This window comes from Macrotis lagotis, chromosome 1, assembly GCF_037893015.1.
Source record: "Macrotis lagotis isolate mMagLag1 chromosome 1, bilby.v1.9.chrom.fasta, whole genome shotgun sequence".
NCBI lineage: Eukaryota > Metazoa > Chordata > Mammalia > Peramelemorphia > Peramelidae > Macrotis > Macrotis lagotis.
Window position 1 is genome coordinate 2,663,404 of NC_133658.1, and position 142,909 is coordinate 2,806,312.

Consider the following 142,909-nt stretch of genomic DNA (forward strand, 5'->3'; position numbering starts at 1 on the left):
TATGCATGTTATAGAATACTATTGTTCTATTAGAAACCAGGAGGGATGGGAATTCAGGAAAGCCTGGAAGGATTTGCATGAACTGATGATGAACGAGATGAGCAGAATGAGAACATTGTACATCCTAACAGCAACATGGGGGCGATGATCAACCTTGATGGGCTTGCTCATTCCATCAGTTAAACAGCCAGGCATAATTTGGGGGGATCTGCTATGGAGAATACCATCTTATCCAGAGAAAGAGTTGTGAAGTTTGAACAAAAGCCAAAGTCTATTACCTTCAATTTTTTTTAAAAAATGTCTTATGTACTACATAATTTTATTATTTCTAATATCTTATTTTCTCCTCAAGGAGATGATTTCTCTCTCAACACATTCAATTTTGATCAATGTATACCAATGGAAACAATGCAAAGGCTATCAGACTGCCTTCTGTGGGGGGGTGGGGGGCAGAAAGAGAGACTGGGGGAAAAATTGTAAAGTTCAAAAAAAAAAATAAAAAAGAAAAAAGAACTGAGACCCCTTCTTGGGTTAATTCCTTGTCTACCTGGCCCTATCGTTTTTTTAAATATATCTTCTCTCACTTAGCCTCCCAGGTTCATCAACTGTGAAATGGAGATAATAATCCCATCTACTTTAAAGGGCTATTTTGAGGATCAAATGTGATAGCTGACAAAGTTCTTTGCAAATCTTATAGCACTGTATAAATATTGTATATCAGTCATAATCACATATTTTTTAAAAGTTCAAGTTGGTTGATAAATTCATATTGGTCTCTTCACCCAAATCCCATGGTTGGGGTTTTTTTTATCAAAATTTTTCTCAGGTGGCTAGGTGGCGCAGTGGATAAAGACCAGCCCTGGAGTCAGGAGTACCTGGGTTCAAATCCAGTCTCGAGCACTTAATAATTACCTAGCTGTGTGGCCTTGGGCAAGCCACTTAATCCCATTTGCCTTGCAAAAAAACAAAAAAAAATTTTCTCTTTGTCTCTTCAGAGTTTTATTCTTGAGGGGCAGCTAGGTGGTGCAGAGATAGAGCAACAGCCCTGGAGTCAGGAGGACCTGAGTTCAAATTGTCTCAGACACTTAATAATTACTTAGCTGTGTGACCTTGGGCAAGTCACTTAACCCCAATGCTTTGTTAAAAAAAAATTTCATTCTTGAATATCTCTCATCCTCCCCCCATCATTTATTTCATCTGTTTGTCAAAATTTAGAGTCTATGTCAGCCTATGCCCTTATCCATCTCAGAGTCTAGGAACAAGTGGTCACTTCATCTACTATTCTTGTTAATCCACCCTAGAAACCAATTCTTCCCTATATGAGAATTACATCATGAATAAAAATTTCTCTGTGGATTCCATTTTTTGAGGAATATTAACTGCTCAGCATTTTTTAGCTTTAATAGACTTGGATAACTGAAAGCTTCCATCGATACTCTATCATGCATCTGTCCCAAACATAGGCTCTCTTTCCTAAACTCATCTATTTTTCTCCTCCGTCCAGGTGATCTGCCACACAAAATCACTTTTATTTCTCTTTCCTTTACTTGTTATCCAGATTCTCTTCATAGTGCTCCCCTTCTGGTTCCTGGACTTGTTCTTTCTGAATAAGCATGTCTACCCCAATTCTCTTCTCATTCCCCCTTTTCTTCTGGATAATATCTACTCATCCAAAGCCACAGACCAGTCATGGTTTCAACCCTCCACATCTCAGTGATAGGCAGAGATCAGATTTGCTGTGCTGCAGTAGGATCTTGGATCCCTCTGATATTCTTCTCAGTCTTAGTTAGATGTATTCTATCACTTGGCAAGAGTCTAAACTCACTATATTCTAAATTATGGTTTAGAAATTCAAGTCCAACCTCAGGAAAAATCAAAACCTGATGTTCACTTGCCCAATTAGGTTGTTGTTTTGTTGGTGGGGTTTTTTTTTGGGGGGGGGGCCTTGTTTTGTTTCATTTACTTTTGCTTTCTTTATTATCAATAGACAATAGTAAAGAAAACTGCATGAGAGTGAAAGGTGACCACTGGGAGCCCAGGACATACACCTGCTTATTTCCCACTGGCTATAGGACTGCATCCTGCCCCTTCTCCAGGTACCCTCTCTCCATCCTCCTTCACAGCTTCTCTTCCTTTCCTCTTTAAGAAAGACTGTGAGCTTCTCAAGAGCAGCAAACAGTCTTATGCCTTTCTCTGTATCCTAAGTTGATCACATAGTCCCTGATAAACACTATGGATTTAATAAATGTTGACTGTCTGACTGCCATATGGTTCTGTGGTCTTAGATTTCTTCAGTTCTTTTTCCTTGCTTTGCTTCTCTTAGTAACTTCCTTCTCTCCAGCCTCCTGACAAGTATCTGATTTCCTCTCTACCTCTTCAGTTCCTTCTTTTTTCCCATCAAATCCCCACTTCAGGGAACACTTCACTGTCCTTTACCTTCTCCTCTGGGATGGAGATTGAACTACACTTGAAACATAAAGAGTTCCCTGGCCAGAGCAGAAATATGAACATCTGCCCGCTCTCTGCAAATCTCTGAAAACCTCTCCCGCTCCTTCAAACTGACTGTGATTTTTTGTCTTTTTTCAAGAAGTACTTGCCAATGTTTACAATGAACTCCCTAAGTCCCTGATGAAGCCTTTTGCAGCTCTGGTCACTGCTGAATACCTGGCTAGCCATGTTGAACTTCCTTTTCTTGGTCTGAGCCAGTATTCAGCACACTCTCCCTATCTTTCAATTACTCTGACATTTGCTTTACCATCCAGTTCCTCGCCAACTACTTCCTCTTTTAATTTTTCCTTCAATCTAGCTCTTTGAATCCTTTTCTCCAGGATTTTACTCCATCATCTTCTTTTGCCTCTCTCCTTCAACTTTCTTTCACAGAAGAGGCTTATAATTATCTTCCTCCAAGGTTTCTTCAATTCTTCAAAATTTCTTCTCCTCCACCTTCAATCTCTTCCCCTCTATACAAGCCGTAACACTTTGCAAAGCCAAAGCACCTAATTTCCTGTTCCTAATTAGGATCTATTTTCCTTTTTTTTCCCACTCCTCCAACATACCTTCCCTAGGGATAATAGAAGGGAATTTTTATTAGGTATAATACTACCTGGTTGTGTGTGTTGTGTGTTCTGTGGCCTAACTCAATGGTCATTGTACAAAGTTAGTTATTATAAACTACACTTAACTTTAAGATAATCATTTACATATGACTGAAACTGCAAATACTCAAATGATACTCTACTGAATCTCATCTTCAACAAAACATTTTGCAACCTTTCTACTTTGAGTCTCAATTTTCTTTTATGGAAAATGAGTAGATTAGACCAGATCATTTCTAAGGTACCTTCCAGCACGAAGTCCCTGTTATGAATGATCCAAGTGAGAAAAAAAAATGGCCTGCATGCAAAAATCTCTTTCATAAAGAGAAAACAGACTCATTAAAAAATGAGAACAAACTGCAGGGTCAAGTAATAAAGAGTCTGTCTTAGGTAAGGACAAGGCAAGGAACAATATTAGAGAACCAGAGCACCCCCTATCCCCTCATTCTTATCTCCCCTTTTGTTCTCGTTTGCTCTCTCTCTCTCTCTCTCTCTTTCTCTCTCTCTCTCTCTCTCTCTCTCTCTCTCTCTCTCTCTCTCTCTCTCTCTCTCCTCTCCCTCTCCCTCTCCCTCTCCCTCTCCCTCTCCCTCTCTCTCCCTCTCCTTCTCCCTCTCCCTCTCCCTCTCTCCCTCTCCCTCTCCCTCTCTCTCTAGTAATTACTATCTCCCCTCAACATAATGAATGGCCAATTTTTACATCCAAATTCATTTTTCGGATCAAAGACTCGTGCACATTTCCCTGCTCTCTGGTATGTAAGTTATCTTGCAACATCATAGGGCAGGAGTGTTCATCTAAAATTAGTCAATACACTCTCTATTAGTCTAAAGGAGTCAAAGGCCTCCAAATCCTAGAAAAAAAATCCTGTTTTCAGGATTTTTTTTTCCTCTTCCACCAGCGGAAATCTTAATGAGAGCCAGGCCTCCCAACAGGCCCAACTGAGCCAGTGAGTGGCCTGCTGCATGAAGCCCCAGAAAATGAAGCTATTTTCAGATGTCAGCCCCAGCATGGAAGGAAAGCTCAGACCATGATCAAGAGAAGACAATTCCAGAGTGATTTCTTCTGAACTTGGTGATATTAGTGATTGAAATATTGTTGCTAATGATAGCAATGTGGAGAATCATTACTTGGCTGGTAATAATAATGCAAATCATATGGTCCAGATTCTGTCACTGGGGCCAGCCAGCAGAGCTGCCTTGGGAAGGGTGGTTACCAAGTGACTTGATTTGCTCAGGGGGAAGATGGGGTTTCCTGAGCCAAGTTTGTACCAGGATTGAGATATTTGTGTGGGAAAGGGGAGTGAAAGCTTGAACTCACTCCACTCCAGTGGTGCCTCTTGGGACCATTATGAACTAAACATGAAAATAGAAAGCAAAGAATAGCCACCAGAGACAGGCAGGTTCAGAAGCTGTTGGGTTGCTGTCGCGTTTCATCTCAAAATATTGTGAATGTGATTTTTAATCAAAGTTGAACATCTGCAAGTCTAAAAGCGCAACAAGATGATTTTTTTGATTTGGGAAAGGAGCACTTGTCAAATAGCAAACCCCAGACTCCAAATAAAGACTGGAAAGACTTTTGTAAAAGAAAATTTTTCATTACAAAGTATCTTCCTTTGCCAACTGTTGGATCCTAAGGACAGTATCTGCCGCTGTCTAAGGATACAATGTCCATTGATTCAAGAAGAGTTACTTTCTAGTGAGTTGAGAGCCAGTTTTTACTGATTTTGAAAAGAAAATAAACTCTGCTAGGACTCAGCACACTTTCTTACACACAGTTGGTACGTACCCTAAATGTATGTTGAAGTTCATTCATTCAAAATTAACTCATTCAATGGTCCAACTATTCCACGTAGATGCCATCCCATCTCCCTTCTCCATGGCTTTGCATTGGCAATCTACAGTACCTGGAATGCCTTCCTCACCTCAGCCTCTTTGAATCCCTAAGATCTTCAAGTTCAGGTATCGCTCTTCGTGAAGCCTTCATGAACTCTCCAGGTGTCCCATCCCCCTTGATTTAATTGATTTAGAGTATTCTTAGTCTATACAGTACCTGGCTGGTTAACTACCCTTCTTACAATCTTGAGGTACAATGGAGGAGAGGGAGGGTCTTGAATGCTATTGGTCAAATCCTACCGAGTCCTAGTACACTTCCTTTCTCACTGGTCCTACTTCCATTTAACTCCTTAACATCTGCTAGCTTTTACAAAGTAATATTTCTTCTCAGATAGAGTGAGAGCCAACATAACATCATCTTCCCTACTAAAACAAAATCATCTTCCCCAATACCATTTTCCTTCTTCCCTATCAGTCCAGGAGAATCAAATCAGAACCAACACCGTCTCTACATAGCCCTGCCCATTTTGATCCCACCAAGATCAGTCACATCACTGTTGGATGAGTTCTTATCACTGATACCACTGGGTCCTGGGGGTATTTGCAAAGCCTGGTCTCAACTCGGCTCCAGACCCCAGGACTCTGGTCTGAGCTCAGATTTCTGAACTCACAAAATCATAGCCACCAACTTCCTTCACCCAAAACAAAAGAATCCTGGGAAAGACCAGAGCTCTCTTCCCTAATAGCTCAACAACCTAAAAGAATGAAGTCAGCTAGAAGAAAAAAAGATTGACTTAGGTTTGGAGTTGCCCCCCATTTTCAGCTTCACATCAGTCACTCATCCACAAGGATAGCACAGCAGTGTCTGCATATGCTGTCCATGGAGCTAGCACAGTAGCACACATACTACCATCTCTCTAAGGCATTCTGTTCCATGTCATCATGGCTCTTCCTGAAGCATTTTGCAACTTCTCCATGGGGAATTTCATCATTAGGTCCCAGAGAACATTCATAAGCCTAGGCTGCTTGGCTAGCTACACATATTGTCTCAGAACAGAAGCTCCTGGTGGGCAGAGGTTGTTTCACTTTTGTCATTGTCTCTTCATTGCTCAGGACAGAGATTGGCAAAGTAAGCCAGTGGGGTCCTTGTTAAATGTGCATTGGTTGATGGATCATTTTTGAAGAATGGCTTTCATTAGGTAGTTCCAAAATAGCAGGACAGTGCCATTTAAGCCAGAGAATTATGTGGGAAAGATGAGGCATTTCTGTGGAATTAAAACAAAGCTGAGCAGTCACTATTTTGAGATGCCATTTTTTTTTTTACTGGAACCTTTTATGGTGGAAGGATAAGGAAACTTCAAATGAGGTCTTGGCATAGTGGGAAGACTAGAGGCTCCTTTTGAAAATCTGTAAATATGGGGCAGCTAGGTGGCGCAGTGGATAGAGCACCGGCCCTGGAGTCAAGAGGACCTGAGTTCAAATTTGACCACAGACACTTAATAATTACCTAGCTGTGTGGCCTTGGGCAAGCCACTTGACCCCATTGCCTTGCAAAAACTAAAAAAAAAAAAATCCATAAATACATGAACACAACAGAGAAACTGCCTTGTTTAAAAAAGAAATATGACAAAAATCTGGAATGGAAGGAGAACCTCCAGTAATCAGTGGCATGTTCTGGATTCCCTTGAAGTCAATCTTCCAATGCTGAAGTCTGCTCTGCTACCTGGGGAAGGTTAGAACCCAGGACAATATGGTACCTGGAAAGTGTCCAAAATAGGAACAGGCAAAATAACCCAGCTGATTGAAGACTGGCTCACTGAGTCAGAGCTGGGAGGGACGATGGAGACCTACTGAGTGCAACTTTCATTTTAAAGAAGGAAGGGGGAAAAGGAAATGTATGCCAGACATTATGCCAAGTGATCTACAAATATGATCTCATTTGATCCTGCAAGTGAGGGCTATTATTAACCCCATTGAACAGCTGAGGAAACTGAGGCAGACAGCAATGAAGTGACTTGCCCAAGTTTACAGTTAGTAAAAATCCAAGGTTGAATTTGAACTCAGGACTTACTTCACCTAGCTAAAGAAAAAGGAATTTGTTCAAAGTCAGGTGATACAAAATAGCCCTGAGTTCCGAACCATATCTTTTGGCATCAAAATTATGGTGGAAATCTTCCTTTAGAGTTAAGATTGTAAAAGAGTGAAAGATTATATTCTGAATTTCTGATTTCTAGTCCATAGCTTCATGCAAAACCATCACGTCATGCATATGCAAGAGTCTGGGTTTCCCCTATTACCTGTCATCAGTGCCATCTTCCATCTAAAATCTAAATTAACCAGTAACTACCCTATATAAATATTATGGTCTCTTGAAAATTTTCCCATTTTTCTTTGTTAGAATCTTTTCTCTTTCATAGATAGACAGACAGACAGATAGAGGGAGAGAGGGAGAGGGAGGGAGGGAGAGAGAGAGAGAAGGGGGGGAGAGAGAAGTAGATATTGAAAGACCAATAAACAGCCAGTTTCTTCATTCTCTGATTCATCTCCCACAGGGTGGACAAATTGATCTCCTAAAACATAGATTTGACTGTCATATACTGTCCTCCTACCCGCCAATCTTCAGTGTTTCTCTCATGTCTCTTCAGTGTGTCGTTTCAGGCCTTCCACCACCTTCTTTTCCAGTTCCCCTTTCTTCCTTTCTTACTTCCATGCTGCCTGGGAACTTTCTCCTGAACAGAGAGCAGCCCATCATCTGCTTCCCTGATTGCACAGTGCTCTCCTCTCCAGCTTCCTTCAAATATATACCAGGTCTCATCTCCTTCATGAGTTCCCCATAACCCCAGGAATTAATGCTTACTTCCTCTTGAAGTGACTTCCTATATATTTTGTTATATAGACCCTGCCAGGATAAAGTCATCACTTCTAAATCTCACCTCCAGGCTGCTAACTCAAGTCTTGAATCTGCCCTTCCTTAGTCTCCTCTACACCCTACTTGAAGGGTTAAATATCCCAAACTACTCCCAATGCCTTCCTTTATAGAGGACAGAATTGGGACTCATATCATTCCACTTTCTCCAGTGCCTTTTCAAGTTTCAGCTCTACAGAACAAGATTCCCCCCTTCCCCTTATCTGAACCTCCTGGTATCCTGTCATCTTCCCCCTTTCCTGCCTCTGCCCCCATTAGATAAGCTCCTAGAGAGCAGGACTGTCTTTATTTTTATTGCCAAGCACAATGTCTTGCACATCATAGGAATTTCCTACATGTTTATTGGAGGATTACACACCCATGTGCTTGTATGAACACATAGCATACAAGTGATATTTCCTCTAGCAGATTATAAGCTCTTTGTGAGGGCAGGAGCCATCCTTGTAGAGCCAGCACTAAGCACAGAACCTTTCACCTAGAGGGTTGAACTGCACTGAATCCAATCCCTGTCTATTAATAGACCCTAAGAGAGAGCTTGGTTTTGCTACTGAAGCCTTGCCTCCTAAACTTAAGAATTTCATTAGACAGGGGGCGGCTAGGTGGCGTAGTGGATAAAGCACCGGCCTTGGAGTCAGGAGTACCTGGGTTCAAATCCAGTCTCAGACACTTAATAATTACCTAGCTGTGTGGCCTTGGGCAAGCCACTTAACCCCATTTGCCTTGCAAAAACCTAAAAAAAAAAAGAAGAAGAAGAAGAAGAAGAAGAATTTCATTAGACCTTGTCTCATAGACAAGATTTCATCTCCCCTCTTCTGATTAGTTCGAATGAGGGTGCCTAGAAGGCAGGGACTCTGACCCCAGTTCCCAAGCTCTACTTTTTGGGAGGCTTCCCTACCCCCTACCCCACTACCCTACCCCCTACCTCCCATGCCTGCTCCTCCTTCTGAGGAGCTCTCCTGCCATAAACAGGGGGGGACCTGCCATTAATGTTGTCTCCCCCATTAGATTGTCTGCTCCTTGAATGCTCTGCTTCTAGATTTTCTTGATATCTCTATTGCTAGTGCCTGGCACGGTGGGACAGGAAGACTTTGTTAATGAATGGATCAGTTGAGTCATTTATCTTCACAGTGCCCAGCACCAACTCATCTCTTCACTGGTGTTTGGACACATGGCAGATGCCCAATTCACTTTAATTTGTTAAACATACATTCTAAGTGACTTCCTATGAATAAAACAATCCCCGTTCCTCAAGGAGCTTTCATTTTTACCAGGAAATGCAATATTACAAGGTCACAGATTTAAGACTGAAAGGAATCTAAGAAGTCTCTTTACAACAGAGTGAGGAAGGGGTTCAACTCTGATCGGATAACAGCCAGTCAATAAGCCTTTATTAAAGCACAATTGTTTGCCTGGCACTAGACATATGGTAAGGGCCAAGCTGAGATTCAGACTCCAGTATTCTCTCCCTGATTCAGTAATCAAAGAGAGAGGTGCCAATAGCCAGAGGAGGATTGTGGAGGAAGTTGAACCTGAATAAGCCTTGAAACAATATTAGTATTACACAGAAGAGAGAGATAGTGGCATATTCTGGGCATGGAGCCCTGCCTGGGCAAAGGTTTCCAAGTGGGTGATGGAATTTAGGTCCCTCTTATAGGAGCATGGAGTCATGCCCAAAAGATGGGGAGGGAATCATGGAGTCAGCCATGGGGAATAACTAAAGATTTTTGAAGGAAAGAATGTGCTTTAGGAAGATAATTTGAGCACTCAGGTGGTGGCTGGATTGGAGAAGGCTAGAACTATTTGCTGGGAGGACATGATAGTGGTCTGTAGTATATACTCCCTCTTTTGATCTTTACCTAATACTCTATCATCCTTCCCCTCCTCTGTTCCCTGGAAGCCTCGCAAGCCTCCCTTCTACCCATCCTGCTTCTTTTGAATGGCCTCTTCATCCACAGCCATAGTTCAATCCTGAGTTTCATTCAACCATGTCTCATGGGGTCACATTTACCACTTGACATGAAAATCTCTACTTCTTTCTTGCTGCTTAAGCTGTGGGCATTTGTGTCTAGACCCCTAAGGAATGGGTGTTCTCATTGGCTGATGGCTTGGATTTTGCTTTCTGTGTTTGTGTCTCCCAGCTCCTGCTGCTGTTCTTCCTTCTCTTTGCTCTTTGCAGTAGGTAATCTGGGAGCTAAGTAGCAGCAACCTTGTTCTATCTTCCATCCTCATTAGTTTAAAGTCTTTTGAATCATATTTTCAAGAGCCATGGTGCCCATGTTCTGACCAGCATTTAAGTATGCTCTTTCTCTAGCTAGGAGACTGGAAACTTCAGCTTGTGACCTGTGGCCTATGACCTGAAAATCCGCGTCTTATCTTCAGATCCTACCTTCTCGACCTGGTGATTGATTCTCATAGGAAGCTTTGTTTTGTTTTATTTTCTGCATCTCATGTCATCAATAGGCAACAGTGAAAAAGGAAACAGTGTCCTTGTGAACTTTAGCCTCCTGCCCAAAGTGTTTTCATTATTGGCAATACTTAAATTCCCTCTGATTGAATCATCTATACCCACATCAACACCACAAGTGGGTAGTAGAGACTTCTAGGGGGCACCATAGTGCTCTGGACCTAGAGTCAAGAACACCTGAATTCAAATACAGTCATAGATACCTATTAGCTATGGGATCCTGAGCAAATTACTTAATCTCTACATGCTTCATTTTCTTCATCTGAAAAATGGCCAGACCACCTAGGGTTGTTGTGAAAATCAAAGTGGATCTCACCCTCCATGAAAAATCACTGCACTATTTCCCTGTTCTCCTCAATAGTTAAAATTATTTATGAATGTTTACAACTCAAACATTTAGACATGTGAAACTCAAAGTCCAAAATAGAACTCATTGTCTTTCTTCCCAGACTTCCCTCACATCCCAGCCTAATTACTATTGACAAAAACACTATACTCTAAGTCCTTCAGGCTCAGAAGCTAGGGGTCATCTTTCTCAGTCCCACCAAGTTAAGCTATGATCAGGGCCTGTGATTTCACCTCTGCTCCATCTCTTCTCTGTTCCACCTCTGCATCATCTCTGCTCTGTTTCAACTCAGAGATATCTCCAACACTGTCCTGTCTCTCCTCTGACACTGCTCCCACCCTGGGTAGAACTTCATATTCTCACAGCTCGACTACTGCAATAGTACTGGGGGAGAAGGAGTGTCTCCCCACTCTAATCCAATAAAATGATTTTCCTAAAATGCATGTCAGACAATATCACATACATCCCTCCGCACTGTCACTCAGTTCATTCAAGTAACTCCCAATTTCCTTGTGGATCAAATAAAAAGTATTCAAACCCCTTCACAACTTAAGCCCCTCCTCCCTTTCCACTCTTATTACATCTTACTACTCATCTTATGAACAACAGTGGATAGTGCTGAGACTGAAGTCAGAAAGACTTCTCACCCTGAATTCAAATCTGGACTAAGACACTAGCTGTGTGACTTATGCAATGTCATTTAAACCTGTTTGCCTCATTTTCTTCACCTGTAAAATGGGACAAAAAAAGAAATGGCAAATCATTCCAGTAAATCTGCAACAAAAACCTCAAATGGGTCACAAAAAGGGAGATACAACTGAAATTATTGAACAAAAAATCCACCATATACTCTTTAATTCACTAATAGTAATCCTTCTGGCTTTTTAGGAACAAATACTCTGGGGCAGCTAGGTGGCCCAGTGGATAGAGCACCAGCCCTGGAGTCAGGAAGACCCGAGTTCAAATATGACCTGAGACCATTGCCTTTCCAAAAAGAACAAAATACTCCGCCTGTGGGCTTCAGGCATTTTCTCTAGGTGTCCTTCAATCTTGGATTGCAGTCCCTCCTCTGATCAGACTTTTGACCTACCTGGCTTTCTTTAAGCCCCAACTAAAATTCTTCCTTTTACAAAAAGCCTTCCCAAATGCTTCTGGGTTTCAGTGATTAACTTCTTTTAATTATTTCCTATTTATCTTGTACATAGCTGATTCTGGATATATTTATTTGCATATTGGTTCTGGTAGAAAATGAGCAAACAACACCAAAAAAGGAACCCAAGTCATAAAAAAATCTGGTGATAGGAAATTTGATGACAGGAAATACAAACTCAGAAGAAGGCAAGCAAAGCCTCAAAGGAAAAAAATGTTAATTAGATACAAGCCCAACAAGAATTCGTAGAACTCAAAAATTATTTTCAAAACCAAATAGGAGGGGCGGCTAGGTGGCGCAGTAGATAAAGCACCGGCCCTGGAGTCAGGAGTACCTGGGTTCAATTCCAGTCTCAGACACTTAATAATTATCTAGCTGTGTGGCCTTGGGCAAACCACTTAACCCCGTTTGCCTTGCAAAAACCTAAAAAACCAAATATAAATAAATAAATAAATAAATAAATAAATAAATAAACCAAATAAGAGGGGACCACTAGGTGACAGGCACAGTGGATAATGTACCAGCCCTGGAGTCAAAAGTACCTGAGTTCAAATTTGGTCTCAAACTCTTAATAATTACCTAGCTGTGTGATCTTGGGCAAATCATTTAACCCAATTGCCTTAAATAAATAAAAATAATTTAAAAAACAAATAAGCATGGTAGAGGAAAAATTAAGCAAAGAAATGGCAGGAAGGCGGGGAAATATAAAAAAAGACAATTAACAGTTAGGTAAAAGAGGCACACTAAAAAATACCAAAGAAAACAGCAACTTAAAAAACAGAATTGGCTATTTAAAAAAAAAAGAGGTAGGTACAAAAGCTTTCTGAAGGAAATAATTCCTTAAAAATTAGAATTTGGGGGGCGGCTAGGTGGTGCAGTGAACAGAGCACTGGCCTTGGAGTCAGGAGTACCTGGGTTCAAATCTGACCTCGGACACTTAATAATTACCTAGCCGTGTGGCCTTGGGCAAGCCACTTAGCCCCATTGCCTTGAAAAATCTAAAAAAAAAAAAAATATTAGAATTTGGCAAGTGGAAGCTAATAATTCAATGAGATATCAAAAAATAATAAAAATAAAGTAAAACTGAAAAATTTGAAGAAAATATGAAATATCTCAAAGGAAAACAACTTAGAAAATAAATCAAGGAGAGATTGGATTATCTGAAAACAATGATCAAAGAGCCTACACATCATATTTTAAGCATGTATCAAAGAAAATTGCCCAGATATTTTCAACTCAGAGGATAAAATGGAAATTGAAAGAATTTACCCATCACCAGTTTGAAAGAGACTCAAAATGAAAATTATCAGGAACAGTATAGCCAAATTCTAAAACTCATAGGTCAAAGAGAATATACTGCCAGCAACCAGAAGGAAATAATTCAAATACCATGGAGAGCCAAAGTGAGGATCACACAGGGTTTAGCACCTACCACATTAAAGAACAGAGGGCTTAGAAAATGACATTCCAGAGCAGACCATGGCCGGCCAGGCTGCCCCGGCGCCCATCTTCCAGGCAGGCAAGGACTGCCGGCCCTCCTGGGCCGGGGCACCCGCCGGCTACGACTGGCCCAACAGGCACCTGCAGATCCTGGGCAAGCCGGTGATGGAGGCTGGGAGACCCCTTACATGTACTCACTGGCCACCGCAGCCTCCACCCAAGGGGGAAGGGTCCTGGAAGTCGGCTTTGGAATGGCCATTTCGGCCAGCAAAGTGCAAGAAGCCAACATCCAGGAGCATTGGATCGTTGAGTGCAATGATGGCATCTTCCAGCGGCTTCAGGAGTGGGCCCAGCATCAGCCCCATAAGGTTGTCCCCTTGAAAGGCTTGTGGGAAGAGGTGGTGCCCAATCTGTCTGATGGACATTTTGATGGAATTGTATATGACACCTAACCCCTCTCTGAGGAGACCTGGCATACCCATCAATTCAACTTCATCAAGGCTCATGCTTTCCGCCTGCTGAAGCCTGGGGGGTGTCCTCACTTATTGCAATCTCACGTCCTGGGGAGAACTGCTGAAGACGAAGTGCACAGATATCAAAAAGATGTTTGAGGAGACCCAGATTGCAGCCCTGGTGGAGGCAGGTTTCAAGAAAGAGAATATCAGCACTACTGTGATGGACCTAGTGCCCCCTGAGGAATGCCGCTACTACTCCTCCCCCAAGATGATCACCCCAACAATCATCAAACACTGAAGATGCCAGTTTTCTCTTCCTACTACGCTGACCCTGGACTGGGGCAACCAGGGATTCTAGCCTGCTAGGTTTGCTCAGTAGATCCCAGACAACATATTAACAGTACTTGACAGAGGAACTTGACACAAGAAGAGAGGCAGAGAATAAGTAGGGGATTGAGAGACTCTCTAGGCCTGTCTCCTGACTCAAGGCCCCAAGGGTAGTAAAGAGGCTTCTGTTTTAATCCAACAAAAGCATATTAAGCTCTGGGCTGAGCCCAATGCTAGATGATAAGGTTTAGGATTTTTCTGTCTTTTGATTTGTCTACCATCTTAGTTCTCGAAAGCCACTCAGGGCCTTAATTTGTTTCATTTGTAGAAAAGGTACATGTACCTGCTTGACAGGAAAGTTAATAATTAGGCTACCTATATGGAATGTTCTTCACCAAAGGTCTCTCCGAGGAATTGTTTTAAGGAAATAGGCTTCCCCTTTTATGTAGGGCTTATCAAATGCTCATAATGGTGCTGGAGAAGTCCAGAGAAGTCTAGAGCTTGGCCCCCTAGCTTTGAGGGGTTTATACCCCATTTTAGACAGAGTATTGCTGATCCAATAGTGAGTCTAGGGGTCAAATGCTCCTATTATGAGGTTTCCCCTCGTTGGAGGGCTTTAAAGAGTCAACATCTACTTGTTGGGGATGGGATTCTTGTTCAGATGACAGCTGAATTAAATTGGGTGGCTTCTGGGGTCTCCATAGCACCCCTTGAGATCAGGGAAAATGTTTTATCTTTCTTTGTAGCCTCAGGGTGTAGCACAGTGCCTAATACTTAATGCTTAATTCTTCCTTGTGTGGCCGGTTAAACCTTTTCCTTTGAGATGGGCGGAGCAAAGAGTAGGCCCATGTTACAGATGGTAGAGAGGCATTGGATCTACTAGAGAAGACCCAGGTTCTTGTCTCACTTCCGGTGCGTACTGGTGTGACTCTGGGCAAGTCACAGAGCCTGGTTCCTCAGAGAATCTTCTTCAGATTAAGCTGCAGATCTGCATCGGTACAGGAAATTTCTTCATTGGAGTGTCCCCTTTCATCCCTAAAGTCAGAAGTTCAGTCCCTTTCCCTTTATAAGTGAAAAAACTGAGAAGTGATTTGTTCTGAGACACTAAAGTTGGAGTTGGGATCTGAACTCGTCTTGAGTCCCAGAGGCTGAGGGACTCTAGGCTCCAGCAAGTTCCACCATCCCATTTGTTCTCTTTCAGTCTGTTTTCCTATGGAAATCCATTTGAAAGCCTTAATTTTTACTAATACACTGTGAGGTCCCCCTCCATCTTTTATTCAGATTTTGGTGCTCTTCAGACCAGGTGCTCTACTGGGGTGGCAGAGGTCCTGTGGGGGAAGGGAAGGCCTTGTATTTTCTCAGTTGTAGCAGAAAACCTGCTGCTAAAATAATAAAGCAATTCTGACCTCAAAAAAAAAAAAAAGAAAGAAAGAAAGAAAATGACATTCCAAAGGGCAAAAGAGCTCTGATTACAATTAAAAACCTAACCAGGAAAACTGAGCATAATCTTTTAAGAGAAAAAAAATAATCATTTAATGAAATATAGGACTTTCAAGCATTTCTGATGGAAAAGATCAGAACTGAATAGAAAAATCTGGTTTTCAAATATAAGACGCAAAAGAAGTTTAAAAAAGTAAATGTGTGAAAAATAAATTGTCTATCAGTCATGTCTGATTCTTTATAAACCCATGGACTATGGCACAGCAGAATCTTTTATCCTTCATTATCTCCTGAAGTCTGTCCAAACTCAAGTTCATTGTTTCCATGACACAATCTATCCATATCATCCTTTACCTTTTGCCATGGATCTGTCCAATATCAGTCTTTTCCAATGAGTTCTGTCTTCTCATTACATTGCTGAAATATTTAAGTTTCAGTTTTAGTATTTGACTTTCCAATGAATAGCCTAAATTAATTGTTTAAGTATTAACTGATTTTATCTCCTTGCTGTCCAAAGAACTTTCAAAAGACGTTTCCAGCACCATAATTTATATTTTGACCTTCCTTATTGCCACAGTAACTATCTATGGCCAGATTTTTTTTTCTTCTGTTGTTTGCTCATTTTCCCAGTCTATGACTTGATTTTTACCCTTCGTTAAGGTGGAGCCCTGCTTCCAAGATGGAGTGTACGCTGCTCTAAGCTTTGGGGGTTTTGCAGCTGTTTTCAGAGATTTTTCTAGGGACCTTCAAGTTTTCAATTTTCCCAAGGTCTTATGCTCTAAGGAGAGGTTTGTCCCACTCTCCTGGCCTGTGCTCTATTCTGTAAATGACCACAAGCACCCCTTTCTGCCCTGGAACTGTGAGGACCCTTGCTCTTTGGATGAGAAGCTATTTCAAATCTGGATAGCATACTAGAAAACAGATATCACCTCACTTAGACCGCCCTGGACTGTGCTCCACTCACACCCCTGTGTGATGGTTTTCCTGCAGACCTTACAAATCGTCCTTGGCAATCTCTGGGTTGAGAGGTCTGGAGACTTCCACTTACTGCCACTGATCACTCACCCCTCCTGTCTGTTCCTGGATTGCTGGGGCAAGCAGTGCTGCTCTGCTCTCCTCTCTTACCCTGGAGCACCAGACTCTTCCCACCAATCTTCCAAGTTGTCTTGGGCTAGAAAATTGTTACACTCAGTCTTTGTGAGGGTTCTGCCTCTAGAATTTGTTTAAAGTCATCATTTAAAGGTATTTGGATTGGTTTTGGGGAGAACTTGGTGAGTCCCTGCCATTTCTCTGCCATCTTGCTCTACCCTCTTCCAGTACAATTTGAAAGCATCAGTTCTGTGTCACTCAGCTTTACTTAGAGTCCAACTCTCAGAGTTAGAATGTTATTGGAAAAACTATCTGGACTTTTGTTGGCAAGGTGCTATCTGTTTTTTAGAATGTTATCCAGATTTGAAATCATTTTTTTTCCAAAGAACAAGGATCTTCTAATTTTAAAGACCTGTGGTGATCTTTATAACAAAGAATTTAAAATCTGACACAGCTTCCATTTCTTTTCTCTCTATTTACTAGCAAGTGATGGGATTGATTGCCTAGATAAGATTTTTTGATATTAAACTTAGAGACATTTTTAACACTCTCTGCTTTCACCCTTATCAAGAGGCTTCTTAATTCTTCTCCATTTTCTGCCTTCAGAGTAGTCTCATTTGTACATCAGAAATTGTTGATATTTCTGCAATTTTTAAAATTATAAGAGTCTGGTATTTCACATGATATATTTGGCATGTAAACTAATTTACAGCCCTGTCATTCTCCTTTCCCAATGTTAGACCAATCAGTTCTTCCATGTTCTGTGTACCATGTGACTTGGGCAAGTCACTTAAACTTGTTTGTTTCAGTTTCCTCTTCTGTAAAATGGGGTGGAGAAAGAAATGGGAATGATTAATTGCTTTTTGACTGTATAAATGGTCCTCAGCAGACAAGCAAGATGATCTGGTACTCTCATCATTTTGAGGCCTTGCCAAATCTACATAGACAAAGGCTTTGGTGTAGTCAATGAAGCAGAAGTAGATGTTTTTCTGGAACTCCCTTGCTTTTTCCATAATCTATGGATTATGGCAATTTGCTCTCTGATTTTTTTCATCCTTTTCAAAATCTAAGCTGTAATTCTTGGATCACATGTTGTTGAAGCCTAACTTGCAGAATCATATCATTACCTTCCTGGCATGTGAAATGAATTCAATTGTTTGGTAATTTGAATATTATTCACAATGCCTTTCTTTAGGATTGGGTTGTAAACTATTATTTTCTCATCTAGTAGCCATTGTTGGGGTTTCCAAGTTTATTGGCATATTAAGTACAGCACTTTGACAGAATCATTTTTTAGAATTTTAAACAACTTTATTAGAATGCCAACATCTGCACGAACTTTATTGTTAGCAATGCTTCCTAAGGTCCACTAAACAGAAATAAAGGACTTGGTAAAGTTAAACTGCTAATATTTCTGTATGGGAAGATGACTCATATATTCTATAAGAACTTTATTGTTTTTAGGGCAGTTAGATTCTACATAGAAAGAAGATACAAGCATTAGTCAATTATGTTGAGATGACATAAAAATGGATAGGTGAGAAAGATCTAGAAGAAAGGAGAAGGAAAAGGGAAAATGGGAAAAATTATCTCACATAAAAGAGAAACAAAAGAACTTTAACAGTGGAGGGGGAAATGGTGGGAGTGGGGGAAAGCGATGCTTGAAATTCATTGACATTTAAATTGGTTCAAAGGGGGAACACACACACACACACACACACACACGTGTGTGTGTGTGTGTGTGTGTATGTGTGTGTATGTGCCCAATTGGTAATAGAAATCTATCTTATCCAGTAGGCTTGTCAGATGGGAAAGGGAATAAAAGAAAGGCAGGGGTGAGAAAAATGGATAACAGATAAAAGAAGGCAATGGTCAGAAGCAAAACAGATTTTAGAGGAGAGACAAAATAAAGAGAGAGAATAAATAAAAGAGAAAAGGATGGAGATTAATACTCAGTAATCATAACTGTGAATGGGATGAACTCACTCCCAAAACAGAAATAGGTAAGAGAATGGGTAAGAAACCAGAATCTAACAATGTGATGAAAGAGAGAAACATACCTTGAATTAAATATGAAGCTGGAGCAGAATTCATAATGCTTCAGTTGAAATTTTAAAAAGTAGGGATAGCAGTCATGATTTCAAACAAAAGCAAAAGTAGATTTAATTAAAAGGCATAAGCATGGAAACTAACTCTTGCTAAAAAGAACCACAGGGAATGAAGTAATAGAAATACTAAACATTTTATGCACCAAATAGTAAAGCATCTAAATTCATAAAGAAAAAGTTAAAGAAATTTCAAGAGGAAAAAGAAAATATAACTATAATAGTGGAGACCTCAACTTTGCCCTCTCAGAATTAGATAAACCTAACCATAAAATAAAGAAGAAAGATGTCAAGGAGATAAATATAATCTTTGAGAGTTATATATGATAGACTTCTGAAGAAAATTTAATGGGGATAAAAAGGAGTATATATATTATAAAATATGTGACACCCTCACAAAAAATGATCATATATTAGGGCATAAAAACCTCAGAACCAAATAAAGGCAGAAAATTTAAATGCATCTTTTTTCAGACTAATGCAAAAAAATTACATGTTATAAAAGGCCATGAAAGCTTTGGTTAAAAGTTAATTGGAAACTAAATACTCTAATCCTAAAGAATGAGTGGAACAAAGAACAAATCACAGAAACAATTATTTCATTAAAGAGAATAACAGGAATGAGAAAACATTCCAAAATTTGTGGGATGCAGTCAAAACAACAATTAGAGAAATATGTATATCTCTTAAAGTGTATATAACTAAACTGATCAATGAATTGGGCATGCAACTAAAAAAACTAGGAAAAAACAAATTGAAAATCCCCAATTAAACACTAAAACAGAAATCCAGAAAAAATCAAGGGAGAAATCAATAAATGTGAAAATAAGAAAACCATTTTACTAATAAATAAAATTAGAACTAATTTTATGGGAAAATAATAAAATAACTAAACCACTGGTTAGTTTAATTTAAAAAAAAGAAGGAAACCAAATTTCTAGTATCAAAAATCAAGGGACTAAATGTACAATCAATGAAGATGAAATCAAAGCAACTATTAGGGGTTATTTTGCCCAATTGTATCACCAGTAAAACTGATGATCTAAGTGAAATGAAGGATTATTTACAGAAATATAAATTGCTCAGATTGTTAGAAGAGGATATGGAATACTTAAATTTCTCATCTTAGAAAAAGAATTTGAACAAGCCTTCAAAGAAGTCACTCAGGAAAAAATCCACAGGGCCAGATGGGTTCACAAGGGATTATTACCAAATATTTAAAGAACAGTTAATCCCAATACCATATATACCACCAGGAAAAATAGGTAAATAAAGAGTCCTACCAAATTCTTTTTAATGACACATAGTTTTGACCCTAAATGAGGAAGAGCAAAAACAGAAAAGGAAAATTGTAGATCAATTTCCCAAATGTATATCAATGTAAAAGTTTTAAATAAAATATTATCAAGATTACAATAATATATCACAAATATCATACACTAAGACCACATGGCATATCTACTAGAAATTCAAGGCTGCTTCAATATTAGGAAAACTATAATTATAATTGCCCATATTACTAACACAACCAACAAAATCATATGATTATCTCGATAAATACAGAAAAGGCTCTTGACAAAATACAAGTGCCCATTCCTATTTAAAAAAAAAAACAACTATATAGCACAGGAATCAATGGAGCCTTTTGTAAAATGATAAATGGATCCATCTAAAACCAAGAGCAAATATTACTATAACTGGGATAAGCTTGAAGCCTTCCCAATAAAATCAGACATGACACAAAGATGTTTATTAGAAAAAATTAACAATTTCTTCATACTTGTAAAACAAAAAACAAATCCACATAAATCATTAGCATTTCTTTATGCTGTCAATAAAACCCAACCACAAGAGATAGAAAGAGAAATTCTATTTAAAATAAGTACAGATAATATAAAATACTTCAGAGTATACTTACCAAGACAAAACCAAGAACTATATGCACCCAATTGCAAAATACTTTTTACACAAATATAGATTAATTAATTTGAGAAATATTAATTGTTCATGGATAGGCTGAGTCAATATAATGAAAATGACAATTTTATTTAAATTAATTTATTAATTCAGTTACCATACCAATCAAACTACCAAAAATTATTTTATAGAATGAGAAAAAATAGTAACAAAATATATCTGGAAGAACAAAAGCTCAAGAATATTAAGGCTCAATGAAAAGAAAAATGTGAGGGATGGGGTTCTAGCAGTTCAATTTCTCAAACTATATTACAAAGCAGTAATCATCAAAAGAATCTGGTACTGAATAAGAAATAGAATGGTAGATCAGTGGAATAGATTAGGTACACAATATTTAATAGTAAATGACTATAGTAACCAAGTTTTCAAAAAACCCAGAGTCAAGCTTTGAGGGTTTAGAATTATTTGGCAAAAACTGCTGGGAAAACGGAAAAGCAACTTGGCAGAAACTAAGTATACACCAACATCTCATATCATATAACAAGATAAGATCAAAAAGGATAAGTTATTTAGCCATAAAAGGTGATATAAGTAATTTATAGAACATGTAAAAATGCACCTATTAGATATTAGGGTAAGGAAAGAGTTTATGACCACAAAAGATTAAAGAGATGATTGCAGGAATAAGTGTAAACAAAATCTAACTGCTCATCAACTTAACAACTCTAAAAGATCCAGACTCTGATTTTCCATTTAATTAATATCATCAGATAGTATCAGAACTTCTCATCTAGATCAGCATCATCTAGATGCTGACTGTTAAAGTGTTTTAGGAGATCAATGAAAAAGCAGATTGCAGAAGTGAAAAGGTTGAGATGAAGCTCAGAGTTGAAGAATGAGCCAAGTATAGAAAGGGCAGAATGGTGGCCAAGGCTAGGAGATGGGGGAAGAAAAGGTGATCAGTGGAAAAGGAAAGTGGAGATATGCATACCTAGTTCTAGGGCAGGAGTCTACTCCTGTTGGTCTACTTGAGTCAAGTATAATTCTCAAGTATAATTTGATTCCCAAGTCATTCAATGGCCACTTGCTAAGGGCCATACAAGTTGGAATTCGGTTCAAGAAGAAATCCTAGTGTCATCCAGAATCCTGACTTCCTGAGGAATGGGAATAGTTTACAGTTAAAGTGGAGGGGAAATTACGGATACAAAAATGAATGCACAGAATGAAGCAGGCAGGAGCAATTACAGCATCTCAAGACCTTATCTAGAATCTATTGCTGTGGGAAAGAGATTGGATTTGGTCTCTGAGTTTCCTTAATCTGGGAGTCTATGAAGAAAGTAAATGATAAAACTTCCTTCAGAGATCTTTGGTTAACTAACACACCTAACTGTACAAGTGTTTTTAGGGATTTTGACTTTGGTTTTCCTATATAACAATGCCAAATTTTAACTTTCAGTTTTCATAGTCAAGGAGCTTGGGGCAGGAAAACACCCCCCCCACACACACACACACACATCACTGCTGTCTGTTTTAAATATAAATGCATTAAATATCAACTGTATGCTTGACTAGATTTAAGTTATTTGCCCTTAATGTTGATCTCTTAAAGAAGCAATCTGTTATCCCAAAACATCCCATAAAAAATGGAACTCAAACCAAACAGACTTGAGGTATAGCATTCTATCAAATGGGACATTAAGGAATGTAGTGCCTGAATTTTTTAATGAAACACTATTTAAATTTCAAGTAATATCCTTTCCTGAAAGATCAAAAGGAAACAAGTCTCTCCCTCATTTGTCCTCACTCTTCATAGAAATGATGACAAGCACTCTTGTCATCACCAACATTGGAGATATGAATAAGTATCTTCTATTCCCCATCCTGGAATTGGCAGAGAGCTGTTTTCTTGAAGCTGGTCCACTGGCATAAATTTAGGATTAAAAAAAAATCTAAGATTAAGATTGGGGTAGGGGCGGCTAGGTGTCATAGTGGATAAAGCACCAGCCCTGGAGTCAGGAGTACCTGGGTTCAAATCCGGTCTCAGACACTTAGTAATTACCTAGCTGTATGGCCTTGAGCAAGCCACTTAACCCCATTTGCCTTGCAAAAACATAAAAACAAACAAACAAACAAAACTTTAGGATTGGAGGGGAACCTTGGAAATCACTAAATCCAATTCAATCATTTTCCATTGGGAAAAGTCCCTGTCCAAAGAAAGGCAATTATTTGCTCAAGGTATCACCTTTTCTGTTCTCACCTAGTGCTCTCTCTCCAAGTTTGACAGGGGCTGACATTTGGTTTCTTATTTGACAGCGTTATATGATATAATAATTTAATGAGAACCGTGACCATGGATAAGAGACATGCTTGACCTAGATGATCACTGAGGTCCCTTTCAGACCTAGATGACCTAGATAACCACTGAGGTCCCTTTTCTGAAATTCTGGGCTCTGTGTCCAGTTTTGATCAGCACCAATGGGTTGCTGCTGTTGTGGACTTGCATGTCTCACTTTAAAGTGCAATCGAGAGGGGGCAGCTAGGTGGCACAGTGAATAGAGCACCAGCCCTGGAGTCAGGGGGACCTGAGTTCAAATCTGACCTCAGACACTTAATAATTGATTATCTGTGTGACCCTGGGCAAATCAGTTAACCCCACTGCCTTGCAAAAAAAAAAAATGTAATTGAGAGAAACTCCATTCTATCCATTTATATATTTGAGCTAAAATCCAAGAGTGAGCAGGACTTAGAGCATACCAATGTATTCAGCACTGGGCTAGGTGGTGCTGAAGGACCAAAAGAAACCCAAAAAGCCACATTTGTTCTTTGGACACAAAGTCCAGCTGGGGAAGAGGAGATATAAACACTGGATTTTTGAGATAGAGAAAAAACAAAGTCTTTATTCATTCGTTGTTCAGATCCTGGGAACCAGAGGAGTTAAGTGACCCATTCAGGGAAGACCTAGAGCTATAACCTGGTCTGCCTCCTGGGGTTGTGCTCTAGCCAAGACAAAGGAAGAACAGACAAGGACTGTAAGTTCCAGAGCACTACTGGGTTGTGGGAGATAATGCTCTGCTGTCACTACTCTGGGTGGTTGATGTAGGTTAAATCAGTTTACATTGATGCTATTTGGTTTTTTTTAAATATTACTATGATTTTCCCCAGGATCACTCTCTGTGATCCTCCTTACGAATCACACCATATAATAATATTTTAAAAATAAAACTAAAAAGGTTGGGGGGAGGAATCATCAAAACTCATCAGTACATGAAAACATTGAAAAAGTCTAAGAATATGTGCAAGGTACCATACTCATGGACCTCTCATCTTTGCAAAGATGGGGTGGGGCTACCTTCTCATCTCTCATCCTTGGAGTCATTCATGCCCTTCATCACTTTGCAACATTAACTCTGGACTTTACATTGTTGTAATTATTGGTTCTTCTCTCACCTACCTGCCCCCTCCTCAGTTTCCTTTGCTAGTTCATCATCCAGTTTACATCTCCTAACCAAGGGTGGTTCACAGTATTCTGACTTGGGTCAGATCCCATGGATTCAGTGATCATTTCTAAAAGGATTATCTTCCAGCCTTAATCTCTCTGCTAAACTTCATGCTTTTTTTCTTTTTTCTATTAGAACCCTTGAACTGGCTGTTTTATTTAATTCAACATGAACAAAATTGAATTCATGATTTTCCCCCAAAACTTTCCCCTCTTCCAAACTTCCCTATTACTAAAGGAGATCGATAGTCCTTGGGTATCCCAGGCTTATATTTGTGTGGTTCTTGTATCTTCTCTCTCACTCCCCTATCCAGTCTACCACCAAGGCCTGTCACCTTTCTAACATCTCTCACATTATACCCTTTTCTCTCCTTTGATGATGCCACCACCATAATCACCTCACACCTGAACTAATGCAATAGTTGGACACCTTCCTGCCACAAGCCTCACCCCAGTTTGTCCAGTACCTCCTCTATTTGGTTGTCAAAGCATAGGTTCAGTCATGTCAATCATCTGGACCTGGGCAGATTTGTAGGCAGTAGAGAAGCAGCCAAGAGATAAGGAAAGATTGAGGACATGTAGATGAGAGAACAAAAGATAGATTAGTTTATCTCGGCAAGAAGAAACACCATTCTGCCATGTGGGCAGCAAGTGAATGAAGAAATAAAGACAAAAGTTATCTGGGAGATGTGAAATGAGGAAAAGGAAAGAAAAGGGAACTCTTGGAGAATGGTTTCAATGTTTTCAGCAAAAATATGAAGCAAATTTCTCAGCTTGGGTGTTCTATTACCCAAACATTTCTATCCTAGAGGGATAAAAGTTGAGACTGGAACAGTACCCCTGAGCTGTCAGACCTGTCCTTCAACCCCTAAGAGTGTTTGAGTTCACATTTATGGAAACCTTGAATAAGGAAAAGCTTATATTAAGATGCCATTTGTAGTTAACCTTCTAGAACTAGAATCATGACTCAATTCCTTGATCACGTCCACTCACCTTGGTTGCTTAGAAGCCGAAGGACCCCCTGAGTGGGATCAACATCAGAATCTCTCTGAATGCAGAAGAGGATTGCCCCAGGTGGAACTTTGGGATGTGGAGTTCGAGTGGCAAGAATGTCAACAAAACTAGAGAGCCTCTTTGTTCAAGGTTGGGTTTCTAGCCCTATCCATTTCTCTCAAGAAAGGCCCTTTTGTTCTTGGCCTTTTTCCTATATTCAAATGGGGGGAATGTCTGGAAAGGATTTTTTGACTAGTGATTTATTATTTCTCAAGAAAACTAAAGGTTTTTCTATGATTATACTTTATGCATTGTATCTTGTGAATTTGAGAATATCATGAAGTCCCAAAGCTTCACTAGGCAACTCAAGATGTCCTTTACACAAAAAAGGATCCAAGACTTCTTGCTTTGGAGGCAGTTTGGAGGCAGCCTAATTAAAGGGAAAGAAATCTATCCAGGCACAAAATATCTCTATGGTCTGGGAAGTATCTAATGCAGGTAGAACCAGAGAATGTTAGAGTTTAAGTTCAGAGTCACTCCCCACCTTTCCACTCACTGCCCCCCACACCTGCATCACTCTCTCTCCTGACTGCTTCCCTTTCTTCAGGCTTAATCTAACACCTGTCTTTTATAGAATGTCTTTTGGGACCTCACTCAGTCCCAGGGTCTTGACTCTATATCTTATTTGTGCTTAGTTTCTTGCGTGTTCTCTCCTCTGATGAACTGTGAGCACTTTGAGTTCAGAGAAAGTCTTTCCCTGATACAAGGTAGGTGTTTAACAAATATTTATTAATTATTACTTAGAAAGATAACAAAGGAGCATAACCTGTAAAAGGTTTGAACCTAGAGAAGACATGGTAGAATATCCTAGACTTTGGGGTTGGAAGAGACCATAAAATTAGTCTTAATGATGATGATGATGATGATGATGATAATGATGATATATAGGAAGAAACCTAGAAGAACCCAGGGTCCTGGAATGGCCAGAGTAGCAGAGGCAGGGATAACTCCAAGGTCAGTGTTGACATCCAAGGCTAGCCTTCTGCCTAAAACCTTCACTTGTCCACTGTCCTGCCAAGATCCTTTCTCCAAACTGTATTTCTCCATCTGTGTTACCTATTCTTTTTGCCATTCTTCCATTGGCATAGATCTTGATGGGGAAGCTGATAAAGAGCCTAAAGACCTGTACTATCAGCAAGGCTCCATCATTTACTGGCAATGAATGATTTGTTTCTCATCTCTCAGACTTGGTTAATTCAATAGTGCAGATGGAGGAAAGTTGGTGGGATTCTGGTGAGATCATACCATGTGGGCCAAACTTGAAAGAAAACTCCAAAGAAAGATAGCTATTTGGAGGATGCTCTCAATTTCTCTATGCCCTAGTAAGAAGGCATTAGCTTCCAGAGCCAACACATCCATTGAGTGATGGCCAACTTTCTCCATGATGAACCTTTGCATTCAGGGAGGTCTTTGAAGAAAAAATGACAATGAGTCATCCTGGAAAACTTTCTCCTGGAATAAAAGATTTTTGAGGGCAGGGCTATTTTCATTTTTGCTTCTGAGTACCTAGGATATAGTCAAGTGTCTAGGAATCAATAAGTGCTTGTTAAATTGAACTGTTGTGAGGAGAGTTGGGAAGGTCTAGGTAGAACTACAACTCAGATCCTGTGTGAGCCTCAGTCAAACCTTCAAGTGACCTCATCTATCAAATCAGAATTGGATTTAATGAACTCTAAAAGACCCTTTTAGCTTTAAATCTAGGATCCAATGAATTTGATATCACCTTTAAGTGTATTAGTTCTAAGGGCCTGACTCCTGAGGACTACCAAGAAGGCATCGGAGAAGAAACTATGACAATTTGCAAGAACATTCTTTAAAATGACCCAAGTACTGTAAAAATAATTCCCTGCCTGTCCTGGTCAGCAGGAATATTCTGTATTTTATAAATGAGAGACCTTCTACCAACATCAGAAATTTGGACCAGATCTTGAATATAGAAATTATGAACTGATAGACATCTTGTTCCTATAATCTTACAAGGAAATGTGTTCTGGATATGCAGAGAAATGATAAGAGAATACAGGTTCACATCCAAACTGTCAGGGCCTTCTTAACCTGTACATCTCTGAGTCATAACTCACCTGGTGCTGAGTGACCCCATGAAGAAAGTTTAGAGTCACAAAGACCTGAGTTCAGATCCATCCACAGATATTGAGTGGCCTTGGGCAAGTCCCTTCTGGCAGCTTCTGTTTCCTCCTCTATGAGATGCCACTACCTTCAAGGATTACAGAGAGGAGCAAATAAGTTGCTATCTATCAAGCACTTTGAAAACTTTAAGTGCCATAGGAAAGCTATTATTATCATGAATGACATCAATGTATATGTTTACTAAGTTTTTGATTTAACTTTTTCCCCCAATACAAAAAAATACAGGCAGTCCCCCACATTTTCTTCATTTTTAATACGGCCTTCTATTTTCATTTCCTTATCAGTTAATTCTTTTTGTCCATATGAAAGTAGACATAGGGGCGGCTAGGTGGTGCCAGTGGATAAAGCACCGGCCCTGGAGTCAGGAGTACCTGGGTTCAAATCCAGTCTCAAACACTTAATAATTGCCTAGCTCTGTGGCCTTGGGCAAGCTACTTAACCCCATTTGCCTTGCAAAAACCTAAAAAGAAAAAAAGTAGACATGGATGTGACTTCGGATGTAAGAACCAAGAGAGTGTTCTCAAAAGTGAGTGTCGTCTCTAGAAAGAGAAGAGAGGTGAGTCTTCCTAGCAAGCAAACAGATGATCCCTAGATGCTCAAATCAGTGCCTTGCTAACATTAATTCAATAACAAATGTTTATTAATTTTAGTAAAGGGCTGCTCTATACAGCTCTTCCTCAATGATGGGAGGAACATATGATATCCTAAATATGTACAAATTATATATTCAACAATCTTGGCTTACCCCCAATCCCTTTTTCTTGAAAGCACGTCTAGTCCTGTGTCAGATGTGGTAAAAATGATCATCTTTGTTTTCTAGTTTTATTTAACAGAAAAGGGTACTGTATTTTGTTATAGGCCCATTCTTCAAATATTTAGAAAAATCACATGGTTTATTTTGTTATTAGCATAGTTAATTTAGTTTTTAGTTTTTCTAATAATAAAACAACCTTGCATTTGTTATAAATTCAATGTGATCATAGTGGTCATGCTGGTCTATGGTTTTCATTTTCTGTTTTGATAGTCTTTGGTTTACATGTCAAAATCACATCTGCGTCATAGAATGAACTAGGCAGTATCCCTTCTTTTGTTACTTTTGTAAATGGTTTATATAATATTGGAATTAATTGTTCTTTGAATGTTTGATAGAATTCATTTGTGAATAGACTGGGTCCAGTGATTTTTTTTCCTTTGATAGTTCATTTGTGGTTTGTTCAACTTCTTTCCCTGAAACTGAGTTGTTTAATTTCTTGTTCTATTAATCCAGGAATTTTATATTTTTATAATATAATTGTGATTGCCATGGTTCATACTGCTGAAGAATAGATAAATTATTTTCATTTCTCTCCTAGGGTTCTCTAAAGCCTTTGCGGGGGGGGGGGGGGGGGCGGGAAACTATGTTTGGGAGTGTCTAATCTCTGCCAGTGTCTTTAACCTCAACTGATCCAATTTTAAGGGTCTTTTACTCATTTCCAATTAACTACTTAAAGGTGAATTAGTTTCAACCAAGGAATATTTACTTTAAAAGTATAATAAAAATAAAAATGCTAACATCCCATATTTGGGGGGAGTTACAATATCCACCTTGTAGGGCACAATTCCCACCTCAGTTCTAGAGAGGGGAGGGCACTAGGTTCACAGTTTAGCTCAGTTCCTATTTAATACAGTCCCATGGATTTCAGAAAAGCCTGGAAAGACTTGCATGAATTGATGCAGTTAAATACCAGAACCTGAGGAATATTATATATATTAACAACATCATAGAGTGATGATCAACTATGATGGACTTATTCAATAGACAATTTTAAAAAACTTGGGATGGAAAATGCCATCCATATCCAGAGAAAGAACTGTAGAGTTTAAATGAAGATCAAACTTATCTTCAGTTTTCAAGAGTTGTCATGTATTATGTCATTTTTTTCTCTCTAATGTTTTCTTTCTTCTATTTGGATCTGGTGCTTCTCTCGCTACATGTTCAATAGCAGTCTATGTTTAGCATGTTTATGAGTGTAGAGCTTATGTTAGATTGCTTCCTGTCAGGGGGAGGGGAGAGGAAAGGAAGGGAGGGAGAAAAATTGTACAACTCAAAGCCTTGCAAAAAAAATGATTGGTAAAAACTACCACTGCATGTAGATGGTAAAACAAATATTTAAATTTTAAAAAAAAATACAGTCCCATGACATTCCAAAACCAAGAATCCCTGAACTCACATCTTGGACCTGGGGCTTCCCTATTGGGCTAGCAGCATCTGGCCTGGAATCCTGCCTTCAAGGTCTCTATGTCTCCTAGAACTGCAAAGACTCAACAGACCAACATCCAATACTCTTTTCTCAGGGGCCACAGTGTCTAAAAAGGGGATGAAGGTCACTTCCCTCCTCTCAGATAATTTTTGACTCCTACACTAGGGAGAAATCAAAGTCCCCCCACGTTGGAATCATGGGAAAGAGAGTAAAACTGTCCCAGTCTGGCAGTTTTAAAGATGCAGACGGATCAAGTTACATAGCCAATGGAAAGAGGTGACTTCCACCTCCCAGAAGCATCCCTACATCTTGGGTGATTTGAGCTTGTGAAATTCCTTATTGCATTAAATGTCCATCAATTTGTAAAAAATATTTTGATACTGGTACTGTATTTCCCTATGTATAAGATGCATCCTTTTTTCAAAAAATTTGGAGTCTAAAAACTGGGAGCATCTTCTCCAGTGGTTGTAGATTTTTTTTTTATTTGCATTTCATGCATTTTCATGCCAGTCTTTACACTCACTGTTTTTCATTTGTTACTGGTATATTAGGTGACATTTTGCCATGTTCTGCCCAGAAATAGCTCAGAAAAGATTTTTGTCCAGTGCTGAAGGGGATCCAGTTTGCCAAAGTGAATGGAAATCCTGTTGCTGAACATCAGTCTGGTCCTCCTCCAAGTGAGAAAACAAATTAAGGCTGACTCCAGGAAGAAGAAACCCTACTGAAAACACCCCAGTGGAAAAAGGCCTTGAGAAGCAAGGAAGTCAAATGGCCTAAGTTTGAGAGGGATGGAAGAGCAAAGGGCCAGAGGAATTCCTAGGTCCACAAAGATGATTCAGCAGGAGGCCAGAAGAATGGCTGATGAACAAGAAGAGACTGATTTCCAAGGAGGACACAATGGGCGTTTCAGATTCATGAAACAGAATGGACAAAGCATGCATCCACACCCCAGACTTGCCCAGGGAGTGCTTGTGGACAACCACAGACCAGAGCACGGGAAGGACAGTATTTTACCAATGATTTTTGTCAAATAGAGAATTCTTGTTCTAAAATCTGGGATCTTTAGGTCTATCAAATATGAAGGTACTGTGCTTATGTACTTTATACTGTTCCTTTGTCCTATTCACAAGCAATTCATCTTTCCAATTTTTTAAATTGGATGTAAACTTATATCCCTGGCCAGAGCTAGACTCCAGTGTCTACATTTTTTTATCTCCCTAGATTTACCTGGATTGTAAATACTTATCACTGATTGTTTTTCCCTTGGATTTCCCAATCAGGACTCAAATTTGAGTATTTTCTAGATCTTTGTGGAGAATTTGTGCTGGGAGGAGCCCTGCTGTACTTCTTCCAGCTATTCCGTGCTTTAGGTTCCACCTCTCTAATGACCTATTAAATCTTTAAGATCCAGATGGTCTCCAATTGATACGTAATACTTAGCCCTTATGTAATGTAATTTTTATTGCATTATGGATGATAAAAGATGAATAAAATCTTTCTTTTCTTAATTTGAGATTTTATGTAACCAAACATGATCAATTTCTGTAAAGATAAGAAGCTCAGTTAAGAAGTATATGTATGGGGCGGCTAGGTGGGGTAGTGGACAGAACACCGGCCCTGGAGTCAGGAGGACCTGAGTTCAAATCCAGCCTCAGACACTTCAGAATGACCTAGCCGTGTGGCCTTGGGCAAGTCACTTAGCCCCACCGCCTTGCCAAAAAAAAGCAAACCTTACCGAAAAAACCCCAAGAAGTATATGTATGGGGTCGCTAGGTGGTGGAATAGATGGAGCCCCAGCTTGGAGTCAGGAGGATCTGAGTTCAAATCTAACTGTGGTCATGGGCAAGTCCCTTAACCTTTGGGAGAAAAAATGTATATGCTGCTTCCTCCTTCCATGGAGTAATCACCAAATGCCCGTCGTCTCTCATTTGTCTGAAATCCTAGTGTGGTTTTGAACTTCTTTCTTGTTCGTGTGGCTGAACTGGCTGGGGGCTGCTGGCAGCGCGTCAAGGTCCTCCCCACCGTCCGGGCACGGGGGGCGCTGGAGTGGCACCGTGGGCGGCTGGCAGCACCCTGTACCTGTACCTGTGCCGCCTCTGAGCCCGGCTGGGGCGTCGGTGCCCGGAGCCGGCGCGCACGGGGCGGCCCGGAGCGAGGCACGTGGGGCTGACGTCACCGCCCCGGCAGCGCCGGCGCCCGCCGGAAGCCCGCGGCCTCGGGAGGGAGGAAGCGGAGGGGCCCGGGGGCGGGGCGGGGCGGCGGAGAGCTGGCGGCGCCTGCGCACTGCCGGCGCCCCCCCCCCGGGCGTGCGGCGCGTGCCGGCGTGCTGACGTAGGGGGCGTGGCCGCGCGGCCTCGCTCTGGGCGGGAATCGCCGCGGCGGCGGAGGCGGAGGGGCCGGGGCCCAGGTGAGCCGGGAGGGGGCGGGGCGGGGGCGCCGCGCGGCCAGGCCGGACTCGAACTCGGGGCCCCGGGGCCGCTGAGGCCCCTCAGCCTGCGCCGGGCTCTCGGGGCCCAGAGGAGGCCCTTTGGCTCCCGTGCCCGCCCGGCCCGGGCACGGCGGTGCTGCCCTTGCGGCCCCGGGTGGGCCCCTCCGCTGCCCCTGGGCACGACGCCCCGGGGCCGGCGCGCCCGCTCCCCCTCGGCCCCTCTGTCCCGCCCTCCATCGCCCGTGGCCCTGCCTTGTGGCGCGCCCCCTCCCCGACCCCCGACCCCGCGCCCCCTCCCCGACCCCCGACCCGCGCCCCCTCCCCGACCCCCGACCCCCCATTGCACACAGCCGCCCTCCCCGAGTGCCCGCCGGCCGCGGCCTCCTGCCCCTGACCCCGTGGGGCCCTTTCTCCCAACACGACCCCCTTGGAGGCCCCCTCGGGTCTGGGGTGCAGGAGCCCCCCACCCCCCAGCCTCATTGGCACAGCTCGCCTGGCCACACGGGAGGAGGGCGGCTCACGATACCATCGCCCATGGGTCACTGCGGGGTTCCTCATTCTTTTGGGCCCTCGGAGGGGTGCCAGGTAGCCAGGCCGTGCCCAGGGCCCGTGGGCATAGCTCCCGGCTCTGCCTTAAGTGAGTCCACGCGTCCCCTCTCGTTCCAGGGGGCTTGTGTTTTCCTCTTCTGTCACTTTTGCCAAGCTCCAAAGTATGGGGTGGAAGCTCCCATTTGTGGTCAACCTGTGTCTGCCTATTCTTGCCTGCTTTGGGTTTTCCACGTGGTTTCTGATAAGTCACTATGGATCCCTCCCCACCTCCTGGAGAACAGATCTCATATTTAAGTCAGGTATTGACAGATCTTGGAGATAACCCTTTATCAGAGAAATGCTGTATTCAATGTTTACTAAATTATTGTATTGGAAATATTTACTTCTTTCTAAATCCAACCACATTTTTCCTTCTACAAATGCTTCTGTTATCTCCTTTGATCATCCATTTCTTGTTGAGGTGAGAGCTTCTGTCTCACCAGTTATGCAGCAGTTATGTCCTCTCCTTTGGGATGTGGGGAGATCTCCATTTGGGAGTGCATCATTGTGGGTTGGGGGCAATAAGCTCTAAGGGGTCTGAGTTTTTTGATAACATAGCGGGATTACCCCATTTTTCTGTCTGACTGAATTCCCAGCAGCTTTTATAGAGAGGAGAGTTTTTATTTACTCAGTCGTTGGTGTTCTTGGTTTATGGAGAGCAACGTGCTCCTCTCCTGTGCCGTCCTGTGTGAGCTGCTCCTCCTCTAGCCCCTGAAACGTTCTTTTTCCATCCTCTTCAGTATCCGCCCTGCTTCATTAGTGTTGGTCCTGCTGACTTACGCCTTCTCTTTCTGTTTCCTGCTTCAGTAACCTGTATCTCTGCACATGTGTGTTTTTCCCCTCCTTTAGTCAGTTGTTGATGTTGATGATAGTGGTGTTTGGCCTTAGTTCTTGTGGTTGCCCAAGACATTGGGGAGGTGATTCCAGGACAAGCACATGAATTGCATTTGAGTAGGGGGGTGGGGGTGGCTGTGCTACATCACTAGCCTCATTTTCTCCTCCAGAGCCACCTAGGTCCAGGGACCAGATAGGAATCAGGAGCACTAGACATGCCCCAGATGTGAGGGAAATCAGACTTAAGTGACTTACTCAAGGTTGCACAGCTAGTCAGTGCCTAGTGTCTGAGGCTGGACTTGAACTCAGGTCTTTCCAACTCCCTGGACAATGCTCTATCCATTGCACCACGTAGTGCCAGTTATGATGAGGAAAGTTCCAATTGTTTCCTACTCCCCCCCTACCTCTTCCTCCTTGTTTTAGTATCCTTCTGCTTAGGCATCCCTATTATTTTACATAATGTTCCCTCTCCCACAGTATACTCTTTCCTTCTTTTTCAAGATCCTATCCAAACAATTAAAAAAACCACTTCCAGACCCTCTGTCTTACTAGACTCTGTCTATGACTGTGATGATAGAACTCTTAGGGGATGCATGGGCATCTCTCCATTGTACAATGGAAACTGGTTATCTTGGTTTCTTTGGTTCCTTTTAATTCCTTGCTCCTATTTACATTTTTTGTTTCTCTTGTCATATCTTTTTCCACATAAACATTTCTCAGCTGCCTTCATCAGGAATTCTTGGAAATCCTCCACTTCATTAAGAGTCCATTACCCCCCAACCCCATGGGATTACACTCATTTTTGCTGGATAAACAAGTTGGGGTCCATTCATATAGATGTGTGTGTGTGTGTGTGTGTGTGTATTTCTATACAGGTTTTTTTGCCTTCTGTCTTGTCCTACCCCAGCCTCCCTTTCCTTGATGAAGGTAGCTGCTAAGGCCAGTAGGATTCTGCCTCTTTCTTGATGCTGGCAGTGTTTTCCTCTAGCCTGGAGGCTCTGGATTTGGCCGTGATGTGCCTGGGAGTCACGTGGCCTTCTGGTTCTAGGAAATCTGCATGGTTTTCTTTTATCTTGAAAGGCGATGTCTTGACTTTTTTCCCTTTTGGTCATTGTTTCCAGGTAGCCAACTGGGAAACTCCACAGGGTCAAGGTTCTAGAACCACAGCTCTCTGTCTCCCAAATTGGTCTGGTGTTTCTGCCCTGGCAAGATCAAGCTGGGCTTCAGGCTGGCCTGGGTGATAGATCAGAGACCTCTTCTGCTCCAGGTTCAGCCAGCCAGCTGCAGCTTGTTTCTCTCCTTCCTTGTCACTCAGTCCACAGCCGCCTCGGACCCTGCCCCAGACTGCCACCCCTGGACAGAAGTTCCCTCCTCAGTACGCCACTGAGTAGTGAGCACCAGAGGGGGCCCATCCCTCTAATCCTAGCACAAGGATGGGCCGGGGGCACCTCTTGCATCACCCCAGGCAGCCTTTGTTCTGTTTCTACACACATGGGAAGCAATTGTTGACTTGACTCCAATGCCAAAATTGATAAACCTTCCCCCTAGGCTGAGTTGGGCTGGAAAAGTGATTCACTGAAGCACAAGATGATCTTCTCAAAAACCCAACAACAAACTGACAGCAGAGAGAAGGCCAAACTTCTCAACCCTGACCTTGTTTCCTTCTCTCTGCCAAGGAGAGTAACCCTTACCCTGAAACAACTGCACAAATGATTCACTGGGGAAGCCCAAGGTAGATAAGGAGAGATAAGAGTTTTCAGCTTCCCTTGATGAATTCAGGTTCCCAGGCCCAGAAGGTCAAAGTTTACAGGCAGCACTGCTGGGCCCCCAGAAGTGAAGGTGGCAAACCCCCACCCTGTGGGCTCTGAGGACAGATCCAATGAGGCCAGCTCTACTCTGCCTGAGAAGCGGCCATCCATCCTCCTCTGGAGGCCTTACGGAGACCAGAACAGAGTCACCAGGGGATGGGTGTGACAGGAGGACCCCTTGGGGCTTGCTAGTTACCTGGGCAAGTGATGCCTTGGGTGGCATGGTGGTGGTGGAGAAAGGATTCATTCAAATAAGTCAGTTCAGGGAGGGGCAGCTAGGTGGATAGAGCACCTATCCTGAAGTCAGGAGGACCCGAGTTCAAATGTGGCCTCAGTAATTATCTAGCTGTGTGACCTTGGACAAATCACTTAATCCCATTATCTTGCAAAAGCCAAAAAATACCAAAAACAAAATAGTCAACTCAGTAAATGTTTAGTAGACCAGGCAGTGGCGGTGCTAAGTTGTTGTGCAGTACTGTCCAACTCTTCATGACTCATCTGGGTTTTCTTGACAAGACTCTGGAGGGGTTGGCCATTCTTTCTTTAGCTTATTTTACAGATGAAGAAACTGAGAAAGACGGGGTGAAGGGAAATGCTCAGGGTTCCAGAACCAGTCAGTGTCTGCTATGCTCTCAGTCAATTATAAAAGAATTCTTCAATGCTAGGTGGTGCAGTGGATAGAGCACCAGCCCTGGAGTCAGGAGTACCTGGGTTCAAATCTGGCCTCAGACACTTAATAATTACCTAGCTGTGAGGCACTTGGCCAAGCCACTTAACCCCATTGCCTTGCAAAAAAACCTAAAAAGAAAACAACTTAATCTCTTCTAGAAATTCTAGTTGAATTTGTGTCCAAGTTTTGTTTTGTTTTTCCTTGGAGGTGTTGCCTGTAGGTGGTTTAGGAGTCATTGCCTTCTTCAGAGTTTGTATCTTCAGCATGCCTTTCATCATAGCTCTTTGTGGTGAGATTCTTTTTTGATTGGCTTATTCTTCCAGTTTTCTGAGTTTATTTTAGGATCAGGCTCTGGGCCCTTCTGAGGATCTAGTCTGATCGTCGCTTTCTTGGAAGCTGAGCATTGTGCTACTTCAGGATCACCCAAGTCCTGCCAGTTTTGAATGGGCTGATTAAGGTTAACATTGACTCGCATTTCCCTAGTCTGAGCTCTGGGGCCGAGCAGCAGTAGATGCTGCTGGCCAGGGTTCCTCCCAGCTACCTGGGAGGCTCTGCTGAGTCAGCAGGTTAGAACTGAGACCCTGCTCTACCCCTTCTGAACTTTCTACTCTTGGAAGAATATCTGAGGCCAGAGATTGCTCCTTACCCTCAGTGCCCCACCTCCCCCCCTTCCCATCTGCCCTGGATCTGTGACCCAGAATTGGGTAATTGGTGACAGCGCTGCTAGGTGCCCCAGGAGGAATGGGGACCTCCTCTCACCCTGATGTGTTCTGGACGGAGTATATCTTGTCTCCACAGACCTCAGTCTTGAATCCTAGCTTAGACCTGGCCTGGAGAAAGGACTTGCTGTCATTCTCTTCTCTTGGATCGCCAAATTCAAATTCTTCCTGGTCCTTTTTGCTAGATCTGTGTGGAAGAATTTGGGTAAGTGTACTCTGCTGCTTTGTTGCTTCTGCCCCATGTGACTTTAGGTTAGTATGCTGATTTCTTTTTCATTTTTGATATGATTTGGTTTTATTTTTATACTTGATAGAATTAGTAGGGATTTGTCTATTTTTAACGAATCAACTCTTTGTTTTATTTATTAATTAATTTAGGGATTCTTTTGTGTTCTGTATTGTCCCTTCCTTTATTTTCTGTTTTTCTTCACTTGTGTTTATTCTGGACTTATGAATTTGTTGATGTTTCCTTTATTTTTAAGGTCTTGTGCAATCATTGTGCATAGGGCTGTCTGTGCAGAGCTACTGATGAAAAATGATGCTGTTGTGGAGCTTTAACCCTGTTCTGCATCAGAGACTCCTCCTGGAGTCCAGCATATAGTCAGAGGGACAGGAGTTTGTGATCATTTGTTGACAAAGCTCTGCATTTATTAGTTATTAAGATAAAGATTACGTAGAGGTCTTTGATGCTTAGAAAGTCAAGGTATACATTTAACGTGTCTTTTAATGAGATTGAATGGGACAGGTATACAAAAGAATGAATAAATGTAAAGACTGAAAGGGAAAAGTAACCTTACGTTGAAAGCATCAGGTTGTGAAAAATCACAGGATGTGTGTGTCCCGTCCCCCGCCCCCTAGGACAAGAACTCCTCTTAGCTTCTCTGGGTCAGGAGGGTCCCTACTAGCAGGAGGTTTCTCTGCTTCATCACACGAACATCACCAAGTCCCTGTCTCATTCCATGGTGAGCACCTTAAGGGCAGTTGGCTTTCTTTAACAGTAAGAGCTTAATCAATGCTTATCTCTCAAACTACATTTTGATGGGATTTGGACAATGGGGAGTATATAAAGCAATTTCTTTTTTTTATGTTTTATTTATTTTGCATTATTACAATAATCTTGTGAAAGTAAACATAAACCCCCACTCCCCCCAAAAAAGATAGAGAAACTTTAAGAAAAATGAAATAAAAGAGGGAAAATTTGAGTCTGTGTTCAGATCCTCTGGGATGAGTTGCCTTCTTTATCATAAGTCCACCAAAGAAGTTGCTAAGATCTTTTTTCCCACAGTTGCTGTTATAGCTGTATTTCCCTTCAATCTATTCCTACCCACTCTCATTTATTCTATTCCCTCTTTCCATTCATTCTCTCCCTGCTCAGAAGTGTATTGTTTCTAACTACCCTCTCCCACGATCTTCCCTCTCTTTTGTCACCTACTCCCCCATCCCCCTTATCCCATCCCTTTCCTTTCATTTTTCTCTAGGGTGAGATTGATTTCTAATCCCTATTGAGTGTGTATGTTATTTCCTTTCTGAGTCATTTCTGATGAGAAAAAGCTTACTTATTCCCCCTCGTCTTCCCCGCTTCTACACCATTGCAAAAGCCTTTTCTTGACTCTTTTATGTGAAATATCTTAGCCCATTCTACCCCTCCTTTCTGTTCCTCCTAGTACTTTCCTTTATCACCCATTGACTCCATTCTTTAACTCTGTTACACTATCATATGCAACTCTTCCCTATGCCTTGTCTACATATGCTCCTTCTAACTGCTCTTATGATTGAGAAGGTTCATATGAGTTATCAGTATCTTCTTCCCATGCAGGAATACATACACTTTGATATCATTAAATTCCTCAGAGTTAGGTCTTCTCATTCACCTCCTCTATGGTTCCCCCGAATCCTGTACTTGAAGATCAAACTTTCTGTTCAGCTCTGGTTGTTTCAATAGGAAAGTTTGAAAGTCCTGTTTCATTGAAAGTCCATCTCTTCTCCTGAAAGAGGATGTTCATTTTTGCTGGGGAGTTGATTCTCAGTTGTAAACCAAGATCTTTTGCCTTCCAGAATATCATATTCTAAGCCCTACGAGCCTTTAATGTAGATGCTGCCAAATCCTGTGTAATCCTGACTTTAGAGCCACAGTAGTTGAATTTTTTGTTTCTGGCAGCTTGTAGTATTTTCTCTTTGACTTGGGAGTTCTGGAGTTTGGCTATAATATTCCTGGGATTTGGGGGTTTTTTTGGGGGGGACAGATCTCTTTCAGGAGGTGCTTGGTGGATTCCCTCAATTTCTATTTTACCCTCTGCTTCTAGGATCTCAGGGCAGTTTTGCTGCATTATTTCTTGAAAAATGAAGCCAGGCTCTTTTTCCTGATCATGACTTTCAAGTAGCCAATAATTTTTTTTAGCAAGTAATTTTTAAATTATCTCTCCTGGATCTTTTTTCTAGATCAGTTGTTTTTCCAATGAGATATTTCACATTTTCTTCTAATTTTTTGTTCTTTTAGTATTGTCTTATTGTTTCTTGATTTTTCACAAAATCATCAGCACCATTCTACATTTGAAGGAGTTATTTTCTTCAGAGAGCTTTTTTATCTCCTTTTCCAGATGACCAATTCTGTTTTTTTTAAGACATTCTTCTCCTTGTTTGCCTTTTGTGTTGCTTTTCCACTTGGCCCAAACTGGTTTTTAAAATGATTTCCTTCAGTATTTTTTGTAATTCTTTCACCAAGTTGCTAGCTTGGTTTTCATGATTTACCTGCATCACTCTCATTTCCATTTTTCTCTACCTCCCTTACTTGTTTTTCAAACTCTTTTCTGAGCTTGTCCATAGCCTGAGCCCATTTCCTATTTCTCTTGGAGGCTTTGGATACAGAAGCTTCAACTTTGGCATCTTCTGAGTATGTGCTTTGACCCTTCATGGGACCAAAGTAATTTTCTGTGGTCAGGTTCTTCCTTTTTTTCTGTTGTTTGCTCATTTCCTCAGCCTATGACTGATTTATCACACTTCCAAAGCTTTGAGGGTTTTGGGGGGACATTCCTCAGGGTCCTTAGTTCCTCCAGACTCTGATGGCTCTCCTGACCTGTGCTCTGATCTGTGGGTGACCACAAGCCCTCCCTTCTGCCCTGGAACTGTGGGGAGGGTTCCTGCTTGCCTATGGTAGTATGGGAGCCCAAAATACAACCTGGACCTGAGTGTGGGTAAACAGCAGAGTCCTGCCCCAGGTATAGCAGAGAGAACTCTGCAGTCTCCCCCAACCCCCCTTACTGTCTGTGGGCTGGGCACTCCAGAAGTGCTAGGTGGCTCTGTAGGGTCCCATCACTGGGCTGCTGGGAGGCTGGCACTGGTGTGGCAGAGTTCTCTCACTGCCCCTTCAAGCTATCCCTGGCAAACCCTGGGCCGAGAGATCTGGAAACTGCCCTCTCTGCCTGGAGTGCCCTTCTCCCAGTGGTTTTTATATTTTAACATAAAAGACCTAGATGCCCCCAGGGACCCAGGTGCCCTATGGGCTGTTCCTGGAAGACTGGAGCTGGTTTGCGCCTGCCTAGCTGCACTATGGCTCTTTCCAGCCCCCAATCCCAGTGAAACAGACCTTTCCCAGAGATCTAATAAGTTGTCTTGGACTGGGAAATTGTATTGCTCAGTCTTTCTATGTGTATTGCCCCTCTAAATTGTAAGGAGTAGTAATTGGACAGTTTTTGGACTACGCACAATCATCCTCTCTAGATAAAAGGATCTGTCTCCACCCAAGCTTGAGAGAACTCATTGAACTTCCCCAAGCTCAATTTCTTGCAAGGTTGGGTGGGTCTGACCAAGATCTAGCAAAGTCTGGGCAATCTCATTATCAGTAAAGTCCTTCAAGAAAATTGAACTTTCAGCTGTGTAGCCTTGGGCAAGCCACTTAACCCCATTGTCTAGCAAAAAAAGAAAAAGAAAATTGAACTTTCCTCTTCCATCATCTTCCTGCTGCTCTCAGCCATGAAGCTCGATCTGTGAAGCTTCCCAGGGGTACAAGATCTACCCAAGTTATGGTGAAAAAATGAAATTTCTGTGTCCCCATAAAAGCATGAAGGACTCGGTTAGTTAGTTAGTGAAACAAAGGAGGTAGCCAACATCCTGGTAGAATGTTCTAAGAAGTTAAGAAGATTAATGATGGAATAGCAGTTACATTATTCTGCACATGCTTAATAAATTTTTATATATTTACTTCTCCACCCCAGGAGGACTTAAGCTCCTTATAATGGTCATGGGATGGGTGACCAGGGTGGGGAAACATTAGGGGATAACATCCAAGAGGTAGACCAGGGAATAGTGAGCTACGTAATCCCTGCCCATGAAGGAAAGAGCTGGCATTTTGTGGGGCAGAGATAAAAGTTGCTTGCTTTTGACTTCTGTCTTTGATGATGCACACTCTTTCTGCAAGACTTTAGGTGGTGTAGTGGATAAAGCACTGGCCCTGGGGTCAGGAGTACCTGGGTTCAAATCCGGTCTCAGACACTTAATAATTACCTAGCTGTGTGGCCTTGGGCAAGCCACTTAACCCCATTTGTCTTGCAAAAACCTAAAACAATAAAAAAAAAAAGACTATTAAATTTTTAGGTTACTTCACCCACCCTGGAGTCTTTGCTTTTCTTTTAAAGATTGATTTATAACAATGGGAGGTACCATGCCACACAGATGGGAAACTTTTCCAATTAAAAACCCCAGTTGGACTCTGCTGTATAGAAGAAAGCACAAGAAGCCTGAAGAGATTTAAAAGAAAACATGCCAGACTGTTAAACTCCAGAGGACCATCACTGGAGCTTCTCCTGCCAATATAATGGCCAAGAGGAAGACATCTGAAGTTTGAAAGGCTTGATGAAAACAAGCCATCAGAGTTGCCAAGGAAGCAAGCAAAGAACACAGTTCTGCTAAGGCTCCTACAGAGACAACACCGAAACAAAAAATTGTGAAGCCTGTGAATGTGCACCCAAGTTGGTGGGAAATATTAATTCTCTACTGAACTGGATTAAATAAAATGAAATTTAAAGGAAAAAAAAGAAAAAAAACTGAATGTCTTGAAATGAGGAATTTATAAAGGGGGAGATCTCAGAATTTCCCCAAGTTGGTGTTTATTGATAATCATTTCTCTCACTAGTGACTACATCCCCTTCCATGTTGGAGTAGTTTGATTTCCAGAACAGGAGCTTTAGGGAAGCCTAATCTGGCCTCTGTGTTCTTCCCTTTGGGGACACATGAAAGCTCATGTCCTGCTCCATGAGATGTCTTGCAGAGTATACTCTTCAGTACAAAGACCACCAAGTCTTCTTCCAGTCTGTTGAACCAGAGCTGGAGGACTTAGTTCAGGTTTACAGTGCCCTTCTCCCAGTGGTTTTTATATTTTAACATAAAAGTTTTATTGTATTTAAAAATGTAAAAACTCTCCTAAGCTTGATGCTTAGAACAGATCTACCCAAGGTCTCTGAGTCTTTTGAGCAGCCCATGTACAATTGACCTGCTCTGGGCTGGAAGTCTACTGAAACCTCAGATCTTTTTCTACTGCTATCCAACCCCATTCCCATGGACCCCAGTTAAGACCTGACATTGATTGCTGGGGGCATTCCCCCTTAGCTTCAGTCAGTGGTTCAGCAGCATGACCAGGCTCTTAGTACTGCTTCCTGGACTTCTGGGAAGATGCAGTTACAGTCCCCTGCCTTCCCTGTGCTCAGGTCTTTGCTTCACAAACTTCCTTGTTGTATATGACTCATACTGTGATTTCTGGGTCAAAGGGGATGAGCATTTTAGCCCTTTTTTCCCCTCCTCATTCTAAATCCTTTTCTGGGAGGGTCCAGTGGGTATTATTCCCTTCACCCTTCCCACATGACCCAGTTCCATCTTTTGCTGTCTTTGCAGTGTGATGTGAAGCTTCAGTAGTTTAGTTGTTTTTGAGGGGAAGGAAATGTATTTCTCTTATCAAATGTGATTTGAAATACAATTTATTAATAGCTGGTAGGGTTTTTGAGAACTTTTTATTTAGTCCATGGGAGAGTAGCGCTTGTTTATAAATGTGTGGTCTAAATTAGAGAAATTTGATGCAGATTTTTCCAAATCTCAACGTGCCTTTGCACTTTTACTGTCTGTTTACACATATATTTCAGCATATAAGAAAAGACTTGTTGATATGAGAGTTATCTTTGAATCAGCTTTCTTTTACACTCGGACCATCATTCAAACTATGATTAGGATTTGTATTTTTTTAAAAAAGAAGCAAAAATAATTTCGAGAAAAAGACTTTGAGTCTGTAGTCTGAAGCCGATCAATGTTCAGCCTGGAGTTAGGGCATCCTAAGGCCAAAGCTGCTCACCAGTTGTGTAATTCTAGCCAGGTCATTAAACTTTTCAGCCTCAATCTACTCATCTGTTCAGTAGGAACAATTGAGATAACAGATGTGCAAAGTGTTTCATGTGAATTTGTGTTATTTAGATGAATACTGATCCTCAAAAAATAAATGGATAACAGAGACGAATCAGTATAGACAGTTGTCATTTCTTTCAGACGTTTGACCATTATAGATCCCAGACCGCCAAAGACAAGACTGGGTTAAATTATAGTTGTGTTCGTAAAACACAATGAAGAATGTTGAGGGGTAGTTGTGAATTGTATAGTCTTCTTCCATGGATCAATCACTATTTGTGTCAGGCCAAAGTTAGAAGCAGTAGAGGATAAAATCAACGGAAAGAAAGCTTCTCAGAACATTAATTGAAAAAAAATCAAAGGACAGTTAAGGATGGAAATGAATAAATGAATGAAACCTTTATTAAATGTGTACTGCCTTCAAGGCTATGTGCTGGGGATCCTCATAAAGACAAATGAGACCCCCACACACACCCTCAGAGGAGCTTCCAGGGAACCAGAGAAGGAAGTGTCTGCAGGTGGCTGATAAGGGGGTGATGGGGTCACATCTGCTCTTCAGCATGGCCAGTTGGACCACCAAGAAGAGGATGTGTTGAGAATAAGATTAGAATCATGGAATTCAGTGAGAGGAAGGGAAGGAGGATAGTGACAGGCCCCATTCTCCATTGGTGTCTTTGTGTGGCAGGAGAGGTAGAAGAAGGCCCTCAGCACTTTCAGGGTCTCACAGCATGAGTAGACAAGAGTCTGCATTTGGGGGGGCAGGTGGTCAAATGCACAGCATCCTCTCATTTCTCTGACTCATTTGCCTTCTGTGTTCACCCTCTTCAAACCAGTTGACCATGATGCCCCTTGAACTGGGCGAGGGAGGAAACACCATCTGAATTTGCTCCTTTTCCTTCTGCTGCTCCTCCTTTCACTGATGGAGTCTGCCAGTGATTTTCTTTCTCTTGAGCTTGGGTCTTGTCATTCTTGTGGTCCGGTGTTTTCATGAAATTCTGTCAGGATAGCTGGAAAGGCTTCTCTTGCCTGGACCATATTGATTGCCCAAGTCTTACAGCCTGCTCTTAGAGTCCAGCTCATTCTTTTTCCATAATCTTTTCATTCTTGTTTTTCCTAATTAGAAATGGTTGAGACGATGAAGGATGATGTCCCTCTGCATAATGAGTTTCTGGTCTGTGGTGGAATTGTGACCCATGTCGTGAAATGCGGGCCCTGGTCCGACCTCTTCAACATCAAAGATCACAACAGCCCTCAGCTGCTTTTCCTCATTGTTCCAGGTAAGCATTTGGGGTTAGAGAAATGCAAATTTCTGAATAAGGAACCCAAAGACTTCCAAACAGCAAAAAGAACTGTTTTTTTCCCCTCTTCTGCAGAAAAATGAGTAATATCCAATAGCAGTAATTCCTATCCTGTTTTCATCTCAAAAGAAGATTTTTATGATTCTTTTAAACTTCAATGCTTATTAAGATTGATTTTGAGTCAAGGAAGCAGAGGTGGCAAATCACCAGTTCTAGATTGTCAGCTATCAGTTTAGAGGCTGGAGACTTTCTTTGTACATCCATCCCTAGGTTCTGAATATGATGATAGTTTAAAGTTTTTCTCAAATTAATTTAAAACTTTTTAAGCTTTGTTAACTTTGATTTTTCCATCACTTCATTTCTCCAAAAACTGGAAAGGATTGGAGAATAGATGGGAAGGGAAAGACTTCGGTAAAACTAACTCACACCTCAACTTCTTCTGATAGTGTGTGCACATACTGCACCCATATTCCCCTACTTCTCCAGGGAAAGCTTGTCATTGTCATTCTGCAATGTCCATCTTATTCCTTCCTTTTACATTATTGTCAGTCAACATTGATTAGCCTCTGCAGTGTACCAGTCCTGTGCTAAGCATTGGGGATACAAAAAAGAAGGAGAAGACAGTCCCTCCCCTCAGGAAGCTCAAAGTCTAATGAGGGATAAAATGGGAAATAAGAGAAGGGGAACAATAGAATGAAGAGGGACTGGGGCAGACTTCCTATAGGAGGTGGGATTTTAGTTGGGATTCAGAGGAAACCAGAGAGGTCAATGGTCAGTGGAGAAGAGGGGGGACTGCCCAGAATCCAGAGATGGAGAGTCTTAGTTTGTGGGACAACCAGGAGGCTAGAGTCACCAGATGGAAGAGTGTGTCAAACAATAAGATATGAGAAATGGAGAGGTAGGATGGGTGGGACTTTAAAAGCCAAACAGATCATTCTGTAGTTACTCTTGTGGGGTGATAAGGGAGTCAATGGAGTTTCTTAAATGTAGGGGTGAAACGATTGTCCAGGTGGGAGGTGACAGGGATCTGTACTAGAGTGGGGACAGGGTCAGAGGAGAGGGACCATATTGGAGAGAAATGCAGACATAAAAGCAAAAGCAACCATATTGGATATGGGGAGGGGGCTGAGAGAGAGTGAGCAGTCCAGGATGACTCCTAGATTGTGAGCCTAGGGCCCTGGGAGAATAGTGGTGGCCTCTACAGGAATAGACAAGGTGGAGGAGGAGGTCTAGGGGAAAGTAAATGAGTTTCATTTTGAACATATTGAGTTTAAGATGTTTACTGAACATTCAGTTTGAGACATCTAAAAGGCAGGTGGAAATGCAGGTTTGAAGGTCAGCAGAGAGTTTGGGATGGAAAAAATTTGAGAATCTTCAACTTAGAGATGATTATTAAATCTAAGGGAGTTGATAAGATCCTCATGGGAAGTAGTCTAGAGGGAGAAGAGGTCCCAGGACTGAACCTATGGTTAGCAGACTTGACCTGGCTAAAGATTTGGCAAAAGGGGCAGCTAGGTGGCACAGTGGATAGAGCACCGGCCCTGGAGTCAGGAATACCTGAGTTCAAATCCGTGTCAGACACTTAATAATTACCTAGCTGTGTGACCTTGGGCAAGCCACTTAGCCCCATTGCCTTGCGAAAAACCTTAAAAAAAAAAGTTTTTTATTAAAAAAAAATAAAGATCCGGCAAAGGAGACAGAGGAGCAGACAGAGAGGGAAGAGGGATCGATAATGTCACAAGCAGAATGAGGGATTATGGAAAGGTCTTGGAATCTGGCTGCTAAAAGATCCTGGTAACTTTGGGGAGATCAGTTTGGATAGAATGCTGAAATTAGAAGCCAGATGGTAAAGGAATAGAAAAAAGAGAAAGTAGAGGCACCAGCAGGGTGGATAGACTTTTTGAGGAGCTTAGCAAATCCCCAGAGGCAAGGCTGAGGAGTACATGAAGGAGAGCCTCTGCAGGATCCGGAGGTGGACCACCTCAAGGACCCTAAGGAAAGGCCAGTCTGACTCAACTGTGAAATGGAGGAAGGGGAGAAAATGGAATCAGACTAGTCAGTTGGGGGGCTCTGGGGTTTCTGGAGCAGGTCACTGCCAGGATAACAATCTGGGCACTGTCTGTGTGACCAACGGACTGTGGAATAGAGACTGGCTGCCTGTAGGGGCAGAGGGTGGAAGGTCTGTTAGAGGAATGCAGATCAGAGAGGCTCACCCCCTAAACCGGTGGGCCTCTGTGAAAGATGTCAACCTGGGTTTGCTAACTAGTGTATGTATTAAAGATCGGCTCTGTCCTAAGAGCCCAGGATTAAAAGACAAGCAAGAAAGACAATTTCTACCCTCAATGAGCCGACATTTTAATGAAAGCAAAACAACAAAGTGGGGAAAGGGGCTCACCACCTGAAGGTAACTCTGCTGATGAGGAGCTGAAGGAGTCCAGAGAGTGGGGGACAGAGCCTTACGTGAGGATTCCATAGGAAATTGTGATCAGGGGCAGAGACTCATCAGTTAGCAGAAGGGGCTGCTGCTTGGAGCTCTCTCCAGGGTTAGGCTGCTGCTGAGGACTAGAAAAGTTGGGAGTGAAGAGTGGAGCCACATGGTCCAGGCTGAGGCATGTCCATTGGCCACTGGCAATAGAGATAAGGACAGGAAGGGCAAAAACAAAATAGCATAGGGTTTGCTAAATGGGAAAACCCAAATTCCTGGGGCAAGGAATCACCGTTCCACCCAAATTACTTGGAAAACTAGAAAACAAGCCAATAAGAATGAGGTGCAGAGACCTCTCATCCCATTGACCACAAGAAGGGGACGTACAAGGTCACATCATGTAATAAAGAAGAGTAGGGAAAGAGGCAGCTTTTGCAAGTGTGGATCCAAGGAGAAGTTACGATCAATGGATAGAAGCAATCACAGAAGATAAAATGGAGACTTGTGATGATGTGACAGTGAAAACTTCTGCATAAACAAAATCCATAAAGTTGAAATTAGAAAGAAAATGTTTAACTTGGGGAAAGTCTTTGCAGCTAATTCCTCCCCTGAGATCTCATATTCAAGATATAGAAGGGATTCAGTAGAAATAGAGGCTCAGAGACATCTTACTTCCATTGAAGCACACTTGGGAACTCTGGAAGAGCTCAGACTCAGGATCTTGAGAGCAGACACTTGGGCATGGAGTGGCTTTCTTCTTTAAATCACTAGCAGTGTCAAAGCACAGTTCCTCCATCAGCAACATGGAGTTCTCAGAAATGAAAGTGGTTACTAGCTTGAAACAAATTTGTTCAGAAAATTACAGACAAATAATAGAAAAATCATCAAGAAAGCTAGTTAAGCATCTTATAGAGGGTTAAAAATTCTTTAAAAGCCATGTGGAGAGTAGTGTGCAGTAGTGTATGCCAGGCTATGTGGCATAAGAAAGGCCTGAGAGAGACATACCAGCCTCTCCTTAAATGCCCCTCTGGGATGGGTGGAAGGGGCAGTGTTTGGGGAGTGGTTAGCCTCTGGTTTTAGAGAGGCTTCCAACTGGTTTCAGAAAACATCTATAGGTGTATGGTGAGTTACCCCATGGATGAATGTTTGGCCAAGGTCTTTCATAGTGGCTTAGAATTCACAAGGACATAGGGGGTATCCGTGGCCTTAAATGGGGTTCACAAAAGCCAAATAAAGGAACACTTTAACAGTATAGAAAAGATTACAAAAATTTGTTTCTAATAGTTCTTTGTGCCCATAGTTCCCCTGCATCATAAGGAAGTGATTCAAATTTATAAGAACAAAAACCATTCCCCAATAGATAAATGATCAAAGGAAGAAATCCAGGCTATTCATAACCAGATGAATCAGTGTTCCAGATTGTTAATAAAGCAATTTGGAGATTCTAGCTTCTAACCATGAGATTGGCAAGGGTGATAAAAGAGGAAATAGCATTCTTTGAGGGGCTGTGGGAGGATGGGTACTCTAATCCTCTTTTTGTTGGAGCTGTGAATTTATAGAACCAGTTTGGAAAGCCTCAAAATTACTAAACTATAAAATCTTTGGTCCAGTGATACTTCTCTTAAGCATATATCTCAAGCATAGAGGAAAAGAATCCATATGTACAAAATATAGCAAGACTTCTTTTTTTTTATTTTAAGGCAAAATGAGGTTAAGTGGCTTGCCCAAGGTCCCACAGCTAGATAATTATTAGGTGTCTGACGCCAGATTTGAACTCAGGTCCTCCTGACTCCAGGGCTGGTGCTCTATCTACTACACCACCTTGCTGCCCCACATAGCAAGACTTCTTGTAGCAAAGTACTAGAAACCCAGGAAGTATCACTTGGAAAATAACTGAACACAAGACTGGTGATGAATACAGTGGAATGTTGTTAAAACTTAGGAAATACTGGAAGAGTCCTGTCCAAGAAATCTGGGAACATCTTTAAGAAGAGATGCAGAACTCAGGGAGCAGAACCAAGAGAACAATGTATCTAATGACTGCACTTCCCTTAAAAACACACACAACTGTGGGTCACCTGGAAGCTTGGGGCATGGAATGACCACCAACTACTGTCTCCAAGGGTCTGTGGCTGCCTGGGACACCCCCCCTCTCCACAGAGACAGGGAATGACTGATGATGCTAGGCATGGCTAGAGACCCAGCTAATGAATGCAGTTGGTTGTTTAACTGTCTTCATATGTGAGAAGTGAGTCTTTTTTTAATGGGGACATTTGGGGTAGGTGAGTAGATAGTGGTCAAGATGAAAAAAGGAAAAAGTCATTATGGCAATTTTTGAATGCACAGGAAGGGAACAGAAAGGGACAAAGACAAGCAGCTTTGAAAGTAGCATTGAAGTTATGATATTATTTTTAAAGAATGAAAGCTCTGTATGATAGATTTATGGATCTATGTACACCCCTCCTCTCTCTCTATGGTAATGATGGAGTTTGATGCAGTCAAGTATAGAATAAGAAAAAACTTAAAAATAAAGACAGGAAGAGACTGACTTGAAGGCTTTGTGGAGGAGAGAGCTGTCTAGATCTTTGGAGACAGAAAGGAAGGGCTAAGGGAAGCCCAGGATGCTGGGCCTCTGTTTTCTCAAGAAAAGGGGCAAGATCTTCTGCTTGAGAGAAGGCAGGATTTGACCAAGTCATTGTGGGGGCCCAGAGAGGGATTCTAGGAACAGGGCAGGGAGGGCTTGACCTTCACAAAATGTATTAGGACCAGATTTCTTTTTCTCCTGATATTTGTATTATGTCTGCATTTTTATGACCTAGCCCTTGTTAAACTGCTCTCCAGGAAGGTATCAAGGCCACACAGGCTGGTCAATCCTTCCTTCCCCTGAGTCGATTCTGTCACTGCTGGTGGGTCCTCCAGCAACATTCATGACTGTGCCTTTATTTTTGTAGGTAACCCAGGGCTTCCTGCCTTCTACTCAGACTTTGCAAAGGCTTTGTACCTTAACCTGAAGAAACAGTACCCTGTGTGGGTCATCAACCATGCTGGCCATGTTGCAGCCCCCAGTGGTTTCAAGATGGAGGAGGAAAGCCTCAAAGGTAAGGGGAAATGTGCATATTAGACCAGGTGTAATTACTGTTGTCTGTGGTGAGGGACCTTCTCTGACTCCTGCTGAAGGAGGTGCCATCAGGGAGCTTTGGGCCACTTGTTGCCACTGCCTTGAGATTGTCACTTCATTCATATGGGCACAGTTGGGAGGACAGGAGACCTTGCTCTTAGTATGGAATCCAACAGGATTTCCTTGAACAGGAACTGGGCTCAGAGGCTTGAAGGGTCACTGACCCCCCTACCCCCACCCCACCTGGTGAGTATGGTTGAGTTGTTCCTTTATGGATAGTGAGCTTCTTTATCTATTAATGAGCCAGTCCATTCTTTTTTTTTTTCTTTTGCATATGAACTTTTTATTTTCACCTTGTTTTAAAAGAAAGATTTTATTTATTTTGAGTTTTAAAATTTTCCCCCCATTCTTGCTTCCCTCCCCCCACCCCCCACAGAAGGCAGTCTGTTAGTGTTTACATTGGTTCCATGTTATACATTGATCTCAGTTGAATGTGTTGACAGAGAAATCATATCCTTAAGGAAGAAAAACAAAGTATGAGATAGTAAAATTGCATACGATAATGGGTTTTTTTTTTTCTAATTTGACAGTAATAGTCTTTGGTCTTTATTCAAAGTTCATAATTCTTTCTCAGGATACAGATGGTGTTCTCCATTGCAGATAGCCCAAAATTGTCCCTGGTTGTTGCATTTAAGGGATGAGCAAGTCCATCAGGGTTGATCATCACCCCCATGTTGCTGTTAGGATATACAATGTTCTTCTGGTTCTGCTCATCTCACTCAGCATCAGTTCATGCAAATCTTTCCAGGCTTCCCTGAATTCCCATCCCTCCTGGTTTCTAATAGAACCATAGTGTTCCATGACATACATATAGCACAGTTTGCTAAGCCATTCCCCAATTGAAGGACATTCACTTCATTTCCAATTTTTGAGCCAGTCCATTCTTACAAAGTACCTCCTACATGCCAGAATATGGGTGAAGCAGCAAGGTGTTATGGAAGAACCACAGAGTCCTCTTTCCCAGAGAAGCTCACAGTCTCTGGGGAGACAAGAAAGGCATGGGCGAGGGAGGAAAGCTAGGCCAAGCTGAAGGAGGTGCTTTATCATAAGGAGAATGGAGGAAGGAGCTTTAACCCCTGGGGCTGTAGGAGGTCAAACCCAGGCAGGTTTGGTTATGTACTATTGGACCCCAGCAATGAAAGAGAATGAGAAGAGGAAGAGGTAACAAATTTCTCTTAAGACCTGATATCCAAGAGGGTAGATAAGACAGTTTTCAAGAAAAGAAATAGAAACTGACAACAGTAACGTGTTTGGGGGGGGGGGGGGAGTAAGGATAAAGTTTCATCTGATCCCAATCTGCTGTAAATGGAACTATTGTGCAAAAGTAGTTGGCACCTGCCCCAATAGTCACCCAGGTTAATGTCATGGAAGCCACCATTAGATTCAATAAGGGAAAGAATCTTTAGGCACAAAAATATTTCTAGGGGCATTTTTTATGGTAGCTCAGATACTCAGGTGGATGTAGTTCTCTCATTATGGGCAAACGAATGTGAAAAAGTATTCCCTAAGAACTAAGCTCTGGAAATACAAATCTAGAAACAGAGTCACCCCCATGCTTGCTTGGAGCTCCCATTCTCATGAGAAAGATAATACACAGAGGAGATTTTGACTCTTACCCAGCTAATGTAACAAAGTTTGGTTAATATGACAAATTTTTAAAAACTTGTAAATGAATTTATTTTTAACATGTATTTAAAAAAATGGGGGGCAGCTAGGGGGCATAGTGGATAGAGCACCAGCCCTGGAGTCAGGAGGACCTGAGTTCAAATGTGGCCTCAGGCACTTAAGAATTGCCTAGCTGTGTGACCTTGGGCAAGTCACTTAATCCCATTGCCTTAAATAAAAATTAAAAAAAAATTTGTGTTCCAAATTCTTTTTCCCCTTCCATCTCTCCCCCACTCACAATATGATGTCCATTTTATATATTGAGATCATTCAGACTATTTCCATATTAGTCATGCTACACAGATAGATAGATAGAAAGATAGATAAGGAAGAAACAAAGTTTAAAAAAGTCTGTTTCAGTCAGCTCTCAAAGTCTATCAGTTCTCTTTCTGGAAGTGAATAGCATTTTTCATCATGAGTCCTTGGAGTTATCTTAGATCATTGTCTTGATCAGAGCAACCAAGTTGCTCTGTTTAATGATCTCCTGATTCTTCTCACTTTACTTTGCATTAGTTCATCTAAGTCTTTTCCAGGTTTTCCTGAAACGATCATGCTTATCATTTCTTATAGTATCACAATATTCCATCACAGCTTACTCAGCCATACCCTAATTTCCTGGCATCTCCTTAATTTCCAATTCTTAGCCACCACAAAAAAAGAGCTATTATAAATACTTTGTACAAATAGGTTCATTTTCCTTTTTTTATGATCTCTTTAGGATACCTACTTAGTAGTGATATTGCCAGATCAAAAGGTATGTTCAGTAACCCTTTCCAAATTGTTCTCCAGAATAATTGGATCAATTCACAACTCCACCAGCTCCCAGTTTTCCCACATTTACTCCAACATTTGTCTTTTCCTTTTTTGTCACATTAGCCAACCTGATGAATCTGAGATGAAATCTCAGAGTTGTTTTAATTTGTGTTTCTCTAATCAGTAATGTCTCAGAGCATTTTTGTCATATAACTAAACATAGCTTTGATTTTTTTTGTCTGAAAACTGCCTATTCATATCCTGTAACCATTTATCACTTGAATACCTGTGTTCTCTCTCTCTCTCTCTCTCTCTCTCTCTCTCTCTCTATATATATATATATATATATATATATATATATATATATATATATATATATATATATATCTGAGAAAATTGACTCAGTTCCCTTTATATTTGAAAAAATGAAACTTTACCAGAGATATTTGCTGCAAAATTATTTCCTCAATTTTCTCCTTTTAATTTTGATTGCATTGGGTTTTTTATAGCAAAAACTTTGATTTTATATAATCAAAATTATCCATTTTGTGTTTTGTAACATACTCGATATCTTAAATTCTTCCCTTATCCATATATGTGACAGGTAAACTATTCCTTACTCTCCTAATATGCTTATAAGATCACCCCTTTATGTGTAAATCATGTACCCATTTTGACCTTATCTTGTGTTAAAAAGGTTTGAGGGGCTGCTAGGTGGGCCAGTGGGGTGGCTAGGTGGTACAGTGGATAGAGCACCAGCCCTGGAGTCAGGAGTACCTGAGTTCAAATACGGTCTCAGACACTTAATAATTACCTAGCTGTGTGGCCTGGGGCAAGCCGCTTAACCCCATTTGCCTTGCAGAAACCTAAAAAAAAAACAAAAAAAGTTTGAGAGATGTAGTTTCTGGATAATTTAATCATTTTTGTTAATTAATTATTAACAAATAATTAGGTTTTAATAAAAGGATGGGCATTTGACCATCTTTTTTAGACCAAAGACAATCTTGGTGGCAGGACTCACAGTTTATACACTTTTCAATTGAAGGGCTTAGGGTGGCCTCATGTCACCCTTAGAGAAATTGTCTCTATAGGCAGACCACCCTGAAACCTTAAGCTGTCTAGACAAAGGAATCTGTCTCTCCCCAAGCTTGAGTAGAATACGTGAGTTTTCCCACTTTAGATTAAATTAATTGTAAGACTGGGAAGGGTCTGGCCAAGACTAAGCAGAGTTAATTCAATCTCATTATCAGTAATACCCTTCAAGAGATTGAGCTTTTTTTTTTAAATCGGGACTTTTGGAAGAAAGGGAGAGTTTTGAATTTTCCCAAGATATTGGTTATTAATAACAATTTCTCTCACATGGTGTATACAATGAGAGATGTCGGTCTATACCTAATTTTTGCCAAACGATTTTTCTAGTAATTTTAGCCAAATATTGAATTCCTACCCTTACTGCTATGTACTGTATATTTACTACCATGTATGGTTTGTCTAATGTATTCCACTGATCCACCACTCAGTATCTTAGTCAATAGTAGATTGTTTTAATGATTACTGCTTTGTGATATAGTTTGACATAACATAAGGTGACTAAACCACCTTCCTTCACATTTTTTTTTATTGACTCCCTTGATATTCTTGACCTTTTGTTCTTCCAGATGAATTTTATTTTTTTCTAGCCCTATAAAATATTCCTTTGGTAGTTTGATTGGTGATTTGAATAAGCAAATTAATTTAGATAAAATTGTCATTTTTCTTATATTGACTTATCCACCAGTAATGAATATTTCTCCAGTTGTTTAGATCACTATTTATGTAATTGTGTTCTTATAGTCCCTAGTTTATCTTGGCAGGTAGACTCCAAATATTTTATATTGTCTGCGGTTGTGTTGTTTTACTTTATTTTATTTTGTTTTATTTTCTGTGACCACAACTTTCTTCATGAAATAGCTATTTGCTGTCCTGCTGCTTTTTGGAAAATAATTTTAGAAATTCAGTTTCTATCTTCCTGGGTGTTATACTGTTTGCAAACCCATATAGTGAAAAATCAATACAGAATTCAAGTCCTTATAACTTCTTCACTTTACAAAGGTTTTATTGAGAAATGATAGGGGATAACAGACTTTAAAAACACAATTTTTCATTTTTTTTCATCCTTTCAACTGTCAGACAACAATATTGGTTTTATGTTTGGTAATAGAGGAAAGTGAAGCAAGCAATGATATTGGACCCAGAGGGAATTCCAAATCCTTCTTTTCCTTTGCGTTATCTGCACACTGGGCCCCATCTTTATCTGGAGAGCATGTTTCATCATGAATCATTTGAAATTTTTATGATCATTGTACTCCTCAGAGTTCCTAAGTCCTTCAGAGTTGATTGATTGTCTTTATAATACTGTAGTTATTATATAGAGTCTTCTGGTTCTGCTCATTTCACTTTGTTTCAGTTCATGTGAGTCTTCTCATGATTCTCTGAAACCACTTCCTTCATTTCTTACAACTCAGGAGCATTCCATTACATTCATAATATCATTTTTTTCTTCAACCATTTCCCAATTGATTTGCATCCCCTCAATTTCCAATTCCTTATCCCTGAAAATGAAGCTATCTTAAATATTTTGATATGTTTAATAATCATTAAATATTTTATTATTGATTATTAAATATCTTAATAATTTTTAATTTTTTTCTATCTTAAATATTTTCTTTAATCTCTCAGCTGGGTCATAGTTTGAAGTTCTTTTTAGACAATAGTTTCAAATTATTTTCTAAAACAGTTGGACCATTTCACAACTCCCCCAGCAAAGCTTTATTAATTAGTATATTTGTTTTTCCATTGTCCCTCCAGCATTTGTCTTTTTCCTTTTCTGTCATCTTAACCATCATGAGCTAGAGCATTTTTTCATATGGTTATTGATGGATTTTTTTGGTGGCTCACTTTTGCTCGTGGCCCAGTCTTTAGAGAGAGTCCTGGCCTTAAGTCAGGAAGATTCATCTTCATGATTTCAGATATGGGTAGGTCACCCTAAGCAAGCCACTTAACCCTGTTTGCCTCAGCTTCCTCTTCTGTTAAATAGAAAAATGATACTACTTAAATAGAAATGATACTATCTTTGCCAAGAAAACCCCAAATGGAGTCAAAAAAGAATCAAACACAATTATAACAACAAAATAGAAAACCAATTCTGCATTTGTGGTATAAATCCAGCCTGCTCATACTGTATAATCTTTGCATATATCGCTGTAATCTTCATGCTAGTATTTTATTTAAAAATTTTTTTCATCAGTATTCATCAAGACCATAAGCTGTGTCATAGGAGGAATTTAAAAATTAATTATTTTTTAATTTCTGCAATAAAACAAGCATTTCTATAATATAGTATAATAGAAAAGATGATTGCACATGAAACTACAAATCTATAATGTACAACTTTCTATTCCTTTTTTATAGTATGTTAATTTTTTCCCCAATTCTCACGAAAATTTTTAGCATTAATTTTTACAAGAATTTGAGTTCCAAATTTTTCTCCCTCCCATCTCTTCTCCTTTCTTCCTAAAAGGATAGGCAGTTTGATTTAAGTTATACATGTGCTATCTTGTGGGACATATTTCCATATTAGTGTCAGTTTTGAAAGAAGAAATAGATCAAAAGAGGAAAAAAAATACAAAAAAAAGTAAGTGAAAAAAATTGTGTATTCAGGTCCATCAGTTCTTTCTCTGGATATGGGTAGTGTTTTCCCTCCTGAGACCTTTGTACTTGTCTTGGATCCTTGTGTTCTTTGCAGTGCCCTTGGGTGGGAGGTGATTCCATTCAACATTAGGTCAAATGTAAAGGAAGTTCGGAGGAGCAAGGTTTCCCTAGGGATTGGGGTCTCCCATCAGGGGGGCTGAGGGAGACAGGTTTGAATTGAGGGTTAAGCAGCAGCTGAGGCTTTCCCAGCATTCTGGGAGAGCCTCTTCCATAAAAGGTTAACAGGGTGCAGCTCCAGTAGGCTCAAAAGAAAGGCTAAAGGAGACTTTGGCTCCTTGGAATCCCCCTTTGTGCCATTGGTGCACTTGACCTCAAGCTCCTCCTGAGAGCCTAGGAAGGAGTAAGAGTGGAGGGTGAATCTTGTAGGCTAAATCCCCTGTCTCTAGAAGCCAGCATGGCCCTGCCCCATACTGTGTCCAAAGAAGTCTGGTTCTGGCTTCCTAGCAATTCTGAGTCTTTCCCCTGCCACTGTGCCGTTTTGGGTAGCCCAAGAATTGCCTGGAGCCAGAAAGAGGTCAATCGCATGCTGAGTCCTGTTTCTAACTTCATCTGTGCTCCAGTAATGCAGCCAGTGCAGGAGTGAAAAGGAGAAAGATCTTCCCAGATGGAAGCCTTCTCAAGGGGAAGTCTGGCAAAATATAAACAATTGGAATGTTCCAGACATGCCACATTCTCTTCATCCTTCATGGACAACAGTGGGGGAACGAGCCGCTCCCCAGGCTCTCATGGAGTAATCTCGAGAAAAAGAGTAAGAAACCACCCAGAGGATGGGGACATGTAAACTCTTTTGGGGGGTGGGTGACAGAGTTCCAACCTCCATGACAGATTTCTCATCAGAAATTCTAGTCCTGTGTTCCCATGGACACTTGCATCGTAAATTCCTACCCTACTGGTTCACTGCACATAGGACAATCATGTGACCAAAGAGAGTTATGGTTCATGGACATGGACTACCCCACCCACCCACAAATACTTGGTACAGATTTGAACAGGGCTAAATGGTGGAGGTAGACCAGGGGAGTCAAAACAAAAATAAGGATTTGAACTCAGAGGCAACTGAGTAGCACAATGAATAAAACATCAGGCCTAGGTTTGGGAAAAGCTGAATTCCAATCCAGTCTCAAATACTAGCTGTGTGACCTGAGTAAGTCACTTCATCCTGTTTGCCTCAGTTTCCTCATCTTTGAAATGAAATGAAGAAAGAAATGACAGACCCCTCTAGGATCTCAGACAAGAAAACTCCCAGTGGGGTCACCAAGAGTCAGACAGGACCAAAATGACTGAGTGTCCAAGTTCAGAGTTTTATTCACCAAACTATTGAGGAGCCTCAAAGGGGAACAATAAAGAAAGGAGTTAATCAAATGGAGGGATGGATGGGTGAGCCATATTGGAGGAGATTGGTTAGGAGTGGAGAAGGGGAATTGGAGTTGTTAGAACAGAAGGAAGGAACTGGAGTGACAATGTCAGGTGATTCAGAGACCAACGTGAATGCCCCAGAAATTTGCCAGCTTAGATTTTTGAAAACGTAGAAGATGGGCAGGAGCAGGAGAGCTTGGCATCATCCTGCTGCAGCCTAGAACAAGGGAGCCAAGAGCCCCAGGTGGACTTTGTGTTTTCAAACCTATGCTGGAAGAAAAAGCAAGATCAAAGTTGAGAGAGATAAGACCATTACTGACCACTGGCAGGGACACTGGAGAAAGAATTGCTCAATTCTTGTTTTTAAATTTTATTTATTTAAGTCAGGTTTAATTTACTTGCCCAAGGTCACAGAGCTAGACAATTATTAAAGAGTCTGGGGCCAGTGCTCCATCCACTGTGCCACCTAGCTGCCCCTGGATTGTTCAATTCTTAATCTTAAGCAAGACCTTGCCCTGGACATGACTAAAGGGAAGGGATGCCCAGAATAAATACAGTCAGGAAACTGCCCCAGCCAACCTAGAGTCCAGGTCCTCTAACCTGTATGAACTTTATCCTCAGACTGATGAGATAGCTCTGACCCTGGCAAGATATTTGATGATGACCCCCAGATTGGAGAAGGGCAAGTGTTCTGGTTGTCCAAAATAAGAAGAGAACATTCTTCAGGAGGTCAGCAAGAATGGATTCATCATTTCACATCTTGTCAGGCCCTAGCTAAGGCTCAAGCATGATCTCTGCTCTCCCATGCTAATGGAAGAGAAGGCCTGCAAACAGCCTTGACACTATTAGAGAGAGAATGTAAATGGAAGAGGCAGAATGGCACTCATTGGGACCCATAGGCCTGTGAGCTTGGCATTGATTCTTGGGAATACTCCAGAATAAATCACTCAATAGATATTGGTGATAAAAGGGATGAGAGCTCCTGGCTGTGCCAAGAGCAAGCCCTGCTTTAGGAGCCTGACTTCCTCTTTGGACAGAATTACTAAACTGGTAGATAAAGGGAGTGCTGTGGAGATGATGGGTCTATTGTAATAATGAATTTGATAAGGGGAACATAGTGTTCTTCTGGAAAATCACAGAAATATGTAGAGCAATTATATAACCAGATAGTGCTGAACTACGTGAATGGCCCATTTGAAGAGTTCTAATGAATGGTTCCTGTCAGTGTATCTGGTGGTCTCCAGTGGAGAGCCCCAGGATTCGGTACTTGTCCCTTTGCTGCTGAACATCTTGATCAGTGACTTGAATAAAAGTCCAGATCATAGACTCACCACATTTGTAGTTGTCACAGAGTTCAGAGGATAAGCTGATATTCAATGACAGAGTCAGGATCTGAAAGGACTTTGGTGGGTTCTTAAAGCATTGGGCCTATTTAATAAGGTGATCTTGTGTCATCTTAACGTTCTTCAGCGTGAAATGAAAAGCCAAATTTTGTAAATGTCTTTGGAAACCTGCTTACTAGCTTATGGTCAGCTGAGGTCTGGAGGATGATCAACCTGCCTCCATGCTAGAGAAGGAACTGTCCCTGCCCCCTAGGAGCTTACATTCTGCTGGGTGTAGGAAAATGTTGGTAATTCTCTTGGGCTCAGAGAACTGGGTTTTTTTGTTATTTTTCCAAACATGTCAAGTTGAGAACTAACATAGGAACATAGTCACACTTGGAGAGTTCATGATATTGTCCCTCTCTCCACTGCCACACAACCCATGAGTGGTAGGCAACTTGGCAGTGAGGGCCTTGCACTTGGCTGGCCGAATCTTGGGTCAGAGGGTTGGGGTCTAGACCTTTGGGCTCTCCTGGCATGTCTCTTATGCCCCATATGAGGTGGCATCTAAGTGGACCTTTGCTGAAGAAGGACTGTTTGTTCTGTGAGTATTCATCATGTGCTTTTTGATTAATGAATAAGAATGAAAATGAGAATGCCCAGATAAAAAGATCTTGTGAAGAGTGTGGGAGATCTAGTGCATCTGGACAATGCTAGATAAAGCAGGTAAGTTCCTTGAGTCTTAGAGCCCATCTCTTATGGTGTGATTTGACCACTTTTAAACATGTGACATGGACCTTGGTGATATAATCTTTTGGTTGACCCTGGGCTGTAGAGGCCATGGAGATTTTCACTTTAGACTCCTGAGAATTCATGGACATTAAGCAGAACCTGATGGTAACAAGTCATTCTTTTTGTTTTCTTGACCACCAAGCAGCAGCCCCCAGGGAGGGTAGATTGACCGGACCTGTTTTCTGAAAGGGCAGTCTCTGAGCAGCTACTGCTAGGTTTCAAGGAAATCTTTCATTGTAACTTCTGATTTTCTGTTGAGGAAGAAGATAATGATGATGATGATGATGAAGAACAGGAACCAGAAAGGACTTTTCCAGATTGAAATATCCCACAAATTGATGTGGGATGATGAATAAATTCTCATAGTCCTGTTGCTTGGCCATATTTTTCTCTCTTCACCCCTTGAGTTTGTTCCATTAAAAATATTTTCGGGCAGTCTTGGATCCCTAGGCCCATTTATGGAGACAGCTTTTATGTCATGGGGGATTTAGGGCAAAGGTTGGACCTTGAGAGGAGCAAGCTTGAAAATGCATGGTAAAGGAATAGAGAGGAAGATAAATAAGATGAAGGTATAGAAGCATTATAGAGGATGTCTGGGACAGTGAGGAATACATCCTGGAGAGGAATGACTTGGGTATATTCCTCAGGATGGAAGTCCTGAGAAGAACCAGCCAATCTGAGGAAAGGGGCAGGGGAGGATATTTCTAGTGGATGAAATCGAGACTTGAACAATGAAGAGATTTCTCTGAGGTATTAGAGAAGAAATTTGGGGGAGTGTGGAGAACAGCCTGGAAAAGGCTGACACTGTCAACAATGATGCTGACCATGATTGTTTTCATCTCAATTTACAGTTTCAATACTCATTCCTTTTAATAGCCACGTGATTAACCCCATCCGAGAGGTGAGGCCACTAAAGCTCAAACAAATTTTATAGGATCTGCCCGCAGTTACAAGGTTCTTAAGGGGCTTAGCCAGAACTTGAACTGAGAGCTTTGAATCTTCAGGCCAGGGTTCCTTCCCCCACCTCTTAGGCATGAACAATATAACTTGTGGCCTTGGTTACAAACCTACACTTCCCCGTTACTGTCATTCTCTGGGAACTGTGGTGGGGAATTCTGAGCACACTTAAGGTTACTGGCTTTATTGGAGGACCTTTGACATTTGAGATCATTGAGGTCTGGCGGGGCTCCTTTGTCCTCTTCTACCTCCCTCTGAGTGCTATTGGCTTCATAAAGTTGATTTCATCCCAATGCTAACAGGACTTATTAGTGGCTCCTTGAATTCCTTTGGTTTGAATAATAGGTAGTGACAGGGATGTTAACATTCATAAGGAGGCAGCTCATTTACTTGTTTTTAGATGTCTTTGTAGAGAAAACAAAAGCAATGGGCATCAGTTTTTTACCTTGGAGGCCCTCTACCTGCTAACTTGGTACTACAAGCACAGCTGGTCCACCTGTGGGCATGAGCCATACACATTTGCCTGGCTAGAGGCCTTGGATAATTGTGGACTGGCAGTGATATCTTGGCTAAAAGAAGGAACTATAGCATTCTTTGTCATTTATTAAGTACCTACTATGTGGCCACACTTTGCTAAATTCTGGGAATCCAGAGGAAGACAGAAGATAGTCCCTGCCATCCAGGAGTTCATGGAACATTCCACAGCTATGTACAGGATGCCTTGAAGACAGTCATCACAGAGCAAAGATATTGGCATTAAAAGAGGCTGGGAAGGCTTCTTGTAGAAGGGGGGATTTTATCTGAGACTTGAAGGAAGTTGGGAAAGCCTGGGGTCAGGAAGCTGAGGAACAGACTTGGGGCCAGTGTCACTGGTTCAAGGAGTATGGGGGGGGTGGAAGAAACATGGAAGTGTAGAAAAGGGTAGGTTGTAAAGGGCTTTTGATGCCAAGTGGAAGATCCTAAAGGTGAGAGACAGCTCCTAGAGCTTAGAGGAAGAGAGTAACAGTTATATATGGGATTATGATGATTGGAGTGATTGGAGCAGTGGACTTGGCCTGAGGAAGGCTTCATTTGATCTCACTTTCCTGGCATGCCCTTCTCTTCCCCCCCCCCCCCCCCAGCTTAGTCACATTCCTCTAGGAAGTTCTATTCTTTTTTTTTTTTTTTTTGCAAGGCAAATGGGATTAAGTGGCTTGCCCAAGGCCACACAGAACCCAGGGCTTTATTCAAGGAAGTTCTATTCTTGAAACAACTTGAAGTGACCCTCCCTTCTCCAAGATGATGCCTTGTCCTTGAGAATATGGACTCTGTTTTCCTATGTTCTACTCCTCAGGACTGAAGAGAGCCTAGGCCCTAGGAGGGCTGAATTGAATTGAATTAGACTTCTACCTATGATAGAAAAAGTCAGAGACAGCTTTTATCCTGCAGTAGCATCCAACCCAGAGGAGATGAGATGAAGGGATCCAGTGGGGGTTCCCTGAGGATGCTGAGAACTAGCGCATCAAAAATGACAGTCAGGACTATTACCTTTAATTTTAAAAAAAAAACCATTATCTTATTATGCAGTTTTGCTATCTCTTATTACTTTACTTTTTTCCTTAAGGATCTGATTTCTCTCTCATCATATTCAGCTTAGGTCAATGTATAACATGGAAACAATGGAAAGCCTGACAGAATGCCTTCTGTGGAGGGATGGAAACAAGATTGGGGGGAAAATTTTTAAATTTTAAATAAATTAAAATTTTTTTAAAAAGGACAGTCAGTTATCTTTGTCCTCTTCCTCCTAATGGGAAATCTAAAACCTCCTGGGTGACCACTGAGTATTTATCCTGAGAGCCTGGCATGGGGGAGCCCCAGCAGAGACTAGGGGTGGGGGAGGGGACCTGCCACAGCTGTGAGGCCCACCACATCCTGAGGGGGAGAGGAGGAGTAGGGGAGGCCCATGCCTAGCCATCCTCTGAGAGAAGCAGCCAGAGTCAGCCTGGCCGGATTGTGGAGATTATAGAGGGAGGAACTGTGCAAGGAAGAAGCCTAAAGAAAGACAGTGTGCTCATCACTGTGACAAGCACTGGGATAAAGATTGGGTGTGGCAGCCCCCAAAGCTCCTCATTGGAGCCTCTACCACATGCAGAAAAGCAAGGAGGGTGGCAAGAGGCCAGGCTGGGAGCCAATTGTGTTTGATCGCATGGAGGGAGTGAGCAATGAGGGTGGTGGCCTGTGCCCTCCCCAGCACCATTGTGGGGAGTGAGGGAGGACTCCCAGACCCATTGGTAGTCTCCAGGGTGCTCGGGCACTCCTAAAGCTGCCCACAAGCCCTTGCTGTGTGTTTCCTCCTCAGATCCGAGTCCCAGCACAGTGGAGGACCCCTTTGGACTTGATGGTCAAGTGGAGCACAAGTTGGCCTTCCTGAGGGGGTGCGTGCCAGCAAACGTGAAGCTGGTGCTCATTGGCCACTCGGTGGGCACCTACATTTTGCTCGAGATGCTGAAGCGAGTGCCTCAGCTTCCGGTGAGTACAGCACATGGTTCTAGAAAGAGCAGAGATGAGATTGGCCATTTGGCCACCACTGAGCCAGTGCTCCTTGGGTTCAGCCCAAGCCATTGAGAGGCCATCCAATGGCCAAGGATACACACAGTACTTGAGACTTATGGATATCAAATGTGGGATCTGAACCCAGTGCTCTATTGTGCCTTAGGAAGCAGACACCAGAAAGGTTGACCCAGGCATGGTTCGGAGGAAGCCTTGGGGGTCCACAGAGCTGTGTTTGACCTCCTGGTCCTGGGGACACAAGTCCAAAGCATAACCCATTCCTGCCTCCCCACAGCTCCCCCTCTCGTGGGGGTCATAACAAGCATAGATCATACTTACCTACACAGCAGGCAGCTCAAGAAGGGGCATGCTAGCTGTGTGGGGGGTGGGAAAGGCTTCTGGCCAAGCAGGATGCTGGAGCTATCCAGGCCCAAAGGGCAGTGAGGGCAGATGGTGAGAGCTGGACCCTAAAATGTGAAACAGTGGGAAGGTGGAAGTGTGAAACTGTCTCTGGGGAGTGAGGAGTCCAGCTGAATGCTGAGGGGATGAGTCTGAGAGAGGGGAGGACCTGTGGAGTTTGGGGGAGAGACTTTGGGGACAAGGGAATGAACAGTGCCCATTTTGAAAGTTCAGGTGGTGGGGGCAGGGGCCTGAAGCTTGGGGTGACTGGGCCTGGACTCACCTACATATTGTCATGGAGGTTCAACCCATGGGAGCTGAGGGGAGAGGGAGAATTGTGAGAATGGAATGGGAGGGTTGAGGTGATAAGGAATGGACAGTGCCAGGAGGGAGCAGGGTCTAGAGAATCCAAGAAAAGGTGATCAAGAGAGGGAGGCTAGGCCGGGCAGAGAGACCAGACCAAGGACAACTGAGAAAGGGTCTTGGATCTGGCAATAATGAGGTCATTGGTCACTTTGAGAGGGCACCTTGAGAGGACCAAATGAGAGGAAGAGAAGCTCTTTGAGGGTGAAGAGCCCTTGGAGATGACCTTCAGGGTCAGGTGGAGGGGGCATAAGGACCTGGGAAGACCATTGGGTGGGGAGGGTGGAAGGACCCATCTGTGGGGCAGTCCACAGGGGGTTCAGGGTCTGACCTTCTGTTTGGACAGAGATTGGGAGAGAAGAGGCAACTCTTCAGAAATGAGGAGGGAGATTCTTCAGCTGAGAGATGGTGGGGGGCTCAAGGAGGGAGCTGAAATGAGTCAGTGGGCACCTTGTAGGACTACCCAGCTGGATTAGCAGCTTGTTGGCAGGTGGTGGAGGTGGCCATGCCAGGGGTGGCTGTAGCAGGGGAAGAGGGAGAGATTCGGGAGCAGAGGAGAAGGTGCAACTTATGTGGCCCAGGCATAGGTGGAGGGCGGGGAGGGAGGAGAGTGAAGACATGGGGGACATGAAGAGAGGGCTTGGGGTGAGGTAGGGAGATCTGGAGAGATGCAACTCCAAGGTCAAGGTTGAATCAGCAAAGTGGAACATGTGCGGGGGAGGGCATCTACAGATGGATTCCAATCCTTTTGGGGGGGCAGGAGCTAGAGAGGAGAATGCAAGGGGCTGGGCTGGGGCTGCCACAGTTTTGATTGGGTGGGATTTTTTTGCGTCAATGAGTGAAGAGCAGAGGTTTCTGGATGAAGGAGGCTAAGACTGAGTCTGGAAGGGACAGTGGGGGCAGAGAGACTCCTGATTCCCCTCCCTCCCTCCCTCCAGGGCCCTCAGTCAGAGAGAAAGCTGGCCAGGCTTTCTGGTCAGATTCACTGCCAACGAGTAGAGAGCTCCCCATCTATTCCTTGCCTATTTCTGTTGTTGGCCTTGGAAATTCAAGTTTTGTGCCCCCAAAGCAAGGTGAGGTCTTGGACTCTATGCCTAGGAGTACAAGGTCAGTGTCATCACTTAAGGGGGAGGAGGTTCTGATGCCGGAATGTCCACAACTACCACTCATCTGGCACTAATGACTCCTCTTATCCACAAAAAGGAGGAAAGTGAAGATTGTCAGATGTCAAGGCAAGTGGTTTCTATCTGAGATGTTGGCACAGAAGCTGGTAGAATTCTAGGGAAATACCAGCCAGAATAAGGGTTTTCCACGTTTATCCATTTTTCTTTGGGTACGTGGGTTATTCCTTGGTTACAGTGTCAGGAAGAGATCAGATTATCAGAATTAGTGTTTTGTTATAGAGAATTGTGGGCAGTTTAGTGGTATGATGGAGAAAGACCCGAGTTCAAATTCAGCCTCAGACACATCCCAGCTGGGTGATCCTGGGCAGGTCACTTCACCCTGTTGACCTCAGTTTCCTCATCTGTAAAATGTGCTGGAAAAGGAAATGGCAAACTAGTCCAGTGTCTCTGCCAAGAAAACTCCATGGAGAGTGTGGACCTCAGAAGGAGATGAATGCCACTGCACATCAAGCACCTCTGTGTTCTGGACAATAGGGTTCTAATTAACCTTGGAATCCACGTCTTCCTTTTCATTTTTATTAAAAGAGAAATTGAGTTATCAGGAAGATAAAAATATCCAAATCTTAGGACCAGACAGGATCACCTCCTCCAATCCTCTCCTTCTACTGATGAGGAAACTGAAGCACAAGAGATGTTAGCACACTTTCCCACAGTCACCCAAGCTCAGTGTCAATGACAGAGTCAGGATTCCAGCTCTCCTGCCCCTAATTCCCTTAAGTGGGTTAGAAATGGAGCCAAGAATTCTCCTTGAAGTGTTTCTGGTTGTGCCAAGAACTAGACAGATGCTAAAGCTTTGAGTTTGAGGGCAGCCCCTTTTTCACCTCCAAACACCAGACCAAATCTAAAGAGTCATTTCTGCAGACTCAGGAGAAGAGGAGGGCCACAGAATAGCTACGAGCAAAGCCTCTGAGGAGAACATGACTTGGGTGCTGAAACAGAGGAAAGAAAAACTTGGGAAAAAGCAAGGAGAACTTTGGTAGAAAGAATTGAAAAGTTTGGTCCAAGAGGCAGCAAATTCCTGAAAAAGCGACTGGGCCCAAGGGAAGCCAGTGGCTCCAAGAAGCCACAAAAATATACTAAATGGAAGTCAAAAGAAAAAAATGGAAGAAATTGTAAGGAATCTCATAACAAGAACCATTGACTTAGGAAACAGATGGAGGAGAAATCATTGAAGAATCCCTGGGCGGGCAGGCTGACTGTGAAAGATGTTGCCATAAAAAGAGCCTGGACATCACGAGATCTCTCTCTATCCAAAGACCAAGTAGGAACTAAAAGAAGCTGCTCCTTATGAAAAATCCCAGGAACCTCACAGCCAAAACCCAAAGCTTCACATCAGAGAACAATATTATGTGCAAGCAGCAAGAAGGAAATGAGTCAATGACAGATGATTTAGCAGCCACCAATATAAAGGAGCAGAGAGCCTCGAATATATTCCAGAAGGGAAAGAATTTAGCTTACAGCCAAGAATAACTTAACCGCAAAACTGAGTACAAGGAGAAAATGACCTTTTAATGAAACAGGATTTCCAAGCATTCCTGATGAAAAGACTAGAGTTCTGTAGGCACTTTGAAGTTCCAACTTAGGAGTTAAGAGAACCATCAGAAGGGGCTAAAGAAGGTTAAACTGCTCTCATCCTAATGTGGGGAGATGATGCACACATGTCCTCTCGGAACTCTGTTGTCAGTGATCTTCATAGAGGAAGTCTAATTAATTAGATTCTGTCTAGTTGGGCAATGAGGTGGCCTAGTGGATAGAGTGCAGGAGTCAGGAGACTCTGGGGGGCTTAGTCATTTAGCCCTATTCCATGCCTCACTTAATGAATACTTCATCTATAAAATGAACTGGAGAAGGAAATGGCAAACCCAGATGGGACCTCAAAGACTTGGACACAACTGAGATGACACAACACCAGATAGACAGGAGCCCTGAGAGTGGTGTTAGATCTTGACCTCACAAGAAGAAAAGGAAGAGGAATCTGGGGATAGGGGGAGCTTAGGGGAATCATCTCACATAATTGAGGCACACAAGTCAAAGGAATGAACCTCCTACTGGCCAAAGGAGAGAAGAATTCATACCACATATGGGTGTGGAAATACATTTCAATCAGCAGAGAAACAGGAAGGAAAGGGGACAAGAACGAATTACAGAGTAGATTAAGGGAGTGATTAGTCCTAAGCAAAAGCAAGCTCAGACTTAGGCTCTCCAGAATATTCCTTGCTCTCTTTGTGGTGGCCACCAGTGGGGCTCTGAGGGGTGCCCAGCAGTTGAGGAGCAGAAGGACGTGAAAACCAGTCAGTATATATTAAGCACTTAGCCTGTGCCAGCTCCATCCAGTTTAGTAAAAGCTCCCTTTGGAGAATTTACTGTTTGCTCATGATCTCTTCCATTAGAATGTCACACACACACACACACACACACACACCCCGGGAGCAAAGCCTGGGATTTGCCATTAAGAGACAGGAAATGCAATATTGCTGGTTGACTGATTGATAACCCAGTCCTCTCTTGTGTTTCCCTTCAAGAGGACACCTTTTAGTCCCCTTAGTATCACCTGGAAGGTGATCCACTTACACTTCACACATTCACTTAACCCACAATCTTTGTGAGCTTCCCTTCTCTCTCTCTTCCCCCCCAGCCCCTAATCCACATAGAGTGAGCTGCCCAACGAGCCCCCATTGAGGACTAACAAAAAAGAAGTCATGAGAAAGCTCATACATACAAGGTCTTCACTTGTCCCATGTCAGTCTGACTTCCATAGAATGAGCCTTTGAAACAAGGGGGTATTTCTGTTGGGATCACTGCATTCCCCTGTAATCAGTCAGTGTCATCCTTGCCACAATCTGTTTCTACTCTGAGTGTCCTGCCTGACCCTCATAGACCAAGTCCACCCTCCCATCCCCACATTACTCTTGCTGGGCTAGAAGACTACCCAGAAAGTCTCACTCTGGTGGGACTGGGCTGAGGGTGGCTGAGCTCTCTCCAGCCTTCAGCAAGCCATTTCTTCCCAGACTCTTCCTGGAGGCTCCCTGGTGGGACTCTCCCTTTGGGGTCAGAGCAGAGAAGGAGGCAGTCTCTGGGACCCTCTCCTCTACAAAGATTCCTGGAGCCAGCAGCCTAGAGCTCCAACATGCTGAAACATTTAGGGGGTGATCCTTCCAGGATGGGGGACTGGTGTTGCATACAGACTTTGAGCTGCAACTGACCCCATTACAAGACCTGCTTCCTGTTTCAGCCTGGTGCCTTAAATGGCATTGCTGTTTGCCTCTCTTGAATGCTCCATTCTCTATTGTGACTTGGTCCATTTCATTTTGACCTTTTTTTTCTGTTTTTAATCTTGGTTGCTCAGTCCACAATAAGGAAATCCCTACTTTGATTCACTTAGGGGATGTCTGTTGTCTCTGACAATGTGCACAATTAGGATGAATGTTTTTGTGCTCCCTGGAAATGACTTGGGGACTGCCCCAATCATCCTTGTGGGCCTGCTGAGCTCTCCACAGAGGTGCACAGCTCTCCTCTTTGGATGTGTGTGTGGAGGGGGGGGGAAACAGCGATATCAAGAGGTGGGCTTCCCACACAGACACCTGCTGACACCCACCATCATCCCACACCTCTTGAGGGATAGGGGAGCTCTTTGCCCTGTTCAGACCAAAATGAGCATATTTATAGTATTGAATTTTAGAAGCTTGTATGAGCAGCGTTTCCTCTCCCCTACTCCCCCAATTCAACCCTCTTTGTTTTGTGCAGGATAAAGAAAAAACACCTTCAGCTGTAGAAATGAGAATTCCTAGTTAATTCTTTTAAGCACATCAGTCTTACTTAAGCCACATTCCATTTGTTGTTCTTTGATATTTTTTTTCGATTTTTGCAAAGCAATGGGTTTAAGTGACTTGCCCAAGGTCACACAGGTAATTATTAAGCATCTGAGGTTGGAATTGAACTCAGGTCCTCCTGACTCCAGGGCCAGTGCTCTATTCACTGCACCACCTAGCTGCCCTTTATTTCATTTAGACATGTGACTAAACTAACACAGTCATTTAGCCTCTGAACCAAAGAAAAAGCTTGTCAGGGTTCATCAGCTCCAAAGTGGGAACTGAGAATGTATAACTCATTGAAACAGATGTTGTTGCCTTTGTCATTCAGCATGAGGAGCATGAAAGAAAGTGGAATGGACTGCAGCCTTTACCATTGGAGGGAAGGCACGTACCAGTTCCTAGATCCATCCCAGCAGGTGGGGGAGGGGCAAAGTCGTGGAAAACTGAGTCAGGTTCCCTCATTAGTCCAAGATCTTTCAGCCCTCGTCCCTCCACAACAAAAGCCCCTCAATTCACACCTTCTTCATCTTCCTAATGTCTCTTTCTTTGTCCTCTCTTTAACCTTTCTTAGGCAGCCTTTTGTCAGGTGTTGTGGAATGTAGTGTTGTAAGGAGAACTTTCTTCAAAGTGAGAGACCGGCCAAGGGTGAAGGCGCTGCCTAGTGAGGATCCCCTAAATTAGCTGGGTGAATTTAGCCTTAGGAAGGAATTAAAAATCACCCTTCAGACTTAGGAAAGATCTTTATATGCTAGAGGGATCAGAGAGAGTTATAGTTGAGGGTAGAAAAAGAGCTCTCTATTCTGAGGCTGAGTCAGAAGTCAGTCAGAAAAGCTAACCATCTTATGAGCCTTCAACAAGTCATACCTTTTTCTGATGGACACCAGTTTTGAGGACTTCTAACACCATAAAGACAATCAGCTTTGAAAGATGAGAGAGTTGATTGGTTGATACTATGGTTGATACCATGACCAGCAAGCAGGCTACTCATGGAAATGAGAAGACACTGAAATCAATGAACCATTAGCTAATTTGATTAAAAAGAAAGAGGAAAATCAAATTAGCAATAACAAAAATGCAAAAGGAGAATTTGCAACAAATGAAATAAAGGCTATTATTAGAAACTTTTGCCCATCTATATGCCAATAAAACCCATAACTAAAATTAAACAAATGAATATTTACAAAAATATGAAATACCAAGATAAATAGAACAAGAAATAATTTTATCAGCCCATTTTTAGAGGAAATCATTGGACAGTCTACAAATGAACTTCCAAAGAAAAGAACTCCAGAACCAGATGAATTCATCTGCTGAATTCCATCAAATATCCAAAGAACAAGTAAATCTGATATTACTGTAAACTTTTGCAAAAAGGAGCATGCCAAATTCCTTCTATGACACAGATTTGGTCTTCATATGAAAGAAAGACAGAGCAAGAGAGGAAACGAAGAAAAGAGACAGGAGTGGGGAGAAACAGCAAGAAAAGAGAAAAAAGCTAATGAGCATAATGCAGAAATTTGAAATTCAGTATCAGCAAAGAGATTAAAACAACATAATAGAAAAGTTATGTTCAGAACAAAATAACAGGATTATGTCAAGAGATGTTAAAAAAAAGACTTTTTAGCAAAATCATCTTGGTTAAAACCACTAGAAAACATAGGAATAAATAGAACTTTTCTTGACTCAGCCCCAGAATAGAGGGCTCTTTTTCTACCCTCAATCTACCCTTCACATTTCTTCACTGTTCAAAACCCAGAGCTACCATTCTATGTAAAGAAGATGAGTTAGAATCCTTTCCAAAACAATCAGGATTGAAACAAGGACACCCATTCTTGCTCCTTCCATCTGACACAGCCTTAGAATTATTGGCCAGACCTGTAAGATGAGAAAAACAAATTGAAGTTATAGGCCAGCCTTGGGAAAGACAAATTAAAATGATTGCTTTTTGCTGATGAATTATAAATAATCAACTAAAAAAATTAAAATTTAAATCAGGTAACTTCAGCAAATTTGAGGGATATTCAAAGAAAATCCATACAAATCATCAGTAATTTTGTATAATACTAATAAAAACCTAACAAGAAAGTTCAGTTAATTGCATTTGAAATAATGCAATTTATTTTATCCATATACAACTATGTATAGTCTACTTAGAAATCTGTCTACCAAGATACACCTAAGAACTTTTTAAAAAGTTACTACCAAGGGGCAGTTAGATGGTGTAGTGGATAAAGCACCAGCCCTGGAGTCAGGAGTACCTGGGTTCAAATCCGGCCTCAGACACTTAATAATTACCTAGATGTATGGCCTTGGGCAAGCCACTTAACCCCATTGCCTTACAAAAACCTAAAACAAAAACAAAATTAAAAATTACTACTGTCTACAGAAATAGCCCTAAACAATTAGAAAATTATTGATTACTCTTGGGTAGGTGGGCAGAGTCAATATAATAATTAAAAAGACAGTGCTTCCTAAATAAATTACCCCATACTATACCACACCAAACTACCAAAAAATCACAGGCATACTTCAAAGAAATTGTAGGTTCAATTCTGGAACCACCACAATGAAGTGAATATTGCAGTAAAGCAAGTCACTTGAATTTTTTGGTTTTCCCATGCATATAAAAGATTTTTCTACACTGTATTGTAGTCCACTAAGTGTATAGGAGTATAAGGGGTGTGTGTGTATAAATATCTGTTAAAAACTCTATTGCTAACCATCTTATGAGCCCTCAGCAAGTCATATCTTTTTCTGGTGGACATCAATTTTGAGGACTTCTAACACTGTAAAGACAGTCAGTTTTGAAAGATGAGAGAACTAGGGTTGACACCATAACCAGCAACCATCTATGATGATGGAACCTGTGATCCACCTCTAATGTGAAATGAGGAGTCTGTGTTCTTGTAGACAGCCAATAAGGAAATTGATTTCACTTGACTCTACCTATTTGTTATAAGGAATTTGTTTCTTTTTTCTCCTTTTTTAATGGAATAGGAGATTGGAAGGAAGGAGAGTAGAATTTAGAACAGACTTTGCCCCTGTCTCCTTGGGTCTTTAGAGAGAAGCCTCTTCTCAATCTTTACCACTCTCTGCATTTCTTTACTCCTCCTACATTTCTGTTGTTTGGGGGAGTAGATCATCTCTTCAGTTCTGGTTTTCTTTTCTAACAAATGTCTCCAGTTCCTCATTATTACTGAACAGCCTGCCTCTTTGGCCCCAAAGAGTCCAAGTCAGCTGCCTGCCTCTTCAGACTGTAGTCTCCTGGCCTTGTCCTTATTTGGTGGCTTTCCTCCCAATGTCTTAAAGAATTTGTTTCTGAATTGAATTTTTCCATTTAACTACTATATGTCTCAGAGTCTTCAGTCTTGGGGTCATTTCTTGGAGGTGATCTGTGAATTCTTTAGGGTTTCCTTTTCGGTCTTCAATAGTTCTGTCAAATTCCCTATTATTTCCTTTATTAACATGCTAAAGGTTTTGTCCTCTCATGCTTTTCTGGGAAACCTATGATCTTTAGGTTGTGTTTGCATATTCTATCTTCAAGATCAGGATGTTTTGCTGTCAGAGGGAGCAGACTTCCTATTTATGCTCTTGGGTTTTGATCCTCTTGTCCAAGGTGGTCCTTCCCTTCCTTGTATTTGCAGTTTGTCTATTATTCTCTTTGTTTCTTTGGTGAAACTGGCCGTGGCAGATTCTAGTTTTTCTGTCCTGCTCATAATCTTTGCAGGACATAAATTCTGTTCCCATAATTCACATTTCTCTTTTATACCCCTCAGGAATAGTTTATTGTGGTCCATGTTCTTCTCGCATTCCTTGGGGTCCTTGATCCCATTCAGTGGTTGATCCTTTCCCTTCATTTTGAAGTCTTACTTCCTAGATGCCTGATCTGGAAGCCCCAGTTCTTCTGTTGTTAATGGTTTGTCTGTTTGTGATCATGTCCTTTTCATGGAATGCCCCTTTTCCCTTCTAAGCCCTTGGAACAGAACCATTTTCCTTCCCTCACTCAGCCTGCTTCTCCCCCAGCAGAAGGTCACCACAGCTTTTCTGAGAGTGACTCCTTCCATTTGAGGTGTCCCTGGATTCTTTTTCTGTGTGTATCTCCAGGTTCCCCCTTAGCCCTGGTCCTTCACAGTGATAATGACAGACTCTTGTGATGCTTATCATACATTGATCATAAGTAACATTTATGTGCTGAGCACCCAGCAAAGAGTCTCAATGATCCTGGAAAGGAGGAACTATTAGGATCCCTGTTTTAAAGAAACAGAGGCAGACAGAGGGGACAGCATCCCAAAGCTAGTGTCTGAGGCTCCATTTGAACTCGGGTCTTCCTGATTTCAGTGCACTGAGGCATCCCCTATATCTCTTTTTTTTTCCTCCCCCAAAATGTCCAAAGGATAATCAAGGTCTATTACCTCCCCATCCCTTTCATGCTGTTTTTGTTGACTCATCCAATCTTCATGACCTTATTTGGGGTTGTCTTGATAATACATAAATCCTTTACTTTATGGTATATCAATAGGATTTTTTAAGCCTTTGATAAAATACAATATCCCTTGTTGTTTTTTAAGGGTTTTGTTTTGGTTTTTTTTGCAAGGCAATAGGGTTAAGTGACTTGCCCAGGGTCACACATCTAGGTAATTAGTAAGTATCTGAGGCCAGATTTGAACTTGGGTAATCCTGACTCCAGGGCTGGTGTTCTATTAACTGTGCCATCTAGCTGCCCCCCCCCTTTTGTTTTAAAAAAATCTGGAAATAAAGAGTCTTCTATGATATAGTAAGTATTATCTACATAAACTTTCAAATTGTATTATTGGTAATGAAGAAACACTAGCAGCCTTTCCAGTAAAATCAGGGGTGAAGCAAGGATTCTGTTGTCACCACTGTAATTGGATTTAGATCTAAAGACAATAGCTGTAGCAATAAGATAAAAAGCAGTTGAAGAACAAGCATGGGAAAAGAGGAAACAAGATTATTCTTTCTTGTAGAGGTTATAATTGCTTACTTGGAGAAAGAAACCTACAGATTTAGTTTAAAAACTCATCAAAATAGTTAACTTCAACAAAGTAAAATATTTTAAACGACCTTTAAACACACATCCACCTTTCACATATGAGAAACAAAAACTCTCAGGAGGAACTAGAAAATCAAATTCCTTTTGACATAACTGCAGAGGGTATAAAATATCTGGAACATTGACCAGGACATACACAGGAATTATATGAACATAACCACTGAGCATTCTTTACAGAAATAAAGGGAGACTTAACAGTCAGAGAGATGTTAACTGCGCATAGTTAATATACTAGGATATTAAAAATGACAGTATTTCTTAAATTAAGAATTAAGTGCCCTACCAAATTGCCAAAGAATTCATTTCTTAAACTTGAAAATATAATAACAAAATTCCTCTGGAGGAACAAAAGGTCAAAAATTTCTAGGAAAATATTGAAAACTGGGAAAGAAATTGGGAGGGATTTTAAGGGGAGGGGGTGATGTAGAAGTACCTACCTCAAAACTGTAATCATCAAAATTCTATAGCACTGGTTAAAACCAAAACTGATCAGTAGAACATCTTGGTTGGATCAGATACATACTCTGACAAAAACCCAGGAAAAGTTGGAAGGCACCATGGCAGAAACTAAGATTCTATCAGCATTTTATACCAAATATACACACAGCCCAGAGAGAAAGGCTGGAAAGAAGAAGAGTCGGAGAGCATTGGGGAGCTCACTACATGGAAGGGAAGAATGTTTGCAGGTAAAATTAGACAGGAAGGAGAAGGCATTTCTTAAGAATCTTCAGTGTGTCAGGCATGTGTTTATTTGACTTCTCACACCAGCTGTCATTATCCCCATTTTACAACTGAGGCAGACAGAGGTGAAGGGACTGGCCTCCCAGTTGCATATCTGAGGCCAACTCTGAAATCAGGTAGTTCTGAGTCCAGGGCTCCATTCACCGTACCACCAACTGCTTTAATTAACTTGTTTCAGCCTACCAAGAAAGCAATCTGTTAGCAAAGTTCTTCCACAGAGGTTTGCTGTGATAAATATGCAAAGAGCCTTTTCCCAAAACATAACAGTCAGGATACAAACAAGCCAAGATTCTCCAAAGAAGAAAGACAAGGGGTCAACAACCACATTGGGAAGATGCCCCAAATCGCCTACAATAGAGACACAGACTCAGCATTTCTACTTCACACCCGTTAAATTGTGATGGGGGATCCATACAAACATGTTTGTGCATTGTTGTTGGGGCTGTGAATTCATCCAGTGTTTCTAGTAAGGAATCTGGAATTAGTCAAGGTAAAGCAGCAACAATTAGGAAGTGCTGCCTGTTAACTGTCCTGCACCTTGGAGGTAGGAAAGTCAAAACTGTCTCTACCCTCCCAGGGGCCCACAATCCCTCCACTCTCACACAGAGTCACTCCATTGTGATAGAACCCCAAGAGGTGTGGACCTCCAGAGGGATCAAAGAAAGAGGCAGAACTGTCCAGAATCATGGAGAAAATCTTCTCAATGCCACCCTCTGCATCATGAGCCAATGATCGCAGCTTCCTTGCGGCCCTCTCCGTCCTCATTGCTACCTCCTCCAAGTCACTCCTCCAGCTTGAAGCCTTTCTCAGGCACCTTCCCCTCCTGTCCCCAGCTTGTTACTACTTGTCTCCCCATCAGAGGGAAGGACCTGTCTTTTCCCCTGCAGTCAGCAGTTTCCTGATAAATACTGGTGAACCTACTACCAGGACCCATCTATGCAAATGTTTATTTATAGCAGTAGAACTGAATTCAGCAAAGAGCTGGCCTCAGTGGGGACAGGCAATTGAGAAATGACCAGCCAGTTAGGGTCCCTGGATAGTGGGAAGGACTGCCCTGTCCATACCAAATGAAGAAAGGGTTGGATTCGGAAACCCTTGGGAGGTCTCATCTGGTCCTTTGCAAAGCCTGGACATCAGTTGATGCAGTGAGTTCAGCATCACCAAGGAAAACTGGGAGGCCTGGAGCGGATGGCTAGGTGACAGCCTGGAACTGTCACAGTTCTAGACGGTGCCTGTGTGTGGACTGGGCTATTTGCATTCACTTGTTACCCAGGGGGAGAAAGATGTTATGGGGGTATTGGTCTTGGTACCAGAAATACCCATGAAGAAAGAAGGATGGGATGATCCAGTTCAGATTGTAGTATGTGGTTCAAGTAATATCTTCTGCTTAACTCTTCTAAGGTCCAACTGAGGGCTTTCTCCCCGACCCAGGAAATCATAGGTGCCACTAAGCAGAGGATGATGGCGAGTGGACCTACAGTGTAGGGGCTTCTCCTTCACAGCTGAGTGAAAGGAAGAGGAAGTAGAGTAGGGCAAATCCAGCGAGGATCTGACCTCAAATCCTGGTCATACAGCTTTGTGTGTGCAAAAGAGGGTGGACAAGGAATCTGTGGAGGGACAAGGGAGACTGTTGGCAGAATTGGCAGTGGAACAGACATGTGACATGAGGGAGGGGGAGTGTTTGAGAATGCCCTGGCCCTCATGAAGTCACAGCTGTGGCCTACAAGGTCTGCTCTCTTTTGGGTATGTCACATGTGCTTCTTGAGAGCAAAACCTACACCTCCTCTATGTCAGCCATCCAACATGGTTTGGGTAGGAATAGAGTCTAAAAGGCCACAAGAGTCTCCTGAAACAGATGCTTTCTAAGGATTAAATGGCCAAAAGATTTTGTGTGGTGTCTATAGGAAGGAGGGATCACCAAACTGCCTTCTGACATGGAGAGGCCAAAGGAGGGACCAAGAGGTCTTCTCTCAGCAAGGCCTGAACGGCCTTTTGTCTAATTTTGGAAAGACGCATCGGGGATCTCCTCTTCAGAGAGAGCCAGAGGCAAGAAGGAAGGGGCAATGTGTATGGACATTGATGGAACATACACACACACACACACACACACACACCCAGCCAGGTGCTGGTCCCTTGCCTGGTATAGATTCTGCCTAGGACACAGGCCCAGGAGCTGAGGTGTGTCGACTGTTCCTGACTCAGGACTGGCCCCTGATGAATACCTTCTAAAGAGCCATTTGTGTCTCTGATTGTTTGAGATTCTGCCATTGACCATTAACTTGAGGTTCATTTCAGACTGAGGTCACTGAATAGAAGCTTGTCCCAGAGTTAGGAAGGCTTGAGTTCAAATCCAGCCTTACACTCTTTATCCCTCAAGAATTCAAGGATGCCTCCATTGTCCAACTCTGTAAAGGTAAAGGGAATAGATTGTCCTGTGATAATCACAGAGCTATTTCTCTCTAGTCATTGCTGGTAAGATTCTTGCCAGAGTCCTCAGTAGACTAATCCTTCACCTGTAAGTTGGTCACCTTCCTGAGAGCCCTCCAGAAAGGGGCAAGGAACAGTCGATATTGTGTTTGCTGATCAACAACTCCAGGAAAAATATCAGGAGCAAAACAGAGATCTGTGTACAACATTTGTAGGTCTGACCTTTGATACCATCAGTCATGAAGGTTTATGGAAAATTATGCCAAAATTTGGTTGCCCAGAGAAGTTTATCAGTAAGTCACTTTCATGATGGCCTGCATTGACAATGAGGTTGGCACATGCATTTCCAGAGCTAGGTCAGTATTTGGGAGGATCTGAAAGAAAGTATGGGAGAGAAGAGGTATTAGACTGACTACCAAACCGAAGATCTATGAGCCATTGTAGGGACTTTATTGCTCTCTGCCTATGAAACCTGGACAATTTACCACGCCATGTCGGGAAATTGAACCATCTTAGGAAGATTCTGTACATCACCTGGCAGAAGATCCCAGACACCAAGGTCCTCTCTAGCTAAACTGCTAAGTATTCCAACATTACTACAGAGAGGGCAACTACGATGGGCTGGCCATGTTGTTAGAATGTCAGACGGATGCTTGCCAAAAAGATTGTCTTATAGAGAACTCACCCAGAGGAAGTGCTCACAAAGAGGTCAGAAGAAGCGACACCAAGACACCCTGAAGGTCTCTCTTAAGAAATTTAGAGTTGGGGCGGCTAGGTGGCGCAGTGGATAAAACACCGTCCCTGGAGTCAGGAGTACCTGGGTTCAAATCTGGTCTCAAACACTTAATAATTACCTAGCTGTGTGGCCTTGGGCAAGACACTTAATCCCATTTGCCTTGCAAAAAAAAAGAAACCTAAAAAAAAGAACTTTAGAGTTATTTATAGCCTGGAAAACCCTGGCACAGGACCACCCAGCATGGCATGCCCTCATCAGTGAGGGGCCTGCGCTGTATGAGGAGGGCAGAATGGAAGCAACTCAAAGGAAACAAGACGTACAAAAGTTTAGCATCCCCACCCCAGGTATTCACGTGGACTGTTCATGCCCACAGTTGGACACACTGTCATTTGTCTCAAACATAGTAATGTTATTTTGGCCTTCTTCAATAGCAAAAGGACAAGAACCAACATTCTTATCAGCTATGGGACCTGGGCAAGTCACTTCACTGATGTCTGCCTCAGTTTCCTTGTCTGTAAAATGGGGACAAAAATAGCTTCTCCCTCCAGGCTTGTTTTGCAGCTCCAATGTGAGCCTATTTTTAAAGTGCCCAATCTGAGGGGGTCTGTCACACAGTAGGTACTTTATATCTTGTAGCACTTGTGGATGTCTGTATACACATGTGTGGATAGACATGAGAGCAAAAGCTCCAATTTATTAATTAAAAACTATTTAAGAAGCTGGGTGGGGCTCTGAAGGATTTGGTAACTCCTGAGAAAATGTGAAAGGGTGCAGAGTAGATATATTGGGGGGGCGGGTTGACTGGCAGGAGAGAGTGTGAAATGGGTCCTGCTGTAGGGAAGGAAGGGAGGGGATCTGGAAGCCCTGGCCTTCGCCTGAGAATGCCCTGAGAGATGGACAGACCCGTGGGGAACCCTCCCCCTCTGGGAGACCACCAGTGCCTTGGAGCTCCCCCCTACTCACCCATGCTGTGGTCTGTAAGGTCTGCCATGGCAGGGGAAGTGAACAATGAAGAAAGGAAACTCCCCTTGCCCATTGCCCAAGGTGGCTGTGGTGTCATCATTTTTTATCATTCCCTCCTTTTAGCTTCTCCAGGTCTTTTCACAGCAATCACTTCAGGCTCACCCACCACCTCTAAATTCTTGAAACATGTAGATGTCAAATAGTGAAGAATTTAGGGGGGAAAAATTCAATTTTACAAATCCTGTATATTTGTATCATTAGTTTTACCACTGACATTCCCCTCTTCTATACATGGGCGGCTAGGGGTGCTGCAGAGGATAAAGGTCCAGGCCTGGAGGCAGGAAGACTCTCCTCCCTGAGTTCAAATCCAGCCTCAGACATTTCCCAGCTATGTGACCCTGGACAAGTCACTTCACCCTGTTGACCTCAGTTTTCTCATCTGTCAAATGAACTGAAGAAGGAAATGGAAAACCACTCCAGTATCTTTGGGTCTCAAAGAGTCAAACATGACTGAAACAACTGGACAATAAACACACACACACACACACAAAGAGAGAACTAAAAACCCTTGTATAAATAACCTTTTTTCTGGGAACCTAGTCCACTCCAGTGGTGAGTCTCTATCCCTGGAATTCCTCATATAACCTAATGCATAGTAACAAATGAGATTTTTTAAAAGTTCATTTAAAGAGCAGCTAGGTGATACAGTGGATAGAGCACCAGCCCTGGAGTCAGGAGGACCTGAGTTCAAATCCAGCCTCAGACACTTAATAATTACCTAGCTGTGTGACCTTGGGCAAGCCACTTAACCCCATTGCCTTGCAAAAAGTAAAAAAAAATTAATTGGAAAGATATATATATATGTATACACATATACATATATATATGTATGTCATATTTTCCCACATTGGGAGAATTCTGGTCCCAATTTCCATCTATACTGTCCCACTTGTTTTCATCTCTGTCACTATTATATTCAAAACTGAACCTTTTCCACAATTTTTTCCAAATTTTATTAAAAGATATTTTCTGGTCAACTCTAATGAACAGAATAACTTTATAGGGAATGAGGGACAGAAGACCTTTTACAAACTATTGCTCAAAGAAATTATGAGTAGAAAATAGGTTCTTTTTTGGTGTACTGCCCTCTTGTGGTACCATCATTAATCATTCACATCTTGTAATTGCTTTATTAACAAATTCATCTCCATTTCAGTCATTTGTAGATTCCAGGATTTTATTTTTGTAAGTTGAGAAGACATCTCAGTCGAGTGCTTGTGGATTTTGTATCACATTCCACTCAGTATTTTTGAAATTTAGTTATCTACCTTGTATAGTTACAAGAAAGGTCTGGAAGGTCCCATTCCTCCCCAAATTAACAACCCAGCCATCCCCCAAACCAGTGACGGCAAGGCAGTCTCCAAGCATGATGGACATGGGACTAGATTTCTCTCTCTGGTGTTTCAGAGACAAATTGAAATAATGGTTGGTGGACATTCTAGAAACTGCTCGCCATTACCGTTTTCAGGACCTCTTCTGCGGCCTGGGAAGGGGTGAGCCGGAAGATGGCGCTCATGGTACCATTTCCTCTCATCCTAGGTTCTCCGCTCCCTTTTGCTGTTTCCGACAATAGAGAGAATCGCCAATACTCCAAATGGCAATGTGATGACCCCCATCCTCTGCTGGTTTCGATATTTCCTTTACCTATTGATCTACATTGTTCTTTGCTTAACACCGACAAAAGTCATAAATATGGTGACCTCTGTGTTTCTTCAGAAGCTAAAAGTGAAGAGTGAAGTTGTATCTCGATATATCAAGAATTCACTTAACATTAACTGCATTGGTGAGCAGATTATAAAGGGGGGTATGTGTGTACGCGCGCGTGTGCATGGGGGGGACACTGGGTGGTCAAAACATGAGTCTCTCCATCTGCCACACACTCCTTTTTCAGTTGACCCCTCTCTCAAACCAGCAGCAGCCCAGATGTGGGTATCCCCTATGGTCCTGCCCCCCACCCAACCCCAGGGCAAAGAAAGACAGCCCAAGGGTCTGAACTGCAGATGACCTGGTACATCCTGCCTGAGTGACCCCCATTTCAATCCCCATCTCTCTGGGCTCCAGCTTTCATGGATAGCAGTGCTTCCTCACCAACACCCTTACCCCAGTGATCCCCAGTCCAGTCCTTCCTGCATCGTGACCCTGTAAGAGTCCGTGTAGTGTGGTTGTGTGACTTGGCAGCAGCTGGGAAGGGGTGGAGACCCTGCCTCTTCTACCAGACAAGATACCACTAACAATCAAGGGGCCTCTGCTAGAACTCCAGAGCAAACCATCCATCAGTGTAGACAAGATGTCCAGCTGTCAGCATAGACAGAATAAGCACTGGCCAAGACCAGAAAGGACTCCCAACAGTTTGGGAACAAGGGTTCCCACAAAAAGAAGGTAGTATGTGAGCTGCCTCTCATTCCATGAAGTGGATTTGAGGGAAGAGTGCCCTCTAACATGGACATGTGGAGATGGAATGTTGTGGATGGGGAGCAGCTCACACAATGGAAGGCACCCAGTAGGAACATACATGCTTGCCGAGAGGGACAGTTGTAAGACTGGAGATCCTGAGAGGGCAAGTACATGCATCCTCTCCTCAAGTCAGTGTCCAGGGGAGAGCTGGGAAAGAGGCCTTGACTTTTTGGGAAAGGGGAGTGACAGCCCTGCAGCCCCTTCTCTGAGGGGGGGGCTCCTCTGTCTTCAGGGAGTGTCCTCCCTTCTCACTCAGCTTCTCAGCTCCCTTGACAGGTCATTTTCCCCTATTAGAGTGAGAGTTTCTTGAGGGCAGGCCATGTCTTTGGCCTGTGTTTGGAGTTGGCCCAGGGCCCCACCCAGTTTGTTACCTTGACCTGATCTATATTCAAAGGAAGACATCCAAACTGTCCACAGTCATGGTGCTGATGAAATAGAAATAGAATGCTCCCACTGACCAAAAAGGAAACAATTTTCCAAATCACTGACAATTAGAACTGTGGAGTTAAACAACTCTGAAACTCCACCCCATAACCATCAGGTCATTAGAGACAACAAATAAGGAAAAAGAGTTGCTCAAAGGGAGGAAATCAAGCAGGAATTCCCCCCGAACCATCAGTAGAACTCTGAATTAGAGCAGCCTTTCTGGACAGTAACTTGAAACTGTACCCCAAAAGCCCCTAAACTACATCTCCTTTCACCCAACTCTACCATTTAGATCCCAAGAGGTGAAAACCACCTAGATGTACAAAAATACTTAAGCAGCATTTCTTTTTGTTATAGCAAAGAGCTGGAAATGAAAGGGGTGCCTATCACTTGGGGAAATGCTAGAACAAGTTATAAATCTACTAATGAATAGAATATTGCACCTTAAAAAACAATGAAAATAGCATTTCCAGAAAATCATGTGAAGAACAAAATGGACCCATGCACAATGAAGTGAGCAGAGCCTACCTAGATACCAATTTATACAGAAACAGCAACACTGGAAAGAACTACTTTGAAAGACTTCAGAGTTTGGGTCAGTGCAATGACCAGCCTTGTCCCAGGAGACCAATGAAAGAGACTGGCTTTTTCTTCAGAAAAGTTATGGGCTCAGAATGCAGAACAAGACATCATCTTTACCCATGGTCAGAGATTTGTTGGCTTTGCATATTTGTTACAAGGGTTTAGTTTGGTTTTTCCTCTGTGAGCTTCCATTCTAGGGGAGGCAGCCCTTAGAACCAAGTTTTTCTTTACCTTTGCCTCCTTGCCCAGCTAAACCTCCTCTTTTTCTTCTTTCTTAATCCTTTGCTTGCTTTCAGACGTCTTCAATTTAAGTTCTTAAATGTAAGTCCTTCCTTCAGCTTGACCTCAAGGTGTCCCAAATTTCTTGTGCCCCAATACAAACCCCTCCAGATCCTCTCCCCATTGATGTTCTCCCTTCTCATGGGAGCCCTTGTCTCTCCTCTGTACCTTGAGGGAATCTAGGAAGATCCTTCCAGATGCCTAACCCCTCTTCTCCCCCCTCCCAAATTCTGGGAGCACAAGCCAGGTTTACTGACAAAGCAGAATGGACCAGAAAGTCAGAAGAAACAATAGAGGCAACCCCCAGTCAATATGAGTAGTGTCTGAAGAGGCAAGAGATGAGAACCTCCAAAAATTATGGAGTGTCTAAAGATTTGAGGTCTTCTTATTTTACCAGCAACCAAAGAGGACAATATCTATTAAAGGGAAGAAAAGAATAAATAGTTTAAAGTGTTAAAGCTAATTGAGGAAGAACTTAATAGGGGTTTTATCTGAATTTATAACTCATATTTTGAGGAAATAGCAGGCAGAGATTTAGTTTTGCATCATGAAGAGAAAGAATAGAATTAGTCTCACGGGGAAAAAATGATCTGAAGGTAAAACAATTTATCTTTAATAAGAGATTTTTCATTTTTGTTGTTGAGATTTTATTTTGTTTTTCCAATCATTTGTTATGAAAGCTTTTCAACAGTCATCTACTTGCATATTTATAAGTTATACAATTTTTTTCCACCTTCCCTTCCCACCTCTCTGCCCTCAGCCAGTGAGCAATCTATTGAATATTGTCCATGTACATTTGTGTTTGACATGTTTACATGTTAGTCATTTTGTGTATGAGGAATTAGGACTAAAGGAAAAGAAAGAAAACCATGAGATCGGAAGAAAAACATAGGAGAAATTTCAAAAAAGTGAGCAGTAATGTTCTTTCGGATTCTATGGTTTTTTTGGTTGGTTTGTTTTTTCCTCTGAATGTGGATGTTCTTTTCCTTAGAAGGTCTTTCAGGCTTGTCCTAGCTCTCTGAATTACTGAGAGAAGCCACATCCAACATGGTTGATCAGTTAATAGTGTTGTTATTAATGTGAACAATGTTCTCTTGGTTCTGCTCCCTTCACTCAGCATCAGTTGGTGTAATTCTTTCCATGCTTCACTAGAGTCCAACCAGTCATGGTTTCTTATGGAACAATAGTATTCTATAACATTCATGTACCATACATAACTTGTTCAGGCATTCTACATTTGGTGAGCGTCCCCTCAATTTCCAATTCTTTGCCACTACAAAAATGATTTTCCATAAATATTTTTGAATATGTGAGACTTTTCCCATTTTTTATGATTTCTCCTGGATTATAGGCCTAATATTAGCATTGCCAGGTCAAAGGATAGGATCAATTTTATTGCTCTTTGGGCATAGCTCCATATTTCTCTCCAGAATGGTTGGATGAGTTCACAACTCCACCCAAAGTACATTAATGTAAGACATTTTTCCTATACAAGTCTATAGTCAAACACAAAAAAGGCAATGAGCACTATTTTTAAAAATATTTTGGTTTATAGATTAAAGAAAGGAAACATGAAAAAATGTGGGGAAAAATTCCCATCCTTTTCCAACCTTAATAAACTCAGTGGTGTTGGAAGGTAAAGAAAACCTCTGTTGTTAATTGCTTCTCTTAACTTACTGAGATTAGATCATATAAATATACTTAAGACTTTTAGCCATTTTCCAATAGATAATTGCTCAAAGGATAAGAACAAACATTTCTCAAAAGAAGAGCTGCAAAATAGTCACAGCTACAGGGAAGATTGCTGCAGACCCCCAAAAATCCTGAGCTTTGCAAACTGGCAGAAATGAAGAATAATGGCAACAGTCAATGTTTAAAGGGGTCACGGGAAGGTAGGTACACCTGCCTATACATTGTTGGTGGAATTGTGAAATGGTACAACCATTCTGGAAAACAATTTAGAATTATGCAAATAAAGTAACTTCATGTCCATAGCCTTTAACCAGAGACTCCATGGCCGAGCTGCTACCCCAAGAAAGCCATTGATAAGAAAGTCCCCATATGCACCCTTTTTGTGATAGCAAAGATGTGGAAACAAAGGAATGACCATCGGTTAGGGAATAGCCAAACAAACTCTGGAACGTGCCTGTCATGGAATCTTCCTGTGCTCTAAGAAGTGATGTGTGCAGTGAAGATAGAGAAGCCTGGAAAAGCTAGAGGAGCAGATGTGGAGGGAAGGCAGCAGACCTAGAAGACCCTGGACTGAGCCTGGACAACCATGTCAGCAGAAAGGAGGAGGATGCACCAAGAAATCAAAGATAAACTTGACAAAATGACTGAGCTCAAACAGGGCAGAGATGAAGAGAGATGAGAAACTCCCCCCCCCCAGCTTTACCCTGACTTCTGAATGGGGGGGGTGGTCTTTGAATACATGGTGGTGAGGTACTGCCCTGGTGTTTGGGGTGCCAGAAGGCCTCTCAGTCAGACCCCCACTCTCCCAGAGCCTAGGAGAAGCCTGGGCTTAGTTGACACATAGCAGCCAACCAGGGTCATCAGCCTCCTGGAAGCCCCCCCCACAGGAGACCTTACCAGTTCAGTCTTTCCTGACTTTGTACAAGTTCTCTGATGCTGCCTTGCTTGTTGGATGGTGAGCTTCTTCAGGGCAGGACCCGGCACAGTCTATGTGTTGGTGCACTGTTCACCAATGTTGGTTAGACTATGGCCCACTGTATGTGGGGCATGGTGGGTGTCCCAGGATCTCCAACCAGCTCTCTAGCAAACAGAGAAGGGTCGGATGGTGGAGAGGGTTTCTGGATGTTCCCAGCTCCTCTCAGCATTTGTCTGCATTTCCCCACTCAGGGCCCAGCAAGCTGCTGCAAAGAGCAGGGTGTTGCAGCCTGAGATCCCAGAGCTGTAAAAACTCTGAAGGTCTCTGAATCCCCTGGAATCTGTCTCCTTTGTAATGCCCTAGGTTTTCCTTTATGCATTTTTGAAAGCCCCTCTTTGTAAGCTGTATGAGTTTCCCAGGAGGAGCGCCAGTGAGAGAGTTCAAGTCATAGTTGAAGGGATGAGCTCACACACACCTGCACACTTCACAGACTCACACACACATACATACACACATACACACACATACACAAACATTCTCTCTCTCACACACACACATGCACATGCACACGCACACATACACTCACTCACCTGCCCAAGAGGGACAGACTCCCAAGGCACCCCCCAGCAACCTTTGACTCTGTGAAAGCGTGATTGTCAGTTTTGTGCTTCTGTTTTCAGCAAATGCTATGTATTTGGGAGCCCAGGAAATGAAGACCATCTTGGAGAGAGACAACCACACCATCCAAAAACACTTGAAGAAGGTAACTGTGTGGGGGTTGGGAACCTGGAGCCAGCAGCTTCCTCCACTGTGTTCCCATTGGAGCTAAAAGGAGCAATGTGTGTGTCTTGACCCTAGTGCTTCCCTGGTGCTTAGTTCGGGCCACTAGCATTTGTCTGCCAAGATTTTGTTTTGTTGACAAGGTCAGAGACTTTCCGTATCAGTTCAGGAGGTCCTAAGAATGTCAGAGTTCAGGGGATAGTGTAGGACAGAGAACATGGGGGGGGACACTTAGAACAGGAGGTGTCAGGACTAGGAGGGCCTGGAGCTCTTGTAGCTGCACGCCTGTGTCACAGGACACCATCTCTAACCAGACTCGCTCTACATTTGAACCTCTCTGTGCCTGCTGATGGGATGCCCCACAAAGTGCCTGGGCACCAGGCGACTGCCCAGTTGGCCCCCTCCCCACTTTGGTACACTATGAACCGGTCAGGTTCAGGGGAATCTGACATCAGAAATGTCAGTATTGGTGCTAAGGGTTGTAAGCCGGGGGCCAGTGAAGCCTGAGGGGCCCAGGTGGCATGTTCATCCCTGGTCCTAGTGGAGGAGTGTTCCAAGACAACAAGGATGCTAAGAAGGGAGGTGTCGGCTGCCTGGCAGATGGGTACTCTGGCAATGGTCCTGTGAGCAGGGCGGAAATGAGCTGGCAAGTGACCTGATGGGAAGGAGGGAGCTGGAAAGAGAAGGCTGCTAGGAGACCCCTGGGCGGGGTCACCGTCTGGGTCTGAATGTGTGTGTATGTCTGTGTGTCTATCTGTCTAGGTCTGTCTGGGTGTCTTGTCTGCAGCAGTCTTCTACAGGACTCTTCCTTAGAATGTTTGTGAACTGTCACATAGCAGGAATTCCAGTGGATTCTGCGCTGCCCCAGACAGGGGCAGGTTGAGCCCTACTATCAGAGAGCAGCTGCCCTGTCTGATCCTAACAACCCTGGGAGGGAGGGATGCGGAAACTGAGGCAGATGGAGCAGAGGTGACTGGCCCAGAAGCTGAATTTGAACTCAGGTCTCCCAGGGCACTCTCAGTGCACCACTGAGCTGCTCCTTGGGATGGCCCAAAAAGGAGGCTCCCCCCGCTTGCTCCAGACATCAAAGTAGGCCAGACCCTGGCTGCAGTTAGCCACCCCTTCAGGCTGACCAGCACAGGAGCCACCTGGGGAAGCCTTTATCCCAAAGTTTGTGGATCTTCTTGTGTCCATGGAGATAGGTCTCCTTGGGCAGGAATAGTAGAGGCTGCTTGGCCAGGAGCCCCCCAAGCACCTGGACTTGAGGCCTCCTTCTGATGCACCCAAGCAAGTGGGTCAGCCTCCCTCCAACATGTTGGCTGGAGTGCCTCCTTCACAAGGTTGCTTGGGAAACAAGTGAGATGTACCCACCTTTGTAGAACCCCAGAATCCCCAGGCTACTCCAATCATGTGACACTGGACAGAGCCTCAGGTGCCCTCGGCAGGACCCCTCAAGAGCCACGGCAAAGCCCACGTCAGCCTGGTCCTTCAGAGCAAGGCTGATCCCCCTGCCCCTGAGCCTCGCATCCCCAGGCCTTTCAGCTGAGCCTCCATCAGCCCTAAATCAGTCCAGCCCCTTTCGCCATCCAGGAGGTTCCACCTTTCTCTTAGTGCTTCTTTGCTCCTGCCATGGATATGACCCCTGTGAGGAACCTAGATCTGACTGCTTGGGGTCTCAGCAAGTGGGGAGAGAAGTTGCAACTCACAACATTAAATGAGAGGGGTGGGAGAGAGAGACATGGAGGGGAGAGAGGGAGCGATTATCCAGGTCTCACTCAGTGTCCAGCCAGCCAGGCTCTCCTTTCGGGCCCTTGGCTCGACTGCTGCCTGCAGGAGCTGAGAGGTGAAGAGGCTGGACCTTGTGGTTTTCCTCAGATGTTGCCAGATGCATGTCAAGGCCCATTCTAGCTGATGGCTGTCATGTCCCGGTCCCAGGCCGGGGCCTCCAGAGCTGGATCCCTTCTAAAGCTGTTTTCTTGCCTGTTTGCCCTGACCAGAGGTCTCCAGGGTGTCCTGCCAGGTTCAGAGGGGTTCAGTCCCCCACCCCAGGGTGGTTCTGGAGGACTTTGGTCCTGGGCTAGTCACTGATGACTTTGGGGGGAACATGGGATCCTGGAGGGAGGCTATGGTCCAGTGTCCTCTTCCCCCAGCCTGAGGATCAGCCCCCTGACCCTTCAGAACCCTCTTGACCCCTCTCATCTATAAGGATTTTTTTTTTTAGGTTTTTGCAAGGCAATGGGGCTAAGTGGCTTTCCCAAGGCCACAGAGCTAGGTAATTATTGTCTGAGGCCACATTTGAACCCAGGTACTCCTGACTCCAGGGCCAGTGCTTTATCCACTACGCTACCTAGCCACCCCTATCTATAAGGATTTTGAAGCCTTGTTCCCTCTGCTGGGACCCCTGTCTTCTTCCCCTTTTATGTGTTGTCTTCCCCATTAGAATGCAAGCTTTTGGAGGGCAGGGGCTGACTTTTTAGGACTCAGAGGTCTCAGAGGCTTGCATTCTCCCTCTCTCCCTCAAGAATCTTCCAGAGCCCCCCCCCCCCCCAGCCACTCAGTCCTGTACAATCTGACTCAAGCCCACCCAGCTGCCGTTGGTGCTCAGCCCTCCCCTGCCACCTCCACCCTCCTGCCTCACCTGTGTCTCCTGGATGAAGGCAGTGACCAAGGGCTGAGCTTCATAAAGATGGGCAAGAACTAGTTCAAATCCTGCCTCAGATGGTTAGTGGTAAGCCTGGTAACCCTGAACAAGTCTCTCAACCCCTGGTCTCAGTTCCCTCATCTGTAAAATGGGTCATAGCAGCAGGTGCCTCTGACTGTGGAGATTCTATCCCTGGGGCGTCCAAGGCTCAGCTCTGGTGCCACCTCAGGCTCCCCAGGGTTTGTCCCATGGGGGAGTGGGGCTGGGGGACAAGCCTGGCACCTTGGGGCTCCAGAGCAGCCAGCCACCCCCAGGCCTCAGACCAAGGAGCCTGCCGGGCCGAGCAGCAGCCTCTAACAGCGCCTTCCTTCTTTTAGCTGACCTTTTACTATGGAGCCTCAGACAGATGGTGTCCCGTCCGGTTCTATGAAGACATTAAGAAGGACTTTCCCAATGGAGATATCAGGCTCTGTGAGAAGGGCATCTGCCATGCCTTCATCATATCCTCCAGCGAGGAAGTGGCCGCCATGATCCCAGGCTGGTTAGAAGCCGACCTGGCCAAGCTCTAGCCAAGTTCCAGGAGCGGGGGAGGGCAGAGTGGTCCCTGATCATGGGTGGTGGGTGAGGCATCTTCATTTGGGGACTGATGGGGGGAGGGACTTCCTGGGGACAAGCTGAGGAACCTAAGCAGAGTCAGCCCAACTTATGAGGAGAGAAAGGTAGAAGCTGGAACCACCTGTTGAATTCTGGGTGAGAATGGAGAGTGTGTGCCCACGGGGACCTTGGAACGGGGGACCCCTTGGATGAGGAAGGATCTTCAGAGGGGTTCTGAGGTGGCATGGGTCCAGCCATTCCTTCAGCCTGCAGAGGCCAGGTGGGCTGCCAACCTGGCCTGCAAAAGGAAAGGCCAACCGAGACCCCCTCCCAGCCCGTGAGGAGGCTGCTCCCATCAAGGGGCTCCCAGCCGGCCTTCCGGGATCTGCCTTCTCTCCCTTCTGAGCCTGGGCTCCTTATCTAAAGCTCCTCCAAGCCATCCTTGTGGCCATGGGGGGGGGGTCATTTGTATGACAGGACCTCAGGAACCCTGGGGGCAGTCTCCTCTCCATGCAGGAGTACAACCCAGAAATGCACCAGGATTGTCTGATGATAAATCCATGACAATTTAAAATGGGTGTGCTGGGGCGGCTAGGTGGCGTATTGGATAAAACACTGGCCCTGGAGTCAGGAGTACCTGGGTTCAAATCTGGTCTCAGACACTTAATAATTGCCTAGCTGTGTAGCCTTAGGCAAGCCACTTAACCCCATTTGCCTTGCAAAAACCTAAAAATAAAATAAAATGGGTGTGCCCCAGGGGCCCCGAGAGATGGGGGTGAGTCCTGCCCTGACACGGGCACTGGCAGTGAGGACCCAGCACTTCTGTGCATTGAAAGGTCTTGGGGGAGTCAGAGGAGGCTCACTAGTCTCCCTGATTTTCTCAATTTAAAAGGAAGAGAACACCCACCCCTCCCCAGAGACTGGCACAGCACAATGCCTTCCTCTCGGAGAGGCCTGAGGTCTTTGCCCTTGGTGATCCAGCTCATCTCTGTAGAGCTCCAGTCTTGGGCCACCAACCTCTCAGCACTGAGCGCCGGGTGCCCTCTGGGCATTTCCTCTTCCTGCTGAAGCAGCAGAGTGGCAGCCTTGGGATCCTCCCCAGTCACAGGGAAGTTTCCAGTCCCCCCACAAGACCTCTCCCCTCCAACCAGCTCCATGGGGAGTTTAGGGTGACCTGTCCTCTCCTGCCCAGTGATCAGATTCAAACTCCTCTGGTCTTCACAAGTGGTAACTGCCCATGGACAGGCTGAGCCAACAGCATAACTGACCCCACTGCCCAATCCAGGTCACTCAGCACCCTGCCAGTCCAACTGACTTTATAAAGCTAGAAGATAAAGGAGAGACCTAAGGAAGGGGGCCTGGTAAGTGGGTGAGAGTACCCTCCTCAGCACAGTTCCCATTGGCAGCAGGCCAACAGGACAGGCCTCAACAACCATTCCAGAGACCGAACCCCCATCTGGAGCCAGCCATGGAGGCCAAAGGCCTTTTATGTTGTCGATCTTCTGTCTCATGGTCTTTCCCTTTTTGATCATTCTCCTTTTACAAGATGATTAATATAGTTACACCTGTGTAATGTCTACTAGATTGCTGTGTCAGGGGGAGGGGGAGGGGGAGAGAAATGTGGACCTCAAACCGAAAAAATGATTCCTGAAAACTCTTTAATGAAGTTGGAAAATAAAGTAACTTTTTAAAAAGTTGACACTTTGCTAAGTGCTGGAGATAGGAAGAAAGGGAAAAACCTCTTCCAGGAGCAGTAGTCTGGGGGGTGGGAGGGAAGCAAGGGAGCCCACCCTGGTGCAGCCTACTTGGAGAGGGGTTCTGAGGTGGTGTGGATCCAATGCTGACATTTCTGGAGACTGGTGAAGGTGGCGAGCAGCCGCGATGAGGGGACCCTCTGGTAGAAACTCAGTTGAGACCCCCACCTCACACCAGATACCGAGTTGGTTCCAAATGAGTACATGGGGCAGCTAGGTGGTGCAGTGGATAGAGCACTGGCCCTGGAGTCAGGAGGACCTGAGTTCAAACCCAGCCTCAAATAATTACCTGGCTGTGTGGCCTTGGGCAAGTCACTTAACCCGTTTCCTTGCCAAAAACAAAATTTTTTTTAAAAGGCCAAATGAGTACAAGGTGTGGATCATAAGCCAATCAGAGCAACAAGGAAGGAGAGGGAAACTTCATGACCAAGCAAGGAGTGGAGAGGATCACAGAAGAGAAATTGGATCACTGATTAACATAGAATCGAAAAGTTTTGTACAAACACCTTCAATGCAGATGAAATTAAACCTGGGGCAGAAATCTTTGCAGGTTTCTCTGCCAGAAGTCTCATTTCCCAGGAATATGAGGAACTGATTCATATCAAGAACATTTTTAATTGATAAATGGTCAAACATCCAAACTACCAGCAGCTATCCCCCAAATTGTTTCAAATCACTAATAGAGAAATGTGCATTAAAGCCATTCTGAGGCTCCTGTCGGATGGGCTGCCAGAGGAGCTACAGGAAAACGGGTGCTGCTCTCTGGTGGTCCTTCCAGGGCTCCCTCCCAGTCACCCTGTCTGTGGCTTGGCTGCACATGAGGGTCTTCGTGTTGGGTCTGGCCTCTTGAAGGCAGCCTCCCGGAGTCGACAGGGTGGGCATCCAGAAGTTCAGGCTACAGGGAAGTCGGATGGTCTGGGTAGCCTCCTGGGTCGGCACAGGCCTGTGGGTCTCGAGTAGCCTCCAAACAGCTGCAGAAGGGGCAATTGATTGTGAGTGGAGGACCAAGTCCCGGCGTCTGGTGCAGGTACAGAGAAAGCTGCACTCGGGGCAATGAGGATTTTCTATTTTGTGTTGAGCTGCTGGCGTACTGGCCAGTAGTTCCAAAAGTGACCTCCCTACACGAAGTCAGGTTTCCTTCCCTCGGACAGCACTGGGGAACCCCCCCCCAGGAATGTGGCATGGTTGTCTGGGAACTGGGGGGGGCCCCTGCAGATTGGGCTGGGGCAAAGGGGACCTCCTCTAGATATCCAGCCCGGACACTGCCTTTACTCTTGATTGGCCTTGGGAAGGTGACTTCCACCTCATGGAGTCCAGCGGCTCTCGGGCTGGGGGTGCCCCCAGACCCCGTGTGGCTCGTCCACCACTTGAGCGAGGCAACTTCAGAAGGTGAAAATGGGAGGAGATTGTCCAACTCTTCCCAAAGCCCCTGGTCTCCCAGCCTTCAGGGAGGCAGCCTCTCGCGAGCAACAGAGAAATCCAAGCCAGAGGAGGAGGGGGTGGCAAGGCTCTCCCCATCAGCCTTCCTGGGCTCAGGTCAAAGTGAGCCTCCGGACAAATAGGCCACATTCCTTTCACTCTTCCCAGGCCACAAGCCCCTCCACCGCCCCCAACTCCATCCAAGGGGAAGAGGTAGCAGGTTCCTAAATGTTTACTGAAGCCAGTGGGCTAAGGAGCAGGTCCACAGCCAGATTTCCCCTTCATCTGCAAGGGAACAAGTGTTTCCCTAGAAAGCTTAGGGATGGGCTAGAGGGGGGTGGTGACCCCAGGAGAACAGCCGTTCCAAGGGCTCTGAGAAGGGATAGCCTGGCCCTTACCGGGGGCAGGAGATGGACCTTCCTCAGTGCTGACAGGAGAGAGGAAGAGAGAGGAGGAGGAGGGAAGGGAAGCCTCAAGTTCCGGCCTGTTGGGCAGTTCAGTGTTGACCCGGCAGCAGAACGGCTGCTCTCAGAGGGTGCCAGGGCAGGCGGCAGGCCCTGCCAAAGGTTGTCAAGCCTCCTGCTGGCCAATCCCAGTGCCCAGGAGGTTTGGATGAGAGCAAGCTGGGTGGTGCCCTAGATTGGTCATCTCTTGGGCCATTGATGGACATGTAGTAGAACTCAGAAATGCTGGTTTCTGGAGGAGCCCAGGTGCTGCCCTGGGGTGGGGTTCAGATGGCCGGGGCGGGGGCTGCTCTTGGAATCAGCTCCTGCACAAAGGCAGGAGGGTCCAGACGACCCTGGCCAAGTCCCTGGTACCCCAAGAAAATTGCCCACACACCTATTCTTTGCCAGACTCTAGGGACACAAGGACAAGGAACAAATTAATCCCTATCTACAACAACCTTCCATTCTAAAAGAGGAGACGGGAAATTTATATGACATAAACATAAACCAATACATGCCAATCCATCCAAAGTGGGTGAGCGAGGCAAGGAGACTCAGGAAGGAGCGGCCTGGTGGCCACAGATGGCACCGGAGCCTAGTCTGAAAAGGGGCCCGGGGTGGGGGTGAGGGCCTCTGGAGGGAGTCAGAGACAAGAAGATGGGGGGAAGAACAGAAAGAAGGCAGTTGTGGCTGTGGCCCAGCATGAGAGGGGAAGTCGTGTCCAATGAATGAGGCTAGAAGGGGAGTCGGGACTTTCAGAGTGACTCCTGAGGAGGGGGGACAGGGTCAGTCTTGAGTGTTGGGAAGATTTCAGAGTGGACTGGAGGCAAGGGCAAGAGTCCAGGAGAGGCTGCAATAAGAGGGGCTGGGGGGGATGCCGATCTTGTGGCTCCTCTTTAGGGTTGGGAGAGTGAGGATAGGGATCCCCTTGGACTGATTAAATGAGGCAAGGATTCTGGGGGTAACTTTGACAGAAACAGGAGCTTGGAACAGGGGAAGGAAGATGAGTCCATGGAACATGCTGCCCACCTCCTGATAGCCATGACAGATTCAGTGGAGACGAGAAATGGTTTTTTTGAACAGGACCAATGTCGGAATTTGTTTTTCTCAACTGGATGTGCTTGTAACAAGGAATTTGGTTTTCTTTTCCCTGCTCCCTCAAGGGAGGGAGATCTTTGAAAACAAAATATTTAATTTTTTTAAAAGATGAGTTCTGTTTTAGGTGTATTGAGTGTAAGGTCTCAGAGAAATGTCCAGCGGACCACAGGTGAAGGCAATATGAGCTCAGGAGAGAGACTGGAGCTGGATATATAGAGGTGACTGATATATAGAGCTGGATATATAATGGGGAGGGGAGAGAGGAGGGTCTGGGACAAAACCGTGGGGAATTCCCCAGGACAGACTGGTCGTTGCAGACCAGGTGGCGCTGGGGAGGAAAGACCTTGAGCCCCACGGGGAGAGGGAGGCAGGGACTGGGCAGCTCCAGGATGAAGGAAGGTGGTACACACAAACATGCATTCCAAGCCCGGGGGAAGGGCTGGGCAGGTGAGGATTGGGACCCCAATGGGTGGAGAGCGGGGACAGTGGGAGAAGATGAAGAGAAGGCTTTGAGCAACTATAGCGAAGCTCAGTTTCCAAGAGGTATGGAGGCAGGAGGGGTACCAAGCCTGGCAAGCCCGGACAGTGATGGGGAAATAGGCTGTTGGGAAGGAGAAAGATGGACCCCTGAGATGGACAGAGGGCTTTGACTGAGGTCAGGCCACGGGGCAGATGTTTCTGCTGGTCTTTCTGTAAAATGGGAGTAATAATGACACCGATCCTGTAGGATGGTTGTCTCAAAGACTCTTGATTTGGTGAGATGGTTTCCAGTTTAGGTATGGTCAAAGTACGGCAAGTGCAGGAGCTTCCGGATCCCTGATAGAAATGACAAGCTATCTGTGGGAGGGAGGGAGGGAAGGAAGGAGGTTGAGATGGATGGAGAGAAGGGAGGAAAGACGGGAGGGAGGGAAGGGAAGGGAAGGAGAAAAAAGCCTGAAAGGGAGGGAGGCAGGAAGGGAAGGAGGAGGAAGGGAGGGAGAGAAAACAGAAGGGCAGAAGGAAATAAGGACACTGCCAGGCACTGAGCACTTGGCCATAGTCATCCCATTGGATCCCCACCACAACTTCATGGGAGCTGCTTATTGCCTCCATTTTTCAGACGGTTAAGCTGAGGCAAACAGAGGTTGGGGGACTCGCCCAGGGACCCATAACCAGAGGGGCTGGGTGCAATGGGGTGGCCAGGGCAGGTTTCCAAGTCATTGCCCAGTTCCAAGCTCCTAACCCTTCAAACTGCTCCAGGATTTCTCATGCATTCTCTGTTGAGCCAGAACCAAGCTAAGTTGGTGCCTTCCCCCTGCAGTCACTGACGTTGGGTTAATCCTTTGCCTGTGGCTGCCCCTTAGACTGGGAGCTCCCTGAGGTCAGGGACTGCCTTGGCCTGCTGCCGCCCACCGGCCCACCCAGTAAATACATGGTGGATTTGCCCACAGGGTCAGGGTGGATGGGGTAAAGAACTTGGCCAAAATCCAGCGGCCTCTGAGGGTTTTCTGGGCCTCCTGGTGGGGAGGGAGGGCCTAGTGCCTCAGAATCCTCCAGGAATGATGTGAGCCAGGTGTTAAATCCATTTATCAGGAGAAAATATTGAAGTGGTCAGTGACTGGGCAAGGCCAGCTGTGGTTTCCAGACTGCTTGGGAGTTGGGTTCATCAGGGTATTGGTCAGTCCGGGTGGGTTTTTCCCCCAGAGGCTGGCTGGGAGGGCAACTGAAGAGGGTGGGGCTGGAAGCTCCTCTACCATTCCCCGGCCGGCCCAGAGCCCTAGCTAAGGGGCAGGGGCACCAGGGAGGGACATAGCCCTCACTCTGCCCTCAGATAAAGGAAGTCTCTGGGCACTAAGGGGCAGCAGGTCAGTTGGGACTGGGGGGGCAGAGTTTCCTTGGCAATGCAGATTTACCAGCCATGAATCCATGTTTTGTTCTGATGTGGCAAAGGAATGAGGTCCCAAACCCCTGGAGGATGAGTCCTGGTCCCTGAGCTGGTGAATCCAAGGACTCTCCCTCCCAGGAGTCCCTGCCAGAGGAGAGGCCTTGCCAGGGGTGTGGCCTTGCCAGGGGAACAGCCCTGCCAGGGGAGCACTGTCAAGGCCCGGGGGAGGGGGGGAGTGGGGAGCTGCATCCGGAAGGACTTGCAGACTCATCGGAATTCCTTGTTCTCATTTGCTAAAAATGTAAGTTATCATCAGAATCGAACAGCTCGTTAAAATCCCTCGGCGGCCATATATCAACATAGGGCCGGACTCCGGAGCAACGGAGCTGGGGGAGGAGGCAGCAAGGCAAAGGCAGGGCTGCCCAAGGAGTGGGGGGGCAGGGGGAGCTCGAGAACCCCCCCACACACAGCCCCAGGGATGGATGTTCTAGAATCCCACCCACAGCTCTGGGGGTGGACTCCCTCCGATCACTGGGGTGAGGGGACAGAGCTGCCCTGGCCTCGGTCTCCCCCACACAGATCCCTTCCCTGTCTTCCCCCGGATGCCCCCCCCAGCCATGAGGGTTTCTCGATCTTCACATACACGATTTGCCACTCTGGGGTCACTGCTCCACCCTTGGCCATTTAGACCTTGCAGTCAAGTTCAGAGGGGCCCTCCCCTGAGAATCATCAGAGACCCAACAGGCTCATTTTAGAGAGGAAGAACAGGAAGCCCCTTCCATCTGTGTCCCCCCCACCCACCCAGTGCCAGGTCTGCTCCCTTCCCCTCTCTGCCTGGGGCTCCTGGAGGTGCCAGCTTCTGCCAGCCTGGCTTGGCCTCCAATTCAGGGAATGGCCGGCCAGGAAGCAGGGCCCACAGAAGGCCTTTCCTCTCAAATGGGAAGTCTCCAGAAACAGATGGGAGCCCCCAAGGCAGAGGCCAGGCCGCCTCAGCTTAAGGCCTACCCAGATCGGGTCTGAGGAAGCTCTGAGGGTGGGAGGGTGGGGAGGAGGGAGGGAGGAAGGGAGGAAGGAAAGAAGAATGAGGGAAGGAAGGGAGGGAGGGAAGGAAGGAAGGAAGGAAGGAAGGAGGGAGGGAGGGAGGGAGGAAGGAGGGAGGGAGGGAGGAAGGGAGAAAGGGAAGGAAGGAAGGAGGGAGGGAGGAAGGGAGGGAGGGAAGGAAGGAGAGAGAAGGAAAGGAAGAAAATCTATGTTAAGCACCTACTAGGAAGCTTAAGAACAAGATCAGGAAAAGTAAATGATGACTGACCTTAAGATTGCAGGATCTTAGTTCCCAATGAAGGAATTTCAGAGCTGGATGGACGGGGCAGCTGCATCTGGGGGTGGGGGGGGTCTGAGGTAGAGGAGATGCTCATGGGAAATAAATGAATTGAGGGACAAATGGAGATATAAGGCACATACTGATTGATGCTCCTGGGGATGAGGGCAGGAGCAAGGGAGGGAAGGAACTCCTCCTGCAGCCTGCCCCCCCGCCAAGTCACAGGGCAGCCCCCAAATGTCTATAGTCTCATAAAATCAAGATGTAAAGAGAAGGATGGGAAACAAGCATTTATTAAATGCCTACTGTGTACCAAACACTCCACAAATGTGTCATCCAATCCTGACAGCAACCCTGGAAGGTAGGGGCTATTATTAAACCCATTTTACACTTAAGGAAATTGAGGCAAACAGGTGAAGTGACCTAATCACTCAGCCAGGAAGTATCTGAGTCTACATTTGAGTTCATGTCTTTTTGATTTCAGACCAAGTGGGCCATCCATTGTGCAGGACCATGGGGGAAGGGGTAGGGGGTCCTTCCAGAGACCCTGGCCATTTAGCTGAATGGCACAAAGGATTGACTTGGGCCCCAGCCTAGAGTTTCAAGAATGCTGAGAAGTCTAACTGCCATCAGCCCCATGGCAGCTGCTCTTCACACACACACACATACCATTGCCTGGGAGTGGCTGGCTGGCACAAGCTGAAGGTGACCCATTCCTCCCCATCCCATAGAAGTGGGGTCCCTCTTTGACTCCCTGTGGCCAGGCTGCTTATCCATCTTTCAGAGTGGCTGGGAAGGGAATCTGAGAACAGGGGCATTCCTGAGCAGACCCAGGGAATGGTTTAGATGATGGCCCCAAGACACTCAGAAAGCTGCCCCTGGCTAATGAGTGGGCCAAGATCTGATCTGGGCTGGACTGGAGCATGCCTTCCCCAAAAACTGATGCTTTGGGTAGGTTCCAGTTCCATCTAATGATTAGCTCTTCTTGCTACAGTTAGTGAAGTCTTCCATTTTAAGGTGAGAGGTCCATATGCCTCCTGATTTTAATCTCCAAACTGCTGGGCTATCATCCATTGGAAAACCACTATGTTCTTGAGTTCCAGGGGCCCCCCAGTTTCCAGAGGCTGCATACCTGCTCTCCCACACTGCTACCGAGGGGTGCTAGACCCTGAGACAAATCCAGGCTCCGAATCTAAAGTCATGACCACCCTGTCCTTTTGTAAAAACTGTCCTGCAAAGCCTTGAGATGCTTTGAGCTCCCCAGAACTAACCTAGAGTCAGATGGAGTCATTAAAATCTGGCCATGAGACAAGAGAAAGGGGATGTAGAATGAAAAGAGAGACTAGGGCTGGTCTCAAACTCTTCCATCTGCCTCTGCCCATCCATAGGACTGGGGACCCTCCGCCCCAGATTTCTGCCAGGCCCCACTCAAATGCTGTCTCTTCCAGGAAGACTTCCTGGATTGCTCAATCAGTGAGAGGAAATCCTATGTCTTTAGGTTTCTACTTCTCTCCTTCCCTTTCCAGCCTTTTCTGCTTCTATCTTATTCCCCAGGAAGATTCAAAGCTTCTCAAGGACAAAGATCGTCTGATCTAGACTTTGTCTTTTCTCAGAGTAGAGTCCAGGACTTTACATACAGCCGGTGCTTTCTAAGTGCTGGTGGTTGTGGTTTCTCTCTTTCTCTCCCTTTCTTCTGAGGTATGGATGATCAAAAGGTCTAACAGCAAATTCCCCATACAGAGAAAACCTCAATCAGCTGAGCCTTCCTCAGACAGCAGCATGGTAAATGGACAGTGGGTTGCCTTGGGCATCAAAAGGGGACACCTGTATGACTTCAGCTCCCACTGCCTCAGTTTCCTCTGTGCAGTAGTCATGTAGAAGCCTCTGGAGATAGCTCTAGATAGACCAGTCTGTGAAGAGAAGTGCCCTCTGGAAAGACAAGAGACTGAAAGGAACCAAAGGGTTTCCTCTGCCTTGGTCCTGATCTTTGCAGACTTCCCTGTGTGTTGTTAAGCCAAACTCCAAATGCTTCCAGAAGCTGAGCTTAGGATGCTGAAACCAGGTATGGCCCACTGCCCAGAAAACCCACCTCCCCTGAGCTGGGGTGAGAGGGAGCACAGCAGCTGGCCCCTGATCCTCCAGATCAGCTCCCCCTTCTTGGACCCCCCCTTGACCCAATTCCCTAACCCCCAGCTCCCCTCACTCCCATCTCAATTCCCCTACCCCCTGAACTATCTTTCCCAGCCCCTCCTTGACTCCTTAACTCCTAGGACCCAAAGCCTGCCCCCCTCCCCAGTCACTGAGAAGGATGCTCTGAGGAGTTCATTGTGAAATGGGTATTTTGAGGGTGCTAGAGATCTCCAGGAACCATGAAAGATACCCTCAGCTTCTGTTTAGCTAAGGAATAGCCAACCTTCTTCAGGGACTTCCTCTGGGAAAGACCCCGATATTTCCAAAACAACTTGAGGGGGATACAGTAGCCGGTGCCAGCTGATGGTACTCTGGCATATGCCTACAATGTTTTGGTTTTGTCCACAAACTTTGACCTCTACTCTATGAAGGACTAGCTCCAGATCTTCTCCCAAGAAGAATCCTTCCCAAATCCAAGGAAGAAAAAGCCAAGGCCCAAGCTCAACACCTCCTCTCCCCTGTGGGCTGGTCATTCATTCAGTCAACAAACATCAATTAAGCTCTCCCTGTTTCCTCTCTACAATAAAATAAAACAAAATAAAGCTCACATCAACACTGTCAGCAGCTCGCTGACCTGAGGTCTTGAACGTGTGTCGATGTTCATGGTACCTCTCATCCCAGTTTTGAGGAGATAGGAGGTTGTGTTTTCATCTACCTGTTTCCACTCTTCCCTTTTTAAACTGGCAAGAACAGACCCAAACATCCCCATGGAAATCCATCTGAATTTTCTTCTTGTTTTCCCTGCTTTTATAAACCAGGATGGGATCTGGTCCTGAGATGCTGCTGGTAGAGGATTCCCCTAGAGTTGTAGATGGAGGGGGGATAAGTTATAGCCAGTCTGTGTCAGAGGTGGAAGGGCAACCCAGTTCATCCTCCCTTGGAAGTGGCACTCTATGATCACTATACCAAGCTGCCTCGAGAAACGGAATCACCTTTTCTGTGTGAATTCAGTCTGACTGGTGATCGGTGGGAAGCACACTAGTGGGGGCTGACAGCAGTACTAGAGCCCCCCAGCTATGCTGAGTTATGCTGAGAACCCTGAGTGGGAATCCTCCCAGCTGCCCTCTGGGGACCCAACCTTTAGGAAGGCTTTCCTCCCCCAAATATTGTGATTGTGGTTCATGGGGGGCACTTACTTCACTTCTCAGCCCTTTATCATCTTCACCATGGAGCAGGAAAGGGAAGTTGGAATCTCTATTTCCTCCTCTTTTCCAGCAGTTTTGATTTTGAGGACAGGCACCTCCCCCCTCCTCCTTTGATGCCTCCTGGGCAGGTCACTGAGCCTCAGTTCCCTCCTCTGTCAAATAAGGGACTGAGCCAAATGCTCTCTCAGACCAGAAGTCCTAGACAGTTTTGCTTGTCTTTGGTACATCATCCAGTGGCTGGTCTCTCCTAGCCCATTTTCACCAGTGGCTCTCTCTCTCTCTCTCTCTCTCTCTCTCTCTCTCTCTCTCTCTCTCTCTCTCTCTCTCTCTCTCTCTCTCTCTCTCTCGTCTGTGGCCTAAACCATGACAACAGGCCTTGCCTTTCTTCCTTTCCCTGTGCTCAGCACATTGCTTAGCACTTGCTGAACAATCACTAGGTCCTTGTGGAATAAGAGTTACTAAGATTCCTCTGGGTTCCTTCCACTACTTATCAGCATCTGAGGAGTTCCGAGGGAGGAGAGCCCCGCCAAGGGGTCTCAGCTAACCAAGCTTCCTTTCTACATTTTGAAATAACAAGAAATACAATCAATTAAGTTTAGAATGAGACAAATCAAAAGGGAGAAGGAAGAAATGTATCATTTTTAAAAACTCACATTAGGGCATCTAGGTGGCACAGAGGATGAGCACCAGCCCTGGAGTCAGGAGAATCTGAGTTCAAATCTGGCCTCAGACACTTAATAATTGCCTAGCTGTGTGGCCTTGGGCAAGTCACTTAACCCCAATGCCTTAAATAAAAATTTTTTAAAAATTTAACTCATATTTTTAAAAAAAGAATGAGAAAAAATGAGCAAAACAAAAGAACTGCAAATATAATGAAAATTATGAATTTAAGGTAAGGTAAAACACCTTCTCCCCCAATGGTGAGGTAAGTATTCATTTGTTCAGAATCAGGTGAGAAATCACTCAGAGAAATACACAAGAAGAGATTCCCGAGGTTCTGTCTCACACTATTCAGATTGGCAAAGTTGACCCAAAAAGTACAAGAAATGAGAGACTGCCGGAAAATAGACCCACACAAGCATAGTTGGTGGAACGGTCAAACTGGTCCTGCCATTCTGGAAAGTAATTTCCAGAATTTCCATTGTTCCAAAAGTCACTGAAGTGTATATAGCCTTTGTCCCAGTGTTACCCCCAATAGACCTAGAACCCAAAGACATTACAGAGGAAAAGGACTCAAACATACAAAAATGTTTATAGCAGCTCTTTTTTGTGCTGGCAAAGAAACAAAGAGTGTGCCCACCTCTTGAGAAAATGACTGAACAGCTTATGGTGATGCAGTGGATAGGTTACAGGATATGAGGTCAGGAAGGCTGATCTCCAAGCATTCAAATCTGACCTCAGATATTTGTTAACTGTGTGACCCTGGGCAAGTCACTTAACTACTCTCTGCCTCAGTTTCCTCATCTGCAAAATGAGCTGAAGAAGGAAATAGCACACCACTTTAGTAATTTGCCAAAAAAAAAACCCAAATAGAGTCACCAAGAATCAAACGTGACTGAACAACAACATTGTTCCATTAGAAATGAAGAAGTCCAAGGTTTTAGAAAACCCAGGAAGACTCATATGAGCTGATGCAGAGCAGAAGTGACCAGAACTAAGAAAAATTTATAGTGACAACATTGGAGGGATCGCTGGAAAACTGAAGTACTCTGAGCCGTTCAGTGACTGGCCATGATTCCGGAAAATTAGTGATGAAATACACTACCTTTCTTCCAACAGAGAGGTGACAGAGCCAGAGAGTAAAATGAGAAGATGAACTTTGGGTCCAGCCAATGTGAGAATGTTTTGGCTTGATTGTTTTTTAATTTTGGATTTTTTTAATGTTTATTTTATTTTCTTTTTTCCCCAGAGGTGGGAAGCAAAGAAAATTTTACAAGAAAGGCAAAATAAGAGTAGAAATCAGAGGAATTTTAAAAGAGCAAAATCAGCTCTTTCAGATGGTGGATACCTTCACTAACCTGTGGAAAGAGCTTGTCTAGTTCAGAACTCAGTAAGAGTTCAAATCCACTCTCATATACTTAATAATTACCTAGCTGTATGACCTTGGGCAAGTCACTTAACCCCAATGCCTTGCAAAAAGTCAAAAGAATTTTAAAAGTTTTTTTTTAATGACTGGATGACAGCTCTGGAGAGAGGAGGGATTTTATCTGGAGCCTGAGCTCCAGTGACCCTAAACATGGGCTCCCACTTCTCTTGACCCAAGGGTAAGGCTGCATAAGCCCTACATCCCCTAAAGGTCTGTGTGATGCTATGATTTCAGGATCTAAGCTCTGCCTCCAGCCTGGAGAGAAGCACTGGCTTGTCCCAAGGGATAAGATAAAAGCTGCAGCACCTTTCTCCTCTCCCCCACCCCCACTTAAAGTATTGTCTATTTGCTCCTGGCCCACCTCAAGCCCCATCCTGGTTGGGTGTCCCTAGACAGTCTAGGAGGTCGAGCAGTTCTGCGAGAGCCCCCACGAAAGAAATCAGAATCAGACGAAAAGGAATCAGTAAAGCAATTGAGCAAGTTTAATTGGAGCATTGGGGTGTCCAGGGAGACAGGAAGGCAGAACTGTGAGGCTGCTGCCCCCCAGACTCGACAGTCCTCAGGCTGGACAGCCACCGTGGCTGAGGCAGTGGGAGGGGGGATGGCCAGAGCTGGACAAAGGCCCCTGCCTCAGCTAGGTCACCTCAGACCTGGCTCCTCCTGTGCTGGGGATGCTCCACAGATTTCTGGCAGCAGAGCATTCAAGACCTCCCAAACAGCCCCACAACATCCCCAGAGAAGAGGAACATGCTTCCTTTTGGGGGAGGGGCTGCCACCCCCTCCTCATCTCCTGCCCAGCATAAGGAAGCAGAGGAGTCAGGGTCCCTCCCTCAACCTCAGGCACCCCCTTTGCCAAGGGAGAGAAAGGGGGGCCACGCTGTCCTTCCCTTTCATTTCTGTCTAACTTCCCCGCTGTAACCCTGAGCTGCAGAGGGGCTGCCCAGACAAACAAGTTGGAGCTTCCACACCAGAAGCGGAGGCTGATGTTGGACTGAAGGCCGGAAGCCTGCCCAGCCCCCCAAGCTGGAAGCCTGTTTAAGCAGAGGCCGGGTCCCACCAGAGAAGCCAAGTCTGTTCTGCCCCTCAGAGCCCCAGGCCTTAACCCTTGGAATGGGGGGGGCTGGCACAGCTGGGGCGACTCTGGCCCAATTTCCTTACATCTTTCCAGAGGAAAGGAACCTTGGAGGCATCCGGAGCAGCTCCAAACTTTCCGTTCCTCTTCTTTCAAGCGCCACCCCCCCACACCCAGCTCGAAGGGATTGTTTCTTCTAGCATTTAAAAAACAAAAAGGTTCCCCCCAAACAGATCCGTTCCTTGGTGCTAAGAAGCTTCCCAATACCTTCTGAGCTAGTTCAGTTTTACTCTCTTGGAATCTACTCCCAGGGAAATGTTCTCTCTAGTTTGTAGGAGTCCCCTGACCCCCTACTCTCAAAACTGGTTAAACCCAGTTTAGGGCTATCGGCATTTGAATGCTCAAGGATGGGCGATCAGCTCAAGTGGAGCGAGCTCTCGGCCACTCCGCCTGAGAAATCTAGGGAAGCCAGGGATCCGAGGATCGGGCAGCTCAGCTCCCAGCCCGTCCCGGAGCAGCCGCCGCCTCCCGAGGGCCTCGGGGGACTCGGAGATGGCCAGTGGGGGGCTCCGAGTGCGCTCGGCCGCTCTCGGCTTCCCGGGGGAAGTAAAGAACTGAAGGGAGAATCCATCGAAAGGAATCGGGGCGCCCTCCCTTCCTTCCCTCCTTCCCTGCCTTCCTTTGTTCCAATTTTAAATCGGGCTTCTTCAACCGCTCGGGACTGGATCTCTCCTTCCAGGGAGCCCAGCCCCCATTCGTGCTCAGATCTCTCAAAGCGGGGCCGGGGGGACCGGGGGGGATGGGGGAGCTGGGACCCGAGGGGCAGCGGGGACCAGGTCTCGGCCCGACTCGGAGTGGGGGGCTCTAGAAGCCCAGCGCCTGCAGTCCAGAGGGAGCGGGCCCGGCCCCGACTCCGAGGCCCGGGGGTCTCAGAGCAGCCGGAAGAAGCGGGCAGCGGAAAGGCGCTGGAAGGGGTCCCCCCCCCCAGACTGCCCTGACGATCCCCCCTCCGCACCGCGCTCACCCCTTCCCTTCTGACTGTCGGAGCCCGCAGTGCCCAGGCTGGCCGGCCGATGCCCAGGCAGGGGGGCCCGCTTTCTCCGGCCTCCTCCCTGGGGCCAGCAGAACTGCGGGGTGAAAGGTGCCGTCCCCGGATGCCCTCCCTCCTTCCACACGGGACGCCTCGCTCGCCCTAATCAGTCGCCCAGCCTCCCCGTTTCCAAAGTCTCCCCGGCGGGCGGCTCCGAGCCCCCTCCGGACCCCGTCTCCGGCCTGTCCTCTCTGTCAGGACAATGGAAAGAAAGGGCAAGGGGCCTGCTTAGTAGGGGCCCCTCCAAGGTGGAGGGAAAGCCAGAAGGAGCCGGGAGCTTCTCCGGGAGCCTTCAAGAGGCGTCGGGCCGCGGGGGAGTGCCCCGGCCCTAGGACGGGAGCCCGGGGTTCGGGGGAGCCCGCCGCTAGCTAGCCGGAGGCCTGAGACTGCCCAGACCCCCAGCCTGCTTCTCGGGAAAAGCCGTGGGGAGCAGTCAGGCCCAGCCAAGAGAATCTCGACGGCCCTCCAGAACCTCAGACGGAGGTCCCCCCGGCCCCTCGGCGCCAACGGCCCATGCAAATAGTCTCGGCCTCTGGGGCGCCCCCGGCCCCGCGCAGAGACGGAGGCGTCGCCCCCAGACCAGAGGAGAGTGGACGAGCTCGGCTCTCCGCCCCCCCCCCCGCTCCCGGCAGCCCTCCCCCTCAAGAAAGTAGGCAGATTCAGTAGCGTGCAGACCCTGTCCCGGGGGTGAGGGTCTGAGGGGGGCGGACAGAGAGGAGCCGAGCGGGGGAGGGCTGGGTCTGCACTGTGTGCCTCGGTGAGTCCGTGTGTGTGTGTGTGTGTGTGTGTGTGTGTGTGTGTGTGTGTGTGTGTGTTTGTCCGTGTGTGTCTGTCCGTGTGTGTCTGTCCGTGTGTGTCCCTGCCCGTCTGTCCGTGTGTGAGTATGTGTCTGTCCGTGTCTGTCCATGTGGGTCCCTGTCTGTCTGTCTGTCCGTGGGTGCCCGTGTGTATCCCTGTCTGTCTGTCCCTGTCTGTCCGTGAGTGCCCGTGTGTATCCCTGTCTGTCTGTCCCTGTCTGTCTGTGGGTGCGCGCGTGTGGGTCGGGGGAGCGCGCGGGGCCGTCGGGGCGCCCCGGGCGCCGGGCCGCTACCTGCAGCCGCAGGTCTCCACCACCATGTCTTCGTACTGCTTGTAGACGACGTTGTTGGCGGCGTCGATGTAGAGGATGCTGATGGGGCTGAGCTTGGCGGGCACGCAGCAGCTGGGCGGCGCGGCCTCGGGCGCCATGGAGTTCATCAGCGTCTGGATGATGGCGTGGTTGGTGGGCTCCAGGTGCGAGCGCAGCGGGAAGTCGCACACCCCCTCGCAGTGGTAGGCCTCGTAGTCCAGGGGCGCGATGATCCAGTCGTCCCAGCCCAGCTCCTTGAAGTCCACGTGCAGAGGCTTGCGGCTGCAGCGGCTGCGGCCCCTGCGCCCCGGGGCGCGGCCCGGGCCCCCCGCGCCGCCCCCGCCGCCGGGGCTTCCCGCCGCCGCCCCCCGGGCCCCAGCCCCCGGGGTCCGCCGCTTCCTGCGCGCGGCCCCCGGCCGCCCCTGGGCCCGACCCGCGGCCCGCAGCTCCCGGAAGAGGTTCTGTTTGCGGTGGGCGCGCGAGAAGACCACCAGCAGGGCCCTCTCGGTGGGCGGCGGCCCGGGGCTCCCGGGCCGCCCCAGGCCCAGCAGCCCGAGAGCCGGCGGGCCCCGGGACGAGGCGGCCACGGCGCGCAGCTGCAGGCAGAGGGGCCGCTCGGGCCGGTGCCGCCTCACGGCGTCCGCCACGTCGAAGACTTCCCAGCGCGCCGAGGCCAGGGGGCCGGCGGCCCGGGAGGCCAGCACGCGGGGCCCGCGGGCCGCGCCGGGGCAGGTGGTGAGCAGGAGCAGGGCGCCGCGCGGGGCCTCGTCGCTCGGGGCCGCGTCCCCGAGGTCGCAGGCGGAGCCGCCGTCCCGGGCGGCCGGCGCTCGGCGCAGGACCCGCAGCTCCGCGGCCACCAGCTCGTCGGCGTCGGCCAAGCTGGACACGTCGAAGAGGAAGCGCTGACCCGTCTCGGCGGAGGCTCCGTCTGCAAGGGACGCGAGAGACACAGAGATGGAGCGGGGCTGCGGGCCCGGAGCGGTCCCTCCAAAACGGTCCTCCACACCCCCTCATTTGTCAGAGAGAGAAACTGAGGAAGCCAGGGGCCCCTCGGGACACCACCCCTGATGCCGGCGCAGGACAACTTTTTAAACTTCAAGAGTTACCAGCTCCTGGCCAGCTCCTGACGGAGATGCTCAACGCGGTGCCGCCCTCCCCCCGCCCCCGCTCTTGGGGCGAAAAGGAGGCCCAGCCGGTCCCCCCGAAACCCTGGGGAAAACCCAGGGCTTCAGGTGGCTCCATCCCGGGGAGACCAGACTCGTCCTCACTCGGGGCCGCAAAATACCCGCCGTCGGGGGCGCCCTGGGCTGGGGCTGCGGGGCCGGGGCCGGGGGGCAGTGCCCGCTCATCCAGGAGGTGGACGAGAGGAGGGGAGGGAGGCAGAGGGAGAGGGTGCCATTCCCTAGCCCTGGCCCAGTCGGAGCCGCCAGTCGCCCCGAAGGAAGCTGAGTCCCCCCTTTTCTGTCCGGTTTCTCTTCCCGGAAAAGCCGAGGCAGTTCTCAGCCCTGTCCCCACCCCCCCAACACACACCCCTTCAGGCCCAGGGAGGAAAGACGGGGCAGGGGAAGCTCGGGGGGGTTCCTCCAAGCAGCCAGGAAGGGAGACCGAAGAGGCCCTGCGCTTTCATCTTGCCCCAAACGGCAGAGGCCGCGTCATTCGGGGTGCGGCGGCCCAGCCCGGGGCATGGGGCTCCCTCCGAGCCACCGGTGGGAGCAAGGTCGGGGGGCAGGGCCGGGCGCTGGGGGGCTGCCCAGAAGGAAGGGGAGAGCCAGAGAAGAGTGGGGAGCAAGGGGGCCTCGGAGGAGCGGAGAGTCAGGCAAGGGGACTCCAGAAGCCTCGGAGTGCCTCTGCCCTGGCCCACGGGGTGACCCCTCCCGCGGCCTCTGCTCCCTCCACGGCAAAACCAAGGACTGGGCCGAGCTGCGGCCGGGGCCCCGGGGAGGCCGAGGAGGGGAGAGGCCGGTCGGCTCAGCAAGGAGCCCCCGCCGGGGTCTGCTCGCCCCCAAACCAGAGACTTCTCTTGGCGTCCGGGGAAGTGGGGGGGGGGAGATCCGCCCCCTCCCCGGGAGAGTCAGGGCGCTCTGCTCCCGGCCGGCCGCCCCGCCCTGTCCCTCCAGGACCGGGAGCCCCGCTGCACCCCCAAACCAGGGGAGCTGCCTGGGCCAGGGGAGGGAGGTCGAGGCCCGAGAAGCCGCCTGCAGGCCGCTGCCTCGCGCGCGGGGCTCCGAGAAGACCGGGGGGCGGGCTGGGCTTCAGTGGAAGCGAGACCCCGGACCCGGGCCTTGTTCTGGCTCCCCGGGAGCTCTCCGGCCCCCACTTGCCCCGCCTTTCCGCCTGAAATGAGTTCCAGTTCTCCTCTGTCTCCCTTGATGACTTCCACAGAAACTAATCAAGTCCAGATGAGCCGCACCCCGGCTCTCCCCGGCTGGCCACAGCCCCCCGCAGAAGCGTCGCCCCCATGGACTCCGGCTCCGGGCCCGGGGTGCGGGGGGCTGCGACAGGAGAGCAGTGGGGCCGGGATTCGGTCCCGCCGTCCAGAGCAGGGGCCAGCGGGTCCAGCCCAGGGACCCGGCCTAGGCGAGAAGAGGAAGGATGCTCCGCTAAAGGAGCCGCGGTAGAGACCTTAGCTCAGCTCTCGGGCAGGAACGGCCCCGCTGGAGCCGACGGGGCCCCCGGTCTAAGCCCAGCCCCCCACAGGTCCCTCTGGGCGTCCGGACCCTGGGGGCCTGGCCCCTCGGGCCTCCCCTCCTTGCGCAGGGACCCCCGCAACGCCGGCCTGCCCGAGCCGCCCTGCAGCCTCCGCCTCTCGGACCCCGGATCTAGAAGTGCGCTGAGACGTCCCCCCGACACAAAAGCCTTCCAGCCTGCTCGCGGTCCCCGAAGAAAGGGGGGCACGGAGGCAGCCACGCCGAAAATGCCCTCGGGATGCCCCATCTCCCGCTCCCTGGCACCGGACAGGTGGGCATGCCAGGACAAGATGTCCCGCCGCCCCAGCGGAGGCCGGGGCTCGGGGGTGTCCTCTCCGGCCCCGATCTCCCCGATCCCGAGGACGCCTCCACTCCAAAAGGAATGGCGGCCGAGCCCCCAGGGCCCAGGCCCCCTGAGGAGCGCGGCCCGCCTGGCCTCGGAAGCTGCTTTACCTGAGCTCCGGGGAACCGGACTCGGGGTCTCCCGCACCCCCCACAGCCCTCCGGCGCAGCTGAGCCGCACCCCGCCAGGGAGGGGAAGCCTCCCGGGGTCCGGAGGACACCCCAGAGCGCCCCCCCCCGCCCCGAGTCCCCCGAGCAGCGCGGGGAGAGGGGCCGCCGCCCGCCCCGCCCAGGTACCTGGGGGCGCCCGGTCTGCGAAGCCGGTGACGGTGTCGGCCCGGGCCCGGCGGCGGCCCCCCGCTGGGGAGGGGGCGGCGGGGGCGGGGGCCGCGGCCCCGGCCGCCAGGCTCCGGTAGAGGGCCAGCATGAAGTGGTGGGGCTCCGCGGGGGCCCGGGAGCCGTTCCGGGCCGTCGAGGCAGCGCCCAGCCCGGGCCCCGGGGGCTCCGTCGGGCCCCGTCTAGCGCCGCGGCCGGCCCCCGGGGCCCCCGGCAGGGCGGCCCGCGGCCCGCAGGCGCTCAGCAGCCAGAGGCAGAGCGCGGCGGCGGCGCCCGGGGCCATGGGCCGCCTCTCCGCCGCCGCGCCGCCCTCCGCGCCCCGGCCTCCGCCCCGGCCGCGCTCGGGGGGCCCGGCCGCCGCCCCTCGCGCCCCTCCGCTCCGGCGCCGCGCCCCGCGCTCCCGCTGGCCGAGGGGCTCCGGTGGCTCCGGGAGCTCCCCTGTCGCCTTGTGAACATAGCGCTGAGGGATCGGGGAGGTCTGCGGAGCCCCCGCCGCCCCCCGCCCCCCCGGCCCATCCCCGCCTCCCCACCCGAACAGCGCCCCCTGCCTGAGGCTCCGCCGAGGCGGCCCCCCCAGCCCCCCTCGGCCGCGACCTGCTCCTCCGTCCCGGGAACCCCGAACCCCGCGGCGGCCGCCAATCAGCCCCCCGGGCCGGCCCCCCGCCCCCGCCCCCCGCCCCTCCCCCCGCGCTCGGGTCCGGAGCGCCCCGCCCGCCTCCCCGGCTCTGCCCCTCCGGAGCCCCGGGGCCCTTTTCCGCACGAGGCCGCGAGGGCCGGCCCGGGCCCGGAGCTTGGCCAGGGTCGTCCGGCGGAGGTGGGGGGCGGGGGGGCCGAGCCCCCGGGGAGGGGCTGGGGCGAGCCGAGCCCCCGCAGGGGCCGGAGGGAACAGCGGGAGCCTGAGGGACGTCGGGGCTGGGCGGAGAGGGGGCACAGGCGGCCCTCCGGCTCCGGGGTACCGCCCCCCCTTCTGCTCGGGGTCCCGAGGCCTCACCTGTCATCCGAGAGGGAGGAGGTGGGGGGCGCTCCCTCCTCCGGGCCCCCCGGAGGCACGCCCAGGACAGCAGGCGGCCCCCAGCTCGGCGACTCCGGAGCAGCCGACGGCGAAGACCCCAGTGTAGGTAGGGGGGCATGGGCGTGGGCCGGGGGGGGGGGGGCTTGGACCTGGAGGCTGGGCCGCGGGGAGCCAGGGGCCCGGGGGGGGGCCAGGGGCCGGGGAGCCGTCGGGGCCCCCTCCCGCGGAGCGCCTGCCTCCGCTGCCTGCGCAGTCCTGGGCCGGCCACGGGCGGGGCCAAGGCGAACTTCCCGCCCGGATCCCGGGCTCCCCCTCCTCCGGGCAGTGGGGGCGGGGAGGGAGGCGAGCTGCTCTCCGGGAAGGAGCCGAGTCCCGCAAACATCCAGGCAAGAGGAATGCTTGGGAGGGAGTGGGGGGCGCCCGGAGCGGAAGCGCTCTCCCCCATCCTCGGCCACCTCCGGGGGTCCGACCTCTCCTGCTCTGGTGGAGCCGGGAGGGCTTAGGGGGCCAGGGGGCCAGTCACTGCCTGGGCGACTCGGTCCCGGGCCACTTGTGGCAGTCGCTCCCCCCCCATCCTCCAGGTACAGAGCCCACCCCTCCCTGGTGTCGGGGACTGCAACCTCCTGGGACCCCTCCTGGGGCCACGGGACTATGGCTGGCACAGCTCTGCCTGCCCTATTCAGGTGGGTGGCCCAGGGGGCCCCAGGGCCCAAGCTTCCTTTTCTTGGGGCCGCTGTAGGTGGCTAACCCTCCCCCATCTGTCCCTGCTCTCTAGAAACCCAGGTCACCTGCCCCGAGAGGCATCCGGCCCTGCCTCTGGGGGCCAGGTCCTCAAGGCCACTTTGGATGGGTTTCAAGTGGAGTCTGCCAGGCGACCTTGCTCTCTACCTCAGTTTCTCCACATGTAAAAATGAGAGTGGGGAGTCTCAGGCAAGGTTAGACCAGTTTGTTTCTAAGGACCCTGCCACCCTATGGCAACCCAACTGTGTACATCAATCCAAGTTTTTCCCCAATGCTCAGAGCTAGAGACCAGAGAAGCCCATGAAGGGAGCCAGATCTAAGGGAGGAGTTAGGACTCCAGTTGAGTCAGGCCTGGCCTCAGCCCTTCCAACTTAGTCCAGGTGAAGCCTGACCCAGACCCAGAGTTCAGCCTATCACATGGGAATGCCCTTCCAGGCACCAGAAGAGGCTCAGCAGATCAGGCTGCCCCCATGCTTGTTGCCATCCCCAATTCCATTACTACTCCTTCTTTCCCCTGGGTCTCCGAGAGGGTTGAGCCTGTCTCCCTAAGGATGCTCTCAAAATCGCAGAAGTCGTGGCTTTGGGTCAGTCTGTCCATCAGGGGAGAACATGCAAACGATGATGTTCCATCAAGATCTAGACAGGAGAAATGGAAGAAACTGAAGCAAAGGAAGGGAGGCACCAATCCCAAGGGAGGTTGAGGCAGGATTTTAGCTCCATTTGAAGAAAGCCAAGGAATAAGAGGATTCCAGGCATGGGGACAGGCAGGAAAAATAGCAGCAGTGAAAATCTGGAGGGTCTCCTTCCAGCTCTCCTTCCAGGAAGTGACTGAAAAATCAGAAAGGGGTCCAAGGGTAAAAGACTTTGAATGACAAACAGCATGGAGGTGATAGGGAGACACAGCAGTTCACTGACTTGGGGTAGGGAGGAGCTAGAAGAGACTAGAAGAAGGATAGAGCCCCAACCCCTCCCAGAAGGTTTTTGTTCAGACCGGAGGAGCTGAAGCCTTCACCAGGCTCAGAGGAGAGAAGGCAGTATCTATAGACAACTTGGGAGGAGGGAGGAGAGGATTAGCTTCAGGAAGAGGGGCTTAGTCCCCAAATGATACCCATTTCTATCCTGCCATCTTGCCCAAGAAATGACTGTGCCTCTTTCTTGAGTCATTCAGCACCCAATCCCTGCTGCCATGGCAGGGGGAAAAAATCCCTGGTAATGAGCTGCCCATACAATCACTGGCTGAGACAGGACCAGAACAGAAGCTCCCTGCCTCCCAGGAAGAGGTAGGGGAGGAGGCTACCTGGATGGCCCCATTCTTCTTTGTTTTGTTTTTTTTGCAAGGCAACAGGGTTGTGACTTACCCCAAATCACACAGCTAGGTAATTATTAAATGTCTGAGGCTGAATTTGAACTCGGGTCCTCCTGCCTCCAGGGTCAGTGCTCTATCCCCGTGCCGCCTAGCCGCCCCCCAACAGTTCGTTTTGTCAAAATCCAATGACCCCCAGAATCAGGATGGACAAGACTCAACAGCTCCCTGAATGATGGGGTCCAGTCAAGCACCTGGGGAGTTCTGACGTTCCTGGAGAGCATTTCCACCAAACACCCTGAGCAGTATGGAGCACCTGTGGAAGCCTGTGCCCAGGGAGAGCCCCACAGTCTAGCCTAACACTGCCTTGGGGGCCTGGGGAATGAGGCTGGGAGGAGCAAGAATGATGGATTCCTCTCTAGTCACTCAGCAGCTTGAGGAAGTGACTTAGTCTGGGTTGGTTCCACAGGTGCTAGAGGGGCAGGGGCATCAGGAGAGAGGTTGGGAGACCTTCCAAAGACAGACTCTTTCCTCTTTCTGGGTACAAGATACCCATGCCACTGCACCTTTATGGTCAATTTTTAGTTTTGATTTTCCTCTTAGATGAAGCTAATTGCTGCTGATGCCAGTTGGTTCTTGCCTTCGGTTAGGGCAGCAGGATACAAAGTGTCTTGGGTATCCTTTCAGTATGGTCTTGGAGGCCAAATGTCTATTCATAAGACCAGGATATTTCTTTTCCATTGAGGTCAATATAACCAGGGGTGTACTGGAAGCAGCTTACAGTGGTGAGAGAGACCAGGTGTTACATTTCCAGTGTGAGCTTCAACTCCTAGGAAATTAGCCATTGCTTCCCACAAGGAAATCATTCATTGCTTGGCCAGACTTAAGAAGGGACAGCTAGACTATTGGTGGAATGGTGAACGGCTCCAACCATTCTGGGAGAGCCATTGGAAACTTATGTGCAAAGGACTGTATAGTAACTCTTTGTAGTGCTTAAGAATTGGAAATCGAGGAATGTCTGTCAGCTGGGGAATGGCTAAACAAATCGTGCTATGGTTATAATGGAATATTCTTGTGCCATAAGAAACAACAAGCAGGATGATTTCAGGAAAACCTGGAAAGACTTCCAGGAACTGATGCATAATGAAGCAAACAGAACCTGAAGACTGTTGTTCAATGTAACAGCAATATTGGCTGACGAACTGTGAACGGCAGCTATTCTCCACAATGCTACGATCCAAGACAATCCCAAAGGACTCACAATGAAGCATATCTCTGGGAAAAACTCTTATTATCTGATACAGACTGAAGCCAGCCCGTTTGGACCTTCTTTCTTTCATTTTGTTTATTCTTTGTTTATTTCTTTTGTTTATTCTTTGTAAATAACAAATAACAAAATAATGTTATTCAAGTCTTCTTGTACAAAATGACTAATATGAAAATATTAAACAGTATTTCAAATGCATAACCTCTATCTGAATACTTATTGTCACAGGGAGTGGGGAGAGGGAGGAGGGAGAAGAGGAGAGAATCTGAAACTCAAAACTTTTAAATAACACTTAAAAAAAACATAAAAGAAGAGATAGCTAGGGGGCACTACAGGTGATAATAGCACCAGGTCTGGAGTCAGGAAGAGTTGACTTCAGACACTTGCTAGCTGTGTGATCCTGGGCAAGTCATTTCACCCTGTTTGCCTCAGTTTCCTCTTCTGTAAAATGAGCTGGAGAAGGGAATGGAAAACCACTCTGAGATCTTTACCAAGAAAACCCCAAATGGGGTCTTGAAAAGTCTGACATAACTAAATAGCAACAGATTTGAGAAAGCAAAGGAGAAATAATGTAATTAAACTTAAAAATGTGCTGTATATACTTTTGGGGGAAGAGCTGGTAAACATTTACTAGCACCCTGGATACAACCCACATAAACAAAATCTCTCAGTGGGGGAAGAGGGATCTTCAGGCATTTTTTAAAACTATAAAAGGGTTCCAAGGCCAAAAGTTTGAAACCTCCCCTTGGAGGAGGGTTGACTGCCAGCTCCTCAAACTTGGTGGAACACCTGCTTCCTGCCTGCCCTATCGGAGCAGCCTCATCCCGAGCCTAAGAATGTGGGGAAGGGGAGAGACTGTGACCTAAAGAAGTGCAGTGGAAGTAGGGAGAAGGAGCTACCTGGAGACTGCTCAGACGCATCCTTCAGGAGCTAAAAGAAGCCTTTTCACAATGGCCTGGGCTTGTCTTTACTATCAGGAATACACTTATCCAGGGATGGGAGACCAGTTGGTCAGTGGGTCCACTGGCCTTTCACAGGTGCCTCTCACCCACCCAGTGACACTAAGAGGAAGCAGAAGTCTGAAAGAAGCCTCCCCAGGGTCCCCAAATTCTTCTCTAGATTTATTCTCATTTAGAGCAGCCAAATCTCCCAGGATGCTCCGCTGCCAATGGTAGGCCCTACCCTTCCTGCTGCCTAGAGCTGAGGACAATTGGGTTTAGATATCATCCCTCTCTTGGGTCTCTGAGCCCCTGGAGGGTGGAGGTCTTGACCTCATCTGCCATTGTACCCCCAGTGTTAAGCCCAAGGCCAGGCTTGTTTATAGTAGTCTTTGAAATATCCAGGACCAAGAGGAAAGGGCACATCTCTCCCAAAATGGCCTAAGACCCTTGGCAAGTAGAACCTGGCCTGGCAGTGGGCTCCTGACCCTGCTTAAACTTAGCAGCTCTGGCTGCTACAGCAAGAATCTGATCCCAGAGACCAGTGGGGCCAGACTCACTCCTCCTCCAGGTTCTCTTTCTCCGAAGGCCAACAAGCTGGATTCTGATCAGCCACCCCTGAGGGCCTCTGGCTAGCCCTGAGTTCTGATTATCATGGTCACACCACCTAGCAGAGGTGGAGGCTTTGAATGAGAGACCAGGGCAAGAGAGAGATGGTCTAAGTGTCAGAGGCTGGCCAAAGATCCCAGATCTGTTCAGGTGGACCACCAAGGCCATCTCCCCCAGGAAGCCTTCTGGCAGGTCTCACTTGGGTCTTCTCCATCCCATCCCTTCCCTACAGCTCTGACCAGGCACTGATGCTTTTCAAGCTAGATTTATCTCTGAATTAGACTGTGAGCTGCCTGAAGGCAGGAATCGAGGGTCCTCTCACAGTAGAACCCAGGCTGTGGCACCCAAGAGGCGCTAAATAACAACTGGATGGCTGTCTGAGAAGGAAAGCGGAAGGTCAAAGAGAGAGGGAGGCTGGAAGGCCAAGCAGCTTGCCCAAAGCTGTCAGTCTGGGCTGCCGCTGCCAAACAGGGTTAGAGACTGGGAGCCCCCAAACTCCTTTGCCCCACTGCCCCACAGTGGAAAACTCCTGATGGGATGGTGTCCAGAAGAGGGAAGCGTGTCTAGAGGATAGCCCTTAGGGGAAAGGAGGCAGACTCTCCTTTTCTTCCTCCTCCTCCTCCTCCTCCTCTTTCTCCTCCTCAGTCACACAGGGAGGGATCTCTACAAATTCCAGGAAAGGATCCTTGCTTCCTGCCAGCTGCCCCAGGCAAACTTTCAGGAGGCCTTTGAAGTGTCCCCCTTCCTCTGGCTGTGAAAAGTCCTCCTGCTTTGGGTTACTAAGGGCAACGGTCCTGGCATCCTCCTGGTCTCAGGACCAAGCCTTCCCACATGGCCAATATAGGAGGGAAGTGGGAAGGAGACACGGGGCCAGATGATGGGGAGCAAAGGAAGAGGCAAATGAGAGAGGAGGACAAAGAAGAGGCAGTGGAGAGAAGAGGAGGAAAAAAATGTCTCTTTTTCCATGACCTGGGAGGAAGGACAAGCTGGGGCTGGGGGCCCTAGAGAAAGTGTATCCATGGGCAGGAGAACACTTCCATCTGCTGTTCACTGCAGTTATAGCAGCTCCTGGGCAGGCCCCCACCACTTAATCTCACTCTCACCAACAGGGGCACGCCGAGTGTTCTAGCCAGGCAGAATCCCAGCAGAGAGATATGGAACCCTTACATTGGACTAAAGGGGAAACTGAGGCCCAGACAAGGGAAAGTGGCTTGCTAAAGACCCCAGAACTAGCAAATGGTCCATGTGGCCTGGACCTGCTCTATTCCACTAGGGTAGCTGAAGGGGAAAAACTGGTCTTCACTCTCCTTAAAGGGTGACCTGGAAAATAGGGGTTGGGGACAAAGAGCTGACACTTTCATACGGTCCCTCAGACTCTAGTCCAAAATAGCTGCTCTGGGGGAAGGCCCCCTAAGGATTCCCAGGGATCGGTAGGTAGCTTAGAGAAAGCAGAGCAGGACCCTCTGGTGCATGGGTTCCAAGAAACTCCAAGGCACCCAAGCCTTGTGGCCTTGCTCCCAATTCAGTCCAGAATCTCCAGAAGGAACATTTTACAAAGGACTCCACATCTTTTGGAAGACATCTTAGGGTCTAGGGGAATAATTATATTTTAAAATTTTTCTATTTTTTTTTTCAAAAAGCTGGGACAATCTACTCTTTGTCCACTGCTGTTTTCATTTATGATTTCTTGAAACATAGCTCTGAAAAAGTCTACTGTGATTAAAATGGAGCTACTAAGCTAATTTTTAATCCAACTCACTCTGGCTTTCACTGAAAGGTTAATAATGGGCCCCAGCACAGGACCCTGAAGCATGGGCTTCCCCTCCCAGACTGACACTTTTGAGATGATGAAACAGAACTTTCTTTGCCGCACTTTTTTTACCCAGCCTTATTCATCTCCAGTTGTTCTCTCCTCCTTCTTGCCCCAAGACTCCTGATAACTCTGGAGGAGAAAGTGATGCTGAAGCAGGTAGAGTTCTGCCTCGCTTAAATCCAGTCCCTGGCAAGTCAAGACATTCTCTTCAAGGATGAAGGACTGAGGGGCGGCTGGATGGCACAGTGGATGGAGCACCGGCCCAGGAGTCAGGAGTCCCTGAGTTCAAATGCAGCCTCAGACACTTCATAATGACCTAGCTGTGTGGCCTTGGGCAAGCCACTGAACCCCACTGCCTTGCAAAAACCTAAAAAGAAGAAAAGAATGAAGGACTGAGGACCACAGTGCAAACTTCTCTTTATCACATCTTTTGGTGGAGATGGCGAGCAGTGGATCTGAATAGCCATATGACTCAATCCATCTTCATCATCCAGTTAGCTTTTTGGAGAACACTGCTGTCCCTATGGGCTGCTCCTCCCGGGCCTGCACATTCCATTTTTCAACATTTCACGCCAGAACTTCCATGTTGCTCTGAAATCAACCACTTCTTTTCTTCCTTCACCGTTAAATACCCAACTTGTTCATCATTCCCCACTTCCTTCCTTTTCTCAAGTATTTTTCCCCACAATTGCCCCCATTTTACAGTGGGGGAGACCAATGCCCAGACAGGGGAAGGGGCCTTTCTAGAGCTACACAGCAAGTCAGAGGAGGAGCAGCGAAGGGATCCAGGCCTCCTGCCTGGAAGCCCATCTCCCTGTTATAGGGGAACCAAAGGACTTTGTTGCTACCACCCCCAAACTCAGGGAAGCAGAGTTGCCTTGGGTGGGCTCATTGACTGATGTTGACAGTCAAGTCAGGCAGGCTGGGTGAGCCCTAGATGAGCAGGGGAGATGGATTGATGATTGATTGATGTTTGTCCTTCATTCTCAAAGAAAACTATGCTGATCATTAAAGATTTAGAAATTGTGGACAGAAGATTACATGCTCTCTGGGATCTTAAAAGCAGTAACCACTTCAAGAATGGGCTAGGTGAAGTTTGAGAGAGAGAGAGAGAGAGAGAGAGAGAGAGAGAGGGAGAGAGAGAGAGACAGACAGAGAGACAGAGAGAGAGAGAGAGAGAGAGAGAGAGAGAGAGAAGGACAGGAAGCCATGAGCTTGGCTTAGTCTGGCCTGGGGAGGCCCCTGGTGCTCCATATGGCCTAAGAAAAATCCATCCTGCTAGTGTCCATTAAGAAGAAGAAAAGAAGGTAGGAAGGTAGGAGGCTCTGTGCTTCCTGTTAAATTGTTAAATACCCTTCTGTGGTAGGTTGGGCATGGGGCAGTGCTTGGGGACTGGTCTTTGCACCTTGGACCAGGTATCTTCCAATGGCACGCTAGTCCCAAGGTGCTCCACCCCTAAATTCAACATTTCATTTCCTGTCACACCAGTGTAACAGGCCAAGGTTAGGTAAAGGGAAAAATGAGGGACAAGATGTAAAGCAACAGGGTCAAGGGGTGACAGGAAGCAATCAACCATCAAGGTCAGTTTACATCTCAGGGGCAAACAGCCTTCCACAATTATCAAGATTTTAACATCATCATAACTACCTTCATAATTTCCTACATCATTTCCCTACATCAATGCCATGACAAACAAGTGCAGCAAATTTGAGTGCAGAGGGGCTGTGCTAGGTCACCAGCCTCATTTTCTCTTCTAGAGCCAAAGGGGCCCAGTGGCCAGTGATAATCCCTAAAACTGAAAAAACTTTGAAAAAAATAGGTTTAAATAAAATGACAGAAAACAGAGGTTAGATATGAAATTTTATTCTCTGGGATTTACCTATAGGTGGAGGCCATTATTTTAATGACCACACCAAGCAGAGGGAGATCAGAATATTTATACAGTGGCCAGGGGAGGGGGACAGAATATACATAACAAGAATAGACAAAGAGTAGCCTAGCTTTTGGAAGTGACTCTTTAATGTCTCCCCACCCTGGTCAGGCCTCCACATACTCCTCCTGGGGTAAAGTTAATACATAAAGGCTGGTGAAATATGCTCAGAGTAAGGTACCCAAGTAATCTCTAAGTCATTCCTATTTTTTCATTAATCTTCTTACCTCCTTTGTGTTTCACCAGCTAACCGAGTTCTTCTTCCTTTTATGGAAACACAAAATATTCCGTTTCTTTCGATTCCTCCTTTCCCTTTTAATAAGGATTGTGTTTCCATAGTTTATTCTGCTGTTCCCTAAACTGGTTTTCAAATTTTCTTAACAAATTTTCATATTCATCACCTGATGCGTATCTCCTTTGATATTTGACCATCATCTCTACCTTCCCATTCATTTCAACAGTGGTAGTTATTAACATGACAAGGAACAACGGATAAACATCAAACCACATAGAGTAGCTAACAATAATACGGAAACTGTTTCCACCAAGACCTGGTTAACCACCTAAACCAATGAGAATCTAGGCTGGCCTTCCATCTTTGGCCTGGAACATAGGCTAATCTTCTAATATCCCTAGCAATAGCTTTTACTTCATCCCTATTATTGTAAATACACATGCAACGTTGGGATAAAGTCAGCCCAGCACTGACTTCCCCTTCTTCAGCTAACAGGTAATGCAGCTTCCCTTGAGGTGCCTGTTTAGCTCGATGAGCTAAAGTCTTGACAGTCTGATTAGTAATAATTTCCACCACTCCTTATTAAGTCTTATTAGTCTTACTAAGCTGTTCAATAAATAAATTGAGGGGGTGGCTAGGTAGCACAGTGGATAGAACACTGGCCCTGAAGTCAAGAGGACCTGAATTCAAATCCAGGTTCAGTTACTTAATAATTACCTAGCTGTGTGACTTAGCTAAAAAAACCCAAACACCTAGTTAATAAATATGTAAATACATACATACATAAATTGGAGTTCTATATCCCCAACTCCCATCTTAGACCCAACTGGCTGGACCATACATCCTTTGGGGGGTCACTCTTTATCCCATCCATTGGCATTTGCAGTCCTTGTGAAACTGGTATCCATGGATCCTTGCTTCATACCCAAATCACCATAAACATAACTCCTAATGTCTTTCTCAATTGCTCTTCTAGGAAAAAGAACTTAAGTCAAACTCTATGTAACATTTCTGCCCAATGAATGGGTAAGTGGGTATAGACAGTTGCCCCATAAATCCAATAATGCCCAATCAAGGCTGGTTGTTTCTCTGAAAATATATAACTCTGATTTCCTATAATATAGGGCAGAACTAGACCTTCTGATTTCCTAGAGGCCCCCCCTAAAAATCACAGATGAACTGGCAACATATTCACACCTCCACAAGGGTTGGGTTCTTTTCCAAACATAATCAATAATGGAATCCATTAAGCTTCCAAAAGTTGCTAAAATATCCTCTAAAGGTAGAATTTTCCCCACTACTAATTGTTCCTCCAACTTTCTCTCACCCAGTAGAATTAATACACTGGCAATCTGTTATTCTGTGGTTTATAGTTGGAATTCTGGGCTGCCCTACCTAAGGTAAAGTGTGTGTGTGTGTGTGTGTGTGTGTGTGTGTGTGTGTGTGTGATTTTTCTGTCATATATAACCTTGGAATTCTGACAAGAGCCCCAAGTATTGTTTCCATGTGAGTAGCATCGCAATAATTCTGACAGATAGTGCTGTCCGAAGTTTTAACTCTGCTTACGGTATTCACTTACATTTACTCAGACCTAACTTCATTCCTCCTCCAGTCTGATTTAGACAAAATTCCCCTTGCACCAGCTCTGCTAATTGCCAAGTATGCTGGTCAGATGGATCCCCAAACCCAGGGTCATTCCAAACCACGGACCAGTTCCTTAGAATCCAGAGGTCCTGGAACCCAGGACCTGCACAGATGCAACAGTTAGTCAAAGTAAAAGACTCAACAATAGCTTCCACCAGTTGGGTGAAACGATTTACAGGAAGGAGGTGAGGAATGGGACTAGTTGCCCAAAATACTAAAACACTCCACCTCATCTCTCAGTCCTTCCCTAATCCAAATTCTTTTTGTCAGAGTTGTCAAAGGCGCTATAGGATTAAGAAAATTCTTATAAATCCTCTCCCTAGAATGCAGGTTGTGAGTTCTCTGTTCATACTCTGCCTGAGGTCTCGGAACCCCCCTATACTGAACTCTAACACACCAAAAAGGTAATAAAAGCGGGCAAAATACAATGCTTAACTCAAAAATACACAGTCAGACGTTTTCATTCCCTTCTTCAGTTGCCGGCAAAAGGTCCATCGTAAAGATTCAGGCGAGCTCTCAGGAGTCCATGCTCTGAGCGGACTGACCGGTCCTTTCAAGCAGGGGGAAGGTGTCCAGCCTTTCTCAGCGGTCCTTACAGCCGTTTCGGTGGCCCGCAACGCTTGCTGTGGTCCTGCCCGCCTGGGTTGTGGCTTCCCGTCTCTCCAAGTCTTCATACCCAGTCTCCAGGCTGCTAAAAGGAACAATCAAGTCTAGGGGTGGAGTCTAAGCTGGGAATCCTTTCGTCTTAAGTCTGCAAAAGCCAAAGTTCGCGTCAGGACAAAGTTCTCAAAATGCTTTTATCAATGTTAATAGTGAAAAATCCTGGAGTGGAAATGAATTTTTCTCTTTAAAATATAGCTAAATAGTCTAATTTACGCAACTGGCCCACATTCCTTTCCTTAAAGCAAAACTTTAAAACGGCATAGTGGAGCATCATATCTCGATGTCTCAAATATTTTTATTTTTTCCACTGAAATGTCTCCTTAGCATTAAAATGGTCTTAATTTTCATAGAAAACAGATGCCCAGGCTATTCACTAGCCGACCTGGCAGTGAAACCTTGCATAACTGTAGGCCAAGTGCCTTGAGGGGTGGGGTCCGCCTGAGCTTCAGACACGGGGTGGGTGAGTGTCCCAGCTGGGCTGGAAGCCTGGGACGGACTGCATCTGGGGCTTTGCTGATTCCACAAAGGGAAGAGGCCACAAGACCAGGAGGAATGTGAGACAGAGGCAGCATGGAGAACAGGAATTCCAAGTCAGGGGACGGAAGGAAACCCTTAGGGACAGCAGGATTCCTCCACATAGTCCACGGGGGAGGATGCTGGGATAGTGCTAGCGGCTGCCCTAGGAAGAGGATACAAGAGAATGATGAACCGTGTCTGCTTTGTAGCTGGGGATGTGCAGATTGTGTCTCTTTGGGGAACAGGCAGAGTCAAAGAAGTTTCGGTTGTCTCTTGTCCTGTCTGTCTGGATTGGCTTTTTCCACTGCTTGTTGTAGTTCTGTGTGCTGATTTGCTGCCTGAGTGGAGAGAGATTCTCTTCTCTCTCTCTCTCTCTCTCTCTCTCTCTCTCTCTCTATCTATCTATCTATCTATCTCTCTATCTATCTCTATCTCTGTCTCTCTGTCTCTCTCTGTCTCTCTCTCTCTGTCTCTCTCTCTATCTATCTATCTCTATCTCTGTCTCTCTGTCTCTCTCTGTCTCTCTGTCTCTCTCTCCCTCCCCCCATCTCTGCCTCTCACCATCTCTGTCATCCTGTCTCTCTGTCTGCAAGCTCGGCTTGCCAGCACCTGTGTTCGGCTCGGTCCCCACCCTGGGGCAGGGGCAGCATCCACCAGCTCCCTCTCCTCTCTTGGGTAATGTCAGTGCCACCCAAGGAGTGCCGAGTACGAAGTCTGCTGAATTCCAAGGCACGCTGTGAACAGTGGGATTCTTGCTATGAATTGATGCCTGTTCCTCTCCATCAAGTTGATAAAGTAACTTGGAAAGGTTTTGTTACTAGATTTATCAGTAGTTTGAAGGAGTAAAAACAAATTTAAGAGGCTGATGTTTTTATCTTTTAAGGGATCCCTAAGTGATGTGTTAGTATGATGGACAAGCTTAAAATTTAATTACTCTTTGGGACTAAGGGGGAGATCCATGAATAGCCATGTGTGCTAAAAAAAATAGAAAGGAATGTTCAGTAGAAAGTAAGAGTCTACCAGCCTGCCTTCTGTGGGGGGGTGGGGGGGAGCAAGAATGGGGTAAATTTGTAAAACTCAAAAATAAATACAACCTTTCATTGATTAAAAAAAGAAAGTAAGAGATATGGTTAAGCATCTATTAAGGAAAATCTATGGTGTGCAGTCTGAGTCATGGGTTTAAATGGTATGTGAAGAGAATAATAAAGGGTTGCAAGGTAAAATGAAAAGCTATAAAGCTCCTGGGTATACAAAGTTTATGGAGGATGGTCAAAGCAGGTAGGAAGAAGGTAGGAGCAAGTTTGGTTTTGCAAATCTAAAAAGACTGATTTTGGAAGCTTTGAAAATGGAATCAAAAATCAATGTAAAAAGAGAAAAGAGTTTAGAGAGCTATGAATCAATAGATAAACTGAATCACAAATGAGTTGAGAAACTATGGAGTTTCTTCTGGGCTTGTGTAATCCAGATTTGTGCCAAATGGAGATGTCTTCTTAAAGGTGATTGAGGCCATGTAAAAGCTTAACATTAGAATCCACTTTGGCAATCTCTGGCACTGAATTACCTGGAAATGATTACATGTTTGGGAAATATAAACAGCCTTTGTTAAGTATAACACTAAAGTCCCCAAATCAAGAATTGAGATTTTGTGTAATATTATTTGGAATCTAGATTCAAGTGTGATTCAGTTCTGTTTTGGTCCCATTTAAAGTGAAATATATCAGGGTGGCTAGGTGGTGTAGTGGATGTAGTCAGGAGTACCTGGGTTCAAATCTGGTCTCAGACACTTAATAATTACCTAGCCGTGTGGCCTTGGGCAAGCCACTTAACCCCATTTGCCTTGCAAAAAAACCCTAAAAAAAATAAAAATAAAATAAAGTGAAATATATCTCTCCTCATCTGATGTCTAAGATGAGTCAGAATTTATTTTACTATTTGGTATTTAAAATTTAGAAGTTTAAGACAACAAAGAATGTTATGGTTACTAATAAGGACAAGTTTCTTCCTGAATTAAGCAACTGAAAAACTTATAAACGTCTAGGTATTGAAAGGAAAATAATTTAAGATTATTTTGAATATGACTTTTGGAATTTATAAGATTCTTAACTGAGTTTCAAAGAAAATTTTGAGAGGACAAAAGGATTTTTAGAAACATCCAGTCACAGATCACTATCAAGAGGGCATCAGGCTGGAGAATTTCTACTGAAAAAAAGGAAATATCTTGGCACAACAATTGCATACACATCCATCCAAAAGATATCTTTCCCCATTTATGGAAATACAAGCTTAAATCAGCTGAGTATGTATTCCTAGATGAGTCAATGTGGAGATTTAATATGGGGTTATTTCTTGTAATAGAGATAAAGCAAATGTGTTACCATCATGTTATAATGGTTTGCTGTGTGCTGTTGAAAAGACCTTCCATTATGCTCTGATGGCAATTCCCAAGGCAGCTGGCCATACCCTGGCAGCAAGAGAGCACATCCCATAGGTCCGCTTGAGTCAGAAAAGTGAAACTTTGGGGTTTTATCCACTACGAGTTTGTAATGCTAGGAATCAAATTGGGCTAAGTCCAGAAGAAGTGCATTTGACTTAATTTCCTTACTTTGTTATTTGGCCTTAAGACAAATGGTGAATATGCATGAATTTGAAATTTGTTCTCTTAGGGAGATTATGTTAACTGTTATTGTTTACAGTAGGCATTATGATGCTAAGGATGACAAGATGCCTGTGAGGAAATTGAGATAAGCATTCCCAGGCAGCACTTTATCAGTAATGTGTTTGGTTTCAAGTCTCAAGCAATGTTCATTTTCTTGGTTAGGATGTATCATTGGGAAGCTTTTGTATGCTGTGTTGGCACCATTTGGATGTGGTAGAGTATGGGCTGACAGAATCTAAAAGAAAAATCCGGAAAATGTTTTGAAATGATCTGTTATTGAGCAATCCCTGTTTCGTAACTATCTGGATTTATCCGCCTTTGTCTAAAGTACCTACAATACTTGTTATCACTTATGGAAATGTAAATTATTTGAAGTAATTTCATAATGTTGAAAGCTAAAGGTCAAAGAGTACAGCACACCACAGGATCGATGGTTGGAAAGATGGGGACAGCAAACCCAGTTCCCTTCTCTGGGGTCCTTGTTGGTTTAGTCTGGGCAAGGTCAACCGACCCTGGGAAATGAGCCACCTTTGAGTCGTGGGATTTCTAAATAGCGAACCTGGCCTGGGGTAGATCTGCAAGTCTCTGTCTCATACAGAAATGATTTCTAATGATTTAGTCTGTACATGAGGACAAATCTGAACTAGAAGAGGAAAAACTAGGGAAGGAATTACTAAGAGAGTCACGAGAAGCAATCGTTAAAGGGAAGAAGGGAAACAGAAACACAAAATTCAAATCATGATGAACACAGTAGCTAAAATGGCTGAGAAGAAAGTGGAATCAGGTAGTGAAAGAGAAATTGAAAAAAAGAAAACGTGAGAGGAGGGACACAGAGACAGGAAAGGGGAAGACCCTGATGTTACCAGGGGGGAAAACCTAGTCACTACAAACCAGAATGTCCTGCAATAGAATGAGAAGAAAGGATGATCCCTCTCATCACACGATGAAAATGAACAGGGAGGTCAGGGCTTTCTTACCATCAGATCCCACTGGGACCCTTGGTAAAACTGAAGATGGGACCTCAAGAGGAAGAGGCTTTGCTTTTGGTGAATATCGGGGCCACCAGGTCTTCTTTGAACTTTCAGCCAAAAAGGGAATTCATTTGAAGCTAAAGGAAACAGATGAAGTGATAAAATGGCTAAAGAAGCTATTTTAACTCCTCAGTTAAAATGGATGTCATGATTCTTCAGGTCCCTAAAATTGTCATTGTTCCAACATTCCCTGAACAAGAAAAGAGGAATCTAATAACATTAGGAGCTATAGAAATAGAAAAGGGTTGATGAGTATTACCAGATGGGAGAGAAATGTTAAATAAACAAATCATGAGAGAAAAGCAACTATCTAAGTTCATTTTGGAAATGAAACTTCCACGGACTAAGAGTCTACCAATCGCTTTGTTAAGAATCAGAACTGCCCTCAGAAAAGATTTAAGACTATCCCCTTATGAGATGTTATTTGATTTCCCCTATGGGGGGGAGGAGAGAGGGGGCAGTCCAACTTTGGAAACAAAGAATGAGTTTTTAAAGAACAACATACTGGGATTGTCACCTTCTTTGTCTAATCTTAGGGGAAAGGGGTTATTGGCATAGGCTTAACCTTTGGAATTCATGCTACATCATCTGAACCCAGGAGTTTGGGTCCTGATCATGGTGTGGAAAGAATTCAAACTGCAATCTGAGTGGGAGGGTCCCTATCGAGTGTTCCTTGACTATAGAGGCTGCATTTTGAACAGCTGAAAAGGGTTGGACTCACTACACAAGAATTAAGGGACCAATAAAAGGGGTGAACAGATCAGAATCAACAATTTCAGCAGGAGTCTGGGAAGTGCCCACACGCCTAAAGCCTCCTGAAACTAGCTTTGAAAAGACAATAATTGGCTGCAACTAGAAAGTTCACATCGAACCCTTCTGAGATTATATCAATGATTGCATTAACTGTGACATCCTCAGCAAACTATATGAAAGAAAATGATTGAAAGCCCACTTCCAATGACCTTACTGCTTATATTGGGATTGATTGTGCTAGTCCTCTTTTTTCTGAATAGTGATCTGGAAAGTCAGGAGCAATATCTACCCGTCAAAATGAAAAATCCAATAAATGGAGATTCTTGGGGCTGCATTTATCCCGGAATCAGGCAAAGATGTTAGAGAAAAGGATGATAGAGGAGTTAAAGATTTTGGCAAGGAATTAACATAAAACCTGGTCTATAAACGTTAGAGTTAAGTAAGAATAAAGCACCAAAACAAACAGTCCACAAATGGTTCAATTTGATATTTATGAAGCTGTCCAATGTGGACACTTGCAACATCAAAGGCAATTATCTGCATGTGTGCATTGCTGTAATGCCCTTAATGGGAAAAGGAAGAAGAGGAAGAAGCAAGGAGGAGGAGAAGGAAGAAAAGGGAAACTCACCAATGATCCCCAAATAGTGAAAGTTGCAGAAGTTAAACCATTAGGACATGGAGATAGAAATTGGACATAGAGTTACAAATGCCTGGGGAGAAGGATAAAACATAGGTAAAACGTTTAAGAAAAGCATTTGTTCTGCTTAGACAACTTGTCTTACCGCCTTTTGGTATGGAGTCACGAGAAGGAGTTGAAAGGTACAACCTCCTCTTCCAAAGGACACTCCAGGAGAGGACTGCAGTTTTGTCTTACCAGTTTCCGCCTGTCAAGACAAGAGAGATCAAGGATGTGCCAACCTTAAGTCTTGCACCTGGGAAGTGCAGAGCTTGCCTCTCATGGCAGGGGAGTGAAGGATCCCGAGATCTTGGAGTCTAGTCAGAGCCTTGGAAGAACCAAAGACAACTCTGGCAGTTTCTCAGGAGTGAATAGACCTTGGGACTTGGTTTTTTCAATTCGATGCAAAGATGGTTTCCAGCATTCATCTTTTTTGTGAGTGTTTGAGGTCCCCATTTTTCTTCCTCCTTCCCTTCCCAACCTCCTCCCGAAGTCAGAGAGTAATCTCATAACGGGGCACCTCGGTGGAGCAGTGGAGCACCGGCCCTGGAGTCAGGAGGACTTGAGTTCAAATCCGACCACAGGATTTAATAATTAATAATTTAATAACAACTTAATAATTACCTAGCCGTGTGGCCTTGGGCAAGCCACTTAACCGCATTGCAAAAAAAAAAATAGTAATCTCATAACGTCGTACAACTGTGTTTAACACATTTCCAAATTAATCATGTTGTGAGAGAAGAATTAGACCTAAAGGGGCAATTAAAAAAACAACTTTTAAAAAGTGCTTTGGGTTGTACATTCGATCAGACTCCATAGTTCCCCCTCCCCCAAGCATCACAGCTCACGGAACTGCTGAGATGTGTTTGGTCCATCACAGTCGATCACCAACCGATGGTGCTGTTGATGTCTGCGGGGTTCCCCTGGTTCTGCCCCCTTTCCTTAGAATGCTTCATGGAGCCCACTTCAATCGCCTTCATGGCTCTTGGAACACAGTGCTGACTTTCACTTATTCTGCTGAAGAATTCTTCCTAACTCACCAATAGTCCTGTCAGTTCCCCTCAGCCTGGTTTAGCCCATCTCCCAAAATAGGTTTTGGGGGGGGTGGCATCTGGGTTCCCGGAACTAAGGTGAGAGGTGGATAGACAGCAAGGCGGATGAGCTGCAAGGGGGTCAGAGGTGCTAATCCTCCCTGGACTCCCCATTTTCCCTGTTCTAGTAGGAAGAAATCGATGTAGGGGTGGAGGGTACATGGAGAGAGACTGCGAATACAATTCAGTTCAGGAGAAACGCTTCATACACAGTGCTGGGAAGGATGCAAGAAGAGAAGGTTCAAGCTGGTGGGTGCGATTTCTGGCTTAGGCGCAGGTACCCTTGGGAGCATGGGCGCGGGCCCCCCGCGGTGGCTTCTCCACCGCAGCGTTGATTCCTTGGGAGCTTCTAGCTCATGGTGGAAAGGAAAGCTCCGAGTGGACGAGCAGCTGTCCCTCCCGCAGCCGGTCCCAGGCTTTCTTACAGAAAGTGAGGAGCGTTCCCACCAAGCAGAAATGGTTCACCTTCGGTTCGTTTTTCTCTAACTATAGTTGCTACCATTTTCTCGGGCATCATTGGGGAATTTCTCATTACAATTTTGCTTTTAACTAGTCATAGGGGCAGTTTTATAATCACCAGTCCGAAAGAACAATGGTTTCTTTACATCAGAATTTTGTACATTTTTAAATTAGGGCTGGGCAGCGTGTCTTCATGAACTCACATGTGACCTTGGGGACTGTGTTTGCCTCAGTTTCCTAACTGCCAAGCACTCCAATATCTTTGCCAAGAGAACTCCAAAATGGGGTCACAGATGCATGCCTGGCATAACATGGTTTATTGTCATTTTAACGATAACTTTTGCCGTTGGAATGCTTTTTGACGGGAGTTAATAAAAAGCCGACTTAGAAGCCGCCATCCACCCCCTTCCAAAGTTGCCGCCGATTGGGGGGGGGGGGGGGGGCAGAGGCTGTTCTTGGGCTGCTGAGACACCCAACTTCTTCTTTTCTTGTTGTTTTGCCAGGCAGCGGGGTTAAGTGACTTGCCCAAGGTCACACAGCTAAGTAAACAAGCGCTTACCGCCGACTTTGAACTCTGGCCAGCCTGACTCCGGCTGTGCCCTGCTCGCTGAGCTACCCGGCTGCCCTAGAGATACTCAACCCCTTGTACACTTGGATGTTTTGGATCAACTGACCGAGTCGGGGTGGCTCGAGAAGCATCTTTCTTTGGAAGAAAGGCTTTGTCTTCGCTTCCCTAAAAGAAGGGCCTCAGTTTACAGCCCGGGGCTGACCCTTTGGACAAACTAGAAAGATTTCCATGAGTCAGCCCTCCCCCCCAGGCTGCACTTGCTCTTCTGGAAAATCCCCCCCCTCCAGAACCAGAGCCTGAGGATCTAGGCCCCCCCCCCCCGCGACAGCCCCGGGGGAGCGGGGTGGGCTCGGTGCCGGGCCCTGCTCCCGGGAGCGGCCCCCCCTTAAAGAGAGGTGCGTCTGACTGTACGCTCCCCCAGAAGGAGCCGCCTCCCCCCGCCCCGGCACCCCGGGGAGCCCTTGCTTTGCCAACTCTCTCCTCAACCTGGGCCCGGCGAAGCCGGTCCGGACCCGCCTGCACCGACGGCCCCCCGCGGGGGGGACGAGCCCCCAGGAGGGGCTGGGCGGGGAGGGGGCGCGGGTTAGGCCCAGGTGGGGGGAACCGAGGCGGCCGACGGCTTAGACCCCCGTGTAGGCGGGGGCCGTGGGCGTGGGCCCGGGGGGGGCCCCGTCCCGCCGCTGCCGCCGGGACCCCACGCTCCCGCCCCCTCCCCGCAGGGCGGAGGCAGCTCCCCGGGAAGGAGCCGCGTCCACGATCCAGGCAAGAGGAACGCTCAGCAGGGAGTGGGGGCGCCCCGAGTGGAAGCCCCCCATCCTCGGCCACCTCCGGGGGGCCCAGTTTTCCTCACCTGCTCTGGTGGAGCCGGGAGACCTTAGGTGGCTCGGGCCCCCCCATCCACTCACGCATAGACACCCCTCCCCCCCACAGGCCCCCCACCCACTCACGCATAGACTCCCCCTCCCCCCACAGGCCCCCCATCCACTCACACATAGACCCCCCTCCCCCCCACAGGCCCCCCATCCACTCATACATAGACCCCCCTCCCCCACACACACGGGGGGGGCCCCTCAGATTGCCATCTCCTGGCAGAGCCTTCCTCCGGACTACTGCTGGCACAGGTCGGGCTACTCCCTTCAGGCGGTGACCCCCAGGTGTCCCCAGGCCCCTGCCGCCATCCCCAGGGCCCAGGCTTCCTTTTCTTGGGGCTGCTGTAGATGGTTAACCCCCATCTGTCCCTGCTCTCTAGACATCCAGGTCACCTTCCTCACGGTGCAAGCAGCCACTCTGGATGGGAAGTCAGAGTGCCTGGGTTTCAAGTGGAATCTGCCAGGAGGTCTTGTTCTCTGCCTCAGTTTCCCCACATGTAAAAATGAGAGTGGGGAGTCTCAGGCAAGGTTGGACCAGTTTTTTTCTAAGGACCATGCCAGGGTTCGACCCTATGGCAGATGGGACGTGTGAACCAACCCAAGGTTTTCTGCCCAGTGCTCACACCCAAAGCTGGTTGGTTGGTTCTTGTCCTTTGTCTTTGAAGAAGACCAAAACCCATCCTTATGTTAGAGACACATCCTAGGGTGTTGAACTGTGGCTGATCAGACCAATAGCAGTTGGGAATTCTCTCCCATAGGTTGGCACAAAGACTTCCTGTGACACCCGGAGCAGGTTCTCTAAGCATACATCTCACATTTCCTTTGAGCTGCGTCCTTGCTCATAGAACACAGAACCCTCTCTGATGAGAATACACCATGCTAGGTGGGCCTCCCATGCCGCACAAGCCATTCTAAAGTTCTTAAGAGCTACCTTCAGAGTTTTCCGGTATTCCTTCTTCTTGTGAGCACATGTCCTAGGTGGCATTCTAACATGTCCAGCCCATTGTAGTTATACTCTCTGAGGTGAGGTCATAATGCCCAGCAGTTTAGCTGAGAAAAGACCTCAGGGTCTGGAGTCTTCTCCTGCCAGGGGATCTTCAGAATCTTCCTAAGACAATTCAAATGGAAGCAATTCAGTTTTAAGGTGCTGGTAGACTGTCCAGGCCTCACAGGCATAGAGCAATGAGGACAACACAAGGGCTCTGTAGACCATCAGTTTGGGAGTCAATCTACCTCCCCCACACTTTCTTTCACAGTTTCCCAAACACTGAGCTAGCTCTGGCAATGCAAGTGTCAACCTCATTGTCAGTGAATGCCTCCCTGGAAAGGATACTGCTTAAGGGAACTTGTCGGCAGTCCTCAAAACTTCTCCATTTATCTGTAACTGATGGGTCCCCATATGGATGGTGTGATGCTGGCTGATCCATACTTTGTTGCATCTCAGTTTCAGAGGCTGCACTGAGGCACAGTCATCAACAAACAGAAAATCCTGGCACCACCCCTCCCTCCACTTTGGTCTCGGCCTTTTCAAGTTGAAAAATTTACCATCAGAATTCAGGGAAGCCTGGAGGGATCTGCATGAACTGATGTGAGTGAGATGAGCAGAACCAGAAGAACACTGTTCACCCTAACAGCAACATGGGGGTGATGATCAACCTTGATGGACTGCAACAATCAGGGACAATTTGGGGCTCTCTGTGATGGAGATCTGTATCTGTATCCAGATAAAGAACCATGGAGTCTGAACAAAGACCAAGGACTATTACCTTTAATTTAGGGAAAAAACTGCTATCTTATTGTCTGATCTTGCCATCTCTTATACTTTATGTTTCTTCCTTAAGGATCTGATTTCTCTCTCAACACATTCAATTTGGATCACTGTACACCATGGAAAAAATGTAAGGACTGGCAAATTGCCTTCTGTGGGGGGAGGGAAGTAAGATTAGGGGAAAAGTTGTAAAACTCAAAATAAATAAAATCTTTATAATTCAAAAATTAAAAAAAAAAGAATTTACCATCAGCACAGGAGTTGACCTTGAGGCCCTGCTCATCCTCAGTGAAGGTTTTGGTAACATCAAAAACATCCTGCTAAAAAGCCTGGGAGCAAGGACACAGCCTGTTTTCCCTCCATTGGTGACTGGGAAATGTCAAGAGTATAGTCCACTTTCCCAGAACCCAGGCAAGCACGCCATGAAAATGACCTACAATACGGATGAACTTCTCCAGGAAACTGAATTGTGATATAATTTTCCATATATGCTCACAACTGACAGTTGTGTGACAGGCCTTGGTCACGTCTATAAACACTGTACACAGATCTCTGTTCTTCTGGAATTTCTCCTGAAGTTGTCAGGCAGCAAACAACAAATTGACTGTTCCTCGACCCTTTCTGAAGTCACACTGGATCTCAGGGAAGTGACCATCTTCCAAGTGAAGGCTCCCTTATCAAGGTGAATTCTGGCAAGAATCTTACCAGCAAAGACTAAAAGAGAAACACCCCTGTGAATGTCACAGGACAATCTATTCCCTTTACTTTTAACTCAAAGCTGATATCAGTAGAACAGCACTCGTTTTCCAGGAACAGGGACATGAGGGACACACAGGCCTACAGGAGGTAGTGGAAAGGGATTAGTTTGGGCTCCAGTGTGAGTCAAGACTGGCCTCTATCCCTTCCAAGCGAAGCTTGACCCAGATCCAGAGGCCAATCCACCTCATCAGAATGCCTTTCCCCACTTAACCCCATTGCCTTGCCCAAAACACAAAACAGGAATATCCTTCCCACTACCTGAAGAGGCCCAGCAGATCAGCCCAACCCCAGTCTTGTTGCCATCCCCAATCCCATTAATACTCATTCTTTCCCCGGAGGCTCCAAGAGGGTAGATGACCCTGTCTCCCTAAGGATGCTCACAAAATCACAGAAGTCCTGAGATGGGTCAGTCTGTCTGCCTGGGGGAGAAGAATGCAAACGATGATGTTCTATCAAGATCTAGACAGAAGTTGAAGAAACTAAAAAGAAGGAAGGGAGGCACCAACCTGAAGGGAGGTTGAGGCAGGATTTTAGCTCCAATTGAAGAAAGTCAAGGAAAAAGAGGATTCCAGGCATAGGGGACAGGCAGGGAAAATAGCAGCAGTGAAAATCTGGAGAGTCTCCTTCCATCTATATCCAGGAGCCCTATGTTATTGGGCTCCAGGATACATAGGTGGCTGCAAAGTCAGAAAGGAACCAGAGGGTGAATGACATTGAATGACGAACAGAATGGAGGTGATAAGGAAACATAAGAGTTCTTTGAGGTAGGAGAACGTGGTGCCCTAATCAGAGCTGGAAGAGTCTGGAAGCAGGATAGAGCTCCAACCCTCCCAAAAGATTATTGTCCAGACTTGAGGAGCTGAAGCCTTCACCAGTTTCAGAGGAGAAAAGGGGGTATATGTGGACTTGGTTCCCAAGGGTTACCCATTTCTAGCCTGCCTTCTTGGATAGAATGACGGTGTCTCGAGTCAGCACCCTGTCCCTGCTGCCTTGAGAGGGGAAGAAAATCCACGGAAGTGAGATCAGAGATCTCACTGGCAGCCCAGAGATCACTGGCTGCAGCAGGACCAGAATAGAGGTTCCCTGCCTCCCAAGAAGGGGTAGGGGAGGAAGTTGCCTGAGCGGCCCCATTGACCTGACAGTTCATTTTGTCAAAATCAAATGATCCAGGGCAGTTAGGTGGCGCAGTGAATAGAGCAGCAGCCCTGGAGTCAGGAGTACCTGGGTTCAAATCCGGCCTCAGAGACTTAATAATAGCTGTGTGGCCTTGGGCAAGTCACTTGACCTCATGCCTTGCAAAAACCTAAAAAAAAAAAATCCAATGATCCCCAGAATCAGGATGCACAAAATTCAACAGCTCCCTGAATGATGGGGTCCAGTCAAGCATCTGGGGAGTTCTGACGTTCCTGGAGAGCATTTCTATCAAACACCTTGAACAGTAGGGAGCACCTGTGGAAGCTTGTGCCTAGGGCGAGCCCCACAAGCCAGCCTAACACTGCCTTGGGGGCCTGGGGGATGAAGCTGGGGGAGCAAGAATGATGGATTCCTCTCTAGTCACTCAGCAGCTTGAGGAAGTGACTTAGTATGGGTTGGTTCCACAGGTGCTAGAGGGGCAGGGGCATCAGGAGAGAGGTTGGGAGACCTTCCAAAGACAGACTCTTTCCTCTTTCTAGGTTCATGCCAGGGGTGACTAGTGGCATAGTGGATAAAATACTGGTCCTGGAGTCAGGAGGACCTGAGTTCAAATCCAACCTCAGACACTTAATTACCTAGCTGTGTGGCCTTGGGTAAGTCACTTAACCCCATTACCTTGCAAAAACAAAAAACAAAAAACAAAAGATACCCATGCCACTGCACCTTTGATTAGAGTTTCTTTATAGTAAATGTAGTTTCTTCTTTTCCTCCTGGATGACAATAACTGTTTCTGATGCCGGTTGGTTCCTGCCTTCAGTCTAGGGCAGCAGCACACAAAGTGTGCTGGACAGCCTTTCAGGATGGTCTCAGAGCCCAGACGTATGTTCATGACAAGATTATGTTTCATTTCTATCAAAGTGAATATAACCGGGGTGGTGCTGAAGGTGGCCAAAGAGAGCTGATAGTTCACTTTTCCATGTCAGCATTAATACCTAGGAAATCAGTCAGTGTTTCCCAATCAGAGCTTCAATGATTGCCGGCTACTTGTCTAGACTTAAGAAGTTGGGCAGCTGGGTGGTGCAGTGGATAGAGCAGCAGCCCTGGAGTCAGGAGGACCTGAGATCAAATCTGACCTCAAACACCTGACATGAACTAGCTGTGTGACCTTGAGCAAGTCACTTCACCTTGATTCCTCCCATACAAAGCCATCTCCAGTCATCCTAATTCCTATCTGGCCTCTGGACCCGGATGGCTCAGAGGAGAAAGTGAGGCTGGTGACCCAACACTGGCCTTTCACAAGTGCTTCTTAGGATGGTGATGAGATCTGGTAACAAGAGGGAAGAGGCAGACTGACCCCAGATGCTTGTCACCCACCCAGCGACACCGAGAGGAAGCAGAGTCTGAAAGAAACCACCTCAGGGTACCCAAATTCTGGTCCATATTTATCCTCATTTAGAGCAGCCAGATCTCCCAGGATGCCCCCCCCCCTTGATGATAGGGCCTGCCTAGAGCTGAGGACATATGGGTTTAGAAGTTGACCCTCTCTTGGGTCTCTGAGTCCCTGGAGGGCAGAGGCCCTGGCCTGGCCCTCCATTGAATCCCGTGTTGAACTCAAGGCCAGGCTTCTTTTCTTTTTTTTTAAGAATCAAATCTATTTTATTTATTTTGAGTTTTACAATTTTTCCCCTAATCTCACTTCTCCCCCACAGAAGGCAGTCTGTTAGACTTTCCATTGTTTCCATGGTAGCCATTGATCTAAGGTGAATGTGATGAGAGAAATCAGTTCCTTAGGGAAGAAAAATAAAGTATAAGAGACAGCAAAGTTACATAATAAGGTTAAGTTTGTTTTCTAAATTAAAGGTAATAGTCTTTGGTCTTCGTTCAAACTCCACACTTCTTTCTCTGGATACAGCTGGTCTTCTCCACTGCAGACAGCCCCAAAATTGTCCCTGGTTGTTGCCCTGCAGGGATAGGCAAGTCCATCCAGGTTGAATATCACCCCCATGTTACTGTTAGGGTGCACAGTGTCTTTCTGGTTCTGCTCATCTCACTCAGCATCAGGTTATGCAAATCCTTCCAGATTTCCCTGAATTCCCATCCCTCCTGGTTTCTAGTAGAACAGTAGTGTTCCATGACATACATAGACCACAGTTGGTTCAGCCATTCCCCAACTGAAAGACATTTACTTAATTTCCAATTGTTTTCAAGGCCAGGCTTCTTGATAGCAGCCTTTGAAGTGTCCAGGCCCAAGAGGAAAAGGCACACCTCTCCCAAAATGGCCTAAGACCCTTGGCAAGTAGAACTTGGCCTGGAAGTGGGCTCCTGACCCTGCTTAAATTTAGTAGTCCTGGGGTGGCTAGGTGGCACAGTGGATAGGGCACCGGCCCTGGAGTCAGGAGTACCTGGGTTCAAATCTGGTCTTAGACACTTAATAATTTCCTAGCTGTGTGGCCTTGGGCAAGACACTTAACCCCGTTCCCCTTGCAAAAACCTAAAAAATAAAAAATAAAAAATTTAGTAGTCCTAGGGCTGCTAGCAAGAATCTGATCCCAGTGAAGCTAGTCACTTCTCATCCGGATTCCCTTTCCTCGGAAGGCCAACAGGTTGGAGTCTGACCAGCTGACCCTGAGGGCCTGAGTTCTGATTATGATGGGCACAGCACCTGGCAGAGGTGGAGGCTTTGAATGAGAGATCAGTGCAGAAGGGAGAAGGTCTAAAGTGTCAGAGGCTGGCTAAAGGCCCCAGATCTGTTCAGGTGGACCATTAAGGCCATCCCCTCCAGAAAGCTTTCCTTTTATTTTTGGCAAGGCAGTGGGTTAAGTGACTTGCCCAGGGTCACACAGCTAGGTAATTATTGTGAGTTTGGGTTTGAACTCAGGTCCTCCTGACTCCATCCATCATATCACTTAGTTGCCCCTTAGGAAGCCTTCCTTGTTGGTCTCACTTGAGCCTAGTCTTTCCCATTCTTCCCCTACAGTTCTGAGAACAGGCTTTGTCTCTGGAATTTGATGAGCTGCCAGGAATCCAGGATCCTCCAAAGTAGAATCCAGTCCCTGGCACCCAAGGAGGACTAAAAATTGGCTGGATGACTAAGAAGGAAGGAGAAAGGCCAGAGAGAGGGTGGGGGGGGTTGGAAGATCTGACAGCTCCCCTAAAGTAGCTGGTCTGACCTGTGGGCCCCAAACTCCTTTGCCCCCTCAATGGAAAACCTTCCTGATACGCTTCCTTCCTCTTCTCTCTGTTTCTTTCTTCTCTTCTTCCTCACCTTCATATTCTTTCTCTTTTTCTTATCTCCTCAGGCACGCAGGGAGGGATCTCTACAAATTCCAAACAAGAATCCTTGCTTCCTGCCAGCTGCCCCAGGCAAAATTTCAAAAGGTATTTCAAGTGTCCCCCACCCTCTGGCTGTGAAAAGTCCTCCTGCCTTGGGTTACTAAGGCAACGGTCCTGGCATCCTCCTGGTCTCAGGACCAAGCCTTCCCACATGGTCAATATAGGAGGGAAGTGGGAAGGAGACACGGGGGCAGATGATCGGGAGCAAGGGGAGAGACAAATGAGAGAGGAGGACAAAGAAGAAGCAGTGGAGAAAAGAGGAGAAAAAACTGTCTCTTTTTCCATGACCTGGGAGGAAGGACAAGCTGGGGCTGGGGGCCCTAGAGAAAGTGTATCCATGGGCAGGAGAACGCTTCCATCTGCTGTTCACTGCAGTTATAGCAGCTCCTGGGCAGGCCCCCACCACTAATCTCACTCTCACCAACAGGGGCACGCCGTGTTCTAGCCTGGCAGAGACTTTGGGAGAGGTGCGCCCTTTCCTCTTGGGCCTGGATACTTCGAAGCCTGCTATCAAGAAGCCTGGTCTTGGAAAGAACTGGAAATTAAGTCAATGTCCTTCAATTGGGGAATGGCTGAACCAACTGTGGTCTATGTATGTGATGGAACACTACTGCGCTATTAGAAACCAGGAGGGACGGGAATTCAGGGAATTCAGAACATTCATGCAACCCTTACATTTGACTAAAGGGGAAACTGAGTCCCAGTTGAGGGAAGGGGGCTTGCTAACCCCCCAGAACTAGCAACTACGGGGGACAGCGGATAGAGCACTGGCCTTGGAGTCAGGAGGATCAGAGTTCGGACTTGACCCCAGACACTTACTAGCCATGTGATCTTGGGCCTGTCACTTCACCCTGACTGCCCAATGTCCAGGGCCATCCCCGGCTGTCCTGATTCCCGCCTGGCCACCCCGCTGGATGGCTCTGGAGAAAGTGAGGCTGGGGACACAGCACTCTGGGGACCCCAGCACCCCCTCGCTCCAATCCAATCCACATGCTTGTCGGGGCATCGCCTCGCCGGATGTCGTGGTCTTCTTTGAGGACAAACACGACAGACGGCCGCGTGGCTGGACTCGGTGTCCGGGCCTGCTGGCTCCACTGGGCTGACCCAGGGGCAGGGGCCGGTCCTCGCGGTGTCTAAGGGGGCACCTGGGGAGTGGGGGTGGGGAGAAGGCAGGCACTGCCCGCAGTCCCTCAGCCCCGGGGGGTGTCCTTTCGGGACTCCCAGGGCAGTCCAGGGGAGGGCGGTGGGCCCGGTGCGGGGCGCGGGGGAGCTCCGGGGTCTCCGGGCCCTTCTGTGGCCGACTGACGGATTCGGGGGTCAAAGCCGGAGCTGTGGGGCTGCGAAGGCGGGGGGGCCGCGAAGGCGGGGGGGGGGCCGCGAAGGCGGGGGGGGGGGGGGGGCGCAGCTCTCTGGGCCAAGGAGGCGGGTCCGGCCCGCCCGGGGCAGAGCGCGAGGTCAGGCCGGGCCGGGGCCCCCAGCTCCACCCCCGCGGGGCCCCCCCGGCTCCACCCCCGCGGGGCCCCCCCGGCTCCACCCCCGCGGGGCCCCCCCGGCTCCACCCCCGCGGGCCCCCCGGCTCCACCCCCGCGCGAACCTGGCGGCCCGGGGCCCGTGGGCGGGGCCCGTCTGGGGGCGCCCAGGTTTCGGGCTTCGCTTCCGCCGCACCCCGGGCCCCGCTGCGGAAGCGGGGCGCTGGGGCCGCGAGTTCAAATCCAGCTCCAGGCTGGGGGGACCAGCCGGGGCTGCTGCAGCTTGGGGGGGCGGGGGGCCGGCGGCGGGAGCCCGCATGGGGGGCCCAAACCTCGGGGGGCTGGGGGCGGGGCGGCCCCCATCACAAGTCCCCCCTCACTTTGCGGGGGTCCGGGGGAGAAGGCCCCTCCCCCAACACCCCCAGCAGAAGCGGCGCGGGGCGGGCCAGCTCCATCCGGGGACCCGGCCCTCCCCGCCGCCCCCGGCCGGCAGGGGGCGCCGCCGGGACGCCGCGCAGAGCCCGCTCTCGAGGGCCGGAGATGAGCTCATCCTGGAGGCCGGACCAGCCCGGCTCCCAGCCTCGGGATTGGCTCGGAGCCTCCCTGTCTGCTGACGTCACGCAGTCAGGACTCCCAATGAGATTCCCCGGGAAAGAGGCCGCGGCGCCGTGCTCCTGGGATTGGCCGAGGGGCGCAGGCACCTCCCCCGGAGCGGCTGGCCGGGCCCGTGGCCCTCTCCCCGCGGCGCCCGATGACCGCTCGGGGGCTCCTTTCCTCAGTGGCTTTTTCGGTAAAAGAAGGGGTGCCACGGGCCTGGAGGGAAAGGGCGGAAGAGGGCCTGTAGGCCACGCCCTTACTTCCGGAAGGGGCGGGGTCACGCTCCGCTCCGCTCTAACACACGCCCCGCTCGCCGCCCTGAGCGCTTGCCCCCTCTCGCGAGATTTGGCGAGCCGTACGGCCTCGGTCAGTGCCCGGATGCAGAGGCGGGACCTGACCCTGGGTGACCCTCCTCCGGAAAGGGGGGCGGCCACGTGACCAGAGGGGCGGGACTTCCTTTGAGAGGCGTGGCGTCCGGTCACGTGTCCTGGCCGTCACGAACAGCCACCGAGTGGCTGGGGGGCCCTTGGGACAGAGCGGGGCACCCCCAAGTCCGGGGGGGCCCAGCTCTGCCCGCCCCGTGACCGCGGGGCGGGGCGGGCCTTCCGCTGCAGCCCACGTGCTCTCTTTCCGGGCGCTGATTGGCTCGGAGGGAAGGGCTTCGGCCAGTGTTTGGATCGCGGCCGGAAGCTCCCCTCCCCCTCCGTCAGGCCCTCAGCCCCCGCCCCCGTCTCTGCCTCGGCCCCGCCCCCTGCATCCGGGCCTCTGGGGGAGGGGCCTGGCGCTCGGCCCCGCCCAGGCGTCACGTGCTCGTCGCGGCGCCCCCACTTCCGGGCTCGGAGCCCCCTCCCCAGCTCCCGCAGCGGGGCTCGGGAAGGGCCCCCCAGACGGGGCCGCAGTGGCGGGGCGCGGGCCCCCGCGGGTGTGGGAGCGGGGAGCGCAGCGCCCGGGGCAGGGGCCCGTGGCTGGGCCGCCGAGGCTGGCACCGGCGGGCAGCGGAGCCGCGGCTCCCGCAGGCTCGGGGTCCCCGGCCCTCCGGCCCGGGCAGACCTGGGCTTGTCGGGGGCTGCGGACGGGCCGAGGCCCGGCGGGGCGCCTGCAGCTTGGCTCAGGTGCTTGGCCACCGCGAACGAAGAAGAGGAGGGCATGGGCCGCCCTCGTGTGACTGGTGCCCAGGTGCCCGCACGGAGCGCCCACGCGTGCACGGCGCGGCTGCTCCGTTTCCAGGAGTTGCCCAAGGCACGATTCCTCGGTTTGTCGGCGGCAAACCTTTGTGACCGATTCACAGATGGGAAATATTCCTTAAACCCAGTCTAGGTAGCCAGGTGCCAACCCTCACCCTTATAAAGTACCATGAGAGCGGTTTCAAGACACATAAAACAGTTCCTCCATTTTCTGTGTTCTTTTACACCTAATGTTAATAGCTGCTGCTGGAAAGTCTCAGAGCAAGAAGGCAGAATAAGGGAGGGGATTACCAGGCTTTCCCATATTCTACCCCCCCCAACTTAAATTCAAAATACACTTGAAAACAGCAATCATAAGGAAAAGTCAGGGTAAAGGAGTCCATCCTAAGATAACTTTTTTTGGGGGGGGGCTTCATCTAGCCAGAGTGAAATGCAGATAGCACTAGGTCAAAAAACACAGCCCGGCTTTAGGAACTTTTGCCCCACTGAGAGTTTGGGGGTCAAACAGCTGCTCAGGGGGCCGTCTGCTGGTGCTGGAGTGAGGCCTGAATCCACACAAGTAAATGTCACTCATGAGAGTGGGAGTTCCTGGTTTTGGTTCCAGGGATGTCCCGGGGACTGCAGGGAGCACCAACATTGGCGGTGCTGATAAGGAGTATCTGGGGTCACTCAGACCATTGGCTTGGTTTGGATCTTGTCCTTTGTTATTGAAGAAGACCAAAATAACACCTACCTGCAGCCTAACCCATCCGGCTGTTAGACCAGTACAAGCTCAGAAAGCTCTACCCCAGGTCAGGCCCCAAGACACACACTAACATTTCTCAGGGTTTGGTGTGAGCGCCAGCTCAGTTTGTTTTAAACTAACCTATTTGTCGCGTTATCAGCTTTGGCAACTCCATTAATTAGAAGTAAAAGCGGCCTTTTAATTAGAATTTTGTACTAGCTAAACACTAGCTGTGCAACTCTGGCAAGTCACTTTACTTGGGTTCCTCACCTGTAAAATGACCCAGAGAAGGCAACTGCAAACCACTGCCAAGAAAGCCCCAAAATGGGATCGCAGATGTGATTGAACCAGCACAACATAAATATCATTTTAAAAATATATTTTTTAAACCTTTGTTTTTCTAAAATGATTTAGAACTAACTTTTCTTTGCAATTTTGTAAGACACTTTTGACAGAATGTTGGGATAGGAGTCATTCCTTGAAGTAGCTGTATGCCTTGGGGCAAACCTCTCCCACTCTCCAGGCCTTGACCAGCTGATCTCTAGACCAGCTGATCTCTAAACCCGCTGTGGTGGATCAATGGTCAGTCAGCCTTTCTGAGACCCCGGAAGCCAGCTTCTCCCCCAGACTTCAGGAGATAGAACAGGGGTCCATGGAGTCCCCCCCCCACCATGGGCAGGCTCCCCTTCAAAAAAAAGGGTGGTGTGTGTACGTGCCCACAACCAACCAGACACAGGGCCCACCCACACCCAGACACACTCCCCTGCCTACAGGCAGGCACCCACATCCACACCCCACTCAAGGTGCAGCTGAGCAGCACCCCGCTAGGGTAGAGGAAGCCTTTGGGGCTCTGGGGCACTGCTGATTGCAGGTTCAGGTGGCCCAGCCTCAAGAGGGCATGCAGGCACCCTTCAGGAGAGCACACCCAGAGCCCCCCACCCAAGTTCCCCACACTGGCAGGGAGTTGAGCAGCCCAGGGAGAGGGGTGCCTGGTCAGAGAAACCAGAGACAGTATCTGGGGCCCCCCACAGAAGAAGGGGTGGCAGTAGCAGAGGCAGGGGCTGGAGCCCTGGCAGACAGCTTCCTTCAAGGGACAGCATGAACTGGTGAGGCACTATGGAGCCCTAGTTGCCATTCCTGCTGGGCACTCTGGCCCCTGCTACATCTAGCAACCTGCAGCCGCCTGGGTCCACCCCTGACTGGCTAGGTGGCCCTCAGCATGGAGGAGGATGTAGGCTCTCAGGAGCCTCCAGCAGAGTGGGGCAGCAGCACCCAGATCCATCAGTGGCTTTTCCTATGCTGCTGCCTCGGCTGCTCCTGGTGCTGGGCTAGCCTCTCTGTCTCCATAAAGGAAGCTGCATCTGCCCCTCTCTCTGCAGGTTGGGTCCCAACTCCCTGGGCATTCCAGTACATGGACAGGCCCTGGAACTGTACCAGCACATTGGGTCAGTGGGAGCCAGACTCACTTGTTCTTCTAGAGTTTGTCTCTGAAGGCCAAGAGCCCAGGAGGGCTCATCAGTGGGCCATGGGCTGGCCCAGAGCTTCTAGCTGGGCCCAGGGCTGGCCCATCAGGATGGGCACACCTGGCAAACTGCCAGTCATAAGCAGAGACTCTTAGTTCATGCCAAGACCTGGGGATCAGAGAAACTCTCCCCTCAGAGGCAAGGGGAACAGTCTTGGAGCTGAGCTATCTCAGGGACCTAAGCTGCCCCACTGACCAGATCTTTGTATCCAAGCTTAAGAGCTCAAGATGGGGGGGGGGGGGGGAACATACCTAGAGCTGGGCAAGCCCACATTTAGCCAGACAGGATGCAGGGCCTGGGGGTACACATATAAAGAAAAAGCACCTCTACTCACCAAGAGGTGCTTATGGAGCAGAGACAAGATAGAGTCCAAGTCCTGTGGCTGAGGGTAGAAAGGGGACTGGACTTAGCATAGGAGAAACCCGGGCTCAAACCGTGCCTCTTCCATTTGCTGCGTTACTATCTACTTAGCTGTGCCTTGGTGAACCTGTTGGAACCTACAGGTAGAATGGAGGTTCTCCGAGGCAGGACCTTTCCTATTTGCCTCTCTCACTTTCTTTGTCCTATCCTCAGAGTTTGGCACTTAGTGAGG

The 142,909-nt window shown here is 46.6% G+C and overlaps 2 protein-coding genes and 1 pseudogene across 3 annotated transcripts; 2 read left to right on the top strand and 1 right to left on the bottom strand.

Moving 5' to 3' along the window:
* Positions 1-13,290: 13,290 nt before the first annotated feature.
* LOC141512554 (guanidinoacetate N-methyltransferase pseudogene) lies at positions 13,291-14,006 on the top strand (annotated as a pseudogene).
* Positions 14,007-31,854: 17,848 nt separating this feature from the next.
* Positions 31,855-92,034, top strand: LDAH (lipid droplet associated hydrolase). Of its 2 annotated transcripts, XM_074194872.1 has the most exons (8): positions 31,901-31,928; positions 36,648-36,773; positions 44,074-44,229; positions 49,627-49,773; positions 62,787-62,956; positions 80,273-80,516; positions 85,763-85,845; positions 88,881-92,034. In XM_074194872.1, the coding sequence occupies exons 3-8, from the start codon at positions 44,076-44,078 to the stop codon at positions 89,070-89,072; spliced, it is 990 nt and encodes a 329-aa protein (XP_074050973.1). In that variant the 5' UTR covers positions 31,901-31,928; positions 36,648-36,773; positions 44,074-44,075; the 3' UTR covers positions 89,073-92,034. The 2 variants fall into 2 exon arrangements, with proteins under 2 accessions (XP_074050963.1, XP_074050973.1); XM_074194862.1 differs by lacking the exon at positions 36,648-36,773 and having other exon boundaries at positions 31,855-31,928; positions 88,881-92,033.
* Positions 92,035-105,224: 13,190 nt separating this feature from the next.
* GDF7 (growth differentiation factor 7) lies at positions 105,225-109,335 on the bottom strand. Its single transcript, XM_074221597.1, has 2 exons — positions 109,014-109,335; positions 105,225-106,615 (listed from the first exon to the last, which is right to left on the bottom strand). The coding sequence occupies exons 1-2, from the start codon at positions 109,333-109,335 to the stop codon at positions 105,666-105,668; spliced, it is 1,272 nt and encodes a 423-aa protein (XP_074077698.1). The 3' UTR covers positions 105,225-105,665.
* Between the last annotated feature and the right edge of the window lie 33,574 nt (positions 109,336-142,909).

Coding starts and splice junctions, on each gene's coding strand:
- GDF7 (XM_074221597.1), bottom strand. CDS start 109,335: ATGGCCCCGGGCGCCGCCGCCGCGCTCTGCCTCTGGCTGCTGAGCGCC. Junction 106,616..109,013: donor CGCAGACCGGGCGCCCCCAG/GTACCTGGGCGG, acceptor CGTCCCTTGCAG/ACGGAGCCTCCGCCGAGACG.
- LDAH (XM_074194862.1), top strand. CDS start 44,076: ATGGTTGAGACGATGAAGGATGATGTCCCTCTGCATAATGAGTTTCTG. Junction 44,230..49,626: donor GCTTTTCCTCATTGTTCCAG/GTAAGCATTTGG, acceptor TTATTTTTGTAG/GTAACCCAGGGCTTCCTGCC. Junction 62,957..80,272: donor AGCGAGTGCCTCAGCTTCCG/GTGAGTACAGCA, acceptor CTCTCATCCTAG/GTTCTCCGCTCCCTTTTGCT.